This window comes from Pinus tabuliformis, chromosome 1_1 (assembly GCF_031772625.1).
Source record: "Pinus tabuliformis cultivar Carrire ecotype Pingquan chromosome 1_1, CPIR1, whole genome shotgun sequence".
In the NCBI taxonomy this organism is placed as follows: Eukaryota; Viridiplantae; Streptophyta; class Pinopsida; order Pinales; family Pinaceae; genus Pinus; species Pinus tabuliformis.
In genome coordinates, this window is record NC_142297.1 from 289,851,463 (window position 1) to 289,995,641 (window position 144,179).

General features: G+C 37.4%; 1 protein-coding gene across 1 annotated transcript; it reads right to left on the reverse strand.

Annotated features, from left to right (window-relative positions):
- Window positions 1-109,220: 109,220 nt before the first annotated feature.
- LOC149212684 (uncharacterized) lies at window positions 109,221-109,982 on the reverse strand. Its single transcript, XM_089388785.1, has one exon. The coding sequence runs from the start codon at window positions 109,980-109,982 to the stop codon at window positions 109,221-109,223; it is 762 nt and encodes a 253-aa protein (XP_089244911.1).
- Window positions 109,983-144,179: the final 34,197 nt, after the last annotated feature.

Below are 144,179 nucleotides of genomic sequence, written 5' to 3' on the forward strand. Positions count from 1 at the left end.
TAAGATAAGACTTGAAACTATTTATGATTAATTAATAACTCATCTTCTTTGAGTGGAAAGAAATAAATTAAAAATCTGAAATAAAGAAGCATTGAGTAAGAATAAAAATCTACCCACTTATAAAACACAAATAAATCATTTTCGATGAAACAATTTTTTATTGAATATTAATAATTAATCAACTCACATTTATAAATAATAATCAATAATAATTATCTTCACTATCTATTAAAAAATAAATTAAAATCAACTATATTAATTTCAATAAATAATTAAATAAATTAAAATTCAAAAAATCATTGTACGTGGTTTTGCAACTTACATAACTTAAAACCTTATTTGACTTTGGTATCTTACCATGGTTATATTTTTTCAAAAGAGCTCATTTTAGTAATTGGGTTAACGAGTGATAGTTAAAGGTAAAAAGTTTTTAGTTTTAACTCTTTTAACATTGTGTTATTCTTAGGGTGTAAGAAAAATTTAGTTTTAATTACTTTTTACATTGTATTAGATTATGATAATTTTATTTATTGAAATAAAATATTAATAATATTTTTTCATTTGAATTTTGGATTTATTATATGTTAATAAGACTTGAATTACTTAATTAAATATTTTTTTAAAATGGAAAATTTTGAAAAAATATTAAAGTCAAAAAATCACATAACACTATGTTGATTATACTTTCATGTAATTGTTTAAAAAAATAGGAATCGACTTTATAATATATCTTATTATATAGTATTTTTTGATAATATGTATTCATTATATATCTCTATTTATTAAAAAATAATAATAAATATATACACATTATATATCTTCATTTTGTAAGCTAATAGTGTATTATCTTGTCAAAATCATATTTTATAACATTGTTCAATCATCTATTGTTAATCTACTTTATTACCACAAATGATCTCAATCTGGCTAATGGGAAATTGGGGTTTTTTTACCATATTCCTATAGAGAAGCTAGTCCAAAACTGCAAAGCTTTTATAGTCCTCAAACTATGTAAGAGTCTACATAACATCAAACCAAAAAAGATTAACAGTAACCATGAGATAGCTAAGAATCAAAAGATGTAACATTAATCGGATCTATTTGATCCAAATTTATGAAGAAATGAAATTAAATACATATATAAACAAAAACATAGAGATATAACAAAATAATATTTTCAATTCATTAATAACAAAGTATTGGAATTTGTTTACATGCAGAAAGAAAATAAACTAGCTCAGGCAATGGTAGTTCATCTTTGAGAAGGGATGTGGTGGCTACATGCCTTATGAATTGTGTTATAATGAGGTTCAAAGGCCTATTTATTATTGAGAAATAATAGAAAACCCTAAACATCAAAAAACCTAACCCTAGGAAATGAAGTGCCAAAAGTTTGTGGGCGCCATTGGGGTAAATTGGTACATCAACTTCCATGGGTTGTAATTTTGGCATACCATCTTTGTTTGGAGTGTATGATACCTTGTTAGAAAGATTTATCTAGGGACTACAAATTTCGATTGAAAACCCCTATACTATTTAATGGTTTTGCCCATTTTCCAACAAAAAAAATGTCATTTAGGCCCTCAAAACGGCTCCGGAAGTTCAAGACCCGATAAACTGCCAAAAATAGTAAACTAAAAGAAAAAATGGTAGGGGTCTAAGTGGAATAGGCAGGTGGCCACCAATATCCACCTAGATCAGTCCTCCCCCCTTAGGAAGCAATGGTCCTCATTGCATTGAATGACTCCATGAGATGGGGAAACTTCTGTTGAACTTGGTCCCAAGTGAGCCACTTGCCTTGATGCAGGACTTGGCAAGCTTTGACAACCCAATACAGTGGGATCTTCTGCTGATGAGTGTTCTTGATCTACGTGTCCATGATATTATTAGTTTTGGCATGTTTCATGTAGTGTGGATTTAGCTCTATTGGTGTGAGTTGTTCTACAATGTCTTATGTGTCCAATAATAGTGGAAAATATGGCTAAAGGCGGTCCACATTGAACACTGGGTGCAGGCCAAGGAATGGGGGAATACAGAGCTCAAAACAATTGTCTCCCACAACCTTGGTGATTGTTTAAGGCCCATATCAGATTTGTTTTAGCTTTTGATGGGCTCTGGTAAGGCATTATTTCTGCAAATGAAACCAAATTTTGTCACCCACATGAAACTTGTGGGGAACCCGATGTTGATCATGTCGTTTCTTATACTTGTCATTGAACTTATCCAACATGTCATGCACCTGCTAGTATATGTGTTTGATGCGTTCAATAAACTGGATTGCTTTATTAGTTTCAGACTGTATATGTGTGGATTATGTATATGTAGTCGCATGAGGCATGACAACATCCATAAGGCACAATGGTTTAAAAGATAAACCCACTTGAAAAGGATTGTGGCCACTCGAGCTATGGAGAGCTTTGTTATAACTATGTTGCACATAATAAAGGCTCTCATCCCAGGATTGTGGATTCTTGGAGTTGTACATGTGTATTATGTATCCTATCATCCTTTTGATGTCCTCTTTCTAGCCATCAGTCTGGGGATGGAATGCAGTTGACTTAGTGAGCTTAGTGTCCAATAATTTTAGAGGCTCGACCAAAATACACTCAAGAACCTGCTATCTCGATATGATATAATGGTCTGCGGGATTCCAAAATGTACTCATACTTGTTCAAAGAAGAGTTTGGCAGTTTCCTCTACTGTGATACTCTTCTTACAAGCCGCCAATATGGCCATCTTAGAAAATTTGTCCACGACCAGAAATACACGGTCATTACCATACTTGGTAGACGAGATGTCTAATAGATAGTCCATGGATAGATTCCCAGGGTTGGTTTGGAGTAGGAAGAGGAGTGTATAGGCCTTGCTTCTTGATGGTTGGATTGGCGATGGCATAGGAAGTGCAAGATCTAATATATTTTCCAACGTCTTGTCAGAATTTTGGCTAATAAAATTACTTTTGTATTACAACCATGGTTTTCTCCACACCAAAGTGTCTTGCAACTCGATTGTGGTGTGTCTCAAAAATCATCTTGGTATGCTCACTGAAGGAATGCAAAGGTGGCCTAAGTAGCATAATAATGCATACTAGAGGTGGAAATCTAGAACTTGATTTCCATCCACTAGTATTGGGTATGTGGTGGCAAACTCTGGATCATTTTTATACAATTGCGTCCATATGGAGGTCTCGTGGCCACAGGAGTTGAGAACAGTAGTTAGTGCTACAACTAGGGGCTGACTGAGGCAATCTGCAACACGATTGGTGCTTCCCTTCTTGTATTTAATGTTCAAGTGGAAATGTTGCAGACATGTAGACTACTTTCGATGTCTGTCGCTCTACAACTTCCCTTGTGTCTGGATAAACTTAAGAGGTTGGTGATCTGTGTGCATGACTTTATCCTTCCCCATAATGTAATGTTTCTATTTTCGACATGCCTACATGATGGAATACATCTCTTTATCATATGTGGGGTATTTGTGAATTGTATCGAAATGTGTCTCACTATGATAGGCCATTAGATGCCCCCGTTGGGTGAGAACTACACCATTATCATAGTCGGAGACATCTGTCTCAATTTCAAATGGTTGTTGCAAGCCTAACAATGTGAGTACAAGTGCATAGTAGAGGTGGTGCTTTAGCTCAATGAATTCCTTTTGTTGGGACTCGGACCACAAAAAATTTTCCACCTTTGGTAACCTGACTCAGAGGCCAAGTGATATGAGAGAATCCCAACACAAACCTCAGATAAAAATTGGCAAGGCCAAAAAAGTTGTGAAGCTCCATTAGAGTGTTCGGGGATGGCCAATCCCGAATGACTTGGATCTTAGTCGAATCCAGAAGCACGCCTTGCTCATCAATGATGTAGCCCAGATAATGGACTTGGCTCATGCCAAATGTGAATTTCTTCAAGTCGGCACATAGTTTGTGTTGTTGTACGGTTTGAATGACCTATCAAATGTGTTGTAGTTGTTCTTCCCAACTCTTGCTAAATATGAGGATGTTGTCTACATATTCAACCACAAAGGAGTTGGTGAAGGGCCAAAATATGTCATCTATTAGACTCATGAAAGTTGCAAAGGAATTTTTCAACCCGAAAGGCATGACCAACCACTCTAAAAGGCCCTCCTTAGATTTGAAGGTGGTCTTCCATACATCTATGGGTTTTATTGCCACCTGGTGATAACCAAACTTCAAATCGATCTTGCTGAAATACTTGGCCCCGTTGAGTTGGTCAAGAAGGTCATCAATCCATGGGATAGGATACCTGTTCCTGACAGCGATTTTTTTTAGTTCCCAATAATCAATGTAGAGTCTCTAGGTTCCATATTTCTTCTATACAAGTACAATTTGGCTCCCACAAGATGAGGAACTTGGTCAAATGTTCCATTTTTGCAACAAATCCTAGATCTATCACTTGATTTCTTCATTTTCTATAATGGAGCAGTGGTATATCGGCCCATTGTGTAGAGGTGTTATGGGATTCAGATCAATCGAATGCTTGACTTTACAGTGAAAGGGTACCCCTGTAGGTGAGGAGAATATGCCCCTGTATTCTTCCACGACCTTATCCACCTACTTCTGTTGCCCGGGAGAACCCTTCCTAGGGCCATGGTTGTGGCCACTATCTTCCCCTTGATTTGAGAGTGAATAGAAAAAAAACAAATTTCTCGGTCTAGGAGATGATGTTACTACATTACTTAGCAAAGATCAAAGAGATCGTAGAAAGCGGGGTTACCTTCGGTATCCTATAACTTATTACCACAAGTAATAATAATAATAGTGCGAGTCTTGGACTCGTACACAACATGAAGCTTCCGCAAGTATGGTTGGCCTAATAACACATCACAAACTTCAAGAGGAGAAACATCACACACTACCTCATCAGTGAAGGGCTTAATGTTGTAGGGAAGGTGGCACTACTGGCTAACATGAAGATCTCCTCCTTGGTGAATCCACCTGATGGTGTATGGTTACAGGTGTGGCGTCGTTAATAGGCCCAACTACTTCACGACTTCTTCTGAAATTAGGTTCTTTTGGCTCCCGCTATCGACAATGAACTATAGCGGAGAACCCTTCACCCACATTTGTGAGTGGAAGAGACGCTCCCCCTCCTCTATATCTTTGGGATCAATCTGTTGGACCTTGGTGGTGGAAACGGTGTCATTGGGTTCTTCATCAATAAGTTGCTTCCCCTTGTCAGGTTTCGGCTCAGAATCAGAGCATGCATCATACTCTGAATCTTTCAGCTCGACCACCAATGGCTGCTTGTCGCGACACTTATTTGTGTTGTGAGTGGGACTTTTGTGGAAATCACACCACTTCCCTATGTCCTTCTTCATCTTTGTGGTTCCATTATTTGCTTGAATCTTTTATGGGTTGTCCTAGGTCACTCCACCCTGGCTTTGTCCTTTTTTTTATGGTTTGGGGGCATTATTTCCCTGCTTCTGGTTTGCAGATCCAAAGGCGTGCTTCTTTTGTTTAACTTTTTATTCAATCTTGGCAGCATATTGGTATCTTGCAACCAACGAGGAGATGCCTGGGAACTCCATTTATTCCTGAATGTATTTCTACAACCGTGGTACTTGAGCACCAGATGTCGTTTAGAGTCTTTGATACCCAACATTGTGCATAAAGTATGAAAAATATTTGTGATCTCATGCACATCAGGGTCCCTTTGCTTCTATAGTGTAGTCCAATGTATGTACTTGTCCTCATAGCTTCCCAAGGGGTAATACTATTCCTTGATAGTGTCTTGGAAATAATTCCAAGAGGGGGTGGATGTAAATAGAGAGGGTACCTCAACCCTTTTCTCACAGTAAGTTTCCCACCAATCCTTGATGTGGGGGCAGCCTTAATCAGTGCAAAATTAATCTTCTTCCTATTAGAGATACTATGGACCGAAAAAGAACCTTGCAATAGATTCAACCATTTATCTACAACATCTACATCTATTTTACCTTTGAATATAGGGATATCGAATTTCACTTGTACTTTGAAGGGGGCAGTGCCTCCGAACTGACTGTTGGATGAAGATGCATCATCAGTCTACGTCTAATAAAGGATCTGGGTAAAGTTTTCCATCATCTCATTATTTTTCCACTTGAGGGCTCCTTCGAGCAACAGCTTGATAGGATCTCATGCTCCCCTTTCTTTCTTTTATTTCGCCATAGGAGGTCATCAGTGTCGATGAGGATGGTATTGCAAAGGCTCAACCAATTCAAGTCCCAACTCCTTATACCCCAACCTTGTAGGGGACATGCATAGAAAAATTAGAGAAAGATCAGACCGCTCTGATACCACTGATCCAAATTTATGAAGGAATGAAATGAAATATAGATATAAACACAAATACAGAGTTATGGTGAAAACAAAACTTTAATTCACTAATAACAAAGTATTGAAAATTGTTTACATGTGGAATGGTAATAAATTGGTGCTAGTGATGGTAGCTTATCTCTAAGAAGAGATGATCTGAAAATCACCCTATGAGTGATCTCAGTTAAGAAATATTGAATGAAGGTATTACAGACGCATGTGCTGGTGTGTGTCTATGTTATTTAGGCAACGGATTGATCAGATTGCAAATACACAGACACTTGAAATGGAAAACAAGAATTTAATAAGGAGTTCACCCTATCCTCCAGGGCTACATCTCTGGTCTAGCTCTCAATGGTGGCCTTCTTGTATTGTGTCTTGAAGCATAGAATTACAATGAAGGAGCTCAATATGAGTCTCCTGAAATCGATTTGCTTGGTAGGGTGGTTCTTGGATTCCCCAAGCCACTAGAGTGCACAGGCTCTTTTCCTTACCAGCTCTTTGACCTCTCTGGTCTGACAGATCCTCTCAGGGATGGCTTGAATCTCTCAAGCTCTCTGGTGCTCGACGCTACCTCTGGTCAGCTCGGCCCTCTATCTTCTTTCTGCTTTTTGCTTCACTGTCTTTTCTTCGTTTTCTCTGTCTTCTTTCCCTTCTTCTCTCTCTCTGTCTTCTGTCTTCGGGTGTCCTCTACTTTGTCTGTTCATGGCTTTAAATCCATTCGAGCTCATGGTCGTTCGATTCCCCTTCCACCTCCGTCGGATCGCCTGTTGCAGCTTCGCTTGGAGTTCCCTCTCTTGACATCATCATCGGGCTCACAGGGAGTGGCCACTTGTCCTCCTACAAACTGTGCCAACTTTTTCCTCGTCGGTTGAATTCTTCGGTTACGACGGGAAATGACTCCTCTGCCACCTTCGCATCAAATCGGACCTCAAATTCTTACATATCGCAGCTTAATCCCCCATCAATTCCATCTTCTCCATCAGGTGCAATATTAGCCGTTAGATCTGGAGCCCATAGATCCGACACCATTCACACATTTCACGCGGTTAACTTTCTTGACTGTTAGCAAGCGATGAGCAGCGGTTTTCTCTCTCCTCCGCTTGCCACACGTCGGGCGCTGAGTGGAATCGCTCTGCTTTCGCCAAATCTTCTTACCGCCCAAGGGTGCCCCCGATAAATACTGTTGGTTTTGGAGCGCAGGTCCCGCCTTTGCCTTTAGCCTTTTCCCCACAGTTTTCCCGGCTCTCATGTGACCGAGCGCTCGGGGCCTCTCCTTCTCGATGGGTTTTTCCTAGCGATGCGCAAATAGCACTAAGCACTAATCGTGCATCAAAAACTACTTCCTTTTCCCGATCTGGACTTCCCATGGGCTAGTTTCGCCTCCTGCGCAGTCTCCATGGGCCTTGGTCAGCGCACTTTGACCGAGGTCCTCGTCGTTCCACGCTGGCTGCCAACTGCCACTGTTCAGAGGTGTTTCTGATCGCTACTCTTAATTCTTTGAAGTCTGTCCTGATCTGATACAGTCATGGTTCTTTAATTATTCTTCATGGATCCAATTCAGATCACGGCCTTCCCACTAAAAAGCTTTTGGACCACCAAAAGTTGGTTTTCAAGCATCGACTAAGTGAGGGTATTGTTTTCTCACTTGTCCAATCTCAATCCACTTTGCACTACTTGGCTTTGAACCTTTGAGCCCAATTCTGAGGTACTCAACATCTCCTCTGCGCGTTGTCCTCACCTTCTTGTCCAAGACTGTGTCTTCATGCAATTCATTAAGATATTCAGGTAGTAGGTCATCAATAGGAGGCAACTGACTTTGCTCTTCAGGATCCTCAACCAGTGAGGGTTCAAACAATCTCAAGCAATCTGCATTTACGACTGAGTAGATGTGCATGTAAGCTGGTAGATCAAGGCGAAAAGCATTCTCACCAATCTTCTCAAGTATTTTGAAGGGTCCATACCTGATAGGCTTTAGCTTTTTACCTTCACCTTGCATCCTGTCCTTGCTGATATACAGCCAGTCCTGGTCACCAACTTGGAAACTATCCATCCGATGCTTGTCATGCCTAGCCTTGTATTTTGCTTGGCTCTTTTCCAGTTGTTCCTGTACTGCCTAGTGGATCTCTTGGATCTGTTCAATGAACCTAGTTGCCTTGTCCACATCACTGTGTCCATCCACTGTGGTTTCTTTACCAAAGACAAAATCCAAAGGAGACCTTGGTGTGAAACCGAAGCAAGTCTCAAAAGGAGATCTTTGTGTAGAAGAATGTTTTGCTCTGTTGTAAGCATGTTGCACATAACACAAGTGTTCATCCCAAAGCTTAGGATGTTTGCTGCAATATCTTATGAGTAACTGGATCACTTTCATGTTAACTACTTCTGTCTGGCAATCAGTTTGTGGATGAAAAGCTGTGCTTTTCTTTAGTTTGGTGTCCATCAGTTCCCACAGACTTGACCAAAACTTCCCCACAAATCAGGTGTCTCGATCAGATACAATGGAAGTGGGTAATCCAAAATGAACCCATACATGTTCAAAGAACAGTTTTACAGTTTGTTCAACTATAATATGTTTATTACAAGGTATCAAAATACACATTTTGCTGAACCTATCTACAACAACATATAGATAATCATGACATTTCCTAGATTTACGCAGTCCTCCAACAAAATCCATGGAAACACTTTCCCAAGGGTGAGAAGGAACTGGTAATGGAGTGTACAAGCCTAGTTTTCTATTGCTGGGCTTGCTTTTAGCACACATAATACACCCTCTTACATATCTAGAAACTGTCTCATTCATTTTTGGCCAATAACAAAATCTTTGTAGCTGTGCAACTATTTTACTTACCCCAAAGTGACCTGATATCAGAGAAGTGTGTGCTTCTCTAATTATCTTTACTCTCTCAGTTTGTGGAATGCAGAGTTTCCCACAATGGTATAAGAGTCGGTCCTTCACATGATAATCCAATTCTTCTACTCTTTTGCCTTGACTCAAAGTTTCATATACATCTTTAAAGTCTATATCTTGAGCATATTGTTCAATGTAGCTTTCATGTAGTACAGAATTATGCTTAAGTATAGTAGATGCATTTATAATGGGTCTAGATAACATATCTGCAACTTTGTTATGTATGCCCTTTTTATATCTGATGACTAAATGAAACTGTTGTAGAAAACTCATCCATCTGTAGTGTCTTGATCACTGCATTTTAGTTTGGGAGTGTAGATATTGAAGTGGCTGATGATCAGTATGTATTACTGTCTCTTTGCCTATTAAGTAATGTTTCCATTTTTTCACACTCTGAACTAATGCATACAATTCTTTATCATATGTAGGATAGTTAACTACTACAGGATTAAAAGTCTCAGAATGATAACATATGGGTTTACCGTGCTGTGTCAACACTGCTCCCATGGCATAGTCACTGGCATCTATTTGCATCTCAAATGGTCTTTGTAGATCAGGTGGTGCTAGTACAGGTGTTGTACTAATCTTTTCTTTCAAGGTGTCGAAGGCTTTCTGATGTTTGCCTCCCCACTGAAACACCTTGTTCAATATTGTTAAAGCATGTAAAGGAGATGCAATTGAGGAAAAGTTAGAAATGAACTTCCTCCAATATTTTGTTGCTCCTAAGAAGCTTCTCACTTCTGTAGTAGACTTGGGTTTAGGCCAGTTTACAATGATTTCCACTTTAGAGGGATCTATTTTCAATTCACCACACCCTACTATATGACCCAAATAATTTAGAGATGTTTTGCCAAATTCAAATTTTGAGAGTTTAACATGAAGTTTTTCTCTTTTCAAAACATCTAGTGTCTTCTTAACATGCTTTAGGTGTTCTCCCCATGTTTTACTAAAAATCAGAATGTCATCCAGATACACAATAAAAAAATCATCAAGAAAAGGTCTGAGTACATCATTCATTAATCTCATGAAAGTAGCAGGAGCATTAGTTAAGCCAAAAGGCATAACCAGCCACTCATACAATCCCTGTTTTGTTTTGAAAGCAGTCTTCCATGCATCTTGCTCTACAACTCTGACCTGATGGTATCCACTGTGCAAGTCTATCTTGGTGAAATAAACAACTTCCTTCAATTGATCTAAAAGATCATCTATGTGAGGAAGGGGATAACGATTTTCTATCGTTATCTTATTCAGTGCTCGGTAGTCAATGCACATTCTCCACGAGCCATCTTTCTTTCTCACCAAAACGATTGGTGACCCACATGGTGATGCGTTAGGCCTGATGAACCCATTCTCGAGCAACTCTTGCACCTGCTTCTTGATTTCAACATTCTCTAAGGCAGACAACTTGTACATTCCAATGTTAGGCAATGGAGCATCTTGCTGCAAAATAATATCGTGTACTATTTCCTTTTTGGGTGGCAGACCTTTAGGTTCTTGAAACAAGACATCATACTCTAAAACAACCTTTTCTATATCAGCTTGTTGTTTAGCATTACAGCCCTCAAATACATTGGTTTTATCAGGTTTCTTTTCCTTTACAACCATCAGTAAGAATTGTTTGCATGAATTTATCATTCTTTTCATCTGCCCTGAGTTTATGAGAGTATAATTATTCTTGAGCTTATGAGCTCTTACAAAGTATTCGATTCCATATTTAACAAGTAGATACTTGTTCTCAGCTCTATAGAAAATAGCTTTTCTATCATATAAGTAAGGACTTCCTAAAACAATTCCACATATATCCAAAGGAAATATGTCTAACTCAACCTCATCTGCAAATGTTGACCCGAAAGAAAACTTGAGTTTGCACTGTCTAATCACTTGTAGTTGTGCTTTATCATTCAACCATCCTAATGGGTATGGTTTCTTGTGAGGTGTAGTTGCTAATCCCAATTTGTTTACAATTGCTTCAGAAATTAGATTTACTTGTGAGCCACTATCAAACAAAGTATCAATCTTTTGATATTTGGAAACAACTCGAATATGGAAAAGCTCATGTCTTTTTCTCTCATTCTCTTCATCAATAATAGATTGAGCAGAATTGCTAGTAGATGCTTCAGAATTCTTACCTTTTATACCGGTGGCTGCAATGGTTGTTTCATCTCCCGAGTCTGACCCCAAATCCTTCTGAATAGCTGCAGCAGTGTTTTTATTCTTGCCCTTGAACTTCTTAGGTCTCAGCTCTGGATGCAGAATCCAACAATGCTCATCACCATGCCCATCCTTTTTACAGTGAGTGCATGAAGCTTTGCTTTTCTGTGCAGTGTTAGCCTTCCTTTCTTTCCACTTCTGCTTTCTTTTCTCCTTGCTCTTTCTTGCAGTGGGTTGGGATGGTCCCCCAACTTCTGGATTTCCATTCTTTCCTCTAGCTTCTAGATGAGTAGCTTGTATAGATACCTTATCTATACTAGTGGGATTAAACATGAGGATGGTATGCCTCATGTAGCTGTGTAGACCACCAATGTACTTCAAAAGAGTCTCTGGTGAGTCTAATGAGATTCCTAGAATCAATGCTCTCTTTCTAAATTCTTGAGTGTACCCTTGCACACTTTGCCCTTTCAACTGTCGAAGAGTTTGCCAACTCATCATGGCTTGTTGCATGTAGGCCAATGGATAGAACTACTTTTTGATGGCAGAAACAAATTCACTCTAGACAAAGATAATCTTACCATGTATTTTCATGTCAGCTTGGGTTTTACCTTCCCACCAAACCAAGGCAGTGCCTCCTAGGCGTAGGCTTGCCAGCTGAATCTTGCTCTTGTCTGAGTCGATGTTTTGTACTCTGCAATAAACATCAATTTGTCTAATCCAATTGTCCAACTTTTCTGCATTTAGCTCTCCATCATATATAGGCAAATCAAATTTAACATCTAGTTTGATCAAAGATGCTTTCTTGTTATGCACAGGGCTATTAGGAGGTGTGAGAAAGTTTTCCTCTTTCCCTTTTCCTTTGGAGTGGTCATGGAAGTGAGACTCATCTTTTTCTTTGTCTTGTTTAGAACCTGATGAATCTACATCCTTATGCTTTCTAAAGTCCCTATACATTTCTTCTACCATAGACTTTATAGCTAGGAAAATTTTTATGAATTAAGGGTCTGGCCCCACAGAACCTTCCTCTAACATTGTCTTCCAAGGATAGACTCTCCCAATTTCAGGATTATTTTCGACCAACTCTCCTTCTCCTAATTTGAGCTTTGATCTAGTGAGCATTCACAGCTAAACCAACACAAGCTTGTCTAACCTTACAACCTAAAGCTCTGATACCACTTGATCTGAAAATCACCCTATGAGTGATCTCAGTTAAGAATTATTGAATGAAGGTATTACAGACTCATGTGTTGGTGTGTGTCTATGTTATTTAGGCAACAGATCGATCAGATTGCAAATACACAGACACTTGAAATGGAAAACAACATAGAAACATAGTAAGCAAATATAAGAACACAAGAATTTAATAAGGAGTTCACCCTATCCTCTAGGGCTACATCTCCGGTCCAGCTCTCAGTGGTGGCCTTCTTTTATTGTGTCTTGAAGAAGAGAATTATAATGAAGGAGCTCAATATGAGTCTCCTGAAACAGATTTTCTTGGCAAGGTGGTTCTTGAATTCCCCAAGCCACTAGAGTGCACGGACTCTTTTCCTTACCAGCTCTTTGACCTCTCTGGTCTAACAGATCCTCTTAGGGATGGCTTAAATCTCTCAAGCTCTCTAGTGCTTGACGCTACCTCTGTTCAGCTCGGCCCTCTGTCTTCTTTCTGCTTTTTGCTTCACTGTCTTTTCTTCGTTTTATCTGTCTTCTTTCCCTTCTTCTCTTTCTTCGTCTTCTATCTTTGGGTGTCATCTGCTTTGTTTGTTCATGGCTTTAAAGCCATTCAAGCTCAGGGTTGTTCGATTTCCCTTCCACCTCCGTCGGATCGCATGCTACAGCTCCGCTTGGAGTTCCTTGTCTCGGCATCATCATCGGGCTCACAAGGAGTGGCCACTTGTCCTCCTACAAATTGCGCCAGCTTTTTCCTCATCGGTTCAATTCTTCGGTTACGTCAGGAAATGACTCATCTACCACCTCCGCATCAAATCAGACCTCAAATTCTTACATATCGCGGCTTAATCCCCCGTCAATTCCGTCTTCTCCATCAGGCGTGATCTCCGCCATTAGATCTGGAGCCCCCAGATCTGACGCCATTCGCACATTTCACGCGGTTGACTTGCTCGACTATTAGCACGCGATGAGCAGAAGTTTTCTCTCTCCTCCACTTGCCATGTGTCAGGCGCTGAATGGAATCGCTCCGTTTTCACCAAATCTTCTTACCGCCCAAGGGTGCCCCCGATAAATACCGCCGGTTTTGGAGCGTGGGTCCCACCTTGGCCTTTAGCCTTTTCCCCACGGTTTTCCCGGCTCTCATGCGATCAAGCACTCGGGCCTCTCCTTCTCGAGGGTTTTTGCCCAGCGATGCCCAGGAGGCTAATCACGCATCAAAAACTGCCTCCTTTTCCCTATCTGGGCTTCCCAGGGGCTAGTTTCGTCTCTTGCGCAATCTCCATGGGCCTCGGTCAGTGCGCTTTGACTGAGGTCCTCGTCGTTCCATGCTGGCTACTAACTGCCATTATTTAGAGGTGTTTCTGATCGCTGCTCTTAATTCTTTGAAGTCTGTCTTGATTTGATACAGTCATGGTTCTTTAATTATTCTTCATGGATCCAATTCGGATCAAGAGATGTGGCGACTATATGCCTTCTTAAATGTGTTACAATGAAGCTCAAAGGCCTATTTATTATTGAGAAATAATGGAAAACCCTAAGCCAAACCCTAGGAGATGAAACATCAAAAGTTTGTGGGTCCTATTGGGGTAAATTGGCACATCAACTTCCCAAGGTGTAACTTTGGCTTATGATCTTTTTTTGACACGTACGATGCCTCGTTAGAAATATCTCTCCGAGAAGTACAAATTTTAACTACAATCCCATATAAATTGTTATAAGTTTTCCCTTTTTCCAAAAAAACATTGTTTAGGGGCCTCAAAACGGCTCCAGAAGTTCACGACCTGAAAAACTACCAAAAATAGTAAATTGTAATATAATTAACGACACTGAAAGAAACAATGGTGGGGGTCTGTTAAAGGCTCAAAAATATCTGCCCCAACATTGGGGAAAACCACCCACTTAGGAACTTAGAGCAGCTCCTTTTCTGTTTGGAATGGTGGCTCCGACTGGGTTGATGGGACCAGTTTCTCTTAATAAAATATATAAAAGCGGATGTGTTATACAAGTGTGGGACTATTTATGTAAATGAAACTAAGAAATAAAAATATGTAGACTTAAAATAGCTATCATGGGAAAGATTTTTTTGTATATGTGACTTATAAAGATATCACATTAAACATGACAAAATAGATCATCAAATCCTTTGTGAGGTTAAAACAAATAAAGATAACTAATTTAATTAAATTAGTTGTTGAAACACATCACACATATCATATATCATTGTTCATTCATATACTGAAAATACTTCAATTAAACACATCAATAATGATTAATCTTAATTGCTAGCAAAAATGTATATGATAAACAAAAATATAGTAACTATTCAAATCATAAACAAAATTCTAGTATTCAGATAATATTACCTGATAAACGTTAACTTTGCTCATAAGTGAAATAGTAGTGGTTCCTCTTTCTATTAAGGTTCCTTCAAGCTACAGTAGTGTAAACCAAAAGCTTTCTCGCAAAACTTTAGAACCCCTCTTTCTTCATAACAATGAAGGGGATTTATAGTTCCTAATCAAACTACAATATAGAAAAGTGTTATTAAACATACTGAAGTGGTTTTAACAAACATGATACTAAAAATAAAGTAAAAGACAATAATAGATTGCATTTGCAACAACGTGACTATCCATTCGCCATTGAATCTCACATATATGTGTTGGCTTTAATTCGGTTGGATGATGAAGTCGTATACGCATCTTTGCAGTGAATAACACATCGTTGAGTGCTGAAAGTAAATGAGTAGTTTTGTTGTAGAGACACCTCAACATCAGCCACTAATTATGAAGTTTGACTAGGAGATGTCAATGGCATTCCATGTCAATATTTGATAGGTATTTTATTCTCCGAGCCTTCTTTTTTCGATGATTCTTGCCATGCCTTATCAACAATTTTACACCTAGCCTGTAAAGAGAAATACAAGGATAAGTGGAAACTTTCTAACTGAATAATTACTCAAAGAGAATAACCAATTTCATATGAATCTATTTATTTTATGAGCAAAATATTAAGAAATCATTATGCAATAATGAAATCGTTTAGCACTTTGAAAATCATAAACTCGTTACATTCATCCATTAAATGATAAAAAGTGGATTCACATGGGCTTTGGTACACATCAGCACATAAGAGGATTTTATCGGAGAAATTTTATGGTTTCATCGTTGAAACATGCGATATTCTCATCCTTCAATAAGCTTATAGAGTGTAGTGGCTAAAGTTACAGGTGGTAAGAGATATTGGACATCCTATATCAGAGGTTTCATATTGGAAGATTGAAAGGATAACAACCGATTGGAAGTACCAATATGAATGTTATGAATGAGTAGCAGGAAGTGTATTAGAGATCATAGGTTTTGGAAATAAGGATTTTGGTAAATCAGGAAATATCAGAGATCGGTAGATGGAGGATATCAGAGGATCGGAGCGAGAAGGGATATCATAGGTCAGTGGATCAACAGATTGGAGATCAGTGACATGAGCATCATATTGAAAACGTTGATATTGGAATCTCTAATAATTTTATGTGGCAATCCTGTTGGGTCGGGCCTTTGTTATTGCATTCGCAAAGGAGTGCGTTTATCACTTTTAGGTTTAAACATTTGAAGACCCAATCAGGGAATGGTTTAATCACAATTTTTCTTAAGAGGACATGTTACCATATTTGAAATACCCTGATAATTTTTTGTCGATAAGGGATTTTAAACAAAATCCAATGTTTGTGAATATGTGTCATGGACCTAAGCTCTGATATAAAGGTTGCGATAAGGTAGATTTATCATTTTAGTCAAGTTTTTGGAAAAATGAACTAATGTTGCCTTATTTTTATTGAAACTTAAATGATTTTATCCTAAATTAAAAAGGGTCCCCCATATTTTATTAGCTCTATTGTTAGCCATAATGGAGGGATTGTTGAGTAGTACAACAATTGGCGACATACTGAGCAAAACAGTTATCTCTATTAAAAATAAATGAAGCTTTAAACAATTAAACGAGAAGGCTTAGAAATGTAAAAATCTTGAAGTTTTGATTGATGAAAGTTACTCTGAATGTAAAAAACTCATCATCTTGTGATCATAACCTGTTTATTGATGAAAATATTGATTACCCTTGTTGGTCATTTAATCAGTTACAAATATAAAGTTAAGAACTATAGAAGCTTAGCTTTTAAGATAGACCTATTTTTAAGTGGTAGAGCCACTGCTGCCAGGAGGCATTCATAGCCTCAACAGGGTTACCATTTAACCAAAGATATACTAGTATCCCATCCACTTATAGTAAAATTCTTAGGGGTTTTTTTATCTTTTCTTTTGAAATTTTGTTTTAAATTTTGCTTGAAAGCCATTGCCCTGGCTTGGTAACCAGATTATGGAAATTCCATTTACATGTTATAATGATATTGAACAAATCGGATCATTATGAGACCTCTTGTCTTATGGTTATATAGTCATAAGCCATTATCCTGGTTTGTTGGCCAACGTTGATAATGGCAGTATCATTGGTTTCCCATGATCATGGTAAGTCGGCTCATGATGAGACCTCTTATCTTTCAAGTTTTATATGTTTTTAAATTACACTCTAAAAAAATTTAAATTCATAAAGAATAATGGATGACAATTGAAGCCAAAAAATGCTAAAACTTCAAAATGTCCTTTACTTTTTAAAGAAAACCTTTTCATGACCAATCATAGGATAACTAGACTTTATAAAATTTTCAAGTTATGAAACATTTACAATTTATGGATATAAAGATTTCAGAGCTTTGTGATAGATGCAATACTAAACTTGAAAGTTATAATCAATATTTCTAAGATATCTTCTCTAATCATTCAAATTTCATGTAAATGATGAGAGACCCCAATGTGAAGACAAAAGTGTATTACCTAACATAACTAGGATTAAAGAAACTGGTATATACATGTGGTTATTTACATATTTACAAAAGGATAGGTATCCTTAAGAAAAACATTTTTTCAAAACTAGCCCATTAACGGGAAGAGCATCCCTCTTTCCCTGTAGATCTTGGAGGATGAAAGTTGATGGGCCTAGCTTGTCAACAATCTGAAATGGGCCTAGCCATAATCTCTGAAACCTAGTGTTTTTACCTTTTTCTTCATGAGCTTTGTCCCATTTCAAATCTAGATCGCCAATTTCAAAAAAATTATTATTAATTGAACTTAAGAAGATTTAAAAAATTGTTGATGATGGGTATGAACATGTCTTGATTTATCCCTTTCTTCCTCTAACTTAAGAATTTGGGAAATTCTTAATTGTAAAGCAGAGGAAGGTTTTTCTTCAATGGATTGGACTAGGACTAGTGATGGAATAGCTAGATTAGGAGGTAGAATAACTTCTTTTCCATACACTAGTTGGAAAGGAGAAGTGCCTATAGAGACCTTCTGAGTGATTCTATCAACCCATAAAGCAAAAACTAGAGCTTTGTGCCAATTTCTTTGATTTTGGTCAATTGTTCTTTTCCATTCACTAGTTCGAAAGGAGAAGTGCCTATAGAGACCTTCTAAGTGATTCTATTATCCTATAAAGAAAAAACTATATCTTTGTGTCAATTTCTTTGATTTTGGTCAACTGTTCTTTTGATTATTCTAATGAGATTTTTATTAGTAGATTCTGCTAAATCATTTCCTTGAGGGTAATAATTTGCAGAATACTTAAGTTTAAAACCTCTTTTAAGAGCAAATTCAGTAATGGTATTTCTTGAAAAATAAGATGCATTATCAAAAACAAGGGCATGGGGAAGACCAAACCTGGTAACAATGAATTGATCAATAAATTCAATAATGTTTTCAGAATTGGCCACCTTGAGGGGTATTTCTTCCACCCATTTGGTGAAATAGTCCATAGCAGTCAAGATGTATTTATGTTGCTTGGAAGAGTTAGGAACAATCTCACCTATTATGTCCAGTCCCCATTGTTCAAAAGGTTGTTCAATGTTAACTAGTTGTAAAGGTAAGGTTGGTTTCTTTTGTCTTCCTAAAGCAGTCTGGCAAAATTTACATTTTCTAACATAGGCATGAGTGTCCCTAAATAAAGTCAGCCAATAGTATCCAGCATGCAAAATTTTATGAGCAGTGGTGTCTCCACCATAGTGTCCACCAACTGGTCCATCATGTAGCTCTTGCAAGACCTTTTTAGCTTCATACTTTTCTAGACATCTTAGCAAAACAGAATCATAATTCCTTTTAAATAAGACATCATTGACAAGATGATATTGATTAGCTTTAAGTCTAAGATCTCTTTTCTTCTTGTAATTGAGTTCTAATGGAGCATAACCATTTTTCAAGTAAAAAATAAGATCAACATATTGAGATTCAGTGTCGATGGGACATACCTCTGTGATTTGGACATTATTACCTAAATCTTCATCAATTGAACTATCATAAGCTCCAGTAATTAACCTGCAAAAATCTTGAGCCCATATTATTTTAGCTAGTTTTATTTCTAGGCCATATTCTTGTAGGGAAGTAACCCAATTTTCCCTTTTCTCTCCCAATTCTTTCTAGATAAGTAATTGTCTGACAACAAGGAAAGGCACAATTACTTTTGTATGTGTTTTTAGGAGGAAAGGCCTGAAATGTTTAATGGATTTGAAGACTGCAAAGGCTTTCTTTTCAACCTCTGAATAATTTAGCTCAGCTCCTTGTAAATTGGAACTAAAGAAGGAAATTGGAGCTTCAATTTGTTGCTCATTAGGTTGAGTCAAGATTGCTGCATAGGATTGTTCGGAAGCAAAAGTATAAAGAATGAATTGTTTGGAAAAATTAGGGGTTGATAATGAAGGGGCATCAATGATTGCATGTTTTATTGACTCAAATGTTTTTCTTTCGATCAACCCCCATTTGAAAATTGACTTCTTCTTTATCATAGCCTACAAAGGAAGTACAATTTGAGAGAAGTTTGGAACAAATCTTTTAACAAAATTAATCTATCTAGGAAGGATTGCATGGATTTTTTGTTATGTGGTAAGGGAATTTCAAATATCACCTTAATTCTATCTGGATCTATGCAGATTACTTCTTTATACACTATAAAGCCTAGAACGTTTCCTTCGTCAAGAGAAAAAAATGACTTTTTATGATTTAGGGAGATTCCAAACTTTATACATCTTTCAAAGATCTGTTTTAAATCATGTAAATGATTACCTCTTTGTTCGGAATAAATTGTAATGTCATATAGATATACTACAATTGTTTTATTGATCAAATGTTGGGTCCCTATAATACTAGTGATTACCCCATTACTATTGTAGTTATACCCTTTATTTATATTGTTGTGCCCCTATTACCCCCATATTGTTATTTATGTGCAACATAGAATCCCTCTATTGTTATTTTTGTGGCTTTATATTATTATTGTTAGGTCGGCTGGATTATATTGTGACTCCTTAGACTCCTATATATAGAAAGGAGGTTTTGTCATTTGAATCATCAAAGAATTGTTCATTTATGTAATGTAAAGGAGGTTGCCCCCTCGAAGAGGCTGAATTCTAAGGCGTTGATCTATCTTTTCTATCTTTTCTTGAGCTGGTTTCATAACATTTGGTATCAGAGCTTTGGATTCTAGGGTTTCGCTGCTCCAAACAGGTCATCGTGGAATTTTTCACTATAACGTTTTTTTCGTGACGTTTCAGAATTCGCAAAAAAACCCATTTGAGAAGAAATAGCGCTGAACCTTGGGTCCGAATTTCAGATCATTTCGCGCTATATTTTCGGAGATATGATCTGAGGAAGTTGGTCTTTTTGCAGACTCCTGAATTACATTCTAAACAGGTGACCTGGGGAAAATTGTCATAACTTTCTCTCTGAAGATCGGATTGAAATTTCGTAAGAAGGTACAGAAAGAGAACGGACTGTAGTTTCTTGTATGCATTTTTCAGATCCATAGGTCGAAACAGTGACTTGTGGCACGTCGTACAAGTTTGCTCTACTGAATTAGTCTAAAATCAAGTCACTGTGGGAGATTTTGCATAACTCTTCCTTGGAGAATCCAATTTGGGTCAGACTTGTGGCATTGGAAAGAGGACGCAGAAGGCTACTACATGTTGCAATTTCAGAACTGGATGATCCGAAATTACAGAGATACATCAGATTCAATATCAGGCTTCTACAAAGGAAAAAAGGTGTGTAGTTTTTTTTTAAATTTTTGCGTAAGCTTGGTTTGAAGGAATTCAAAGGGCATAGTAAAGCATTATTATCGGTAACTGATGCCCTGAGGAAAGAAAATGCAAACACTGAGTAAGGAACCTGAAAGCTCTAGCATGACTCATGAAGAAGAGGAAGAAATGCTACATGATATATCAAAATTACAAGAACAAGTGCAACAAATGTCACGCTCACAAAAGCTAACAGAAGCTAAGATAAATGGCGTGGAATCTAAGATAAAGGGCATGGAAGCTAAGATGGATGATTCGAACACAGATTTGAAGAGATACATGGTAGATTTGAAGACAGATTTGAAGACAGACATGGACGAATTGAAGATAAATATGAATAACTTGCTACAAGAAATGGGAACTAAGGATGAAAGGGTACTAAAGGAAACTCATGATGAGAATAAAAGAAATGTTAATCATGATTCCATAGATGCTAATGTTGGATCGAAGACTCACCATATTCCAAAAATCGATATGAGGAAGTTTGATGGCAAGGATCCCGCCACATGGATATTACAGATGGAGCAATTCTTCGATCTCAATAATGTGCAAAACACACAAAAGGTACGTATGGCAACTGTATATTTGGAACCAAATCAGTTTGTATGGTATCAATGGCTTTTCTTTCGTAAACAATTTATCACTTGGGCAATTTTTACGGAAGAATTGATAGCACATTATGAGGATACAAAAAGCAACACTTTTTTTAGCCAATTGATAAGTCTCAAACAAAAGGGTTCAATAATGGAGCACATTGAGGAGTTCCAAAAATTGAACATAAGGGTAAAAGATATTCCAGAGGAGCATAGGATTGATGTGTTCATAGGGTCTTTAAAGGATAATATCCAACATGATGTTCGCCTTTGGGAACCTGATTCATTAGAGAAGGCATTCAGGTTAGCAAGAAAAATGGAAAGCAAAATTATGGCAACCAGGAAGCATACCACTCACAACTATAAAGATGGAAGTGTTGTTGCCCCTAGTCTTCCACAACCTATAAGGTTGACACCACAACAATTGGAAGAAAAAAGAGCAAAAGGGCTTTGTTACAGTTGTGATAGCAAATACACTAAAGGTCATAAGTGTGCTGAGAAGAAATTATTCTACATAGATTGTGAAGAGGAAGAAGAAAAGGAGCAAGAAAGGTCAAAAGAAGAGGATATACTCCAGGAACAAAGCCTAGATGAAGAACAAATAAATCCGACCATATCTTGTAATGCATTGGCGGGAATTACCACTCCTCAAACCATCAAGATAGAAGGACAAATCAAGAAGAAAAAGGTAATAGTGTTGATTGATTCAGGAAGCACCCACAATTTTATTCATTGTAGGGTAGCAAAAGAATTGAATTGCTTCCTATATCCAGCACCAGAGTGTCAAGTGATGATTGCAAATGGAGGAACAATAAATTGCTCTGGAAAGTGCCATAATATCAAGCTATCCATGGGAGAATATGTATTGACTAGCCCAATGCTTTCCATTCCAATGGGAGGTGCTGATGTTGTACTAGGAGTCCAATGGCTACAATCCTTGGGTACAATAGCTTTTAATTTTCAAGAACTTTTCATCAAATTTTCTACGGAAGGAAAGGAAGTTGAATTAAGGGGTATTGCAGGGAAACCAGGAAAGATAATCAGCTCTAATGGTATGACAAAGCTTCTAAAAAAGGAGCAAAGAGGTGTAATTGCACAATTATGTTCGCTAGATGTTTCCACATCGGAATCATCTATTTCTCCAGATCTCCAAAAAGTCCTGGACAATCATTCCAAGGTATTTGAGACTCCCAAAGGTCTCCCACCTATGCGTGATCATGATCATGCTATTCATCTGATTCCAGGAAGTGTTCCTCCAAACATCAGGCCGTACAGATATCCCTATGTCCAAAAAAGTGAAATTGAACGTATGGTTGCAGAAATGCTAGAGGCTGGTATAATTCAACCGAGTCAAAGTTCTTTCTCTACTCCAGTAGTATTGGTGCACAAGAAGGATGGATCATGGCGCATGTGTCCGGATTATAGGGAGCTCAACAAGCTCACTATTAAAGATAAGTTCCCCATTCCTGTCATTGATGAATTACTGGATGAATTGCATGGATCAATTTACTTCACCAAGTTGGATCTTCGTTCGGGATATCATCAAATCAGAATGAAGATTGAAGACATTCCGAAAACAACATTTAGAACTCATGAGGGTCATTATGAATTTTTGGTCATGCCTTTTGGCCTTACCAATGCACCTTCAACATTTCAAGGTTTGATGAATTCAATTTTCAAACCATTCCTTAGAAAATTTGTGTTAGTATTTTTTGATGATATACTAATCTACAGCAAGTCTTGGAAGGATCATGTTGAACATGTTGACAGGGTGCTACAACTATTGGAGGAGAAACAATTATATGCAAAAAGATCCAAATGTTTCTTTGGAGTCCAGGAGGTGGAATATTTGGGTCATATTGTATCTCATGAAGGAGTTAAGGTAGACCCTAGCAAAATTAAAGCCATTAAGGAATGGAAAATCCCCACATCCATAAAGCATCTGCGAGGATTTCTTGGGTTGACAGGGTATTATCGCAAGTTTGTTAAGAATTATGGGAGAATAGCAGCACCTCTAACAACATTATTGAAGAAAGATGCATTTTCATGGACTCCGGAAGCAACAAAGGCCTTTGAACATCTTAAAGAGGCAATGTGCCAAGCACCGGTCTTAGCTACACCGGACTTCACAAAAACCTTTATTGTGGAATGTGATGCTTCAGGAAATGGAATTGGTGTTGTTCTAATGCAAGATGAAAGACCCATTGCTTTTGAAAGTCGTCCAATCAAGGGAAAGTTTTTAAGCAAAGCTATTTATGAGAAGGAAATGTTGGCAATACTCCATGCACTTAAGAAATGGCGACCCTACCTAATGGGAAGACACTTCAAGGTAAAAACGGATCATGATAGCCTTAAATACTTTTTAGAACAAAGATTATCCTCTGAAGAGCAACAAAAGTGGGTCACAAAGATGTTGGGTTATGACTTTGAAATCATCTACAAAAAAGGGAAGCAAAATGTGGTGGCAGATGCACTCTCAAGAAAGGATGAGGATGTGGAAGCATTGTTGTGCGCCATTTCTATTATCCAACCAGATTGGATAAATGAAGCAAGGGAGGAATGGAAGAATGACGAAGAAGTGTGGGCACTTATTCGAAAGCTACAACAAGATTCCAGTACGTCTGATACATTTAGCTGGCAAAATGATTCGTTATGGTACAAAGATCGCTTATACCTCTGTAAGAATTCCCAGCTAAAACAAAAGATTCTTATGGAATTGCACACTTCTCCCTTAGGAGGGCACTCAGGATTTTTAAAAACTTACCACAGGGTTAAGAAGGATTTTTTTGGGATGGCCTTAAATCAGATATTCAAAAGTTTGTGGCGGAATGTTTGGTTTGCCAACAAAATAAAGTTGAAACAATTAAGACACCGGGTCTATTACAACCTTTATCCATTCCAAGCCAACGTTGGGAGGAGGTTTCAATGGATTTTATCACAGGTTTACCCAAGTCTGAGGGAAAGAGTGTCATCATGGTGGTAGTTGACAGACTTACCAAGTATGCACACTTTTGTGCATTATCACATCCATTTAAAGCCAGTACAGTTTCTACTGCATTTATGGAAACAATTCAAAAGCTACATGGAAACCCAAAGATTATTGTAAGTGACAGAGATCCCATTTTCACTGGAAATTTTTGGACAGAATTATTTTCTTGTCTTGGTACTCAGTTAGCTCATAGCTCATCTTATCATCCTCAATCTGATGGGCAAACTGAGATAGTAAACAAATGTTTGGAAGGATATCTTCGTTGCTTTGTATCTGATAAACAGACACAATGGGTCAAATGGTTGCCTCTGGCTGAATGGTGGTATAACACTTCCTTCCATACAGCAACAAAAATGACCCCATTTATGGCACTTTATGGGTATCAACCACCATCCATCACATCATATTTAAGAGAAAATTCTAAGGTTCAGGCAGTGGAACATCACATCGAACATCAACAACAAGTCCTCCAACTCTTAAAGGATAACCTCGTGTTGGCACAAAATAGAATGAAACAACAGGCAGATCAACATCGCAGTGAAAGAAGTTTTGATGTAGGTGATTGGGTATTCCTACGGCTACAACCATATAAGAAAATGTCCCTAAAGCAAGCTAAGAAGGATAATAAATTATCACCAAAGTATTATGGTCCGTACAAGGTGTTGCAAAAGATTGGTACTATGGCATACAAATTGGAGCTTCCTGCAGCTTCTCGATTGCACCCAGTTTTCCATGTTTCATGTTTAAAGAAGGTTATAGGCGACAAGCTCCCAGTTCAAACAATATTGCCAGAACTTGACGAGGAAGGAAAAATTATATTGGAACCGGAAGCAGTCACAGAAACAAGAATTCGACAGCTACGAAATCGATCAATTTCAGAGTATCTTATCAAATGGAAGAACTTATCCGCTGAAGATTCCACATGGGAGGATGAGAATTTTATGCAAAAGTATCCAGAACTACTCAAGCGTTGAGGACAACACTTTTTTCAAGGAGAGGGGCATGTTGGGTCCCTATAATACTAGTGATTACCCCATTACTATTGTAGTTATACCCCTTATTTATATTGTTGTGCCCCTATTACCCCCATATTGTTATTTATGTCCCCCATAGAATCCCTCTATTGTTATTTTTGTGGCTTTATATTATTATTGTTAGGTCGGCTGGATTATATTATGACTCCTTAGACTCCTATATATAGAAAGGAGGTTTTGTCATTTGAATCATCAAAGAATTGTTCATTTATGTAATATAAAGGAGGTTGCCCCCTCGAAGAGGCTGAATTCTAAGGCGTTGATCTATCTTTTCTTGAGCTGGTTTCATAACATCAAACCTCTGAAAACAATATCCATAGCTCTTTGAAAAGTAACTCTAGCATTAATCAATCCAAAAGGCATTTTTTGATAAGCATAGGTCCCCCACTTAGTCCTAAATGTGGTTTTTAGTTTGTCATTTGGATGTACAAGAATCTAATTGTAACCTGAAAATCCATCTAAGAAAGACATTAATTCAGAACCAGCAACAGATTGTAAAATTTGTTCCATTGGGGGCAAAGGAAAGTTATCCTTTTCACAGGCTTTGTTCAAATTTTTGAAATCTATACAAATATGAATATCCCCATTTTTCTTTCTAACTAGCACAAGGTTTGAGACCCACTTGGAATGTTTGACTGGAAAAATGATTTTAGCTTTAAGAAGCTTATTCAGTTTAGTTTTAATCTGAGTTTCCAAGTTAGGGTGGATTTTCCTGAGCTTTTGTTGGATTGGTTTGACATTTGAAAGCATAGGAATAGTGTGTTGAATGATGGATGTGTCATAGGTTTTCAGATCATCATAATTCCATGCAAATATATCCTTGTATCTTTTCAACAAATGAATGAAAGCAAATCTTTCATCTGGTGAAAGTCCAAGGCCCAAATTGATGTTCTGAGGCTTATGATCAGATCCTAAGTTAACCAATTCAAATCTCTAAGTTGAACTTTGAAGCTTGCAATTAGTTATCTTTTTCTTTTTGAATCTATCTTTCAGGTCATATAAATCTTCTAGTTTAACTACAGGTTTAGGTAAAGAATTTTCCTCAGAATATTTATTCAACTATTTTTCATGTTCATCTTCATTGATAATCTGATCAGAGTAAGACCCTTCAGATGTCAAAAAACTCAAGATGTCATTGTCATCATTAAACACTCGCCAATTAGTAATGTTGTCTGGAATGGAGGGGTGAAAAATTAATTCAATAGAAAATCTATCTGGATTGAAATCTTCAGGTGGAATGAGTTTGGAAGCAACATTTGCTAGGAGGTCAGCACTAGCATTTTGTATTCTTGGAATAGGAGCTATGTTGAATGCAATGAAATGAGACGTGAGTTCTTGGGTCAAAGATTGATAATGCTTAAGGTGACTAGAAACACAATGGATGTTGTTTCTAACTTGTTTGATAACAATCTTTGAGTCACCAAAAACTTTAAGGTATTTGATATTAATACTAATAGCCTTTTGTAAGCCATGTACCAATGCTTCATATTCGGCAACATTATTGGTACAATCAAACTCTAATCTGCAAGCTAGCATAGTTTTTTCTCCATAAGGATTAACCAAAATGCAACCAACTCATGCTCCTTCATTAGATTTCAATCCATCAAAATAAAGGGTCCAAAATACGCTATCATGCTTATTTACAAGATTTTCTACAACATTAATACACTTAAAAGAATTTGTTTAGGAGAAATTTTCAATTTGAGATGAAACAGAGTCAACTAAAAAAGGATATTCTTGTGCTTGAAAATTGCCAAAGAAAGACTCAAAGGAATAACTTCCAAGAATATTGTTTGTAAAAACTACTGATTCATTTTCTTCATCAAAATCAGTCACTAATGTTTCATGTGTTTTTCCCTATCAACATGAATTTGATTGGGTTTTCCATTGTAGGGAAGCCACATGTGTGACCAATCAGTTGCAAAGTAACCATGTAGTTTTTCAGACTAGTCTCTGCTTAGAATAAGACCATAAAATTCAGGAATGTCTACAACTAATATATCTATTATTTGACAAACCTTTGAATTGGAAGCTAATATTATTAAAACATAATTCATTTCTCCCAAAACTTTGACTTTTGTGCGATCTAATTGAACAATATGGACAATAGATTTCTATGGTGTTATATTCAATTTAAGACATATCGCATAAGGCATGACATTTGATGATGCATCAGAATCTACTAGACAATTATGAACATTCTTGTTAAAAATATCAAAAGACAATAAAAAGGGAGGAGTGTGGGAATTTGATCTATGCTAATCAAAATGGCATTTGATGAGTCAATCTTGTCTGAAGAGACATTAGGGGGTTTTCTTTTCCCTTTTGAGGCCTTTTCATTGACAGCGGTAGGTATTGGAGATACAGGAACTACATTCAATTCTTTACATAAAAGCTTCTGTTGTTGTTTTAAGTTACTAACCTCATAAAGAGAAATGTTGGCTTTGACATTTTTCATGTCCTCGATAATATTATATTCCATAGTGTCAGAGATTATCAAAGCCTTGGATGAAGAAGGAGATTTAGAAGTAGTTGGAAGAGAATCTGGAGGAGTAGAAGACTTCTTAATTACACTTTTGTCCTTATTAGGGAGAGCAGGGGACTTCTGTTTTTGATTTGCTGGAGATGAATCAGCAAGTCCCTTACTTCTAGTACTTACTGGTAGGGCCTCTTCTTCTTCTTCATTTTATGAAGTAGTTAGGATGAAATCCCATAAACCATAAGCTTCTGCTAATTCTTCTTCTTGGGATTCTTCAACAGATAAATCTGATTCTTCCTCTTCATCATCTTGATCAGATTTGGCATTTGATATAATGGCAGGTGGTTGTGACTGTGATGGTTGAGTCCTTTTGAAAGGCCGAAAGGGATTTTTAGAGGTTTCAGCTACTTGTTTTTTAATTTCTACCATTTCATTAGACATTGTCTTCATAACCTTTTGTAATCCTTCCAAGTCAAAAGGATCCTTGGGAGCTTTCTTCTTGGATTCATCCTTAAAAGTAACTTTTTTGGTTTGCTTTCTTTCATCAAGGGTTGTTTTCTTTTCAAGAGCAAGGATTCTCTTTTCTACATATAGAGATTATTTCATGTTATCAAGAATATTGTTTTGTTGGCTCTATCTATGAACATAGTAATGTTTGAAGGAAGAGCAGAGATATACCATTCAATTTATACATCAATCCCTGGTCTAGAAGTGGCTAGGATCTTATTCAAAAATTTGTTGAATCTAGAATTAAAATATTTGATTCTTTCATTTGGATTGGTCTTAAGATTTGATAAGTCATTAATCAAAGTGGCAGTTGTCCATTCATCACCAAATTTAAAATATAAAAAAAATCTTCGAACATATCCCAATTTGTTATTGATCCAGAAGGAAGAGAAAAATACTAGGATCCTGCAGGTCCTTCAAATGTGTATGGAAAGAGTCTAACAACACAATCTTCTTTAGTGACTCCATTCAGATTGATGGCTAACATGAAATTATGAAGATGTTCCTCTGTAGAGAGGCCATCATTAGGATTAAACTTAGGAAGTCACCTCTCTAGGTGTTTACGAAGAGGGTATAATGGTGGAGCCATATGTATTGCCTCGAAGGGCCACACGCCCCAACATCGGGGAACATCGAAGAAAACCACCCAGACGGGAACTTAGAGCAGCTCTTTTTCTATTTGGAATGGTGGTGTCGGTCGGATAATTCATTCTTGCGGACAAGACCGACCTCCCTAGTATCTATGGATATCTAGCGACAAGCAAACAAAACAAATTCTATCTTTCTCTAAATATGCGACTTATAAATAAGGGTTAGTAGATGTTTTAGGCCTACCTCGAGTCCAGTGCTAGTTTGTGGAAGCCACGCTCCGTTGATCTAAATGAGCTCCTTTTTAAAGAATCTGCAAACACAAACAGGCACACATATCAAATAGCATCTGAAAAGCCAATATAATAAAACATATTTATCATGATGATCAAGGAGTTCATGAAATAAACCATATAAGACAATTTATTGAGAAAAATGAATCTGATTGTATTAACTTTAATCAAAGAAGAACTTTACAACCTTGGTGCCTTGATGTTGTACAAGCTCCTCCCAGGGTCCAGCAAGAATCTCCTCTACTTTGACAAGTTTCACTCTCTTCCCAAAGAAGCCAAAAGGTATGTAATCTCTCCTCTCAAGCTTAACTAGGAAGTCTCAATTCCAACAACATTTACCCTCAAAAATGTTCAGCTTTCAACCTCTCTAGCAACCAGCCAAATGCCTCAATTTATAGTGCAGAGGAGGGAAGTTACTAGGTCCACCTTCAAACAGATAAAGCCCTCCTTCAAAGGGATAAGCTCCTCTCATCAAGGGGTTAGCTCCTTTAGTTATGGGATGCATGAACCACCTAGGAGCGAACCAACCACGTCAAGATTCCTTCTAGAAGCATCCAGAATTAACCCAAAGTGAGTTTTTAAGAATAAATTTGCGCCTTTTTGACTTTTACAGGGGTCCTAACCCACTCCTTTAGAGACAGAGCGGGCAAGTCCGCAGGTAACATGACCAAGGGGTGTGGGACCGCAGGTAATGGTAAGAGAAAGTGCGGAACCAGAGTTTTATTGATTTTCAAGGACTTTCTCTCATTTTTAAAGCTTGACATGAAGAGCTGAGGTTTGAGTCTTGCAAAGGAGGACAATATGAGTGGTGATAGGCTCACACTGACTGCAGAAAGTCATGGTGACAATATTTTGTGTAACAGATTGCCCCCTAAAGTGCGAAGTCTGTAGTAGATGAGGATTTCATTTATCATCTAAGAAGAGTGAAGTACTTAATTATTTCGAGAATCATCTTGTGGAGAGCCTGGTTGGAACCTATAAAAACATTCAATACAAAATATATATGAGATCGTATCATCACTGAGGTAGGCATTCCCATACTCAGATCAAAACTGACTAGAAAACTAACTAAACTGTTATGATGTCGGAATGATCTTGCAATACATCACAGGTATAGACAAATGTAGACACAGTATGGGTGCAGCCATTTGTTTATGAATAGTCCACTGTATAATGAATACAAAATTCCTCGCAGCCTGGATGGTGGAAACTAGATCCTGGGTCTTGATTTCTCCTTCTCGACATAGTACGATTCTATCCATGTGAATGAATGTGTTGAAGTTGAACATGGTAGAAACCACTTGATTACCAGTCAATGATGTAAATTGTTAACAAGTGTGAGAGAAACCACCAGTAATGTCAATGGCTCTCAAAGTACTCAGTACAATCCATGAAATGTGAATAGATGTGTTGATGTTGAACATGTCACGGAGTCCTTTGATCGAAGGTCAATGATGCAACCTATCAGCGAAGGCGAGAAACCTACCATTGAGGCCTGCAGATCCCAAGGTACTGACGATTCCTAGATCATCTTTCTAGATAATGAGCTGAAGTCGATAGAAAAAGATCCGTCGTAGGCAAGCCCACAACACGAAATCATAGATCAAGTTTGAAGAAATATAGTTGTAACGACTGACTCAGGGATGGTCAAGATGGATGACAGATATTTTGTAGATGAATGGTTTACTTACACTGACCTCTTGAACACATAACGACACTGCAGATGGTTTGGTGACAATTGACCTAAAGATAATACCCAGAAACTGGCTAAAGACTTTCAATATGGTTTGATTAACTGTTAGGCAAAGTATTTCCCAACCCAGGTGAACAAAAAGTGTCATGTTCAAGAGTGGTCAAACGTTTTTCTAAGACATAAAGTATGACAAACAGGTTCATTTTTCTCTCTTTCCCCCACCATTTCTGGCAAGTACCTCTTTATTTTTGACAAGCTTGAGGAGGATAACATTTGCTTGATTATAAGCTCATCCTTCGAATGAGTCCAACTTAGTTTAAATTTGAACACTAAGAAGGAGTGGTTCGTTCCTGTTTGCAATTGAACAGGTCCTTTACTGTTAAGTTTTAATGAGTCCAGTACAGGAGAAACTCGGCGTTTTTCAATTTTAGGGAGTCTGAAAAAACTTAAGAAAACTCCATGGTTGTTATTTTTCGTAAATTTGTGTCTCCCAAGCCCGAAAAAGTATAAAATAATACTTGAGAGAACCGCTTTATCATTACGACCAAGGAGTACTTTTCATAATTAGTGTCTCTGATCCGAAAAAGTAAAAAAGCGATCAATGACACGTCATTTTATAACCAATATCGAATTTGAAACGACAAAAATCCGGCAATCTTTTCATGTTTTTACTGTCAGAAAAGGGTTGTAAGTGGACCGTCTTTTTAATTCCATTTTAACGATCTTAAAAAGAAAAACTCGGAAATCTTTTCATATTTTAGGAGTCAGAAAAGAGCTTAAAGATGACTTTAATGTTTTCTGTCGAAAATGATCAATTTTGCGTGAAAAATCCATTATCCTGAACAAAAACTCAAACATTACTCATACCTGTTTAAAATAAATAAAAATGCCTCAAAAGTTACCTCTTTAAAGTGAAAAATAAACAAATTAAAAATTCATTTATTCAAAAAATCTTATAAAAAGGGCTTTTGTAAATTCATTTTTATCGTTTGACTTCAGAGTTAGAAAAGAGAGCTTTTGGTAAAAAACTTCATGTGAAGATTGCGGAAAATACGTTCGTTGGAATCGAACACCGTCACCTTTAGGTAATTCACATCATCTTACTCTTGCATTTCATTGGTTTGAAATTTGTTTTTAGGGTTTTATTTTGATTTTTAGGAAATATTTAGGTTAAAAACCCACGCGCAAGGGTCCGCAGGCGTAGTATAGGAAACCTGCGGACCCTGACTTTTTCGCATGCAGAAAAAAGTCAGGGGCCCACACCTGCTGTATACCCAGAGTGTGGACCTACGCACTGTCTCTAACATAGAGGGTGTGGTCCCCGCAGCATAGGTTTTCAAACTTGAATTTTTCAAATTCCGCCCAAAAATTTTGATTTAAGATATTCTAATCTGCCTTTTTATTGAATCTAGGGTATACATCATGCTTGACTGGCAGGAATGGGAGCACGAGGATGTGGACCTCGCCGCGATTAATCATCAACCTTCGATTGATTCATTGAAGGCATGTGGTTTATTCAAATTCTGGGCCATACCTGGCATGAGGGCTCACGTGGACTTTTGCAGTGGCTGGTAGACAGGTGGAATGTACAGGACCAATTTTTCTTTATTGGTGGTCACCCGCTTGAAATGGAGCCAGAAGAAATTTACTTTTTGACTGGTTTGCCTAAGAGAGGTGAACATTTGACTCTATTCAGGGCTAGGCCAGGTGGCCAGTCTGTCGATAGCCTTCGGCTAGAGTTTTGTAACAACCAAACCAGAGACAAAGGGATTGATATCAAAACCATCTCCCTTCCTGAACTCAAAGTGATCGCATTTACTGTCACCAGGCTCTATAGAAGCGCAACACTACATGTGGCCACTGGATCCCAAATGCGGATGGCAGTAGACTGCTTTTGGGGCACCATCTTCAATTGGTGCGAAGCTGTGTTGGCTAATGTAAAATTCCAACTGACTAGAGCAAAGAACGGACAACTGAAAAACTTTGGATATGGTTTCTTAGTTGTAAGCTTTGGTCTAGAGAGGGTCCCAATGTTGGTCCCACAACATCTTTCTATTGGAGCTGGACTTCCCTGAGAGCCCAAACTGATGCGTTGGGTTGCAGTTATGGTCCGTCATCCTGAGGAGGGTTCAAAAGTTGTTCGATTTCCTCTTGAGTATTTTCATTGGTTGGAGAACCAAGTTTTTGCTATTCAGGATTTTCCTTATGCTGGGATGGATTATCGTGGTGACCCAGACATGGCTCTTCCACTAGGAGAGCAATGGGATGACTCAGGTAAAATCATTTTCAACATTTTCTATTTTAATTTTTTTTTTTTTTTTTAGATCGTCTCAAAACTGATAGCAAAAAGTTTCAAATGAAGATGTAGGTCCACGGCAACCAGCCACTCTCCGGCCCTATGAGAGGAAACAACCAGCTGCAGCAGCACCAGCCCCATAGGACGAATCTACAGAGACCCTGGCCGAATTGGAAAACCATCTAGAGCGTTTGACAGCAGACATTCCAGAGACCAGCATAGATGACATTCCTCTTAGGCTACAGCGCTATGTGATTGGGGTCCCAGGACCTTTCAGGAGGTTCCTTTGTAGGGTGGCCCGTACAATGGTTTCTTATCGTGATCATCACCAGTGATAGGATGATCGCCTGTTGTAGACTCATATGACATTTTTGCTTTTTGTACTATCATTTTGCCGATCATAAGGTGTTTTTCAACCTATGATCGAAGACGATGTATATTTGACACACTTCTATGCTATGCTATATCACTATTACCGGCTATCTTGTAAAACATGTTATGGAATGTTTTTAAATTTGCTTACTTGATTATTGCAAATGTTTACTTAACATTCGAGAAGAAATTGCATCTGCTAATGTATTTAAATATCTTGGAATGTGCTGATATTCAATATAGTCAAATTCACGTTCCAAGAGACGAACTCTCAAAAATAATCTCAATAACACTAGATTTCTAATGGCATAAACTCTATTAATCTACAATACAACGAGTTCAGAATCTAACCTCACAATCAAACTCCTAATCTCAAATGAGATGGATTCAGATAATAACTCAATCACTGCATTATACTCTGCAATGTTGTTCGTTGTTTGACCGAGGCTTACCCCATGCATAGATACCAACTCATCAGAGGGCAAATAGATAACCCAAGCTACGGAAGAAATGTTTTGTGTATTACGACAAGCACCATCAGCAAAACCAATGTATGTTTGGAGAGACGTCGACATCTGCAATATCAAGAGTAAAATCAAGATAAGCAGGAATAATGACAAAAACACTCTCTAAACTAAGCACACTTTTTAATCTAAAACACACCAGCTAGAAAGAAAACTAACCTAACTAAAATTTGCACACCCAGATTTAAGCATAATATCTCTTCAGGTAAAGACCATTTCTGGGTTTACCTAAAGAGACTCCGTCAAAGTCTACCAATTCATAGGCCCCTTTTGCCAGCTTTCGCTTAACAACATAAGGACCATGCCACATGGGTACGAATTTTCCAGCGCCTAATTTATCATTTGCTTGATCGTACAGTAAGACTAGGTCTCCTTCCGAAAAATTACGAGGTGTAACATTTCGATCATACTGAGCTTTAATACGTTTGGCATGAGTTTCGATTGCTAGTGCAGCATCACGTCGATTCTCATCTAGCTGAGCCAAGTATAACAAACGTTTTTCCTCTTCGGAAGTGGCTGGAAGTAATTCTATGGCCATTTGCAATGACGGGATTTCACATTCAATGGGTAACACAGCTTCCAAACCGTAAACTAGTTGGAAAGGAGTGAAACCGGTTGACGTTTTTACTGAGGTTCGATATGCCCAAAGCGCTGAAAATAGCATGTTATGCCAATTCGACCTATGAATCCCAATGATTCGTCGGATCATGATGACTAGAACTTTGTTGATGGCTTCAACCAGACCATTAGCCTGTGGATAATATGGAGTTGAACTATCGTGACGCAGGCCAAGTTGGTTTCTTAGTTCAGTCATCATAATGTTTCGAAAATGATGCCCATGATCAGTGATAATCGCTTGTGGAACACCGAACCTAGCAATTATATGATTAAAAATGAAAATCGCAGCAGTTTTGTCGTCTGCCTCAAATGTAGGCATCGCCTCGGCCCACTTGGTAAAATAATCTACCACAAGGATGATATACGCATGCCCCCCAGCCGAGTGAGGGTTACATGTAATAAAATCGATACCCCATTTCGCAAAAGGACTGACGGCAATTATAGGGTGGAGAGGAGCAGGTGGAGCACGCATCTTTCGATAAAAAATTTGGCAGTTGTGGCATTTTCGGACCGCGTTAATACAATCTTTAAACAAAGACGGCCAGAAATAGCCAGCGTGCAATATCTTTTGAATTGTGGCAAACCCAGACATATGACCGCCACATGCTCCAGAGTGCCAGTCATTTAGAACCCTTTCAGCTTCCTCATGAATTAAACAATGTCGGAAAACAGAGTCTGCCCCACGACGATAAAGTGTATCTCCAATAATTTTGAATTGTTGGGACTGGAAATGTATTTTCCGATGTTGAGATCTTGAAATTTCAGGCTAAAAGAATTCGGTTTGGAGATAAACTATGATATCTCCGTACCAGGGATCTAAAGTGCTAATTAGAAACAAGGATTCGTCCGCAATGGGCTCTTCCGCCACAGTTTCAGTATTAGCATGCGGGAAGTCACACATTAACTCCGCAAAAACTAAAGATTTCTTTGACTTAGATTTTTCAAATTCCAAGTCAAACTCCTACAGGATCACAATCCATTTGGAGTACTTGCCCCCTAGCAATTGTTTGGTCAAAATATAGATCATAGAGTTGCAATCGGAAATTACTGTAGTTTTGCGTAGTAAAATGTAATGACGAAAACGTTGGACAGCTTGAACAGCTGCCAGGGCCAATTTCTCCACATGTGAATATTTTAGCTCAGTTGGATTCAAAGTGCGACTAAGGTAATATATCACATGTTCACTACCGAATTCATCTTCCTGAACTAGTACCATTCCGATGGTGGAATGCGAAGCGGCGAGATATAAGAAGTAGTCCTGGTTGTAGTTGGGAGGATGCAATAACGGTGCATGGGTCAACACGTGTTTTAGTGCATGAAAAGATTTGTCAGCTATCTCATCCCAAAAGAATGGAGTATTCTGTTTCAACAACCGAGTAAAACCTTTTGTGACCTCGGCATAGTTAGGAATGAATCAACGTAAAAAGTTTGCTTTCCCTTTCAAACTTTGGAGTTGGTGAAGAGTCGAAGGCGAAGGCAATTTGACAATATCTTCAACCTTTTAGGGATCGAAGAAAATGCCAGATTTCGAAACAACAAATCCCAGTAACCGACCCGTTTTTATACAGAAAACACACTTATGTGGATTCAACCTAATTCGATAATTCCTACACCTCATAAAGATTGCTCGTAAATGAATGAGATGATCGGCTCGATGTAATGAATGATCAGGTAAATCATCGAGATAGGGTTGCACAATGTGCTTGATGTCATGAAATGCGTAAGACATGGCCCTTTAAAAAGTTGCACCGACGTTATTGAGCCCAAAAGGTAATTTGCAATAAGAAAATGTCCCCCATGGACAAATGAAATCCGTTTTTGGTTGATCAGCTGATCCGGATCTTGGGAGGAGGCCCCCAAGATCTAAAAGATTGAAATGGATCTTGGGAGGAGAGACCCCCAAGATCTGAAAACTTGCATTGCCAGAAGAAAAATAGGAGAATGCCCCATAAACAAAACCACTAGGAAACTTTTTTATTAAAACCGATAATAATTGTAAAGGCTACATTGTGGCGGACAATCTGTCCTTTTACAAAATGTGACTTGTTACTTATAGTTTTTTCAGTTACAATACCACAGGTCAATTCCATGGGTGAATGAATACCATGGGTGGATTTTACAATACCACGGGCAGATGCCATTTACAATACCATGGGTAAATTCCATGGGTCGATGAACAATATGGGTGGATGAGTACCATGGGTGGATTTTACAATACCACGGGCGGATGCCATTTACAATACCATGGGTAAATTCCATGAGTCAATGAATAATATGGGTGGATGAGTACCATGGGTTGATGCCATTTTCCATTCGGATCATTCCTCCCTCCTTAAGAAGCAATGGTCCCCATTGCGTAAAGTTCCCTCCTGCGAAGCCTTTGTTGAATATGAAGAGCCACTGAAGATAAGGGTTTTATGTGGTTAACCCAAAACCCTGATAAACGAAGATCCGAGGATAGAGATACCCTGTAATGCTTGTGACCAACTGCGATTCTGACAGTGTGCGGCCTAGCAAATGGACTTCGATGACAAGGATTTTATGCAGTTGACCCATAACCATGATATTGGTTGCTGAAGAAGTAGCAGGTGCCTACATAGCCTGGGGTGGGAGGGCACGTCTCCAAATAACCCAAGCTGAATGCTGCTATGTTGAAACTGATGAATGTGAAGCAGGTGCCTACTAAAGTGGGGTGGGAGGGCACGTCTCTAATGGAAACCCACTCCAAATGCTGCTCCAGAATTAAAATGGACATAACTCGGCCAATATAACTCAGAATATTTATTATAACCTATTTTTGGAAGCAGAAGGACCATTTTGCATCTTCCCATGTGATGGAAATCCTTATCTGGGCACTCTAAGATCTTAGATTCGTGCTGCAACAGTTCCGCCGTCACAAAAATTCGGATAAAATAGCTGATTTTAAATCAACAATATCTCCCACATCCAGACTCCAATTCGACCCATTTTTTTTTTGAAATTGGGTGATTTTTCGAGAGGAATCCAGATCTGTTATTTTTTTTTTGAAAATTTTGTACCACATGTTTCAGATCTGATCTGCAAAGTCGCCGCCCAAAAAAAAAAATTCCTGCAAAAAAATTGAGACTGAAATATGCATGAAACCCTCATTCCCATGGAATCATAACCTGCTCTGATACCACTGATCCAGATCTTGGGAGGAGGCCCCCAAGATCTAAAAAATTGAAATGCCAAAAGAAGAAAAGAGATGAGAATGCCAAATAAACAAAACCACTAGGAAACTTTTTTATTAAAACCGATAATAATTGTAAAGGCTACATTGTGGCGGACAATCTGTCCTTTTACAAAATGTGACTTGTTACTTATAGTTTTTTCAGTTACAATACCACGGGTCAATTCCATGGGTGAATGAATACCATGGGTGGATTTTACAATACCACGGGCAGATGCCATTTACAATACCATGGGTAAATTCCATGGGTCGATGAATAATATGGGTGGATGAGTACCATGGGTGGATTTTACAATACCACGGGCGGATGCCATTTACAATACCATGGGTAAATTCCATGGGTCAATGAATAATATGGGTGGATGAGTACCATGGGTTGATGCCATTTTCCATTCGGATCATCAGCAGGCAAAATATTTATTTGATTATAACCGGAAAAACCATCCATGAAGGAGAATATTTCACTGCCGGCACAATCATCAATGATTTGATCGATATAGGGAGTTGGGTAATTTCCTTTTGGACAGGCTCGATTAATATCCCTATAATCGATACATATTCTTATTGTTCCTTGCTTTTTGTTAACAGGAACAATATTCGATACCCAATCCGTTAACGGAATTGGATAAATGAAACCTGCTTTAAGTAATTTTTCAACTTCTGCTTTAATAGCAGAAGCTTTTCGCGGGTGAATCTGATGCAAACGTTGCCAGACGGGTTTAGCATCCGGGTAAGTTTTGATTTCATGAACAACAATTGCTGGGTCAATTCCTGGAATTTCCTCATATGACCAGGCAAACACGTCACAGAATTCTTGAAATATGGCCTTATATGTTTGAATTTTATCTTCCGTACAAGAGGCACCTATATGAATGTTTTCAACAATTCCAGACTTAACCGAAATGTCAACAGGAATAGTTCGAGAAATATTTCCCAAATTTAACTCAGAATCAAGATTTTTCAATGGATTCTGAGGTTCCTTGACATAATCAGTTGTAAAAATAGATGAAAAATCATTTTCAAAGCGATCAATCTCAGGTAAAAACGAAGATCTATGATGAAGATCTTCCCATGGTAAATCATCAATAGACAAGATTTCACGAATTTGCTCATCAGTGTGAACAAGTTCAGAAAAAGTTGTTGAATCTGAGTTTGATGTTGAAAGTGATTCTTCATGGACTACATTCATTAAGTCAATTTCGGTTGAAGAAAGGTCCGAAAATGATTGTACGGCCTGATACGCAATTTCATATTGACTCAAAGGCATATCATCACCAAATGAATCTATCTCAGATTCGGAAGGTACGATCCAAGGATCATCATAAACAATTGTGTCTCATGAAATCATATGAATGGTTGTTGTAGAAGGTGATACGTTTGGAGGAGGAAAGGAAAAAGTTCCTAGTAAACCAGAATCTTTAACTAGTCCTACTCCAACATACTTATAAGGGATATTTGTTTTGCCGACATGCTGGATACTTTCAGAAGAGGCTGGGTCGGATGAAAAGTAAGTTAGCTGGTCTATAGTTACGATCTTTCCATTATGAGGAAACTTTATAAGCCGAAAGACCGATGAAACAACAGCAGTCATAGCGTAAGACCAACTACGACCCAAGAGAAGGTTGTAATCTAGAGGGGCATCAACCACCTCCACATCTAGATTAACAGTTTTGCCTTCAACCCCTATAGGTAAATCCTGTAGAATGCCAAAAGGATGGAACCCACGACCATCAAAAGCCTTTAGAATCGTCGGGGATTGATTAAGTGTAGGAGAACCAAGCGATCTCCAACACTGGATTGACATAATACACGTTGAGGCTCCCTCATCAATCACAGTCCTATAGCAAGGTCTGTTTTTTACTAACACTGGGATCTGGAAAGCCATTTGATGAGGTAAGCGAGGTGTACTATTTTCTAGATTGAAAATTATAAGGTTCGAGTCCTGAATATCAACAGCTCCTATAGCTGACAATAGTAATTTACGCTGTGCTGGACATGATTGTAGCACCTCCAAAGCCGACATTGCTGAAGGTGAAATAGCCAAATCTTCAACAATGTTATAGTTCTGAGCAGCTCTCGCATGTGGATTGAAAGCTGACTTTCGAAGTATACCCTTGGCAGGCGGTTTGATTACTAAGTTTGGGTTAGGTTTCTCGATCTGTAGTGGATCAGAACCGGGAGTTGAAGTTGATGGGTTCAAATTAGAAGATTCTGCTTCCTTACCACCAACAGGACTTTTACTTCCATAATCTTGCGATCGTGTCGCAATCCTAACATGGGACATCATCATTATGGGTTCTTCTGAGGCATTTGAGGAAGAACATATCATCTTACTGTCTTGACTAGGAAAAGGATCCTTCAAAACAACAGGCGTTTGAGAACCTTTGACGATTTTTGCAACCTTAGCGCGATGAGGGCAGTCTCTTGTAAAATGCTCTTCCTAAGATATCTTCCTGCTTCTTTTCTTTATGATATTCCTTCTTAAGCTTGGCAAGCTCTTCATCCCTTTCTTGTACTTGAAGCTTGATGAGATCAACTTTCTTCCTTGTTTGATCTTGGTCACCAACTGGAGCTATCTTCTTAAGTGCCTCATTTTCTTTTTTCAAATTATTATTCTCTTCCATGACATTCATAAGTCGAGCAAGGAGTTCTTCTACGAAGTCTTTTTCATTCTCTTCATCTTTTTGGTCTGCTACAGTCTTGATGTCATCATTCTTATTTTCAGCTTCTATGATGGGTTCTGGATTTCCTTCTAGATTTCCATTATCTTCTTGATTGATGTTCATGGTTAATGCTCCTTTTGAGTGAAGGTCATGAAGTTTGTCCCATATACCCTTTGCTAATGAACATTTTCCTAGATTGTTCTTTACAGAATCAGGTAGCCCATTCAAGATTACCTTTACTGCTTTTGCATTGTACTCCTTGGATTTTTCATCCATACTGCTATCATCAATCACAGATTTCTAGATTTCAAAGCCTTGAGTCTGTAAGAAATTCCTCATTCTTACTTCCCATATATTAAAGTTCCCATTGAGCCTTGGAGCCTCCTCAAATTTATTGTCTTCTATTTTAGTAGTAGAGGGAGACACATCCTTAGGAGGATTGGAGACTTTCTTCCTTGATCTCGCCATTTGTGTTCTGAGAGTCAACCTTCAAGCTGTTAAGCTTTGAATGAAGGAACTTGGCTCTGATACCAATTGTTGGAAATACTGAGAGGGGGGGTGAATCAGTATTTCTTTTTCCCACTATTGTTTTACCAGTTAAAACATATATATTCAGAACACAATATGAACAGCAAGAATAAATGCTTTTATTAATATAACTGTGCAGTAAAATAAATACAATATATAGATGGTCACAATCGGTTGCCAAGCTCCAACTTGGACTTTGGTGAGGCTCCAACCTCCAGAGCACCAACTCTATTTTCCCAAGACACCAATCTTGGACTTAAGAGCACCAACTCCCAAGGACTTCAATCCTTCCTGCTTTTGAGGCACTAACCCCAAGGACTCCAATCCAATCTCACTTCTGAGGCACCAGCCTCAAGGACTCCCATCCTTCTCACTTTTGAGGCTCCAACCCCAAGGACTCCAATCCTTCTACTCTCAAAACTCTTCTCTGCTGAGTTCTGTCTATTTACAGCTTCACTGTAGTCTCCAAACTACAGTATCAATGACAACCATGTCTTCTTATGGATGAGTCTTCACAGCTCTGCACATTGCCCACGCATAGTCTCCAATATCCCTTTCTGCTGCTGCTGCCTCTATAACCTCCGCTACTTCTGCAGCCTCTGCTGCTTTTACTACCTCACACTCTGGTTCTTCACCCCCTCAGCAGCTCCAACAGTGTTCAACAGCCGCAGCAGTGTTCACTAGCAAATTCAAACAATGCTCCACCACCTCTACTGCTTCTGCTACCTCATATTCTGGTTTGTTTGCAACAACCATCACCACATGTAGTCCTCTATTTACTGTTTTATGCATACCTGTCTTTGTCCATTCGTTTCCTCTTTCTTGCTGGCTCTTCGGCTTCCTTCTCGCCTGCTTCAGCTTCCTCACTTGTTGGCTTGTTTGTCGCTGTAGCTTCCTCTGTCCATTCATTTTCACAGGACACGTTGAATCAATGAGCAAGGATCGAGTCATCCGTAGAGAACACAAGTTCAAAAAATTGTAACAGCGTTGCTTTGCCAATGATTGTGGGCATACACAGGGATGGCATTTTTTAACGAACAACCACGTCCTTATCATAATCATAATCGCCATGATTTGGTTTCTCAAGCTATCGGGACTGTTCCTTACAGTATTTTCGCCTCCACACTTAAGAATCGGAGCCACCCTTTTTATCGCCGCTTTTATGTCTATCGGAAGCCACCGCCCAACCGTGTCCACACATACAATCAACACAGGCATTTCAATATATGTCTTAAGGCTTAAACCCATAGCCACATATAATATATGGGAAACATTATAAAACCCCTTTATAAAGATTTCAGTCACATATACATTACTACACAGGAACCCATGTAAATCCGCTCAAATGAACATTCGCGGATTTCAAATCTTATCCGCCTGCCTTTATAGTTATCGGCGGGTCCGGATTTCGGCGATCACAATAAATCCCTTTACTCCGACCTCCGATGAGGAGCGGAACCGATGCTCTTTTAGACTCCCTTCTATATTGATTTCGGGTCCGATGTATATCGGCACTCGCTGTAAACAATAGTCCCAATCCTCCGACGGAACGCGGACCCGATATGGCTTTAGACTCCCTTTAATATTGTTTCAGGTCCGATGAACATCGGCGTTTGCTGTAAACAATAGAACAGCCTCTTCCGATGCGACGGACCCGACACCCTTTTATGATCCAGCCTATTCAAATTTCGGCTCCGTCAATTCGGCAAGTTCACCTCGACGACTTTGCAATACAAAGGGCCTGCGGACCCGACGCTCCTTTAAGCTCCCTTCTAAAGAGATTTCGGGTCCGGCCTATCGGCAGATTTGCAATGTAATGGGTCTGCGGACCCGATACTCCTTTAAGCTCCCTTCTAAAGAGATTTCGGGTCCGGCCTATCGGCAGTTCCCTATCGGCAGATTTGCAATGTAATGGGTCTGCGGACCCGATGCTCCTTTAGGCTCTGTTTTATAATATGACTTCGGCTCCGGATATCAGAGCTCTCCAATTCGCAGTCCCGAAAGGCTCCACTCCTCCGATTTCCCCATCGCCGATTAGATCGGGATCATCGATCCGGATTAGTGATCGGACAGCTCACAGCTCATCGCACTATTCCCATGTCTCCTGGACCGTTGATCTGGAAGGCCAAATGGCTCCTGTGTATGCTCTCGTCGTTCTGATGGAAAGTCTGGGCATGTATATATTAGTAGTTCATTTGATCGCCATCAAATGAATTCCTATATGCTCTGATAGCTCTGATAGCTCCTCCGATGGCTCCTCTTGCTCCTATTGCTCCGATATATGTGTATGCTCCCGATATCTATTATCTGCGGCATATATGGCTATGTTACAAGCAACGTTCCTCTTGCTCTGATATGGCTCTCCGATAGCTGTTCTGCTCCCGATAGGCTCCTGATAACTCTGTCTGCTTCCTCTATGGCTCCGATAGCTTTGTTTACTCCTCTGTTGCTCCGATGGCTGTGTCCTCCGCTCTTTCTCTATGCTCTTTTGATCGGTCTCTGTGTTCTCCTCTTCTTTGGCATATATATGTGACATATACATATATATGGCTCCTCTTGGTTCCTCTTGGTCCATCTGCTCTTCTCGGTCCATCTCCTCTTGGCTCCTCTTGTTCCATCTGCTCCTCTCTGATATGCCTGTTTTGGCATATGTATATATGTATGTGGCTCCTCCTGCAGCTCCTTTTAGTCATGTCCAATGTGGCTCCTCTGGCTTCTCGTCTCCATCTACTCCTCTGGCTTGGCAGTGTCTTTCAAAGACCTCTTTGCATATAAGTCTGTTTCCGCATATATATATGATATATATATATATATATATATATATATATATATGGCTCGGCTATACTGATGGCCTTTGCTCCTGTCTCTTCATGAATCTGCTCTGCATCCCCTTGGCTTCATGTCATGCTATAGTATCCAGAATATTTCCATATTGACATCAATGACAACCTAGTTCAACATTTCTCTTTCGAATTTTTATCTGTTTTATTTTTCTTCTTCCCTTTCTTTTTACCGCCGGATGTTGATTTGGTTGTAGATGACTCTACAACATGAATATCGGCAAAAATTTCCGCGGAAGAATATCCTGTCGGGGAATCTGGTAAAGTTATGATAGGAGAAGAATTCTTGGAAGATTTCTTCTTACTTTTGGTATTAACTGTACCAATCATGCCATCAGCGGCATGAGACCCTGAAGGAGCTGCAGTTATTTGATTTTGTTTAGGAAGGTCGAGGATTTTCTCATGTAACGTACCTGACTATGTACAAACTAGGTCAAGGTACTGAGCTTGAGCAATTACTTTCTCTTCAGTAACGACTCCTGCCTTAGCTACATCCTCAGTGATTTTCGGTAATAAAGATTTAACAAACCATTCTGCTAAGATCTGATCCGGAATAAAAACTTTCACTAAACGCCGTCGACATCTCCATTCATGAATGTGATCTGAAATGTAAGTTGACGTTGATTGTTTTAATGAAGTTAATAATTCCGTGCCATTGTCATATCTGACTGGCAACTGAAAATGAGTTAAAATTATAAAAGGTGGCTCGCGGTAACTCAATGTACCACTTGGCCGCAAGACCAATTAGAGTGCGTTGAAAAAGCTGTAAACAAATTGAATCATCTGAAATGGAGTTAGACACACACCAGAGGTGATAAGTCATCACATGGTTCGACGGATCCTCTCCTAATTTACCTTCAAACTTAGGAATATCACTAGGCAACTTATTCGGCATTTGCGGCCAAAACGGAAGATAATTAATTGGATCGTTCGTAAGGCGCGACAAATCAGGCAAGTCCAAAGTTGCAATGAACGGTAACTGACGATTAGGGTCTCTGAAACCCTGGGTCATGAGACCAGCCCCAGGAGGAGGATATCCAGGATAACTAGGAATTGGAATTTCATTTGGGATATTATATCCTCCCGGAAAACCAGGATTAACCAGACCGTACTGGGGTTGTTGAGGTTGCTGATAAGTATATCCAGGGTATGGTTGATACTGATAGACTGGGTTCTGCACAGCAGGACCGAATTGGTACTGTCCCTGGTACGGTTGATAAGTAAATTGAGGTTGACTTGTGACAACCGTACTTGGACCAGGTTGTCCTACAAGCATTTGAACTGAAGTCTAAATTGTGGGTCCAGACTGAGGTAAAGATGCTTGAGGAATTGATGCAGGAATAGTAGAAACCGGAGCTGTCGATACTCCAGAAGTAGGTGGGGTAGATGGAACAGATGTTGCAGCAGTTGCAGCAGTCGTTTGAGGCGGAGTTCGAGGCGAACTAGGCCCAGGCTGAGAAACTACAAAAGGTGCAGAAGTTTGAATAGTAGGCTGGACAGGTTGCTGGGTTGAACCAGAAACCAAGGGTTGTCCAGATTGAGATGACAACTGCACATTCCGTTGCAAGATCTGTTGATATTGGGATGGATCCCACACTAAGTTCATTCCGGGGTATGGACCCATAGAAGGTTGAGCATATTGAGGACCATAACCGGGTTGAGGGTAGGGTTGATAATTCAAAGGTACATTTCGAGCTCCTTGGACAAATGACTAACCTGAAGGTGGTTGGAAACCTTGGGTTGGGTATTGACCTTGAGGTTGATAACCTTGAGGCACGTATTGGTACTAGGGTTGACCTTGAGGTACATATTGATACTGGGGTTGACCTTGAGGTACATACTGAGTCTGGGGCTGACCTTGAGCAATGTACTGTCCCGTAGGTATGTACTATCCTTGAGGTTGCCCCCTAGGCGATAATTAAGGACCTTGAGGTTGCCCCCCAGGCGGTAACTGGCCACCTTGAGGTTGTGGATTTGGAATGGTACCTGACATCATAAGAATATCTTCTACACTCAACGGCTTAGTTTCGTTATTACCAGTTAATAACCCTTGTTCAACAGGTTGAGGAGATGCTGCCGAAAAAGTACTAGTAAGAGACTGATACCCAGAGGGAACAGAAGGACCGCCATATAAAAAGGTTTCTAGAGATTGAGAAAACATGGACGAATGTCTCGACATATTCAAAGGAGGATAATAACCCCTAGGTGTTGGATGAAAAGGAATGCGAGGTGGTGAAAAACTTAGTCCCGGTTTTTCCAAAAAATTGGTCAATGAAAGATACCAAGCGTCCCTCCTAGGTGGACTGTAAAAGATCGATTCATGCTCCCTAAGTTCTATAGCTGGTTGATTTTCAGGGATAGGTATACCTTCTTCCGGAGTAACAAGTTCTTCAATAGCAATAAGTCTAGAAGGAAGATTTTGGGTAATGACTCTTTCTACCCTGGGTGAACCAGGACCACTGGAAGTTGGAGAGGCAAATCCTGATGTTGGAGTAGTAGTAGATTCAGTTTCAGGTTCAGATATTTCAGGTTCCTCAGCTAATTCACTAGTAGAAGAAAAACTACCAGTAACTTCGGAAAAAGAAACAGGTTCTAATATATACTCTGGTGTTTGCACTTGATAATCAGGATGTACAACTAAAGAAGACTCTCCTTCTTCAGGTGACCCAACTCTACTGTCACTAGGAGTTACAAGGGTTCGTAGCCCTTCAAGCTGACTTGGTGAAAACTCAGGAGGTTGGCCCCGAAGTCTACGGGACTTCCTCGGTAATTCAACCACGATTAAATATTTTAACTACTTCACATGCAAACAAAGAAAAATCTCAATGAAAACCACCTAAAGTCTTAAAGAACCAAACAATTTTGAATCACACGCCTAAATAATCTAGGGGGTCAAACCACACACAAACAGTAACTTTCCGTACCGAAAACACTAGTTGGTGATGAAATCCAACGTCGCAGAATTCAATACAGAAATGGCAGTTGGAACAATTACCCCGGCAACTTGCTTAATGAATAGACTGGCACAAGTTTCTCCACTAAACCGTCTCGAGTGAAGAGAACCCCCAGAAAATCCAAGTGACTCTAGCCGACGTCTGCTCCAGGTACAGTGGCATCTTCCCTCCACCGTCACCTTAGGAAAGAATCCTATAAATATGGTCACTATGGTTACCAACGGAAATAAATATACCTGGGGGAACAGTATATGATCCGATACAGACGCAAGGGTAGAGTAGCAAGCTCAATCCCCTTGAAGGCTCCTTGACATAATCCAAGGTTTACCAACAAGTGACCCCAAGCTCCTCGACAATGGTTAATCCGAGGTTTACCGGTTTTAATACGTGTATATCTTTTATCGTTCCCAATGAGGAAGTATTGATTACCCCACTGGTTCGGACACGATCTCGTGCTTGACTCCTTTAAGAGGAGCTTCCCAGAGCATAGATGTAACAAGTGGAATTTATCTCCTACCGCAAGATACAGCTACTTGTTTGTTTTACTATCTTGGAGAGTTAATTACTCCCTACTCCAAGATACTAGCCTAAGCTATGTTGGTGATAAAGAGCCCTAGAAATAAAAAGATTACTAGATAGATTTTACTTTAAGTGTTATTTTTATTGGTTTTTTTCTTAAGTCAAAAGGTGTGGAGATGAAACTTTATGGTGTGAAGACTCGACTCCAAAACTCTAAAAATGCACTTAAGATGATAATCAATCCTTTACTTTCAATGAATTTCTAGCTAAAGAAAGAGTTGAGAATGCAAATACTTGTAAAAACAAATCTTTCCTTAACAAACAAATAAAAAGAAGAACTTTTTGTCTTTTCCAACAAACTCAAAACGAGACAACTAGTTATGCTCATGAAAATTTCCCTTTCTTTTCAAAGACTCAAATACTACAAAAACAAACTTTTTTCAAAAGAGATTTTTTTTTAAATTTTATAAAACACTCAAAACTATTGAAAAATCTAATCTTGAGATCTATAAATTCTAAAAATCTAATTGAAGTAAAAGCTTACAAGATTTCTTTTCAAGGATGTTTTACTTAGTTATGAGCAAACTAAGGACTAATTTGTCCAGAATCACAAATTAATCAAAAAACAACCATCTTTTGTTTTCTTTTTAAAAATGAAATCCAAAACTTTCAACACAAGTTCTTTCGAAGCTTCGCAAAGAGAAAAACAAGATGGATTCCTCAACAAAGGCAGATTTTACAAAACGGTCAGACTCATAAGAAGACCAGCAAAAACCAGGGTGATCTGAGGTTTCTAAGGCTTCTAAGCTCTGAGTTACTACAAAGACCAAACAAAAATCAAGCCCGGCACACAAAGCTTCTAGAAATTTCACCTAAAACCTAAATGCCAATGGAATTAACCTACGAAAAGTTTCTGACAAGACACGTGCAGATCTGGGCAGAGGCTAAAAACACATAAACAAATCCTAAGCTGACTGAATGAGAAAATTTTAAGTTTTTCAGAATTTTGACAGGGTCCGCAGGCTCCCAGTATACCCAGGTGCGGTACCGCTCTGTATGTAAAGCAAAAGTGCGGGGATGTCCGCACTGTGTTACAAACAGAGGGTGCGGTCCTCTTCCAAAAGCGTGAAAAACAAAAAATAATTCAAGATCTACAGAACCTACCCAATCCCACACACATCAAGCAAAAACCAGAAACAGAGAAACAGTTTCTCAAGTCAAAGTAAAAGCAAAGGCAAAAACCAAAAATTCAAGTCCCCAACGGAGTCGCCATTTTGTCGGCCGGATAAGTCGTTCTTGCGGACAAGACCGACCTCCCTAGTATCTATGGATATCTAGCGACAAGCAAACCAAAAAAATTCTATCTTTCTCTAAATATGCGATTTATAAATAAAGGCTAGTAGATGTTTTAGGCCTACCTCGAGTCCAGTGCTAGTTTGTGGAAGCCACACTCCGTTGATCCAAATGAGCTCCTTTTTAAAGAATCTGCAAACACAAACAGGCACACATATCAAATAGCATCTGAAAAGCCAATATAATAAAACATATTTATCATGATGATCAAGGAGTTCATGAAATAAACCATATAAGACAATTTATTGAGAAAAATGAATCTGATTGTATTAACTTTAATCAAAGAAGAACTTTACAACCTTGGTGCCTTGATGTTGTACAAGCTCCTCCCAGGGTCCAGCAAGAATCTCCTCTACTTTGACAAGTTTCACTCTCTTCCCAAAGAAGCCAAAAGGTATGTAATCTCTCCTCTCAAGCTTAACTAGGAAGTCTCAATTCCAACAGCATTTACCCTCAAAAATGTTCAGCTTTCAACCTCTCTAGCAACCAGCCCAATGCCTCAATTTATAGTGCAGAGGAGGGAAGTTACTAGGTCCACCTTCAAAGGGATAAAGCCCTCCTTCAAAGGGATAAGCTCCTCTCATCAAGGGGTTAGCTCCTTTAGTTATGGGATGCATGAACCACCTAGGAGCAAACCAACCACGTCAAGATTCCTTCTAGAAGCATCCAGAATTAACCCAAAGTGAGTTTTTAAGAATAAACTTGCACCTTTTTGACTTTTACAGGGGTCCACACCCACTCCTTTAGAGACAGAGCGGGCAGGTCCGCAGGTAACATGACCAAGGGGTGTGGGACCGCAGGTAATGGTAAGAGAAAGTGCGGAACCAGAGTTTTATTGATTTTCAAGGACTTTCTCTCATTTTTAAAGCTTGGCATGAAGAGCTGTGGTTTGAGACTTGCAAAGGAGGACAGTATGAGTGGTGATAGGCTCACACTGACTGCAGAAAGTCATGGTGACAATATTTTGTGTAACAGGTGGCTTCAACTAGGTTTATGGGACTAGTTTCCCTTAATAAAATATATAAAAGCGGATGTGTTATATAAGTGTGGGACTAATTATGTAAATGAAACTAAGAAATAAAAATATATAGTCTTAAAATATCTATCCCGGGAAAAAAATTTCTGTATATGTGACTTATAAAGATCTCACATTAAACATGACAATATAGATCATCAAATCCTTTGTGAGGTTAAAAAACATAAAGATAACTAATTTAATTAAATATTTAATTAAATTAGTTGTTGAAACACATCACACATATCAAATATCATTGTTCATTCATATATTTAAAATATTTCAATTAAACACATCAATAGTGATAAAGCTTAATTGCTAGCAAAAATGTATATGATAAACACAAATATAGTAACTATTCAAATCATAAACAGAGTACTAGTATTCAGATAATAGTACCCGATAAACATTAACTTTTCTCATAAGTGAAATAGTAGTGGTTCCTCTTTCTATTAAGATTCCTTCAAGCTACAGTAGTGCAAACCAAAATATTTCTCGCAAAAATTCAAAACCCTCCTTTCTTCATAACAATGAAGGGGATTTATAGTTCCTAATAAAATTACCAATATAGAAAAGTGCCATAAAATACTAAAGTGGTTTTAACAAGCCATACTAAAAATAAAGTAAAAGACAATAATAGATTGCAGTTGCAACAACTTGACTATCCATTCATCGTTGAATCTCACATATATCTGTCATTAGCTTTAATTCGGGTGGATGATGAAATCGTATACGCATTTGTGCAGTGAATAATGCATCGTTGAGTGTTGAAATTAAATGAGTAGTTGTGTTGTAGGGACACCTCAACATCATCCACTGATTATGTGGTTTGATAAAGAAATGCCAATGGCATTCCAAGTCAATCTTTGGCAGAGTTTTTATTCTCTCATCCTTCTTTTTCGATGATTCTTGCCATGCTTTATCTATAATTTTACATCGTGCCTGTAAAGAGAAATACAAGGATAAGTCGAAACTTTCTAACTGAATAATTACTTAGAGTGAATAACCAATTTCATATGAATCTATGTCTTTTATGAGCAAAACCTTAAGAAATAGTTACGTAATAATGAAATCATTTAGCACTTTGAAAATCATAAACTGCTTACATTCGGTCATTAAATGATCAAACATGGATTCACATGGGCTTTGGTACACATCAACAAATTTTATATCGGAGAAATTTTATGGTTGCATAATTGAAACATGTGATATTCTCATCCTGTGATAAGCTTATAGAGTGTAGTGGCTAAAGTTATAGGTGGTAAGAGATATCAAAGATCTTGTATAAGAGGTTTCATATCGAAGGATTGAAAGGATAACAACCGATTAGAAGTCTCGATATGAATGTTATAAAATGAGTAGCGGGAAGTGTATCAGAGATCAGAGGTTTTGGAAATGTCAGAGTTCATCCAATCGGGAAATATCAGAGATCGGAGGATGGAGGATATCATAGGATCAGAGCGAGAAGGGATATTGGAGGTCGGTGGATCGGGAGATTGGAGATCAATGACATGGGCATCATATTGAAAATTTCGATATTAGAATCTTTGATAATTCTATGTGGCAATGTTGTCGGATCGGGCCTTTGTTATTATATTCACAAAGGAGCGCTTTTATCACTTTTAGGCTTAAACATTTGAAAAATCAATTGGGGAATCATTTAATCACAATTTTTCTTAAGAGGACATGTTACCATATTTGAAATACCCCAATAATTTTTTGTCATTAAGGGATTTTAAACAAAAATCAATGTTTGTGAATATGTGTCATGGACCTAAGCTCTGATATAAAGGTTCTAATAAGGTAGATTTATCATTTTAGTCAAGTTTTTGGAAAAATGAACATGATATCTTATTTTATTAAAACTTAAATGATTTTATCCTAAATTAAAAAGGGTCCCCCATATTTTGTTAGTTCTTTTATTAACCATAATGGGGGGGTTGTTGAGTAGTACAATAGGGTCCAAGTGGAATAAGCAGGTGGCCACCAATATCCACCAGGATCACTCTTGCAATAGATCTAGGTGGTGTAGAAGAGGTAGTAATGCACAGGATGTGGTGTTCAATTTGAGCTAGGTGGGTGTCCAACCTTTCCATATGAAACGTTATATTCCTTTGTTCTCTTTTCAAATTTTCAAGGTTGGTGATGATGTTATACCAGTTTTCCTTTTCATCCATTATATTTCTTCCAATTAAGGTTTTCATCTTCCAAAAATGAGAGAGCTTGGAGATACTATTTTTTATGGCCTCTGGTATGCCCAAGGTCTGAAATCCTCTGACTAAATTCCTCCAAAAATTTAAAGTCAGAGAAAGAGTGTATGTCTTTGGCTTTTGTATTTTCCAAGGTTTAAATTTCCCTATGCATATCATTAGGAACATTCGAATGAATTATGGCCCTAGGCCCCTCGACCACCTCACCCCCTCCTCTCCTACTCCTCATTTTCTATCTCTGCATGATAGCTAACTGACAGGGTACATTAAAATAGTGACCAAAGTGTGGTACACAATAGGAAAAGCACTAATGTTCAAACATCAACCAAGCTTGGGGCACAGAATATCTAGATAAACAAACCTGACGAGGGCCATACAAGACCAACTTGAAATGAAAAGGTAGAGAAACACAGAATATCCAACCCCCAATGCTAAGACACTTCCCTAAACTAAAAGATAAATCGAAAAGAAACCACATTCAACCCAAATAATTGAATTAAGACAAGTGGTCTACCAAATCATACTACCAAGAATTGGGAGCACAATCAAACTAAAAAACTAGTCTCAATAAGATAAAGCAGTTGCAATAAAGAGAGACTTGAGAGATGTAGAAAATACCAGGGAGGTGTATTGAACTGACACTAACCTATAAGCGATATTTTCATATATTTCTCTAGAGAGATTCTTGTTCCAAGAGGTGGTGTTTAGCTAATAGTGAATATGCCTCTTTTATGGTAAACATCCCTCTCGTTTGATATGCCCATATCAGTGTGTCTGGTTCATTTTCCACGAGTATTTTCTTATTTTGGAGTTCTTATTCCATCATATCCCATTGCACTACATTGAGGAAGTTTGGTCAATCCTCTTTCTTCTTCTAGGACCGCCAATACGATTCTTTTTCGCCTATTTCCATATCCACTACCAATGAGCCCCTTTGTTTTGCAGCAAAAACCATTAAGTCTCCATATTATCCCCAACATTAAGCTCAGGAATAGTTTCCCATGCATCTAGCTAAAAATAGGTCGTTCACCCCTTTATTACCTCCTAGAAGGCATGGTTTTGGACTAGGCTTTGATTGTTTAGAGATAGATTCCATACTGATGATCCAAAGGAAAGGTTCTCAACCCTTAATTTCTTGGCATGTGAGCGGTGAGTTACATATTATTAGTCCCAAATACATTTCCAAACATATGATCTCCCTTGGAGCCATATCCACCATAATTTTTCCCCTAATTCTTTATTCAATAACTTTGGGTCTTGTAATCCTAGACCTCCTACCAACATGGGGAGACACAAGTTCTTCAAAGCAACCAATTCTCATTTCTTAATGTTTTGAATCCCTTTGCATAGAAATTTCCTAAATAGGTTGGTGATTGAGTTTCATGCAATTTTGGGTATTGCCAAAGCCAACAATTGATATAATGGAATTTCCCAGAGAATGGATTTTAACAAGACAAGTCTTCTTGAAAAAATTAAGAATTTGAAGGCCCACCCCTCCATCTTTTTTAATAGTTTCTAAATAACATCATTCCAGCAAGCCATTCTCAAAGAGTTAGATACTAATGGTACCCCCAGATATTTCACCAGGAGATGAACCACCTAGAACCAAAGAACCCATGCTATGTAATCTTGGACAGTGGGATGAGTGTTAAAGAAAAAAAACATTATACTTATCTCCATTGATTTGGGTTCCTGAGGCTTTCTTGAATACTTCAAGAATAGATTTATCTTTTGGATCTCGCTCAGAGAAACTTTGCATAATATCCCAATGTCATCTAAAAACTATTCATGGGTAATGGGAAGATCCTCTCCACACGAACAAGCCCTCTGAGTGTCCCTTGCAAGGAGGAATCTTTCAAATATCTTCCTAGGCCTTCAGTAGCTAAAATTAAAAGGAAAGGTGAAATGGGGTCACCATGATGCTGTCCACGAGTCAGATTAAAAGTTATATATGGTGAACCATTCAAGATAATGGAATAGAGATGGGTAGAGATCAAATATGTAATCCAAGAGATCCATTGCAGGAAAAATCCAAAATCATAAGGATGCTAAGGAGATATTCCCAACTCAATTTGTCATTAGCTTTAGATAAATCCAACTTTATTATCATATCATGGTTTCTGAGTTTCCTTGAGGAATGAATAAATTCGTGAGCAATAACAATGCCATCCAAGATTTTTCGGCCTTCCACGAACCTCATTTGTTCAAGAGAAAGTATATTATGAAGCAGGGGTTTGAGGTTCCTAACTATGACGAAAGATATAATTTTATAAATTAAATTACAAAGAGCTATGTGATGAAACCCATTAGGATCCTCTGAGTTACCATATTTGGGAACCAAAGTGATGAATGTGGAGTTCAGGCTAGACTATACCTTTTGGGTCTATCAAGATTCTTCTACCAGAGCATGAACTTCAAGGGCTATAAATTTCCAGCATTGAAGAATTCCATGGTGAAGTCGTTTGGTCCTAGAGATTCTTTTTGTGGTATCTCCATGACCACATCCTAAACTACATAGTAGGTTATCTCCCCCATTAGAGCTTGATCTTGGTCTTGATTGATCAATTGTGGAATGTAGTTGGCAATACAATTAATATCTACAATAGAATTTTGTAACAACCCCATTCATTTTTCCCAATTATGAATGCATTGTAAATATGTCATGCATTTTAATTACAAAAAAAAATGGGCAAATTCAAGGGACATGGATTTAAGAGGTTGGGGAAGTTACTTGCATGGGATGTTGAAGGTCTTCTTGTTGTAGGAAATCTAGACTAGTTATGATAGCCATTAAAGGTTGGTTGGTGTGTTTTAATGACAAGGTATTCTCAAAATTGATGAAGTTGCAAGAGAAGTATGCATGCCATGCTTTCCTTAGAGGAATTAACAAGAAACTAGGACAAAAAATTAAAAAAGAGTAATGAATAGGTTTCCATCTGGTATGGTGTGTTGGTCACCCATTATAACTAACTAAACATGATTTAACAACCTAGGAACATGCAAACAAGTGGCACCTTCTTCATTGGCTGGCAAGATTTTGGTGGCAAAAGTCACTATTTGGAGGGGACAATTTGAATAGCCAGGGATAGTGCAACAAGCAGGGAAGGGAGAAGTTGAACTACTAGAACAATGCAACAAGAGGGAGGAGAGTAATTGGATTTGATCAAGGATGTAGTAGGGAATACAAGGAGTGAGGAATTCAAACTGTTGGGGAAGCACAACAGAGCAAAAAAAAAAGGATGCATTTGAACTATTGGGGAATGCATTCGAACAACAAGAGGAAAAAGGAAAAAAAGATAGAGGGAGGAGAACGCAGAGGAAGCTCTAGAAGTAAAGAATGTAGCAGAAGGCTGAGATAAAAATCAAAGAGCAAGGAAGAATGTTGAGCAATAGAGGAATAATGTGTCAATTGGAAAAGGGACAAGAATAAATCACTTCCAGATGAGGAATTCATTACCTCTAGAGTCCCCAATTGGATAGAGGGTGGAGATGGTGTTTTTTAGAAATACCTGGGGGTTGGGCTGGAGGAACTATTCCTGGAGGATTTCTAGAGGCTTCATTGTTCTACCAAGTGATAGCTTCCAAATCCAGGGAACCCTAGGATAATTTGAATGGGTAATCCTGAGCCAAATCTAGTTCATGAAGACAATGTTTCTTCTCCTAAGATAGGAAGGGGATAGGTGCAGATACTCAATGGAAGCTATTCTAACAAATTAATCTCATTATGGATATGGATATCGTACGATCTCATATTAACACACTGAATCATATCTAAGATATATCCGGTGTGGAGTGTGTCCATCTATATGGTGCATGTATCAATTTGTTACCAGTCAGTGTATCCATCTGAATGTCTTTCCTTGGCCCGAGATCATGATTGATGGTAGAAAGAGGAAGGAAAGGAAGGGAAGAAAGCAAGATACGAAATAGAGAGGTCATAATAGCAAGCTCCTAGAGAGCCTAGCACCCCTAGTAGACAGAGCCTAGCATCCCTAGCAGCTTCAAAGGAATTGTTGTGGTTTTATTTCATTGTGGGTTCTAGATTCCCTAAGTTGGGTGTAACCGCAATGTTGAATTCTGAAGGGTGGAGGTAGTAGGTCTCTAGACTCTTTGTGCACTTATTTGACCACAGATTAGTTGGTGGGTGGAGGTGCAAGAACCTATAAAGTCTCTGGTTCAACTGGTGGTTGAGTTTGAATCCCTGAGTAAAAGGCCCCTCAACCTCTTAAATCTGGCTCAGGGGTGATAACTGCAAGTGAGAATTGGTTGCAACTTGTCTATGGTTTGGTGGAGAGTTATAGTCCCAGACTCAGTTGCCCAAAAGATTTCAAGATAAGTGTTTCTCATAGATTTTAAATATTAATGTATATGTATTTACATTTCTGATATGATCTGATAATATTATGGCATGAGTATTGGTTTAATATTTATTGCTTATATAATTTGATTGGTATTTTCTTGATATTGTTTAAATAGCATTGGAATAAAGTGATGAATTCTTGATTAAGGAGATAGTTTTATTTATGATTCTTATCCAAAATTATACTTCAATTAATGTGTTGGATTTGGTCACTGGTTAACAGTAACCATCATGGAAATCATTTAATAATTATATTGACACACTTCTTGATTTTGTTGGAAGCTCTTGCCAACATTATTCATAATTCTGAGTAGTCATACTGATGACTCCTTCCTCTTTGGGCCTACTAGCCTATCTATTTCACATGGATGGCCTTCCAAGTCTTCTAGTAATGCACGCCTAGGTTTTGGGTCGATATTTCGTTTCTTAAGCCCAGGGAAATAAGCCTTATTCTTTGTGCTATTTGTGGGACTGTCTCATATGATTTGATGAGTTTCTCTTTTGTTCCTGGACTAGGCATGATTTTGCACATGTGCTATATGTAATATGAGATGCTTTTCCTCATTGATAAGTAATCAAATCGATAAGTTTCTTGGTGCAGTGGTAGTAATGGAATCTGGGTTTCTAACCCTGACATACTTTATGTTCATGAAGGTGGGTCTAGAATATATATATATATATATATACACACACACACACACACACTATGTTAATTACACTAATAAGTCGAGCCTGGAAGGGGGCTCAATTCCCATGTTAAAATTCAAATTGTGATGGTGAGACTGTAGGTGACTGTGCATTTCCTTCTTACTACAACATGAATACGTTTGAAGGAAAGTTCTAGGCCAACCTCATTTCTTATAATCCTCACTAATCCTTTCCTTTCTAGTCACATTGGTGGAGGAAAACATGTTCTATTAAATTTGGTTCTCAAGGGGCTAAATTTCATTACTTGTGTAGCAAATCAACTTTTGTTAGTGAAGGATACCGAACCAAATAATTGGTTGATCATTCACAGTCTTGGAAAAATATTTCATTGTAAAGTGTTACATGTAATGACCCATTAATCTGCTCGATTATGCTAGCAATGTGTGTTTAATAGGTCTCTCATTTTTTTAGAGGAAAAAAATGTTGGCTTTCAATTATATTTAAAGACCATTACTTATATATGAGTGGGTCTCCATGCAACTGAAATTGTTCAAAATGTGTGAGGGCCTTTTGTGTTCCAGAAAGTAGTGATAACATCCATACATACACAAACACTAATCAGAATACAGACAGAAAAACATATTGTCACAAAATCAAGTAAGCAAGTATGATAAAACTAGAGAACTTAAAAATATTGATCTGTCTTTCACAACCATAACTTGAAAACAAGCAAGCTAGGACAAGATCAATATGGAAAACTGATATCTCCATCCTCGAGAATGTTCTGGTCCATGATGTGTTTATAATGCATCCACCCATATTGTCCTTGTAGGCCTTTCTTAGACAGTTGGTCCACCTCCATATTGAATTCTCTCAAGACATGTTGTATGGTATATGAGGAGAGGGAGGCAAGTCTTTGTTTGATCCTCATGATCCAGCCAGCAAGTAGTGGAGGATCAAAAGAATGTTGTCCCAGAATACCTCCAATAAGGAATTTTGAATCCCCATAAATATTGATGTTGTGCAATTTCCTTTCTATTATAAATCGGAGTAGTCCCCAAAAAGCCACAGTTTCTTCTCTGGTATTAGTGTCTGAACCTCCATTGCCAAGAAAGTGTGTATCGAGTATGTTTGTCCAGCATAAGAACCACGCCACAACCACATATACCTCTTTGTGATGCACCATCGAACCAACCACCTGGAAAAGTAATGGAAGGGGCAGATCTAATCTTACTGAGATTCATGGTTGTCAATTTAGGTGGAGGAGATCCTCCCATCCAATTGTTCACCTTGTGATAGATTTTGGGTATCCCAATAGGTATTCCTTTATGTAATTGTTTCTGGCTTTCCAAATTTCCCAATTTGTGAAAAGTGGAATAGCAACGTTCTCAGTAGAATTTGCATTCCAATGTGTGATTAAATCCTACAGATTTGAAATCAAGAAACTCGGGCAGTGCCATAATCTAGCGATCATCCCCTATATATGATCAGTGTAAGGGAAATGAAAGAAAATATGATTAGCTTTTTCAGGTGAGTTTCTACAGAAAATACAAATGTTGGGTCCCTGAAATCCTTGCTTAAGTTATCCCATGTCAATATTTTGTTTTTCCAAACTAACTAGTTGAATGGAATGATTTTTATAGCGATATTCATTTTCCTTACCTTGTAAAACCAAGAGCTTTGATTACAATTGTGTTGTTGTGTGATCAAAGATCTGTATGTATCTACAAGAAAGGGTCTCTGATTATGTATCTTCCCTCCCCATGTGATATTGTCTCCCTGAAAATTATGAAGTAGTCTAGCCTAGCTGAGTGAGTCTATGTATTGTCACCAATTGTGCTCCACAGCATGTGGAAAACCCAATTCCAACGCAGACTTCCAAATGGGACAACTATGTTTTATGCCTTTTATTACTTGACATAAAAAGAAGATACCTCTTTTGTTGATTTAGTTTAGCGTTTTCTCCTGTAGAACCTGCGTACCTGCCAGTCCTTTAATGTTAAGAGAGACAATCATAATTTTACCCCCATTTCCATATTCCCAGACCATTCTCGACATCCACCAAGGCATTATCTTCACATAGGTTCTCTAGATTATCAATCCATATTTCATGTGTGACGATATGTTCCTGTAGATATCTTCCAATGTGTTGTTTGGCATATATTTTGAATGTACAATATCTTGCTAAATGCCCCTACCAATAATAGCTCTCCAAAAAGATTTTATGAGCAACGTTGTTCCAAAAGATTGGTGTTCTAACAGTTCCTATCCACCAAAGTCCTTGGGTTTTGTTAACTCTGACCATTTGCATAGGTTCATTTTGCTTGATACCTCGAGCCCTTTCCAGAGAAAATTTGTCATGATCGAGGTGAATTTTTTGACAATTGTATTAGGAATCCAAATAGGTGAGCCCAATAAACATAAATTTGTTGAAGTGTTTCCTGGAGTAAAATGTATCTTCCACCTAGAGATAAAAATTTGTGTGTCCAGTTTGAGAGTTTCTACTTGTATTTATAAATCATCCAGCTCCAGTCTAAAATTTTGTAGTTGCATGGTTACCAGAATTTTTTGTTGTGGCATGACATAATTTACATTATGTTAACGTTGGGCAATTGCATTGCTTTATAGATACTAATTTGGGAAATCAACAGCCCATGTTTCAGTAGGGACTCCCTCCCCCCCATGAATTCAACGAGAAAGGGGTGAGCCCCTGCCTATTGTTGGATGTGTTGGACATATGTGAGACATTGGATAGTATGTGCAGACCCCATTAAATCATGCTCGTCGTAACAGTGTCTATGGTTTGATATATTTATATGATCACGTATATGAAATATACAATGCAGGTCACGTATGAATGTGTCATGGTGATTATGTATGGCAGGGTGTAGTCATATATATATATATAATGTTATTCAATGTATAAGGTGGTTGGGTCCATGGCGGGGTCGTGACCATGTGGTTAGGGTATTTCACCACAAGATAATTAAATACTTATACATACATGTATTTGTATGTACATAAGCACATAACTAAACTTACACAATTACGAATGGGAACGCCACATGGGATATGCCATATAGGCATATGTCCTCAGGTTTCTATGAGTCTCAGCCAAGCAGTAACAAGAAAATATGCCATGTGGGCACCATGTGGAGTTCATGTGGGTGTCATGTGGCAGAATAGAGAAAATGGCAATTTTAAAGAAATAAAACTTTACGGAGGCATGACTTGAGATCCCGGAGTCAAAATTGGGCAAAATATTTATATCACCAGAAACGTCACACCTAGACGTGTGTAATGGTGACATTCAAAATGATTTTTAAGTACTTGAAGAAAAGTCAAAAAATAAAATTATTATCCCATTTCTCTAACCGTACTTGGGAAATTGGATTAGTAAGTGAACACTTCATCGAGGTTAATTTTGGGTGTTTACAAAGTGGCATCATAGCATCCAAGTTCAACACTTGGATTTGATAGGCCCAACCATGGGCAAGTAACAACAGGGTTCCTACAAAATGGGTTTCATAATGTCAATTTTTTAGAAAATTAACTAAACTAATGTTTAGGTAATAAAATTTGGTTTATTATTGATTTATTTATTGCATGGTAGAAATGCTTACTCGATGATTTAAGTATGTAGCATGGTAATAATGCACAGATCTCCGGTTTAGATATGGAGCTCAACTCTAAGCGTAATATCTGAATGTGAGTATGATGGTATCCTACTCGTAGCATTGGGATGGATTGCATATTAACTGCAGTTATTTTTAGCATTTTATTTTGATAAATGCCTTAGCAATGCACATGCTTTGTATTTGGCATCTTAAAGGTCTAGAAAACTAGTGATTTTGACCTTGGAGATTTAAGATTTTCCTTAAGTTTGCGGAACTACTTGTAAGACGGTGAGAATAGCTATTTGTAGCAAACCATGTCTTTTGGTTGAGTGATGTGGTCTTGCATGTGTGAGATGATTGTGCATGAGAATGGTTATGTGATGTAAGGGATGTGAGGGATGTGTGGAAATCCATGTATGGTGCGACCTAAATAACATGGCTTGCACTAATTAAAGGTAAACATATGTATATGTATAAGTTATTGGGATGTGAGAGTCTCGTGGTTTGATTTATGTATGGCAAAGAACCTCGGTGGAGGTTGGCTACTTTTGTATGATGATTTCAGCTATTATGTTCTTCTTTATGAATTATTATCTTTCGTGGTTAATGCCTTCCTAGTTTAAGGAATGGGGACTTCGTGAATGCTTGCCTATGTGTGTAGGTGTTGGGTGTGGCATCGTGATTGAGTGGCCATATATATCCATTGATTGTGAGATTGCCTGCATATGCATGACATACAACACAAATGTGAAAATTTATAAGTTGTAAAGTGATATACATATGCTTATGTGTCGATGAGCTTTAACTAACTCTCGAGACTGCAATATTAGAGTTTATCTTGAATTATTAGAAAGTCTCTTGTGCTTCCTCATCCTCTTTAATAAACGTTTAATTTTCCCGTCTAGGGTATTCTCCTAGTATAAAGCAATTGAAGAATGTGGCATAGATAATGGTACTGTTGCATGTGACGGTCTTGGAAAAGACATTGAATGAAGCCAACAAAAGTTGAATTTTAATCTTGTAAAGGCATGATTATACATGAACTAACGCTGGTAGGACAATTTTTTCTAACTAATTACCTTAAGATTGCAGATGCATTTATTACTAGCCTTGGTATAAAGGTTGAATTTAAATTGTTGTTTGGTCTTAGTACATAGGTTAAATAAAGTTAATGATACTAGTTTGGGCATAGTAGTTGGTTTCCAATTATAAATGAACTCGGCAAAGAGACTGAAGTATTCTAAAAATCATAGTTGTAAATGAGTTTATATGTGCATGTGCATGTAATAATTCTGGTTTTTGAAAATTTATGATTAAGATCAAATATGCTTATTTATGTCTTGGATTTTGAGACATGTGACTAATGTGTAAATTGAGATATGTGTTTAGTTACAGGGGAGTGTGCTTGGTACAGTAGGGAAAGGCAGTTGATATATTGTTTTTAGCTGATATATTGTTTTTATCTATTAATGCACTAACAATTATGCTTGCATGGAAACTTATTAAGAACCTTTAGTACAACAAAGGAGAGCAACTTGCAAGAGCTCTCAATCATTTGAGGCAACAAATTTCATTACTGCAAGAGAGGGAAAAGGAGGGGGATTTCCCTCGAGCCTCTCTAATAAGTATCGAAGGACTCCTTTGGGGAGAAATTGGAACGGAATTTCAAGTTTAAAAGGCTTGCCATGAAACCTTGAAGAAGGATAATACTAAGTTTTTATTTATGAAAAAATTGAAAACATCAGAACTCATGGGGTTGAGTGGGTATGGTTGTTGATCATTTGAGGTTTTGTGTTCCTCTATTGGCTTTATGTTTGATATGTCATTTTTCACTGTTGATTGATGCATGGTCATGCCACTTTGTTTATGGTTTTGTATTATTGTTTAGACTTCTATGCTTCCTTCACTTTTCTTCTTGTTCTTGCCTTCTATGTTTTGGGGTTCTTGGAAATTGTTGGGGAAATAGGAAACTATGGAGCTCAAGAAGAGCTGAGTGGAACCAAATAGGACATTTAAGACCTGGATGAATCCCAACACATGAATAAAGGGAAATTGGAGGCAAGAAGAAAAATGTGACAGCCAGTTGGGTTGGTTGGGTCCATAGGGATAAAATGGACAGTGGCAGGATAACGATGAAAAAGGTTATAAGGAAAGGTAAAGTAAATGGGCTTGAGGTAACAAATGCCTCGGCCAAGTTGGGAATTGTTGTTCCCAACGTTGTGCATGCTTGCATGGATAAAGGAAGTTCTCTTAACCTTGGCCTTATGGACACAGGTAATTGTGTTGTGTTCATGATCATGTTGATGATTAAATAAATGTATATGATGCCATTGTGATTGACAGGTTATTTTCTAGATCATTTTTGTTAAAGAATGATTGATTATGCTTATGAATTCAACATATTAATGAATGGCATGTTTTTTATTCCCAATTATGTGAGGAATCAATTGGGAAAAAGGAGCCTTGGTTGATCTATGATTTTAATATCATGTGAATATGATTCTAACTAATTCCCTTAAGATTGAAGATGCATTTATTACTAGCCTTGGTATAAACGTTGAATTTAAATTGTTGTTTGGTCTTAGTACATAGGTTAAATAAAGTTAATGATGCTAGTTTGGGCATAGTTGTTGGTTTCCAATTATAAATGAACTCGGCAAAGAGACTGAAGTCTTCTAAAAATCATAGTTGTAAATGAGTTTATATGTGCATGTGCATGTAATAATTCTGGTTTTTGAAAATTTATGATTAAGATCAAATATGCTTATTTATGTCTTGGATTTTGAGACATGTGACTAATGTGTAAATTGAGATATGTGTTTAGTTACAGGGGAGCATGATTGGTACAGTAGGCAAAGGCAGCTGATATATTGTTTTTATCTATTAATGCACTAACAATTATGCTTGCATGGAAACTTATTAAGAACCTTTAGTACAACAAAAGAGAGCAACTTGCAAGAGCTCTCAATCATTTGAGGCAACAAATTTCATTACTGCAAGAGAGGGAAAAGGAGGGGGATTTCCCTCGAGCCTCTCTAATAAGTATCGAAGGACTCCTTTGGGGAGAAATTGGAAGGGAATTGCAAGTTTAAAAGGCTTGCCATGAAACCTTGAAGAAGGATAATACTAAGTTTTTATTTATGAAAAAATTGAAAACATCAGAACTCATGGGGTTGAGTGGGTATGGTTGTTGATCATTTGAGGTTTTGTGTTCCTCTATTGGCTTTATGTTTGATATGTCATTTTTCGCTGTTGATTGATGCATGGTCATGCCACTTTGTTTATGGTTTTGTATTATTGTTTAGAATTTTATGCTTCCTTCACTTTTCTTCTTGTTCTTGCCTTCTATGTTTTGGGGTTCTTGGAAATTGTTGGGGAAATAGGAAACTATGGAGCTCAGGAAGAGCTGATTGGAACCCAATAGGACATTTAAGACTTGGATGAATCCCAACACATGAATAAAGGGAAATAGGAGGCAAGAAGAAAAATGTGACAGCCAGTTGGGTTGGTTGGTTCCATAGGGACAAAATGGACAGTGGCAAGATAACAATGAAAAGGGTTTTAAGGAAAGGTAAAGTAAATGGGCTTGAGGTAACAAATGCCTTGGCCAAGTTGGGAATTGTTGTTCCCAACGTTGTGCATGCTTGCATGGATAAAGGAATTTCTCTTAACCTTGGCCTTATGGACACAGGTAATTGTGTTGTGTTCATGATCATGTTGATGATTAAATAAATGTATATGATGCCATTGTGATTAACAGGTTATTTTCTGGATCATTTTTGTTAAAGAATGATTGATTATGCTTATGAATTCAGCATATTAATGAATGGCATGTTTTTTATTCCCAATTATGTGTTAGGATATTCTGACACATAGGATATAGTTAAGTTCAACTTGGTCTAGTATAGAGTTAGGTTAGAGTTAGGTAAAGTGTGTTTCTTTACCGTTGTACATTTTGTAACTTACAATCCGACGGTCACGATATGTAGTGATCCGACGGTTCACTCTCACCTCGGTATTACCGACACTTGATCCGTGGCTTGACACCCGATTGGTCCATGAGTTCTATTTAAAGCGCATGGAGGGTCATTGTTCGGGTAATCCGTGCATGAGAGAAGCTTATGTAAATTTTCATTCTTTGATTAATAAATTGCCTGTAGTACCCACGTTGGGACAGGCCGTGGATTGTTTCCCTCCTTGCACTTTGAGGGTTTTAACCACGTCAAAAATACTGGTGTATTGATTTGAGATCTAGTTGTGAGCGGTGTCCTTTTGGTGTTCTTTCTGAGGAACTTACCCTGTAAATTCCTACATCGTATCAGAGCAATTTGAGGGCCGCGTCCATTGGTGATCCAAATCTGAAGCCGGTAGAATTGCATGCGGCTGTCGTTTCCTAGATCTGTTGTTTTTGACTGCTTTCGGGCCGAGAGGACTGCTCTGTTGCGTTCGGAGCATCTGTTCCAGTGAGGAACCCCTTTCGTTTCATGCGAAAAGGTTTCCGGTAGCCCTAGCTGCGTCATTTTTCAGATCGGGAGGTATACAGTGTTTTTTTTGCAGTTTACTGTTATTTTCTCTCTGCGTATTTCGGTTTCGGTTTATTTAGCCTTTTTTTTTAACCGGATCTATACCTTTCATTTCTGCGTATGCTCTTTGCCCTGCGACTCTGTGCGATCTGGGCAAATCAGAAACAGAAAGGAAGGATTTTTCTCATGCGTATGCTCTTTTCCCTGCACCTTAGTGTGATCTGGGAAAATCAGAAACATTGAGAAAAATATTTAGTTTTTCGGCTAAAGCTAACTTTGAGATTTTTTTTAAAATTTCTAGTTTTTTGGCTAAAGCTAACTTCGAGCCACAAGGTTCGTTTTTCTTTGCATATTCGTGTTGGGTTTTGTGTTTTGTGTTTTGTAGGGAAAAAGAGCTTTCTCAAGGCAAGCACGCAAACCAAGGCCCCCCCCCCCCCCATCTCTCTCTCTCTCTCTCTCTCTCTCTCTCTCTCAAATTTTTTGTATAGATCAATTGGTTCAAAGCTATTTTAAGAGAGTAGAGGTCTTGGGTTCAAGTCTCCATTTTGTGGGGGCGGATTTTTTCATTCCCGCACATTCGCGCACTTTGCCGGCAACTTCAACAATTTTTTTTCAAAAAGCCATAACTTCTTCATCCGGAAGCCTTTTTCAGAGCCGTTTTTTTTAAAACCGCCTATTTTTTCGAGATCTATCCATTGGAACACTTACTTTCAGCATCTTCAGCTTCAGTTTTTTTAAAAATGGAAAGTCCATGCCAAGTCATTCTTGACAGCACTAACTACTTCCAATGGGTAGCCTACATGGAAGATTTACTTAGAAGTAAAGGTCTCTTCAGAATAGCCACAGACCAAGAGAAGAAACCAAAAGATGAAGACAAGGTTGCAAAATGGGAAAATAGACAAGATCAAGCACGTGGTTTGATAGGGATGTCTATTTCTCCTGATCTTAGATTCCACATTGCAGACCTTGAGACTCCTCATGAAGCATTAGAAAAACTCGCTAAAGTTTTTGGGATTAAAAATGAAATTAGAGCCCATCAACTTGAAAATGAGCTGCTTACTTTGGATCCTAATAATTTTTCTTGCATTGAAGATTTCTTGTCCAAATTCAAGACCCTTAGATATCTCTTGGAAGGTGTTAAAGTTAAGAAAGAAGATGGTAACCTTATTTATTCCATCCTTACTAAGTTGGGACCAGCCTACTCTGTATTTGTTTCCACTTTCCATTCTACAAGGGAAGCTTTCATTTGTCAAGGAAAAGACTACAAGGCCCCTTCCTTTGACTCCTTTTGTGATTCCTTAATAAGAGAACAAGAAAAACTCTTACACCTTGGTCTTCTTAATCTTGGAAACTCTTCCACGAAAGCGTTAGCCGCCCAGCAGCAACCAAATTCAAAGAATCCTAAGAAGTCATATCCTCAAAAAAATGGTCCTAAACCATCTCAGCCTCAAAATGAAAGATCATTTTAGCAAAATGATAAGACCAATAAAAACAAATGGAAGAAGACTGATAGACATTGTAACTTTTGTAATCGAGATGGCCACTTAGAATCTAAATGCTTTAAGAAGATGGAAGCCTTGGAAGCCGCAATGAAGAAACATAACATCCATGTGGAGCCTACTTCAACTTCAACTTCCGGAATGGCACTTTCTGCATGTCATTGTCAATCATCTCAGTATGGTTATGCATTAAATGTATCTTCTTCTTCTTCTCATTCTCATGAGTGGCTCATTGATTCTGGAGCCTCTTGTCACATGGCCAAAAACCAAGCCATGTTTTCTTCTTTAAATGATTGTAACACCAAAAATATATATGTTGGTGATGATAGATCTCTTAATGTTGTAGGGACTGGAACTGTTCATCTAGACAATGGTCAGTTTAATGATGTATTATGTGTTCCAACCTTATCCTGCAACCTTCTATCTGTCTATCAGATAACTCATTCAGGTGAAGGTAAAATTGTTGAATTTTCACCTCATGATGTTGTAATCAAGGATCTAAAAGATCCTAAACAGATTCTAGCTACTGGTCTTGCTGATGATTCCAAAAGGTTGTATAAGTTTCACAACTTTGGGTCATCAAATCTTCCCTCAGTATTTATTGCTCATAATGATGAAGTGAGCAAACTTTGGCATGAGCGATTTGGTCACTTAAACTATCGCTCCCTTCAGCATCTATGTAAAGAAAATATGGTGACAGGTCTTCCTATGGTATCTTGCAGAGATGGTGTTTGTTCCGGATGTGTACTCGGAAAACATCATCAGGACAGTTTTGACAAACGTGCCTCTTGGCACGCCTCAGCCCCTTTACAGCTTGTGCACAGTTATTTATGTGGTCCTCTTCCTGTTGCTTCATTCTCTGGCTGCAAGTACTTCTTAACTTTCATTGATGATTTCTCCAGACGCACTTGGGTATACTTCTTAAAACTCAAGAGCGAAGTATTTAACACCTTTTTGGCCTTCAAAGCCTTTGTTGAAAAACAATCTGGACATCAAATTCTTAAGCTAAGAACTGATAATGGTGGAGAATATGTTAAAAACACATTCATCAACTTTTGCACCGAAAATGGAATTCAAATGCAACATACTGTTCCATACACTCCACAACAAAATGGTGTAGCTGAAAGGAAAAATCGCACCTTAAAGGAAATGGCTAATTGTATGCTGCAATCTAAAGGACTCAGTCTTAGTTTTTGGGCCGAAGCAATTAATTGTGCAAATTATATAATCAATCGCACTCCTACTAAGGTTCTAGAAAATATCACTCCAGAAGAAGCTTGGAGTTCCATTAAACCAGATGTAAGTCACTTTCGTGTGTTTGGAAGTGAAGCATGGGCCCATATTCCAGATGAAAAGCATAAAGCTTTAGAACCTAAGAGTGAGAAATGTACTTTTTCTGGATATTCTGAAGATGTAAAAGGTTATAGACTTATTCCATTTAAGTCCAAAAATGTTATCATTAGAAGAGATGTAAAATTTGATGAAAATAAATCGGCCTGCGAGCCTAGTCCGGCGGATGTGCCACCTCTTCCTATCTCTTCTACTTTTGAAAACATTTCTTCTTCAGATGATGAAAGCGAGGATGATAATCCTCCCCCACCTTCTCAGGATCCTCAACTTCCACGATGGGTCCGTGCTACTCGGGATGCAGCAGGTGATCTTGCCGGTGATCCTACAGATCAGCGACGTACACGTTCTCAGTTTGAAAGAGCCTCTTCTTTACTGGCTCAAGCTCCAGTAAATCATGATCCTAACACTTTTGCAGAAGCTTCAGGCCATCCACATTGGGAAGCAGCTATGAATGAAGAATATCATTCATTGATGACAAATGATACATGGGATCTTGTTCCTCTACCAAAGGGACGCAAACTTGTTAGATGTAAATGGGTTTACAGAACCAAGTATGGACCAGATGGGAAAGTTGATAAACATAAAGCTCGTCTCGTTGCTAAGGGCTTTTCACAGGTTGAAGGCATTGACTACACTGAAACCTTCTCCCCTGTTGCCAAAATGAACTCTATCCGCCTTGTTCTTTCCCTTGCTGCCTCTTTAAAATGGGAAGTCCATCAGATGGATGTTAAATCTGCCTTCTTGCATGGGGACTTGCAGGAAGAAATCTATATGGAACAACCCATTGGCTTCATACAAACAGACTCCAGCCTTGTTTGTCGACTTAAGAAATCCCTTTATGGCCTCAAGCAAGCTCCTCGGGCTTGGTATGCCAAAATGGATAGCTTTCTTTTAGAATCTGGCTTTTCTAGGTGTCATTCTGACAATACTGTCTACACCAAGAAAGTGGGCAACTCTCTTATCATCCTTGTTCTTTATGTTGATGATCTTATTCTTACTGGTAGTGATCCCAACCTTATAAACCATGTGAAGTCCAGCCTTAAAAAGAAATTTGAAATGACAGACTTAGGACACTTACACTATTTTCTCGGTCTTCAAGTCTTGCAATCCCAGGAGGGTATTTTCCTTTCCCAGTCCAAGTATGCTTGTGATATTCTTCGTCATTTTCACATGGAAGACTGTAAGCCAGCCCCTTCTCCCTTTCAGTCTGGAGTCAAACTTTCAGTCTCTTGTACTTCTCCTGAAGTTGATGCTACCTTATACCGTCAACTTGTCGGAAAACTCTTGTATTTAACCCATACTCGTCCTGATCTTTCTTTTGTTGTTGGCCTTGTTGCTCATTTTATGCAAAACCCCCGTGAAAGTCATTGGAAAGCAGCTAAAAGAATACTTCGTTATGTTCGAGGTACAGTACAGTTTGGGATTCATTACAGTGCCAAAGCAGCTCCTCTGTTAGTTGGTTTCACTGATTCTGATTGGGCTGGTGACCCTGATGATCGGAAGTCTACTGCCAGTTATGTCTTCACTCTTGGTTCAGGACCTATTACATGGGCTTGTAAGAAACAGGCTGCCATTTCTCTTTTGTCAGCAGAAGCAGAGTATCGTGGTGCCGTGGAAGCTAGTAAGGAAGCCTTGTGGCTTCGTCAGATCCTATCAGAGTTTGGCTTTGAGCAGCAGCATCCAACCACACTTTGGTGTGATAATCAAAGTGCCATTCAGCTATGCAAAGATCCAGTCCAGCAACAGCGCAGCAAACACATTGAACTACACATTCACTTCATCAGAAAGCTCATTCATGACCATGTTCTTGAAGTGCAATATTGTCCAACAGATGATCAGGTTGCAGACATCTTCACAAAGGCTCTCACAGAGGCGAAGTTCACTAAACTTCGATATATGCTTGGAGTTCAGGAAGTTGTCACTAAGGGGGGATAGGCTCTAGTGCCTCCTTCCTTCTCCTATTGTGTCATATTTGTAAATCCTTCAATCCTATCCCAAGTTGTTCTTAAGGGGGGATGTTAGGATATTCCGACACATAGGATATAGTTAAGTTCAACTTGGTCTAGTATAGAGTTAGGTTAGAGTTAGGTAAAGTGTGTTTCTTTACCGTTGTACATTTTGTAACTTACAATCCGATGGTCACGATATGTAGTGATCCGACGGTTCACTCTCACCTCGGTATTACCGACACTTGATCCGTGGCTTGACACCCGATTGGTCCATGAGTTCTATTTAAAGCGCATGGAGGGTCATTGTTCGGGTAATCCGTGCATGAGAGAAGCTTATGTAAATTTTCATTCTTTGATTAATAAATTGCCTGTAGTACCCACGTTGGGACAGGCCGTGGACTGTTTCCCTCCTTGCACTTTGAGGGTTTTAACCACGTCAAAAATACTGGTGTATTGATTTGAGATCTGGTTGTGAGCGGTGTCCTTTTGGTGTTCTTTCTGAGGAACTTACCCTGTAAATTCCTACATTATGTGAGGAATCAATTGGGAAAATGGAGCCTTGGTTGATCTATGATTTTAATATCATGTGAATATGATTCTAACATAATTTTCTTCTTTATATTATGAACATGGAATGTTGAAGGATATATCAACAAAAAGGAAAGTAGTGTGATCTACGCATGCTGAGGCAAGCATGGATAATTAAAAACACCACATATCATGTATTTAGATTTTGGATGCACACGGTGAAGGGTGGGAAAGACACTAGAGGCAGTATGACCTGGTTCACATAAATAGAGATAGTGTTCTCTCTGGATTCTATGTTATAATGTGCTAAGCCATGTGTATATGTGCATGTGTTATTTGTATGTGGTACTGTGCCATATGCTCGTGTATTAAGCTATGTGTACATGTAATGTGTATGTTATGTTATTTTGTGTAATGTGTTTGGGGTAGTTAGGTATGGGATTTCTTGGGCCCTTGTGTTGTGTAATGGGTCGGGTCGAGGTGGGGTAGCCTCTGGATTCTCGTTGATCATATTTTGACGATAGAAGACTACCTGTTTTGGTAGTGACTACCATGTTTAGTAGTGCCCATATTCACGAGGTAGCGAATGGGATTATATATATATATATATATATATATATATATATATATATATATATATATATATATATCACAAGGTGGAGGGAGCTTTTGGATTCCCTTGATGATTGAGGGTGGAGGTGAGCCTCTAGATTCCCTTATTGTTGGGTTCTTGTCGGTTTAGAAACTGATCCAATGTGTGTACAACGACGAAGAGAAGTGAAGGCACTAAGTGTTTGTTGGGTTTGGAAATCAACCTAGTGTGTGTACGTTGTCAAAGAGAAGAGAAGGTGTTGAGTGTTTTTTGGGTTTGGAAACCAATACAGTGTGTGCATGGGAGAGGAAATGTCATCAGATGCTTGTTTGGTTTGGAAATTGATCCACAAGCAACATAAACCAAATTAAGATAAGTATAATTATTTCGTTCAATTTTTGAATTTCTAAATTATAGTTTTGATTTATGATGGTTGGGTTTTGAGCTAACCAGAAATGATATTTTTATGCATGATGATTTGATCTATGGGCTAATTTGACTTGTTGTGACAAAAACCAAAATAGAATGGCCATGTCACCTCATTGATAAGCTACCTATGAGATATGATCTAAATTTATTACAATTCCTTATGATGAATCTAACGGAAATGTGTGTGCTTGATGTAGGAAAGCATGGAACTTGTCAGATTGTGTGATTGGAGCCAGCTGCAAGAGTGATAGCAACTACATAAAATTAATTCAAGCATGCAGTAGCATGTTGGTAAAATATTTCAGGAACAGAGCCATTGTGGGACACCGGTATCCAATAGTGTCCATTGATTTCCATGAAGCATGCTATGACCAATAAGATAGTTTTAAGGCAGGGATATGCCTTGGTTTTGGGACCCTTCAGATGCGAGAAAACCTTTCCAAGGAATGGATTTCCCAAGGGATTGAGAAGCAAAGAAGGGGATGCCTAAACTTAGAAGGTAAGTGACATCATGGAAGGGGGTGACGGATTACATCAGGGACTGGGAAGAAGAGAAGGGAAAGTTTGGGAATAAATTTGTTTTTGATCATTAGCAGCACTGGTTGGAATCAAAAGCACATTGGGAATGTGCACGGAAACAATGATTTGATAATTATTCACTTAAGGAACGAGGAGCGCAAGTATTGTAGCTCTAGACATCGGAATATGGTTGAATTATAAATTGATATTTATCATACATTTTCTTTGTTGGTTGAAGCAAATGCATAGAACGTTGCAAATATTGTAAAGAGTTGAGTATATAAAGCTCCATGAAATAGTATGATTGTTTTCAAGTGTGTCATTTATGTTGTATATGTGTCATTGAACATCGAGGATGGTTTTCCCCTAAGGGGGAAGGGTTTGTGACATCCCTTGTCATTTTTCCCAATTATGAATGCATTGTAAATATATCATGCATTTTAATTACAAAAAAATGGGTTGAGTCAAGGGACACATATTCCAGAGGATGGGGAGGTTACTTTCTTAGGATTTTGAAGGTATTCTTGTCGTAGGAAATATGGACAATTTATGATAGCCATTAAAGATTTGTTGGTTTGTATTAATGACCTGGTGTTCTCAAAATTGATAGAGTTGCAAGAGAGATATCCAAGCCATTCTTTCCTTAGAGGAATTGACAAGCATCCAGGACAAAAATTTTAAAAGAATAATGGATAGTTCACCAGCTAGTATGGTGTGTTGACCAGCCACTGCAGCAAACTAAACAAAATTTAATAACATGGGAACACACAAGCAAGTGGCACCTTCCTCATTGGCTAACAAGATTTTGGTGGCAGAGGTCACTGTCTAGAGGAGACAATTCGAACAGCTAGGGACAACGCCACAAGCAGGGAAGGAAGAAGTAAAATTGTTGGAACAACATAACAAGAGGGTGTAGAGTAATCTAATTTGTTGTGGGATAGTCGAGAAAAAAAAACAAGGAGTGAGGAATTCAAACTGTTGGGGAAGCGTAACACAAAAAAAAATAAGGATATGCATTCGAACTATTGGGGAAGGCATTTGAACAACAAGAGGAAAAAGGGAAAAAGAAAGACAGGGAGAGGAGAACAGAGAGGAAGCTCAGGAAATAAAGAACACAACAAAATACTGAGACAAAAATCGAAGAGCTAGGAAAAGCATTGAACAATATAGGAATAATGTGTTAGTTGGCAAGGGAGAAGGAAGAAATCACTTCCAGGTGAGGAATTAATTACCTCTAAAGTCCCCAATTGGCCAAAGGATGGAGATGGTGTTTCTCAGAAATCCCTGAGGGTTGGGGTGGAGGAACTATTCTGGAGGGTTTATGGATGCTTCCTTGTTGTAGTTTCACTTTATTGTGGGTTCTAGGGTCCCCAAGTTGGGTGGAACCACAATGTTGAATTCTAAAGGGTGGAGGAAGAAGGTCTTTAGACTCCCTGTGCACTTAGTTGACCACAAATCAGTGTGTGGGTGGAGATGGAAGAACCTATAGAGTCCTTGGTTCAATTGGTGGTTGATTTTAAATCCCCAAGTAAAAGGCCTCTCAGTCTCTAGAATCTTGCTCAGGGGTGACAGCTACAAGTGAGCACTGACTATAGCTTGTATATGGTTGGGTGGAGATTTATAGTCCCCAGATTCAGTTGCCCAAAAGCATTCAATATATGTGTTTCTCATGTATTTTCAATAATAATGAATATATGTTTACATTTATGATCTGAATTATTGATATTATGGCATGAGGCTTGGTTTAAGTTTTACTATTTATATAAGCTTACTGGTATTCTATTGATATTGTTTAAAAGGTGTTGGAACAAAGTGATGAGTTCTTGATTAAGGAGATAGTTTTATTTATGATGCTCAACTAAGGTTATACTTTAAACAGTGTGTGGGTATTGGTCATCAGTTAATAGTAACCAACATGGAAATCTTTTCATAATTATATTGGCACAGTTATTAATTTTGATGGAAGCTCTTACCAACATTGTTCATGTTTTTTAGTAGTCATATTGATGACTTCTTCCTCTCTAGGCCTAGTGGCCTGCATATTTCACATGAATGATCGTCCAAGTCTTCCAATAATGCACGCCCAAGTTCTAGCTCTATATTTTCATTTTCTTAAGCCCAAACATAAATAAGCCTTGTTATATGTGCTATTGGCAGGACTATCTCATATTCTTTAATGACTTAGTCTTTTGTTCTTGAACTAGGAATAATTTTTCACGTGTATATGTAAGATGAGATTTATTTCCTCATTGGTAAATACTCAACTCAACAAGTTTCTTGGTGTTGTGATAGTAATGGAATCTTGGTTGTTAACCCTAACAGATTTTATGTCCAGGAAGGGGTCTGGAATATATATATATATATATATATATATATATGTATATGTATATGTATATGTATATGTATATGTATATGTATATATATGTATATATATATGTATATATGTATATATGTATATATATATATATATATATATATATATATATACATATATACATATATAGATATATACATATACATATATATACATATATATATATATATATATATATATATATGTATATATATATATATATATATATATATATATATGTGTGTGTGTGTGTGTGTGTGTGTGTGTGTGTGTGTGTGTGTGCTTCATTCTGGGAAGAGACAATTGTGGTTTGTGTACAATGTTAATTACACTAATAAGTCGATCTTAGAAGGAGTCTCAAATCAAAATTACAGTGGTAAGAGTGGTTAAACGGTAGGTGATTGTGCATTTCCTTCTTACTAGAACAAGGATAGCTTTGAAGGAAAGTTCCATACCAACCTCATTGCTTATAGTCACTGATATTCCTTTCCTTTTTGGTCACATTAGTGGAGGCAAATATGTTCTATTAAATTTGGCTCTAAAGGGGTTGAATGCCATTACTTGTGTAGTAAATCAACTTTGGTTAGTCAAGGATATCGAACCAATTATTTGGATTATCGTTCACAGTCTTGGAAAAATATTTCACTGTAAAGCATTGCATGTAATGACCTAATAATATACTCGATTATGCTAGTAAAGCGTGTGTTTAATAGGTCTCTCAAGACTTGGGTATTGGAATTTTTTTATTGTGGCATGATATACTCTACATTGTGTTAACGTGAGGCGATTTCATCGCTTTATGGATACTAATTTTATGAGATGAGGGTGGATTGCAAGGGTCGGGTTCTAGTTGGACCAGTTGACCAAACTTCCGTTACATTAGGTGTGAACACCGTGTGTTAGTATATATAAGAAAGGAGTCTTCTACGGAGGCAGAGGAATTGCTTGACGGTAAAAAGTGGCCAGAATCCGAGCAAAAAAATCTCAAAAAATCTTGTAGATGCAGTGTTTGAATCATGTTTTTTATGGTGGAAATGGATTCAGCACCATAAAAACCGTCTAAGACACCTAAATTTGTGAATTTTGACGGCTTTTACTTGGATTTACAGAAATCCCTTCTAGATTTTTTCAAAATATGATGGAAATTTCCATAACTTTCAAAGCAAAAAAACATCATTTTTAGACTACAGATATAAGAAACATGTTATTATAACACACAATGAATAGTAACATCAACGCTCTATACCAATTAGAACGTGTACAACTATGATAAGTCGGGCGGAGGGGATGACTCTAGCCCCAAGGATCGAGTCGCATGACCTAAGTCCATACTCCATGACCGAAGGCGAAGGACTGTCTTGAATGATGGAGATTAAATTGTGAAATTAAACGGACATGATGATTCCAGGGCCTTCCCCCTATGACATCAACAAGGGGAAGGGGAACCTCGGCTTAAATCTAGACCATCAAATAACTTTTGGGCAACCAACGGCCCATGTTTCGGTAGGGACTTCCCCCGTGACGTCGGTGGGAAAGGGGTGAGCCCGGAAAGAGCTAACCAGCCATCCCCAGGGTATTTAATGCCCGGGGATATGCACGCCGGTTAACGCGATAACACGCGAAAGCCAAGTTTCGGCATTAACTAATATTTTGGCTTTTGCGTGTTATCGGGCTAAGCGGCGTGCATATCCCCGGGCATTAAATACCCTAGGGATGCCTGGTTAGCTCTTTCCGTGAGCCCCCGCCTACCGTTGGATGTGTTGGAAATCTGTGAGCCATTGGATAGTATATGATGACCCCATTGAATCACGCTCACCATAACATTGTGTATGGCTTGATATATTTATATGATCTCATAAATGATATATACAATGCATGTCACAAATTAATGTGTTATGGTAATTGTGGGGCGTACTATCTCTCTCTTATATAATGTCCATCAATGTATAAGGGGGGCGTGACCATGTGGCTAGGGTATTTCAGTGCAAGACAATTAAATACTTAGACATACATGTATTTATATGTACGTAAGCACAAAACTAAACTTACATAGTTATGAAAATGGGAACACCACGTGGGATATGCCACATGGGATATGCCATATAGGGATATGTCCTTGGGTTTCCATGAGTCTCAGCGAAGTAACAACGAGACAATATGCCACGTGGGCACCACGCGGAAAAATAAAGAAAATGGCAATTTTAAATAAATAAAAAATTTAGGAGGTATAACTTGAGATCTTGATGTCTAAATAGGGAAAAAATTTATATCACTGGAAACGTCACACTCAAATGAGTGAAATGGTGACATTCAAAATGAGTTTTAAGTACCGGAAGGAAAGTAAAAAAAAACACAAAAATTCATTCTTATTTCACAAATTCACAGAAGTTTTTTTAATTAATTAATTAATTATGATGATGATGATGGTTAACGTTCACTGAGACCAAACTTTGGTCTATCAGATCTAAAGAAACGAATTATTTAGTTTGATTTAAGATTTATTCCTATGCTCAAAAAGCTTGGAGAGAAGTCTCCCAAGCTCACTGTAATTTTGACAACGTAAAAGGCTAGGAATGTCAATATTGCAACAAAGGGAAGGTCAGTATTGCAACAAAGATTTTGAAACTGAGATCTAATGTGGTTATACGCAGGGCACTCTAAGAGGAAGTGATTTTCATCCTCGATGTTCGTATTCTCACAGAGATGGCAAAACCTTTCCATCCATGATGTTTTAGGAACTACCCAATGACTCGTTTCACTATGGAGCTCATGAGAGTTCGTTTTGATCTTGGCTATATTAATTTTCTTCTTTGATCTAATTAAAACAAAGAGACACTTTTGATCTTCTAGGGTGGGGTTGATGAACTCCTTATAATATCTTAATTTTCTTTTCGCTGCTAAATATTTCTCACACCACATTTTTTCTTTGAACTTAGAAGTAACAATATTTTTAATGTTATTAATGTTTTGCAATGCAACATTCTCGTCGATCTCCCAATGGTTTAACCAGACCCTGGTGTCTTTATACCGACCTCGTTTGAGCCTTAGGTGGTTTTGGCTGGAATTTAAAGCTAGCTTAGGAATTTTGGCTGGAATTATTATCATAGAATGTTTAATATTTATATATTTTTATATATGATTAAAGTTGAAATGTTTATTTTTGTTATTATTATTTTTTAATGAACCTAGGGCCAAAATCCATGTGGGTCATCTTATTTATGGCAACTGATATTTTTCTTGGATCCCTCTCATCGAGAGGTGTAGGATTGATCTAAAGATCATCCGATTCTGATAAGTATTCATGAAGTTATGGATTTATTTGTGTTATAAGACAAATTATCAAGTCGGCCAACAACTTATGTAGGCTCAAAAGCCCAAATAGTCGTGTCTATTCATCATCTACGTTTTAGTATAAATAGAAGAGGATTTGAAGTCATTTGGGAGACACACTCTTCATGTGATCTCCTCCTCTCCACGTCTTTGGGTTTTGGTGAAGGAGAGACACTAAGAGTATATGCTGGCCTAGTATGATGCCCTAGCCACAGTATGCTGATCAAACGTAGTCAATGGAGACACCTAAAACGCATTCAATGGAGACACCTTATACGCAATCAATGGAGACATCTAAACACCGCAAGGAGACCTGTTCACGCAGTCAAGGGAGACATGTTCACGCAGTCAAAGAAGATATAGAACTTCGCATTCCTCTCTAAAATTCCACGTGAATTTTGGATACATGTATACGCTATACAGGAGGGACAAAACTCGCATAAAGGGAGGAACAGAACTCGGACTTTATATATGAATTTTTCGTGTGAAGATGGGTGCAGGGATCCGCAATCAAGAAGGGATAGATCTCACATTGTCTCTCTAAAATTTCGCATGTATAAGAAGTAGATATGCATTATATTAGGGCACTATTTTGTCTAAGTGCTTGACTGCAGCTTGGATGGGTATAAGGTGCAGTCAAGTCAGAACTTCTGATGAATGGAATAGAAAGAACCTCGGATGGATGGACAGTCATGGCATAAAGATGTCTCTAATCTTTTCTAGAAGTGCAGTATTGACATTCTACAGTTACAATCTCAGTCTCGGCTTAATGAAGATCACATTGATCCTAAAGATGGTATCCCTGTAACAGCCTCAACATAATGAACTACATTAGTTAGGGTTGCAATCTACACTCTCGGTATACTATGTCTGCAGAACCATGTTGATGGAATGAGTTTCCATGATGCCAGTGTATTCGGATCTGTGATCTCATTCTGAATATCAGTACCGTACACTTGCTCAGCATATTAATATGCAATCACAATGACAAGGATCATAAGCAGTAATGTTTCTGATGGTTACAGTCTCAACATAATGAGAATGATAAGGATGAACAGTCTCAGATCATGATGATGAAAGATGCAGCATGATAGGCATGTTAGTAAAGAGCAGCATGATGATGAATGAGACAGCATGATTATGAATGATGTAGCATGATGGGCATGTTAGTAAGGAGCAGCATGATGATGGGAGCAGATAGGAGCAGCTCAGTGACTAGGTGCAGCATAGTGACGGGTGCAACATGAGTACAAGTTGCAACACTATGTTAGGTGAAGTCGTCACCTTGGAGAATCAGTTGAAGCAAAATGTCTTCAGCTGATCTCATGTATCATCATTATAGGAGATGATCTATGCTCATATCTAGATAAGTCAAAGTTTTGACTTCTGTTGTAAATGTACTCTCTCTCTCTCTGCCGAACTTTGAAGAACATAAAGAAGAATTGATCAAGGGTTTCCCCACATTGGGGTTTGTCCCTAGCTAGCGCCACATCTTGTGTCCTCTTGTCTTGGCTTGTCTTCTGTGATTTATGTTTATGTTCTATCTGTAGTTTACTTTAATGCTAATTTGATTGCTAATCTGGAAAAGATATGGAGCTAACTGTGAAAATTGAAATAAATTTCTCTAAGCATAGAACATACCTAAAATTAACATGGTATCAAAGATGAGATGAAGACAATGCCCAAGCAAGAGTGAAAGAGCAATCACCAAAGACAGTTGGGAAAGGACAAAAGGATCAGTGGATTCCTCATCCCTCTTCAAATTCACTGAGGGTGAAGTCGAAGCAGAGAATATTATCAGAATGGTGCAGCGGAAGTTTCTAATTGCCTACCTAAAGATCACTTCATTGGGAAGTCTAGATCTAAGGGTGGAAGGAAAGGCAGATGCCTTGGATGGAAATAAGTTCGGCCATTATGCGAAGGAGTGTCCGGCTGGCAGGGACACATCACTTGATTCCAGGGACATCTTCAATGATCAGAGGAATGATAGGTAATGCAGGTCATCAAGGACACGACCGACTCTTCAGAGAAAGCAAGGAACCCCAGGTATGAAGAATCAAATGTTGTTTCTGATAAGATCTTGTATTGGCCCTCTTCTTCAGATTCTTTGGGAATCTGGCTTATGGATTATAGTGCTTCAAGGCACTTCATTAGATAGAAGGGTGCTCTCTCTAATTTGGTAGAGATGGAAACAATCATGGGATTATACTTGGAGTCAATGCCACCTATCCTGGAAAGGGTGTAGGGAATGTTACCCCTCAATTGAATGAGGGTAACTCGATTCACTTACTAAATCTCTTTTATGTACCTGATCACAAGAAGAACCCGGTGTCCATTTCGGCAATGGAAGTCAAAGGTTACAAGGTGGCATTCATCGATGGAAAGGTACGTGTTTAAAAATAAATTTTTCTAAGATGCTTTTGAGTTCAGGGTTGGAAATTTGTATCAAGTTGCAAAATGGTCCATTGGGGACCATATCACTTAACACATCTCATCTATAGCACCGGATGTCTACTTATGGGGCCCTACCCGATGTGAGTCAGATGGTGACTCAGATGCCTGAATTCAAGAAGAGTGTGAAGGTACATGTCTGAGATGTACCGAAGGAAAATCTTACAAGGGGACCATTCCCCTTATGTAGCAGGTCCACAGGTTTCGAACAACCCGAGGAGTTTGAGATTCATGATCGGGAATCTCATGTATGCAGGTGGAAGAAAGCCCACTATGGCTTGAAGTAAAACACCTCGGACCTAATATGAGAGGATTGATAGCTATCTGATGAAGCTGAGATTCACTAACAATGAAGTCGATGTAAACCATTGTTTGAAGGTTGTGGATGATAGACCTCTCATACCGGCGCCTTATGAGGACGACCTATTTCTCACAGGTGCAGACCCTCTCATTTGCAGAAGTAAGAGGGAGTTGGATTTTGGATGTGGAATGATAAACTGCAAGCCTGTGACTACCTCGAGGATTTTAACTTTCAGAAGTTATATGGTAGTGATGTCGGACCAGATGTGTGAAATGCCTCTGAGTTTCATAAACTCATTCGCGTTGATGTTCTTGGTGAACTTCCGTCCAGACACATGTTTTGCAGTTAGCATGGTGAGCTCATATTTGGTTGAGCCTCACTGGATTGGTGCCAAGAATCTTCTGAGATATCTTCAGGGCATAATCTCTCGTGGATTGAGATACACTGCAAGAAATATGAAACTGCATGATTATTCGAATGCTGAGTGGGCAGGCAGTGTGGAGGATCACTAGAGAACTTTTTAGTGCTAGTTCTCTTTGGATTCTGCTTTGATATCAGGTAGGAGCAGGAAGCAGAAATCGGTTGCTATAAGCACCGCCGAGACCGAATACATAGCTATGAGTATGATCTCATGTGAAGTTGCATGGTTGCAGAAGCTCTTAAGTAAGTTGTTTGTAAACATGATGAATACTACTATGATTCTCTGTGACAACCAGAGGTGGGATTCGATTATTAAGGAATCCCGTATTCGATGATTGCTCCACCAGATAGAAATCAGATACTGCCTTATCTGGGATATGGTAAGTCGATGAGCAAGGAGGCTCCATCGTATTGAGACTGATGTACAGGTCGCAGACATTTTGACAAGGCCCCAGGGAAAAGTCAAATCTGTGACTTTCTTGAAGGACTTGGAGTCATTGAGAGACCTTCTTATAAGGGTCCTAAATTTTTTCATGCATTGAGCTCTGGGAGCTCTGAGGGGCTTGGGGTACTTACTGGAGCAACATACGACCACAGGGCAACTCACCCTCCCCTAGTGGTGAACTATGGAACTGGATGATTAGTTCTCCTGTGGACCAGGATGATTAGTTCTCTTGTGGCAACTATGGAACAGGATTATTAGTTCTCCTGTGGGCCGGGATGATTAGTTCTCCCATGGTGACTATGGAACAAGATGATTAGTTCTCCTGTGGGCCAGGATGATTTGTTCTCCACGACGATTGTGGATCAGGATGATTCGTTTTCATGTAGGCCAGGATGATTAGTTCTCTGTGGCATCCACTGGACAGGATGATTCGTTCTGCTATGGACAGGATGATTAGTTCTCCTGTCGAGGCATCCTACCCATGCAGTCTGAGGCTCATGGGAAGTACCTCTCATCTGATCAATGAGCAGGGAAATGAGGATAGGGACCATAGTAGATCTATCAATGGACGCATCGTCATATCTACTGTACTCCCTATGCTAGGATGACCTCCATTGATCTGGGATTAATGATATTGGTCTTGGACCAGTGAGAGTGGTACCCACTATGACACTGACTTCGGGTCGGTAGAGGACTGGTCTGGGACCAGTGGCACACACTCTGAGACTGACTTCGGGTCAGTGGAGAATGGTATGAGACCTTCTCGATCAATTCTTCTTCTTCATGGTTAAGTTGAGCAGAGCTGAGCTGATCAGAGCAGAGTAGAGCAGTGCAGGGCACTGATGGCAGAGATAGGACGGTTGGACATATGGATCGGCAGATGGAGTTCTCCCTAGTTGAGAGCGAGTGTTAAAATTGGCAACTAGGGCCAAACTCCAAGTGGATCAAGTATTTATGGCAGCTGATATTTTTCTTGGACCCCTCTCATCGAGAGGTGTAGGATTGATCTAAAGATCATCCGATTCCGATAAGTATTCATGAGGTTATAATTTATTTGTGTTATAAGACAAATTGTCAAGTCGGACAACAACTTATGTAGGATCAGAAGCCCAAATAGTCGTGTATATTCATCATCTACGTTTTAGTATAAATAGAAGAGGACTTGAAGTCATTTGGGAGACACACTCTTCATGTGATCTCCTCCTCTCCACGTCTTTGGGTTTTGGTGAAGGAGAGACACTAAGAGTATATGCTAGCCTAGTATGATGCCCTAGCCACAGTATGATGATCAAACGCAGTCAATGGAGACACCTAAAACGCAGTCAATGGAGACACCTTATACGTAGTCAATGGAGACATCTAAACACCGCAAGGAGACCTATTCACGCAGTCAAAGGAGACATGTTCACGCAGTCAAAGAAGATATAGAACTTCACATTCCTCTCTAAAATTCCACGTGAATTTTGGATACATGTATTCGCTATACAAGAGGGACAAAGCTCGCATAAAGGGAGGAACAAAACTCAGGCTTTATCTTTGAATTTTTGTGTGAAGATGGGTGCAGGGATCCGCAATCAAGAAGGGACAGATCTCACATTGTCTCTCTGAAATTTCGCGTGTATAAGAAGCAGATCCGCATTATATTAGGGCACCTTTTTGTCTAAGTGCTTGACTGCACCTCGGATGGGTATAAGGTGCAGTCAAGTCAGAACTTCGGATGAATGGAATAGAAAGAACCTCGGATGGATGGACAGTCTTGGCATAAAGATGTCTCTGATCTTTTTCGGAGGTACAGTATTGACATTCTACAGTTACAATCTCAGTCTCAGCTTAATGAAGATCACATTGATCCTAAAGATGGTATCCCTATAACAGCCTCGACATAATGAACTACATTGGTTAGGGTTGCAATCTACACTCTCGGTATACTATCTCTGTAGAACCATGTTGATGGGATGAGTTTCCATGATGACAGTGTATTCGTATATGTGATCTCAATCTGAATATCAGTACCGTACACTTGCTCAGCATATTAATATGCAGTCACAATGACAAGGATCATAAGTAGTAATGTTTATGATGGTTACAGTCTCAACATAATGAGAATGATAAGGATGAACAGTCTCAGATCATGATGATGAAAGATGCAGCATGATGGGCATGTTAGTAAAGGGCAGCATGATGATGAATGAGACAGCATGATGATGAATGAGACAGCATGATGATGAATGATGCAGCATGATGGGCATGTTAATAAGAAGCAGCATGATGATGGGAGAAGATAGGAGCAACTCAACGAGTAGGTGTAGCACAGTGACGGGTGCAACATGAGTACAAGCGGCAACACTATGTTAAGTGAAGCTGTCACCTTGGATAATCAGTTGAAGCAAGATGTCTTCAACTGATCTCATGTATCATCATTATAGGAGATGATCTATGCTCATATCTAGATAAGTCAAAGTGTTGACTTCTGTTGTAAATGTATTATCTATCTCTCTCTCTGTTGAACTTTGAAGAACATAAAAGAAGAATTGATCAACGGTTTCCCCACATTGGGGTTTGTCCCTAGCTAGCGCCACATCTTGTGTCCTCTTGTCTTGGCTTGTCTTCTGTGATTTATGTTTATGTTCTATCTACAATGTACTTTAATGCTAATGTGATTGCTAATCTGGAAAAGATATAGAGTTAACTGTGAAAATTGAAATAAATTGCTCTAAGCATAGAACATACCTAAAAGTAACAATGTGTGAACTCCATGTATTAAGAGAATTACACAATTTTATGTTGAACATGGAAAAAAATCACATTTCTTATATTAAATTGTAAAAAAAAAAACTATTTCATAATTTTATTTTCTAAATAATAAATAATAATAATAAGATTTTTTATTAAATTTTAAAAAATAAATATTTTAAGTATTTTGTAATCCATATGTGATTTCTACCTTAAAAATTTTACTTAATTAAATTAAAATAAAAATTTTACTTAATTAAATTAAAATAAATATTAGTTAAAATCATTTTAAAAAAATCGTTTAAAACTATTAATTATAATCGTGCACTTTAAATATATATCCTATGATATATTTAATAGGAAAGTTGGTTCTCCACCTACGAATTTAGATGAGACACTTTAAGTTAGATACAATATCTCTAAACTCACATTTAATAAAAAAAAGTTTGGTTTCAATTTAGAGTTGAGTTGAGAATCTCTTTCATTTTAATCCAGACCTATTAAGTTAATGCTTAATTAAAAATATAATCTAAATATAAAATTTATTTTTAATTTTTTTAATTATTATGTTTTAAAAAATAATTTATTAAATATGAAATTCATTAGTTTAAATAGTTTAGAAAGAAATTATATAATGAATATTTTTTTAATAGTTTCGAATTTTATTATTTAAATTATTTTTTGAAAATAATATGTATATATAAAACTAAAGTTAATTAAGAAAATAATCAAGGGAGTTGTGCAATTTGAAATAAAGTGAACATGACATACAATAAAGTGGAAACAATATTGCGTCATAAATAACGTACTATTTAATGAACATGACATGCAATAAAGTGGAAACAATATTGTGTCATAAATAACGTACTATTTAATGAACATGACATGCATTAACGAGTGTACATCTTGAGCATAAGAATATTATAATTTTCCAATGTTTTCACCTTTTTGTATGCAATTATGACTATCACGTGTCTTAAGGAGGAAGTATGATATTATTATTAATTCATGTTTTGTTGACGTTGTCATTATCTCGTGCACTTCCTTGCCGTATTAGTTACGTTTAAAATTAAATTATATTAAATTTTAAATAGATTTATAACCTGAATAAGTTAAGATAAGGATTTTTCCCACCAGTAAAAAAATTATTAAGATAAAGATTTTTTTATAATTATAATACTTATTAGTGTTTATTAAGATTGGATTATAAAATATTTTTACTAACCCATGAAATTAATATAATTTTATTTATTTATTTATTAATTGAGATTGTTTTGGGTGATTAGGTGGAATGAGTATTATTTTCTTTATCTAGATTTAAATTTTTGTTAGTGACATGAATTATAATCCCTTGATAAATGTTCATATAATGATTTCTTGTTTATGAATATTATTGTATTGGTTTAGAGCGTTGCTCAACTCTTAAGTGAGTATACTTGTGGGTTAGCATGGTACCGCCAAGCTCACTCTAGCCCTCATGTTGAAAGGGAAGTTGATTTCTTTCCTCAGAAAATATAATGTGTGTGGGTGTGCGTTTGATTATTATGGTTATTGTTTTATCATTATTAATAGTCATATTTATATTAGAACAAAAAAAAATGAAATTTTATTTGTAAAAATTTAGAAACTTCTTAAAAAAACAATATGAATAACAACAACAACAACAAAAATTAATGACATTCAATCTAAAGGTGTTGACACATCGTACATTTTTCAAGCAATTTTCTACTTGTCAATATGTATACCAAAAGGGGTAGGAGACAAGGGACAACCTTTGCTTAATTCCTATATTATAATTATATTCCTTTTGACCAACCTTTAAAGTACCTTTAAAGTTTTGGCAATGACATTATGATACAACCATATTGTAACAATTATTAACTTTGAAAGAAACCTTAACCTCTTCTAATCAATTTTAGAGGTTAGTTCTAGGCACTATGTCAACAACAAAGTAATATAGAATATTGATTTTATTATTGCAATAATTTGCAATGATCCTAAGTGTAACAAGGTGGTTTGCAATTGAAAAATAGCTCGTAAATCTAGCTCAGCCTTTAGCTCTTTTTCTGTGGTTTTCTACAAATATGTTGATCTTCTTTTGCAAAATAATTCCATACAACTTGGATTGAAAAATGGTTAAGTATATGGTTCCTATAATTAGAGGATTAACTTTTAAAAGTAGGAACAATGTGGTTTTCAGTGTAGAGTTTAGGGAAACCCTACTTGACTACTAAGTTGAAGAGCTTGTGAATGTATGGGATGAGGATTGACCCTCCAATTTTAGGATTTCTACTTGGTAGCTTTCACTATCCTTAAGTTTTCATTTTAAGAGTCACTTAACCCCAAATTTTGTATTTGTTAAAGAAAAGATAAATATTAATAACAATTTCTTAAAGTAAAAATAATAAAAATCATAGTATTTATCAAAAATAAATATATAGTCTTTTGCATTTAATGCAAAAAAAACTTCAATAGTCATCACTACTAGGAGTAGTGTGTGCTTTTATGTGTCAGATTAAGGCTAGATGTTATTTGTTACTTGAAACGATATGAATTTAGTGTTATAGCCTCAATAATGATAATAAGTGATACGCGTTACCTGAAATCATATGAATATAGTTTTATAACCTCAATTAGCTTTCTTGTTAATATTGTTTACACTAAAACAAAATTTTGGTCCTAGAATATGTTCTTAAATTATTTATGATTGGTTAAAAACTAGTCTTCATTACACTTAAGGAAACAAATTAATAGCCCAGGTTTCCGCCTCTAACAAAGACATTTGGGTCCTCAATAAATTACTTTAAGTAACCAAGTTTTGATATATATATTAATACACATGCATATTAATATTTTAAAAATAAAAAATAAATAATAATATTAAGTTTGGAAGGACTACATCATCATCATGTCCAATATATCACCCCGACCGAGGTGGGGAATTGAATTGGTAACTTCACATCAAAAGTGCCTTAACAAAATACTAGATCACCATATATTCGAAGACGCCGTGAACCATGCTTTTTTAAATTTAAAATAAAAACCAATTTTTTAAATTATCATTAGTATGAGCCACACATAAGAATCTATAATAGGGAAAATGTGGATGCTAGAAATCAAAAATTAATTATGAGAGCGAAATGATAAGTAGTGATCAACCTATATCATTCACATATTGAGTGCATTGGTACTTAATGAGCCCAGAATTTGAATACTTTGAAAGCGATTTTGTTGGTCAAATGTTAATTGCACATAAATCTCGAGCCTGGCTGGGTCACAATTTCCAATGTTGAATTAGTTTTTAAAATGTTATAACATTGTTGTAATATATTTAATATTTAATTTTTGTTAAAATGTTTATTTTATTTTTTTGAATAAATGAATAGTTTATTTGATTGGTGAATAGTTCTTGGATGAGTAGGAAGCAGAAGTCAGTGGCTTTGAGCACTGTTGAGTTTGAGTACATTGTTGTGAGTATGGCCTCCTGTGAAGCTATCTGGTTGTGGAAGATCTTTAGCGAAATATTTGTTCACACGTTGGATACTATCGTGATCCTCTGTGACAACAAGAGTGGGATTCGTTTATCATATAATCTCGTATTTCATGATCACTCCAAGCACATTGATATCAAGTACCACTTTATCTGGGATATGGTACAACGAGGAGCAATAAGGCTCCATCATATTGGGATTGATGAGCAGGTCATCGACATTCTAACGAAGCCCCTGGGAAATGTCAAATTCTTGACTTTCCGAGAACGACTACAAGTCTTGGAGAGACCCTCTTATGAGGGTCTTGTATGATGCATACATTGAGCTTTGGGAGCTCTGGGGGGCTTGGGGTACTTCTTGGAGTGATGAGCGACCATAGGGTGACTCACCCTCCCCTAATGTTGCACTATGTATAGGGTGAATGATTTAACCTTCCCCTGTGATACCCCGTGGTGACATGTAGGCAGGATGAGTGATTCATCCTTCTCCTGTTGAGACATCCTACCCATGCAGTCTGGGACTCATGGGAAGTACCTCTCATCTGACCAATGAGTAGGGAAATGAGGATAGTGAAATGAAATATTTTAATATGAATTAATATTGATGTAAAATATTTTAACACGTTATATATATCTATATATAGAAAAAATTGTTAAAAGAAAATATCTTAATATATTAAGAATTCGTCGAGCACTACTACTCGGTGTCAAGGTTAGTTATCTAATGAATCTTCACAGATTGTTTAGGTTTCTCATGAGCACTGGATTGGATATATAGATGCTCTTATAAATGCTCATATTAGGTTTTCTTTGGATGATGTTGAATTGGTTTAGGCTCACTCTCTTATTAGCATTTATACTCCTAAGATGGGGTACATTTAAATCTGGTTGCAATTGAAGCGGAGGGGGCGTGGTGGTGGAAAGGAGTGTTGAAGGTTAAGTGTTTGGAAAAATCTCACATTTTCATGTGGTGCTTACTTGCCAAAAGAGTTCTTATTTGGGATTTATTGAAAAAACACCACAAATGATCAAATGGTGAATCCATTGATCATATTTTTGCTAATTGTCTTTTATCTGTGAGGAATGGAATTTATGTTGCTTTATATTAGGCCTGGAATGTGTTTGTCAAAGGCCAAACTTTGAGGAGAGGTGGAGGTTATGGGTTCAAATCAGAAACAAAAAATCCTTCAGCGCTCTACCCTTTCTCTTATGTTGGGGAGTTTAGTTGGCTTGAAAAATAGAAATATTTCAAAGATAAATCGTCATTTCAAGGCCATGTTGTTGATGAATCATTAGCAATTTTATCCCTCTTTCCCTAGCCTACAATCTCGTCTCGGCTCAGATCGATGTCTTTGGAGGAACCTGACAAATCTAGTCCATGGGGATTTTTCAATAGTGTCGCCCAAGGGGAAGATTTGTTGTGTGGAGGGGGTTTCATACTTTATATATCTGATTAATATTACTTTTATGCCAATATGGGTCTGGGAAGGGGTACAAACAATTGGGCAGAATTGTTGCCTTGTCGCTCATTATTGGCTTTTTCTAGTCAAATGGGAGGCCAGCTCGAATTCCCCTCAGACCCCTGCCTGGCTGACTCGGCCACGTGAGGGCCGAGGGCCAATTTTTTTTATTTTAATTAAAAAAAAATATTTATTTATTTTTTTAAATAAATTTAAATTATAATTTTTTTAAAATTTAAATTATAATTTCTTATTAAAAAAAATATAATTTTCAAATTTTTAAAATTTAAAATTTCTTTTAAATTTTTCTTTAAATTTTTTAAATTTTTAAATTTTTTGTTTGTGAGCTTGGCAAGGCTACATCTTCATCGTGTCCAATATATCACTCGATCGAGCGAGGAATTGAACCAATGACATCACATCAAGGAGTGTCTTAACAAAGCGTTCGGTCACCTCTATCCAAGGCACCATGCACAATTTTTCAAATTAACAAAATAATAATAATAATAATAATAATATTTTAGATTATCTGGTTCTTACTCACATCCACTCTCACTTCAGTAACAGCTGCCACAATCTTCTTGACTTATTAAACCAGCCCAACTATACTGATCTTGGAGTGCTTCTTTCTCTTCTTTTTTATTATATAAACAACATTTTGAAGAATCACAATTAGATTCTTTTTCTATTCTTGAGATATGATAGACCACATTGGTCTTAATAGGCGTTAATCATTCTCATCATTTTATATAGTTTTTCAATGTTTTTTTTAATATATATATTTTTAAAAAATTTTACTTAATTCATTTTCTTTTAATTTTTTATTTTTTTAATGGTTTTTTATTTTATTCTTATTTTTTAAATGTTTTTTAATATATTTTTATTTATTTATCTAAAAAATAGTTTTTTATTTTTTATTTATTTAGTTTTTATTGGTTTATTTTTTATTATTTAATTCACTTTTATTATTTTATTTATTGGTTTTGGTTTAAATTTAAAATATAAAAAAATAAAAAATTACAATGTTTATATTTTTTAATTATTTTATATATATAATTGTTTTTGTTTGTATTTAATTTTTTTATTTGTTTATTTTTAATTCACATTTATTTATTTGTTTTTGGTATTAAATTTTTAAAATTTTTCTTTAAATTATTTATTTATTTATTTATTTTTATTTATTAATTTTTTTCAGAAATTTTATGTATATATATATCTCATAATGATGAAACACGTCGGCCAAAAATTACTCTTATGTCATTTCTATTGAAAGTCATTGCTTAATTGGTTAGAAGCATGTCGACTAAAACTACTTTATGATTTCTTTGAAAGATATTTTATATTTATTTTTTTTATGTTTGATTTTTTTGTCATTTTTTATCTTTTTAATTATCTTTTTATGTTTTAATATATTTTTTTATTTACATTTTGTTTTTTGTTTTACTTTTAATTTTTTTCAACCTTTAATTTTTTATTTTTTATTTTGTATTTTTCATTTTTATTTATTTATCTACTTATTTATTATTTTGTTTTATTTTATTTTTTTGTAGGGTTCATGTCGATCATCAACTAGCAACCTGACCTCATTATGTGTCAATTTGATAGTTGATTTTAAAGTTATCATTATAATGGACAAGTCTGCCCCACAACGTATCAATTTCATGGTTGATTTTTAAGATTTCATTGCAATAGGTTGAGTTCGCCTACACCACATGTCAATTTGATGGTTGATTTTTAAATTTTTGTTGCAATGTGTCAAGTTGTCTTAGGCTAAGATTTTAAAATAGTTATATTTTTAACATTTAAAAAATAAATTACTCTTGGTATAGTGACTCTTTTATTTCGCAGTTCATTTTTAAAGAATTTTTAGTCATATAATTTTTCCATAATGCTATGGTTGAAATATATTTAAAACTTAAGGCTTTTTGCACTCGTGGTATTTGGTTTTAATTCCATAGTTGAAGAATTGTCAAAATTTTAAGGTTTTTCAGAGACATGATATTTTATTTTTAGTAACATGCTTGGAAATTGTTGCAATTTTAAGGTTTTTTGGAGTCTTGATATTTTATCTTTAATGTCATTGCTAAAAAATGTTGAAAATTTATCCCGAAAATATATATATATTCCAGCATCAACACTTTTCGATTTCAAGGTGTTTTTTGCACCAAACAAAATGGATTTTACTGTTTTTTATTGTTATTTTTTAAAAAATACTGAAAATTTACTCCGAAAAATCAATAAAAAAAATTAATTAATTAAAAAAAAATTGGTGATGCAGAATCAACACTTTTGTTTTCGAGCTATTTTTTCATTTTTTTGGGGGTTTTTTTGCTAGAGTTATCATTTTGAGGTAATAGTTCACGTTTGATCTATAACTGTGTTTGATGCATTATTGATCGTCAGTGCCACATTTATGCCTTAGGTCTGACCCTGTCAAGTTTCAACTTTAGCCACTCTCCTTTTTGCATCTTGTCACTTGGTGGTAGAAATCAACTTATCATGGATAACCTAGATAGCACCTCTTTGTCGTCCTACTATCCATGCAATCATTTTTTAATCCCATTTCATAATTCCTTCTTTTGACCCACCATGACATAGAATTTAAGCCTCATGTCCTCTTCTTCATCTTTTTTATGGCTATACCGTAGGAAGATTCCATACTTTATCCCTTGTAATTTCCATTTTATCATCCTACTTCTGCACGATGAGCCTTGGTTTCTTCATTCCATCTTCACCATCTATTTGGCCTATCATTCGCTCTCACTTGATGTTTTACCCTTTCTTGGAGGAACTGCTGTGATGAGTGGTCCTATTAGCCAGACTCTTGTCTTCATTATGTCATGAGAATTTCCATCCTTACCGGAACCAGTTGTTATCCACTATAACACTCGTTCCTCCAAGAGGAGTTTTCTTTAAGGTCTTTTCAGACTCCTTGAAATAGAAAATATTGTCGAGTAAACTTCTCTCCTTCACACTCATTAAAGTACTTTAAGGATCATCTACCCAGTATAATTTAACCCTTTTATGGACTAGGATAGTCTAGTTACAAAAAAGAAATACCCTAGTCTACTATGGCTAGAAGGTTCTCCCTTGTATACTTTTATCTTTTTTTTCGAGCTTGGGGGACAACTTTACGAAAAATGAACTTATAAAAAGAGAAGGAAGGGAACATTTATTTCCATTAGTCATCAAATGGAAGCATCCTTTCTGTCTCTCTTGAACATGGCACCTGTTTGTTTCACAGTTGGGTTTAGATTTCCTAAGCTTCCTGCTATAAATATGAGTCTGTCTACTCCTCCAGTCAGTTACTCTTCCAGTCATATGGAGCATGCCTCGGTTCCTCCTGCGTTTGCGTGATATCACATGTTGTTCATTAGTCATGTTATCAAGTCACTTTCATGTTGTGTTACTATGTGTTCAAGGGAAGTCTCAACCTATGTCGGCCATCTGCAGTAGCATGTTGACCTTTTTTAGTCGTTCATCCCTGTATAAGTTGTACTTCATCATCTCATGACTTCATCCATACATCACATCATCCTGTTTTGTTCCATGTCAGTTGATGGGAGATACAACAAGGCCCTCATTCGACAGATCTTCTCATGTCGACTTCAACTCATTATCCAGGATCTTGATCTAAGAACTAGTAGTACCTTGGAGCTTGCAGACCTCAGTGGCAGGCTTCCTCACGATCGACAATGGGTTTACATCCTTGGCTCTTGATTGGTCGAGTTCACTGGTGTTCAATATAAGCTCATTTATTCACACTTAGTGGAATGTACTAGGTACGTTAGGGTCCATTTTCCTTATTGGTGAATTCCCTCGCATCTGTTACTGGTTTACCTCATTAGCTGGTGATCAAGAGGTTTCTACCATGCTCGACATCAGCTCATATATTCTCATGATGTAGATTCATACCATTGGGATTATATTGAAGACATGGGTTAGGGACATCTCACTCTTATATGGCATCCTTTCCAGGTTGTGTTGGAGTTATGTATCATTCATGTACTTTGAGGACTATCTTGAGACACTTCTCTATCTATCATGTGTCCATAGTCCTACTGATGTATATTGTGACATAGATCCACATTGTATTTGTTTCAAGCTATGCTCTATTTGTCGAGTCACATGTATCCATTATGTATGTCTTTGTGGCCATGTTCTAGCATTTCATGTCATGGATCCACAGTGTATTTTATGGCGGCCATGTTCAGTATCTTCTTATGACTGAGCATGGGTATGCCCACCTTAGGATGTTATCAGTAGAATTGAGACTTCAGCACTTGAGTTCCTCCGATCAAGCTTTGTAATCTTGGCTCCTTTCTCCCATTTTGAGCTTTGAGTATTATTGTAATGCATTTTAGCCATCAGTTTCTCTTTTGGCCTCATGCATTAGGAGGCATATGTTATAACCCTATTTGCCACTCCATTATAGTGAGATAAACCCAATATAAATGTACCTCAGTTGTTTGGCTAAATTGCATCCCTTTTCAACTTTTCTTTTACTTATGTGAGATTTGTCTCATGTTAAAAGGGTGAAATTACATGATTGATTTGTTTCTCATAATTAATTTGCCAAAATATTATAATTATGAGATAATAATTATTTTATAATTGAGATAATTAAGAAAAAACTCATAATTATGATAAAAGTTTCTAGAGTTTTCCATTCCCAAGGAGATCAACTTGACCCACTTGTGTATGAGTTGGCTAGGGGTCCATTATTGTAAAATTTTCCTAACTTTTAGAGCCCCTAGGTGTCTAGATACATTTCCCGGGGAGGATAGTATGAACCTATATAATCTCACCAAGAGGAAAGGGCGTAAGATCAAGTATCCACGTTATAGTGCGAGAGCTCTGTTGGATTGGGAGAGGAGACCATAATACAAGCTTGAGGAGAGAATCTTATTAGCTAGAAGGTATACATTGATATATTTCACTTATATGATTAATAAAAATCTATGTTCCTTCCCCTTATATAAGTTTTTCAGTAATTTGTATGTGTTATTTCTAGATGTTTTGAGTTGAAGATCTTTTGTAAAAGATCACTTGTCGTCTATGTTTGGTTGTGTTTGTGTTCAGGCTTTGGATTGGGAGTGGATGAAAGAGATTGCTTGATTGGAGTGCAAGGATTTTGCGTTAGGACCAAAAACCTTCACCAACCTGCGAGGAGGCAAGGTACTTTCTCGTACTTTGTAGCATTAAAAATTGCATCGAAATTGCATGCATGGCCATCTAGATTGGGGATTTTTATTAGATTGTATTATTCATTCTCTTTTGTTGTTTGGTGATCTCAATCAGGCATGAGATCGAAGATCAATAGCTACTTGCATGTAAATTTGATTGCAATAGTTTGGAAACTAGTCCAATGTCTATATAGTGACGAAGAGAGGAGAAGGCATTGGTTGTTTGTTGGTTTTGGAAATAAACCCAGTGTGCTTACATGGTCAAAGAGAAGAGAAGGCGTTGGTTGCTTCTCAGGTTTGGAAACCAATCTAGTGTGTGCATGGGAGGAGAAAGGCCATTAGACGCTTTTCAGGTTTGGCAAGTGACCCAGTGAAGGTAAAACAAGCCACATAAACCAATAAGACAAGTATCAGTATTTCATTCAGTTTTTGAATTTCTAAATTATGGTTTTGATTTATGATGGTTGGGTTTTGAGCTAACGGAATATGATATTTTTATGCATGCTGATTTTATCTATGGGCTAATTTGACTTGTTGTGATAGGAACCAAAATAGAATGGCCATGTCATCTCATTGATAAGCTACCTATGAGGTATGATCTAAATTTATTACAATTCCTTATGATGAATCTAATGGAAATTTTTGTGTTTCAATGTAGGAAATCATGGAACTTATTGGTTTGGGTGATTAGAGTTGGTTGCAAGAGTTATAGAAACTACAGAAAGGGAATTAAAGCATGTAGTAGCATGTTGGTAAAATATTTCAAGAACAAATCCATTGGGGGACACTAGTACCAAATAGTGTCCATTGATTACCATGAAGCATTCTATGACCAGTAGGATAGTTTTAAGGTAGGGGTATGCCTTGGTTTTAGGACCCTTCTAATGTGAGGAAACCTTTCCAAGGAATGGATTTCCCAAGGGACTGAGAAGAAAATTAGGGGATTCCTTGTAAGTTTTAACCCTATACAGAAATTACCTACAAACAAATTCTTAAAGAGCAGAAAATAAATAATTATGGCGAAAGCATAAAACATAAAACAGATATACATAGATTTTTTCCCCTGGATCCAAAAACTAGGACTACCAGATTTATTTTTCATTATGTTCCTTTCAATGTTACAATATATATATATATATATATATATATAGATATATATATATATATATATATATATATATAGATATATATATATATATATATATATATATATATATATATATATATATATATATATATATGTCCAAGCATCCATAAGTCCCATCCATTAACCCTATATTAGAACATAATCGTAGTTCCCTTGACCGGATCTACAAAATACCATGGGAAGAAAACCATCATGCCCAAAACCATGTGTGAAATCCATGCATAAATGCAAAGGTAGGTCCGCCCACCTAGTCGTGGAAAGAATATAACACACACCCAACGTTCTCCCACTTGTTGTTTTCTTTCCATAGGGGCCCATAGGAGAGATTAGTCATTGGTCCAACCCTGCAATGCCCATTATTTCTCTACACCAAGAGAACTTCTTTGTGCTCACAAACTTTGTCAATACATCTACAATATTATTCAAAGTGTCGCCTTTACCAGTAACACCTTTTTGTCCTCAACCATATCCCTTACAAAGTGATACTGAACATCAATGCACTTTTTCTTTGAATGATAAGCAGTGTTCTTTGCTAGGAAAATTGCACTTTAGCTGTCATAGTATATCCTTATATCTCATTGTACTAACCCCATACCTAAACACAATCTCTGTAACCAAACTTCTTCCTTGCTTGCATGAGTGGCTTCCATGTATTTTGGCTCTGTAGTTGAACGTGCCACTACAGACTGTCTCTTACTCATCCAACTGACTGCACCTCCAAATAGGTTAAACACATACCCACTTGTATATCTTCTCTGATTCAGATCTCCAGCCCAATCTGCATCAACAAATCCATTGATGTCCAAAACTCTATTAATCCTGGTCTTCCTTGGTAGCATGGACCATAATCACTAGTGCCAAACAAATACCTGAAAACCCACTTCACTGATGTCCAATGCTCCTTCCCTAGTTTTAACATAAACCTACTCAATACTCCCACTGCATGTGCAATGTCTAGTCTAGTATAGACCATTGCATACATTAGGCTTCCGACTACACTTGCGTATGGAACACGGGACATGTCCTCTTCCTCTTCTTGTGTCTTGGGACACTGTTCAACAGACAACTTTACAACTACAAGAATAAGAACCTTCATCGGTTTACTATCATGCATATTAAACCTTTACATTATTTTTTCGACATACTTCCTCTAGTTTAACCAGAGCTTCCTCTTTGCCTGATCTCGTTTAATTTCCATGCTTAAAATATAGTTTGCAGCATTGAAATCCTTCATGTCAAATTTGGAGGACAATTGGGTCTTCAAATCCTGGATAATTTCTTTGTCATTTCCAACCAGCAACATATAATCCACATACAAGACCAGATAAATAACACGTTCACTAATTAATTTAAAATACACAGAATGATCCGCTTCGCTTCTAGTGAAGCTAAGTCCCCATATAAATGTATCAAATTTATGATACCACATCCTTGGTGACTATTTTAACCCATACAGATACTTTTTTAACCTGCATACCTGTTCTTTCTTACCCTTCACAGCAAAGCCTTCAGGTTGCTTAATGTAGATCTCTTCCTCCAGATCCCTGTGAAGGAATTTTGTCTTCACATCCATTAGTTTTACCTCAAAATAAAAAGCAGCAGAAACAGATAAAAGTAATCTAATAAAAGCTACCTTGGCAATAGGAGAAAAAATATCACAAAAATCAATTCCCAACACCTACGAATAACCTTTTGCTACCAACTGGACTTTGTATTTCTCCACCTTTCATTATGCATTCATCTTATTCTAAAACACCCATTTGCTTCCAATGGGTTTCTTCCAGCCGGAAACTCCACCAGATCCCAAGCCTCATTTTTGTCCAAAGATGTCATTTCATCAACCATGGCCTCTTTCCAAAGTTTTCCATCCTCTGAATCTATTGCCTCTCTGATAGTTCTAGGATCATCATCAGTAATAGATAATGTAAAATTTGAACAGAAAGCAGATGGACTATACCTTTTTGGTTGCTTTCTTTCTCTAACTGATCTTCTCACAGCTAGAGTTTATGGCTCTTCATCTTATGATTCTTCTTTTTTTGTAGAGTTTGATTTTTCTCCTTTAGCTCAAACTCTATCTTCTCAAGTTACTTTGGTATGACGTCATGTTTAGTAACATATTTCACCTCTCTAAACACCACATCTCAGTTGTACATAACCTTCCTTGTTTCTGGGTTCCAAATCTTATAACCTTTTAAACCATCCTTGTACCCAATAAAGATGCACCTTTCATATTTACTATCCAACTTGGTTCTTTTCTCCTTTGAAACATGTACATATGCATCCCATCCAAATACCATCAGATGTGTAAGAGAGGGTTTCTTACCAGTCCATACCTCTTGTGGAGTCTTATTTTCCAACGTTGTTGAAGGTGATCTGTTGACCAAGTAAGTTGCAGTCTCCACCACCTCTTCCCAAATTCACGTCCTAACCCAACACCATTGAGCATGCTTCTTGCCTTTCCCATCAACACCATGTTCATTCTTTCTGCAACTATGTTTTTTTGAGGTGTGTATGGAGCATTCTCCTCCCATGTTATACTACACTTCTTACAATTCTCTTCAAATTCCTTCTTATAGAACTCTCCAACGTTATCTATCCTCAGCGCCTTTATCTTCTTCTTTGTCTTGTTTTCCACCAGAACCTTAAATTCTTTAAACCTGTCAAAGACTTTAGATTTCTTCATGAGGAAATATATCCATGTATTCCTTGAGAAGTCATATATAAATGGTACATGGTACACAAACTTACCCAGTGATGGAACTGACACAAGTCCAAACACATCATTGTGCACAAGATCTAATATCCATTACGCCCTCTTAGCAGCAAAGGGGAAACTCACCCGATTCTACTTCCCATATACAAAATGTTCACAGAAATCGAAATCTAGAGAGAATTTAGACATACCTTCTACCATACCATTACCATGAAGTATTTGAAGGCCCTTCTCTCCAATATGTCCAAGCCTTTGATGCCATAGCATGGTCTTTTCTCCAAAGACCACTGGATTTTCTGGTCCACTTTCAGGAACCACAGGACTGTTGCACCCATCAATAATAGTACTACCTAGAATCTTGTACAGAGTTCCAATCTGAACTCCCCGCATCAATACCGATGCTCCTCGAACCATATAGTAGGTATCTTTGTCGAACATTGTTGTTACACCTGCATCATCCATCTTGCTTACAGAAATCAGATTTCTGGCCAATGCAAGAATATGCAGAACACCTAGAAGTGTTGTAATCCTTCCACCTTGAAACTTCAGTTTGAATTTTCTTCGTCCAATGATTCTAGTCTTCCTATCATCCCCTAGGAAGACATCACCACCATCATATTTCTCATACTTACATAACAACTCCCTATGGGGAGTGAAGTGAAAGGATGCACCTAAGTCAATTAACATCCTTTATCCTTTCACTTCACTCCCCATAGGGAGTTGTTCTGATGGATCTAATCATGCACCAAGTCTACATCCTTCATCCTTAGGTTATACATCTGTTTTCGTAGGAATATTTTATTCACCATAGACTTAGATTGGTACAAAGTCCCTAACTTATCCCACAAAGCCTTCACCAAAGCTTCCCCTGATACATTCAATAATACTGAATTCGAGATACACAACCGTATTATGCTCTTTGCCTTATGATCCAACATTTCTTAGTCTTTAGCTGACATTATCATTAGTTTAGTACCAGGATCTACCGTGATCCACTATCTTTATCCACCAACAAATCTTCCATCTTGAGTTTCCACAATTCAAAACTATGACCATTAAATTTCTTGATCTCTATCTTTCCATTGATCGCCATCTTCTTTCACCATAAGAATCGATCCCTTGGATCTCCCACTGAATAGGGTCTACCACAGGCCTGAGAAAAATCCCTTAGTGGTAAAGGCATCCCCTTGAAGCTGAAACATGGATCTGATACCAAATGTAGGTTTTAGCCCTGTACAGAAATTACCTGCAAATGAATTCTTAAAAACAAAAAATAAACAATAGCGAGAGCATAAAACATAAAACATATATACACAAATATTTTCCCCTAGATCCCAAAACTGGGACTACCAGATTGATTTTCATTATATTCCTTTCAATATATATATATCTATATATATATATATATATATATATATATATATATATATGTCGAAGCATCCATAAACCCCAATCCATTAACCCTAAATTAGAACATAGTTGTAATTCCCTTGATCGGATCTACAAAATACCATGGGCAAAAAACCATCATGCCCAAAACCATATGTGAAATCCATGCACAAAACCATAGGTAGGTCCACCCACCTAATATAGGGTCTAAAAAAAAATTCTTGGGGCATTGCCGCCCCCCACCCGTGATCCGCCCACTGCGCCTGGCATAACGAAAGGGGGGTTGGCCGCTCCCCATCTAACCCCCCAGCTTCGCACCTGGGGCTAGTCATGGAAATAATATAACACACACCCAACATGCCTGAACTTAGAAGGTGAGTGACTACATGGAAGGGGGTAACCAGATTTCCCAAGGGACTAAGAAGAAGATCATAAGGGAAGGTCGAGGAATAAATTTGTTTTTGGTCATTAGCATCGTTGTTTGGAATCATAAGCACATTTGGAGTGTGCTCGGAAACAATGAGTTGGTGATTGTTCACTGAAGGAACAAGAAGCACAAGTATTGCGGCGCTGTAAATTTGAAGATGGTTGAGTTATAAATCGATATTGATCATACCTTTTCTTTGTTGGTTGAAGCAAATTCATAGAACAATGTACATACTGTAAAGAGTTAAGTATATAAAGCTCCATGAAATAGTATGATTTTTTTCAAGTGTGCCTTTTATGTTGTATATGTGTCATTGAATAATGAGGATGGTGTTTCCCCAAGGAGGAGGGAGGGCAGGAGGGGGTTGTGATAGCCTTGGTCATTTTTCCAAATTATGAATGCATTGTAAATATGTCATGCATTTTAGTTACTAAAAACTACGCTAAGTCAAGGGACACAAATTCGAGAGGCTGGGGAGGTTACTTTCTTAGGATGTTGAAGGTATTCTTGTTGCAGGAAATATAGACCGATTATGATAGCCATTAAAGGTTGGTTGGTGTGTTTTAATGACCTGGTGTTCTCAGAATTGACGGAGATGCAAGAGAAGTACGCAGGCCATTCTTGCCTTGGAGGAATTAACAAGCAGCTAGGAATTTTTTTATAAATAATAATGGATAGGTTGCCATATGGTATCGCATATTGGCCACCCACTGCAACAAACTAAACAACATTTAACAACCTGGAAACATGCAGGAAGGTGTTACCTTCCTCATTCGTTGATAATATTTTGGTGGCAGAGGTCACTGACTAGAGGAGACAATTCGAACAACTAGGGACAACACAACAAGCAGGGAAGGGAGAAGTCAAATTGTTGGAACAACACAGCAGGAGGGACTAGACTAATTGAATATGCTGGGGGACAATGTAGCAAAGAAGATAAGGAGTGAGGAATTCAAACTATTGGGGAAATGCAGTAGAGCAAGAAAAAAGGATGCATTCGAACTATTGGGAAAGGAATTAGAACAATAAGAGGAAAAAGGGAAAAATAAAAACAAAGGGAGGAGAACATAAAGGAAGATCTGGAAATAAAGAATGTAACAAAATACTGAGAAAAAAATCGAAAAGCTAGGAAGAACGTTGAACACTAGAGAAATAATGTGTCGGTTGGAAAGGGGGAAGGAAGAAATCACTTCCAGGTGAGGAATTAATTACCTCTAGAGTTCCCAATTGCCCAGAGGATGGAAACGGTGTTTCTTAAAAATCCCTGAGGGTTGGGGTGGAGGAACTATTCTTGGAGGCTTCCTTCATGTAGTTTGATTTCATTGTGGGTTCTAGAGTCCCCAAGTTTGGTGGAACCACAATGCTGAATTATGAAGGGTGGAGACAATGGGTCTCTAGACTCCTTGTGCACTTAGTTGATCACAAATCAGTTGGTGGGTGGAGGTGGAAGAACCTCTAGATCCCTTGGTTCAACTGGTGGTTGAGTTTAAATCCCTGAGTAAAAATTCCATCGAACTCTGGAATCTTGCTCAAAGGTGACAGTTGCAAGTGAGAACTAGCTAAATCTTGTATATGGTTGGGAGGAGAGTTATAGTCCCCAGATTTAGCTATCCAGAATATTTCAAGATAAGTGTTTCTCATGTATTTTCAATAATAATGAATATGTGTTTACATTTATGATCTGAATTGATGATATTATGGCATGAGGCTTGGTTTAAGTTTTATTTCTTATATAAGCTTATTGATATTTTGTTGATTTTATTTAAAAGGTGTTGGAACAAAGTGGTGAGTTCTTGATTAAGGAGATTGTTTTATTTATAATCCTCAACTAATATTATACTTCAAATAGTGTGTGGGTGTTGGTCATCAGTTAATAGTAACCAGCATGGAAATCCTTTCATAATTATATTGGCACACTTCTTGATTTTGTTGGAAGCTCTTACCAACATTGTTCATGTTTTTGAGTAGTAATATTGATGACTTCTTCGTCTATGGGCCTATTGGCTTGTCTATTTCACATGGATGATCATCCAAGTCTTCTAGTAATGCACGCCTAGGTTATGGGTCTATATTTTAATTTTTTTAAACTTGCACATAAATAAACCTTGTTCTATGTGCTATTGGCAGGACTAACTCATATTCTTTGATGGCTTTCTCTTTTGTTCCTAAACTAGGCATGATTTTACACTTTTTCTATATGTAAGATGAGATTAATTTCCTCATTGATAAGTACTCAACTAGACAAGTTTCTTTGATGTTGTGTTAGTAATGGAATGTAGGTTGTTAACCACATATTTTATGTTCATGAAAGGCTCTGGAATATATATGCTTCATTTTGGGTAGAGACAGTTGTGGTCTATGTATTATGTTAATTACACTAATAAGTCAAGCCTGGAAGGAGGCTCAATTTCCATGGTAAAATCAAAATTACAGTGGTGAGACTGTAGGTGACTACATTCACCTACTGCATTTCCTTCTTACTACAACAGGAATACCTTTGAAGACCTTTGAAGGAAAGTTTCATACCAACCTCATTGCTTATAGTCACTGATATTCCTTTTTTCCTTTCTGGTCAAATTAGTGGAGGCAAATATGTTCTTTAAAACTGGGATCTAATGGGGTTGAATGCCATTACTTGTGCAGTAAATCAACTTTGGTTATATTGAACCAAATAATTGGTTGATCGTTCACAGTCTTGGAAAAATCTCTCACTGTAAAGCATTTCATGTAATGACCGAATAATCTCCTCGATTATGATTGTAACGCATGTGTTTAATAGGTCTCTCAAGACCTGGTTACAGGAATTTTCTGTCGTGGCATGATAAGTCGGGCGGAGGGGAGGACTCTAGCCCCAAGGGTCGAGTCGCATAAGTATGGACCGAAGGCGGAGAATTCTCTTGAACGATGGAGATTAAATTGTGGAATCAATGGACATGATGACTGCAGGGCCTTCCCGTTGCGACATCAAAAATGGGGAGGGGAAACCCAGCTTAAATCTAGACAGTCAAATAACTTTTGGGCAATCATCGGCCCATGTTTCGGTGGGGACTTCCCCGCGTGACGTCAGCGGGAAATGGTGAGCCCCGCCCACGATTAGATGTGTTAGACATCTGTGAGCCATGGGATAGTATACACTGACCCATTGAATCACGCTTTACATGATCTCATATATGAAATATACGATGCACAATGTTGGGGTGTATTATAATTAATATATATATATACATGAAAGTCAATAAGTAATTATAAAAAAAAAAAAAAAATTACAAGAAAATAAAAAAAGTTAAGTTGGTTTGTAATAATTGTTATCTTAAGGTAGAGCAATAATCTATTAATAAGCTTTTTAGTTAAAACTAGGTATGTAAATAGTTCGTTAATTTATTTTTGGGGGTTAGTATGTTATATTTATTATCCTAAAAAGTAAAAGTTTGAATTTAATTAACAAGAACCATAATCTTATTACTAGATCCAATTAATACTATTATAGCATTAAATTTATATGAAATAAGAAAAAATATAGATAACCTAATAAATTAGTTAAATAATTACCTCATACTAACTATCAACATAATTTGATTTTAACTTAATAAAATTAATATGGTAATTCAATTAGAAAGAATATAGAATTTACCATAGGTTAGTTAATTAGTTTTATTTTATTTATATCTAAAGGGTTGGAAAGAAAAACCATACTATTGGAATTCTTCCATCCACGAGAAGGAACGGACAATGCTTGCTACAGTACCTTGCTAGGTCACTTAAAAGGAATCTAAACACTAAAATCAAACCCAGACACTGTTAAAAAGGGGGTGGCGAGGGGGAAGGGGGGCAAAGTCGAGAAGGAAGAAAAGGAAACAGACGGTCTCAAAGATGAGGGGGAGGACAAAGAAGATCGTATAGAAGAACCACCCAAAGGGCAGGGGCAGGAAGGGGGTAGCTAGGAGGACAGGGCAGGAATCCAACATCTACTAATCTTCCAGCCATCATCCCTATTGAGATTCCTCGACCTTTTCTCAATTTCGATGGCTTCCCTAAATTTACGGTGATGAAAGGGAGAAATCTTGGCAATGACCTGGGCCTCCTCAATACAAATGTGATGCTTTGTTTTTTCCGTGTGCTCTACCAAGGCGGAAGATTGGGTCCTTCTATGCTTGATGTCAGCTGAGTGTTCATGAATCCTTTGATTAATAGAACACCTTGTCTCACCAACATAGGGAGTCTCACAAGAACAAAGAATAACATAGACACCTTTCATGTCCTTGGGGTCAATAGGGTCTTGTTATTACTGTTTATTTAAGATTTGATTATAAATTTTTATTTTTTATTTTTTTTTTGTAAGTGGAGGTAATACCATTCTTTTCTATTTATGCTAAACAAAGAGACCATATACATCGTTTTGGTGGCCTCAACCTGCCCCGAAGGGAAACCAGGTCTATTGGCCACCTGAGTTTACTATAAGCATTCCAAAAACAAAATTTGACAAGTCTTTCCATACTGGCTATATGCACTATACAACTAAAACTATCTATCAAGCTACTATTTTGCATAAAACTGTAAATAGGAGAAGATCAAAAAGCCCACAGCATAGCCACAAGTGAATCATGCCTTTCTGGTTCCATTATTCTGGTCCATATCCATGGGGATATCCATATGTTCCTCCTGGCTCGGGTGCGAGCCTACCATCCTGGACAGAATCTGAGACATCTCCTCCAGTTTATTGTTTTGATTGATCATAATGACTTGGAAATTTTTCATTTCCTTCTGCAGGTCTGGCAGCCCATTGGCAATATCCACCATTTCCTTTGCTACCTGTTCCAGTGCCTTTGCCAATAGGCTTTTTAGGACCCAGTAAATATGCAAAGATTTCCTGTAGAGTGTCAGCCTTCCCCTCGTGTTTCCTGGGTCACTAACCATTGCTGCCCATTCTTCTGTCTCTGATTCCGACTGTTCCTCTAACACACTAGATTCCATATTTTGGATGATACGGCGGATGTCCTCATCTGTTCCTTCCTGGTAAGCGCGAGCCGCCTCCTGCACCGCTGACAGGGTGGACCGTCTCCCTCTACACTGGTTTCCTGGTTCTTCCATTGGCCTAACACCCGGGATTTCTTACCTTGGACGGCCTTTGCTACCGTGACCTCTTCCACGACCCGACTGTGCCATCCTCCCACCTTCCTTCTCCTGTAAACAATCAGTAATCACAGGTGTCAGTTTATAAACATTTTCCTTGTCGTCGTTTCTTACCAATTTCCCTTTGGTTACTTCTCTATTCCTACTGCATTCCCCTTCTTTTTTTTGACTCTGGCACTGATATCCTTTCTCCGGGTACAAGAAATGAATTAAGCCCTCTGTCATGCGGATCAGATGGAGGGCTAAGGGCACTATCTTCGGCTCCCCACTACCTGACCGCCCCTCTGTTCTTACTGTGGAGATCTCTCCTTGGTTTTCCACATTACTTCTCAGACTATGCTCCCGGCTGCAATTTCCCTTTTCCTCGGGGTACCCACCTCGAGACAAATCCGGTTGATCCTCACAATGAAACACAGAGGGACATCCAAGCTCTCTCAGGCTCTTTTCAACATCAAGATCTTCACAATACTGACTCCTATCCATTCTACCTATAGTAATGTTTAATATGGAGACAGAGAATGCAGGTTGAACATACCCAAGACCGCAGACCACCCTGATGATGCTTCCTAGCTACACCACATTACACTCCTCCTTCAATCCGTCTGAACTACCCTTTCCTTTACTCTCCGCCACCTTCATATAATACCCCTTTGTCGTTCTTCTCTCTTTGCCATTACCACCACCACTTTTGCTAATCATCTGCAGTCCACCTTCCCCACTCCGGTTACTTGAAACTAGAGCTGGCCAATTAATCATTGCTTTTGTTGGAAGGGTAGCCTCATCCCTGCAATCACGCCTGTCTGTCCTTCCCTTTTCATGATCGCTCTTGCCATCCTCACCTACCCTCTTCCTTATCCCGATCGGGAGCCATCTGTCGCTACTACCTTTGAGTCGTGTCTTCATGATTATCTTGATTGAGAATCATACTTAGCTGTTCAAATCCTGAGTCTTTTGAATGCATCATCCATATACTATCCATTTTTCTTCCTTGTTCCTGGCAACCCCAATTCGCAAGGAAATCTGCTGCTCTGTTAGCCTCTCTTCTAGCATGTTTGATAATCATATATTCGAATCTACGTAGAATAATTTCCAGTTCTTGGATTAAGCTGGCTGTCCTCCAGCTCTGCGTGACTTTGTCCCATGAGGTCCCATTATTTAGTTTTTTGAGAACTTGTATGACCATTAGAGAATCACCTTCCACCTCCAGATTATTGTACCCATTTCTGATTGCTATCTTTAAACCTTGACGAACTGCCATCAGTTCCGCCTCATTGTTACTCATAATGCCTCCTCTGTCTGCATATATCCATTTCGTTCTTCCTTGATCATCCCTAAACAGACCTCCGATCCCTGTTGGGCCTGGGTTCCCTTTAGAGGCACCGTCGAAGTTTAGCTTTATGAATCCAGCCGATGGTTGTGTGAAATGCAGGGGGCCGTTGTATCCCGTCCTGGGCTCTTTCCACAACTGAGGGGCTACCATCCCTTGATTCAGGTTAAGTTTCTTTAGAATCTGCTCTTCTTCCTGCGTCACTTCCCAGTCTTCTCCATTCCAAGTATCTGCAAGTATAGTTTCTCGTATATGGCTCAAGGTTTTTTCCCAGATTTGGTTCTTTGTCATCTCTTTATTTTGGAAAATTCTTCTGTTTCTCTCTTTCCAGATCATCCACATGTTCATCCCAACTGCCAGGCTCCAAGCCCGTCTTACCACCAGACTCATAAATTGCCCTCTTCCCCAGATTTTAATAGTGTTTTTGATGCTCTGTTGGTCTCTGTGGGTTTTTCCGAAAAGCCTCCTAACCTCTTCCCACTGTTGCTGAGCTTCTGTGCATGAATTTAGGAGGTGTTCTTGCGTTTCCCTTTCATGTTTACAGAGAGGACATCTGGAAGGGCCATATATGCCTCTCTTTTGGAGTTGGTCCCAGGTCAGAATACGACCTTTGATAACCAACCAAATGAAATGGGCCACTTTCGGCCACCAGTTGCTATTCCATATTTGCTTCCAGGTACCTGTCATATCCTCTGGTTCTCTGGTGTTTAGAAGATGGTATGCTTCCTTAATTGAGAAATTTCCTTTGGTTGTATGTCCCCATCTTAGAATGTCCAGTCCCGATCTTATGGGGATTCTCCTTGTTTGCATTTCCTTTTGATCCATCCATTCTTCCGGACTCTTCCAGGTTCTCCACGCTTCATCTTGGCTTTCCCTCTTCCAAAAGTCCCTGACTAAATTCATTCCTTTCTCAGCTGCTCTTTGGCCTATATCCATTAGGCCTTGTATTCCATTCATTCTTTCTCTTTGCTGCCAGGCCTCCTCCCAAAATTTTGCTGAGCTGCCATCCCTGATTTCCCAGAAAGCATGCCTAGCTATCAAATCTTTATTGAGACTGGCGAGATTCCATATTGTCGACCCTTTCGGTGTGTCCCTTATCCTTAGAATTTCCTCTGGTTTTGTAGGCATGTTGTATTTTTTTGTCCATATTCTTTTCCACAAGTCGTTTCCTCCATTTAGCCACCGCCACCATAGCTTAGCTCCCAATGCCTGGTTCAAAACATAAGGATCTCTAAGGCCTAATCCTCCTTCCATCTTGATTTTTACAACATCCTTCCAGGATACCAAGGACCATTTCTTTTGCTCCTTCTGACCTCCCCATATAATTTTTTTGAAGATCTCTGTCATCTTTGCACATGCTCCTTTTGGGGCTGCCGTAGCCGAAAGTTGATATATTGGTATTGATTGGAGTACAGCTTTAACTAAAATTGTTCTACCCGCGAAATTCAGAGTTCTGAAAGACCAGTTTGCTAATTTCCTAGCAATTTTCTCAAGATTTTGTTGCCAGTTAGACATCCTCAGGGGGTTTAGGGCTAGCGGAGTTCCAAGATATCTGGTAGGGAGTTCCCCTGAGCGGAATCCTAAAGTTCTAGTCAGGAAGTTTCTGATATTTCCAGCAGTGTTGAAAAAATACGTGCAGGATTTATCATTGTTGATTTGGGTACCAGAAGCTGTCATAAAAAGATCTAAAATTGCCTTGATTCTTCTGGCTTCTCTGAGGGACACCTTACAGAATAGCATGATGTCATCAACAAATTGCTGATGGGTAATTGGAAGGTTATTACCCCAAATTTGGATTCCTTTGAGATTCTTTTCTCTAACTTCTTTTTGGATGTACCTTCCTAAGCCTTCTACAGCTATGATGAACAAGAACGGGGACAAAGGATCCCCCTGACGGAGACCTCTGGACGCTTTAAATGTCTGGGAGGGGGTTCCATTCACCAGGATAGAGAAATTGGTTGAAGAGATCATGGATGTGATCCATTCAATCCATCTATTGCAGAAGCCATAAGCTCTTAAAACTTCTTTCAGGTAATTCCAGTTCAAACGATCATAAGCTTTTGAGAGATCCAGTTTGATCATCATACCTGCTTCCTTTTTAACTTTTAGAGAGTGCACTATTTCTTGGGAGACCACCAACCCGTCCAATATTTGCCGACCTTCAACAAAGCCTGTTTGCTCCGGGGAGATAATGCTAGGTAAGAGGGGTTTGAGTCTTTTAGCCATTAAGGTAGCTATGATCTTATATATCACATTACAAAGGGCAATAGGCCTAAAGCCCTGAGGGGTTTCTGATTTAGTTTCCTTAGGAATTAGAGATAATAGGGTTGAGTTTAGGCTTGTACTTACCTTTTGGTTCCTTCGTGATTCTTCCACAACATCCAGGATGTCTTGGCCGAGGAAGTCCCAACCAGCTTGATAGAATTCCGCTGTGAATCCATCAAGGCCTGGGGCTTTATTCTTTTTCATTCCCTTCACTATCTCTTCTACTTCTTCCAGGGTGGCTGCCCTCATCAAAGCTAGGTTTTGTTCTCTAGTGATCCTGCTCGGAATCTCCTTGCATATTCTCTCAATCGCTTCTCCTTGGTCGACATTAGGTTCCGTGAGTAGATCCTCCAAATGCTTCGTCAAGACTTGCTCTATTTCCTCATGCTGCGTAACTCTTGTCCCTGTTTCATTTTTAATGGAGAAAATTCTATTTCTTTGCCTTCTCTGGATCATTGCTTGGTGGAAGAACTTTGTATTCCATTCTCCCTCTCTTAACCAGTTTACCCTGGATTTTTGCCTCCACAAGATTTCTTCTTGTTTTCGTCTCTCTTCTAGTTGTCCTAACAGGATCCCTTCCTCCTTGGCCAGGTCTTCACTCCTACCTGTATTTATTATTTCTTGTTGGATTTGCTTCATATTCTATTCTAGCAGTTGTTGATCTTTGAGTATATGTCCAAATTCTTCCTTATTCCATTTCTTTATGTTTCCTTTCAACTCTTTTAGTTTCATCTGAAATGTCTGCATTTTATTTCTTCCTCTCTGACTGCTTTGTTTCCACCATTCTTCTACTTTCTTCATAAAAATTTTGTCCCTGAGCCAAAAGGCTTCAAATCTGAAGGGCTTTCTCTTAGGGCTGGCTTTTATGTCCAGTTCAGCTTTAACCGGCCAGTGATTCGATCCCATCCTAGGCAGAATCGCAGCTTCAATGTAAATGTCCCAATTCATGATCTGTTCTGACAGTAGGAATCGATCTAGTCTGGAGGCGATCTGGTGTCTGCCTCCCCTCCTATTATTCCAAGTATATATTCCATTTGTTGTCTGAATGTCCACAAGTCTTTGATCTGCTATCCAATCCCCAAAGGCTTCCATGTTTGTCTCTGTTCTTCTAAGCCCGCCCTTTTTTTCGTTTAGAGATTTTATCATATTGAAGTCTCCTCCCACTATCCAAGGTGAAGCAGGATAGAAGGACCGCATGACTGCCAGGTTCTGAAGAAAAACCATACATTCAGTCTGTATATGGGGCCCGTATACATTTGATAAAAGGATCCATTCTTGAGAACCTAAAATTCTAAATCTCCCTGAGAGGATGCGTGGTATGCTGGTCCAATCTTCAAATTGGACTTCCTCTGGGTTCCACAGGATTGCTACTCCCCCTGCACTACCTGTCGCATCTTGACCCATGATCTCATAATGCGGCTTGAAATTTTTCATCACTTCTCTTAGTTTGCTTTCCCTTAATTTTGTTTCTTGGATTAGCATTATATTTGGCTTATCCCTTTTGAGTCTCTCTTTCAAATATCTTTGCTTTCCCTTACTATTCAGCCCTCTGATATTCCAGGTTGTAATAATCATTTCAATAGTTTTGAGGGTTGTTGGAAGACCTCTGACAATGGTACAACTTTCCCTGAGTTCACCAGCATCTCTCCTACCATTTGAATGGTCTCACTCATAGGCCTCCTTCCTCTTTTCCATCCACCTTTCCCTGTGGTTCCTGTTTCTGCGTTCTGATCTCCTTGTGATCCAAGTTGCTCTGGTTGCTTTGCTGTCCATCGTCCTCGTTTTTCCTTGTATCTTTGGAACATGTCCTTATAGAGTTGTTTCTGGTCCTCTGGTATAAACCGTTCATCCAGATGCTTCCACTCCTGTAGGAGTTTCCTCATGATCTGTTCTTCCTCTCCTTCTTGTTCCTGCTGCAGGTCTATTTCCATTTGGATCTGTTCCTGGGTTTGTTCTTGTTCCCTATCTTCCTTTTCTCCCTCTTTTTCCAATGTTATGTTATTCATTTCTTTATTGTCCTTCCTGTTTTCTTTCTGGACTTCTCTTATTTCCTCTTCCTCTTCTGCTCCTTCCGCCTCCATTTCTAGATCTCGCAGGATCTCGAACTGATTCTGACTTTTCTGGTTGCCTTCTGGATAAGAAGGGTTTAGTTTGGTCTTTCCTTTTTGGGGTCTCTTTCTTCTCTGTATTTCCGTGAACCCTTCTCTGTTTTCTTCATTCAACTTCCTCTCTTGCTCTGTCCTTTTCTTTTCCTCCCCCTGATTTGATGGGATGTTTCCTTCATTCATCGGACAGTGTTTAAACAGATGGCCATACTCATGGCACCGTCTGCACCTGAATGGGATGTGTTCGTAATCGATTGGTTGTTGCCATACTTCATCATGATATTCTACTTCAATGTGCTCCGGCAATGGTTCTGTAATATTCATGTAGACACAGATCCTGGCATATGATGTACATCTTCCTCTCTTGGTGGTTTCTGCTACCTTCACAAAAGTCCCAATTGAGTTCCCAATTCCTTCTAAAATCTCTGGGTCCCAAAACTCTATCGGGAGTCCAAATAGCCGGACCCAAACTGGTGCCACTAACATCCTTTCTTTTTCCGGATTGTAACACTCCTCCCATTGCCTCATGAATAGACCTGCGTTGTTAAAAAAATATGGCCCTTCCTCAAATATCCTCTCCTTATCCTCCAGATTTGTGAATATTACTGTGAAAAAACCCTTTGCTCCTAGTTTAAGATCTATATGACCTTTGGGTTTCCACTTTTGTTGTATCCATTTCATCAACTCTTTCTCAGACGGCCATGTTCCTACAAACTTGCATATAAGTGCATGGTCTTTCATATAACCTCTGTACTCTTCCAATTTATTGTTTGGGATTACAAACCTGGGTTTTTTGGTTGCCTTTGGTAAACATTTGTTCGATGTCCTTGCCTGCCAAACTTCTCCCATCACTGGCGATATCTTGCCATGATTTCCAGGTCCGTCGTTTGCTCCGATTCGGCTTGATTCCCCTGCTGTGATCTCCTTGTAGGAGGGGATCTCTCCCCTCCCCCCGCCTACTTCCGTCATTTCCTCGCAGTCTGGCTTGGTCTCAGTAACTGCTTCCCTTATATTATTTAACGCTGATCTGTTATGTGGTTTCACAGGTGGCCACGGGATCCCCTGCTCCTGGCCAGGAGCTAGTCCGCCTGGGGGCTCCTGTTCCTAAACCCTAACCCTAGTTCTCCATCGCTCTTCTCGGCTCCCGTTTCGTTGTCTCCCCCCGTTGCAATTCTAGTCATAGCTATATTGATCTAAAACTCCAATTATAAAATATTTTTATTAACATATAAAATTAATATATATTTTTTTATTTGAAAATTGGGATTGTTTTAGGTGATTGGATGGAATGAGTATTATCTCCTTTATTTAGATTCAAATTCTTGCTAGTGACATGAGTTATAATCTCTGGATAAATGTTGATATATTGGCTTTTTGCTTATGAATATTATTGTATTGGCTTAAAGTGTTGTTCAACTATTAAGTGAGTATACTTGTGGGTTAACTTGGTACCACCAATCTCACTCTAGCCATCATGTTGAGAGGGAAGTTGATTTCTTTCCCAAGAAAATATATGGGTGTGTGCATTGGCTCACCCGTAATTTGATTATTATAGTTATTTTTTTTATCATTATTAACAGTCATATTTATATTAGAACAAAAAAATTTGAAATTTTATTTGTAAAAATTAAGAGACTCCTTAAAAAAGCAATACCATCAACATAAAAAATAAAAATAATGACTATTCAATCTAAAGTTGTTGACACGTCGTACATCTTTCAAGCAATTTCCTAACTTGTCAATATGAATACCAAAAAGGGTAGGAGACAAGGGAAAACCTTTGCTTAAGTCCTATATTATAATTAAATTCCTTTTGACCAACCTTTAAAGTTTTGGCAATGACATTCTGATACAACCTTATTATAACAGTTATTGACTTTGAAAGAAATCTTAACCTCTTCTAATCAATTCCAGAGGTTAGTTCTAGGCACTATGTCAACAACAAAGTAATATAGAATGTTGATTTTATTATTGCAAACACTTTGCAGTGATCCTAAGTGTAACAAGGTGGTTCACAATTGAAAATTAACTCATAAATCTAGCTCGGTCATTAGCTATTTTTATGTTGCTTTCTACCAATACGTGGATCTTCTTTTCCAAAATAATTCCAGATAACTTAGATTAAAAAACTATTAAATATATTGTTCCTATAATTAGAGGATTAACTTTTAAAAATAGGAACAATGTTGTTTTCAGTCTAGAGTTTAGGGAAACCCTACTTGACTACTAAATTGAAGAGCTTGTGAATGTAAGGGATGAGGATTGGCCCTCCAATTTTAGGATTTCTACTTGGTAGCTTTCAATATCCTTAACTTTCCATTTTAAGAGTCACTTAACCCCAAACTTTGTATCAGTTAAAGAAAAGTTAAATATTAATAACAATTTCATAAAATGAAATTAATAAAAATTATAGTATTTATAAAAAATAAATACATAATCTTTTGCATTTAATGCAAATAACTCGAATAGTCATCACTACTAGGAGTAGTGTGTGCTTTTATGTGTGATATTAAGGCTAGATGTTATTTGTTACTTGAAATCATATGAATTTTGTGTTATAACTTCAACAATGATAATAAGTGATACTTGTTACTTGAAATCATATTAATTTAGTTTTATAGCCGCGATTAAATTTCTTGTTAATAATGTTTACACTAAAATAACATTCTGATCCTAGAATATGTTCTTAAAATATTTATGACCAGCTAAAAACTAGTCTTCGTTACATTTAAAGAAACAAATTAATAGCTCAAAACCCCAATGTCTTTGCTAGAGGTGGAAGTCGACCCTTTATGGGTCCTCAATAAATTACTTTAAGTAACCAAGTTTTGCTATACATATTAATACACATGCATATCAAGATTTTAAAAATAAAAATAAATAATAATATTAAATAATTTTTTCCATAGTTTTCTAATTTTTTGTTTTGTAAGCTTGGGGGGACTAAATCTTCACCATGTCCAATATATCACCTCGACAGGGGCAGAGAATTGAATTGGTGACTTCACAACAAGGAGTGCCTTAACAAAGCCCCTGATCAAGCCTCGATGAACCATACTTTTCTAAATTTAAAATAAAAACCAAATTTTAAATTATCATTAGTATGAGCTGCACATAAGAATTTATAACATGGAAAATGTGGATGTTAGAAATCAAAAATTAATTATGAGAGTGAAATGATAAGTAGCGATCAACCTATATCATTCACATATTGAGTGCATTGGTACTCTACCAGCCTAGATACATCTTAACTCCGGATCTATCAAGCGCTGAGAGGGATCAAATCTCTCGAGGTGCAAACCTTTCCCAAAGTTTTGCACTCAAAAAAGAGGTTTGCACCTCGAGAGATTTGATCCCTCTTAGCACTTGATAGATCCAAAGTTTAGATGGATCTCGGTTGGTTTCAGTCGTGTGTGGCCAAGGAAAATCTATCGAACATATGATTAATTTTATCAATAATATGTAAATACATCTAATATTAATATTACCATTTTAAATATGCTAAATATGTCTGAGATTTTTCTAGACATTTTAATTTTTAATTTGCTTAGTTACCTCAGTTTTTTGAGATGGTACATATTTCCAATAACTTTGATGATGGAAAATTATGAAATAAAATTTTTTGAATGCAAAGTGACAATGTAATAGTATTGAATGATAGAAAATGTGAATAATAAAAATGTAGTCAATTACAAATAGTCTCCATTGTGATCAATCTCAGACTATTTTTTTCTACTATTCTTATTGTCACCCTTGTTAGTTTTGTCATATTTTCATGTCGATTATATGAAAATGACAGTTAAAGTCGTAAACCATTTAAATATTTGACTCGAGTTTTTGTATTAAACATCATACATTGTCTCTTTTGTTCTCCAATATTAATAGGTTGAATTACTATAACAAAAAAATCAATGTACATTGTCAATAAATTTTTATGCTTACACTAAAATCAATGCACACTATTAATCCAATCACTTTGAAATTAATGTACCATCATACATCTAATTACATCAAATCAGAAATCAACATATACACTGAAATCAATGCATCTAATGCAAGAAATCAAATGAGATTAGAAAACAACATGTACACTAGATTCAATGCATCTAATGCAAGTAATCAAATAGGATTAAAAATCAACATCTACACTCAAATCAATGCATCTAGTGCAAGTAAGAAAATAAGATTAGAAACCAACATCTACACTGAAATCAATGCATCTAGTGCAAGGAATCAAATATGATTAGAAATCACCATCTACACTGAAATCAATGCATTTAGTGCAAACAATCAAATAGGATTAGAAATAATCTACATTGAAATCAATGCATCTAGTGCAAGCAATCAAATATAATTAGAAATAAACATCTACATTGAAATTAATCCATCTAGTGAAAGAAATCAAATAGGATTAGAAATCACCATCTACACTGAAATCAATGCATTTAGTGCAAGAAATCAAATAGGATTAGAAATCACCATCTACACTGAAATCAATGCATTTAGTGCAAGAAATCAAATAGGATTAGAAATCATCTACATTAAAATCAATGCATCTAGTGCAAGTAATCAAATATCATTAGAAATCAACATCTACACTAAAATCAATGCATCTAGTGCAAGAAATCAAATAGGATTATAAATCACCATCTACACTGAAATCAATGCATCTAGTGCAATAAATCTTCTTCCCTCTCTCCCCCCTCCATCTATATCTATATCTCCCTCCATCTCTCCTTCTTTGTCTCTTTATCTTAGCCACCCAAACACAAATTCTCTCTCACTCCATATCTATCAATCTCTTTGTCCCTCCCTCCTTGTTTCCATGTCTCTCTTCTTTCTATTCACCTTCCATCTATATCTTTATCTCCCTTAGTTTTTCTATATCACCCCTAAAACATACACTCTGTTTCTCCAATATATCTATCTATCACTTCCTCCTCCTCTCCCTCTCTCTTCGTCTCTCTTTCCCTTCTCTGCCTCTCCCCCGCTTCTATCTTTCTTCCCTCCTATTGTCCTCTCTCCCTCTCTCTCCATCTTCCTTATCACTCCCTCTCTCTCTCTCTCTCGCCACTTTTCTCTCTCTATGTCTTTCTTCTTGCCTCCCTCTCTCTCCCTCTCCACCTCCATCTATCTTTCCTTACATCTCTTCACTCTCTCACATCCTCTCTCTCTTCCTTTCTCTCCCACCTCTCTCTCTCTCGTCACCTTCTAACTCTGTTACTATATTCATCTCTCTCTCCTTCTCTCCATCTATCCTTCTTTGTCTCTTTATCTCACGACGAAACATACACACTCTCTCTCCATCTCTCCCTTGTCACTCCCTCTATCTCTCTACTTCTCACCCTCTATGCACTTCTTCTTCCCTCCCTCTCTCCCCCTCCAACTCCATCTCTCTAACCCTCCCTCTCCCCTCCTCTCTTCAAGTCCTCTCTCTCCCTTTCTCTCTTACCTTCCTCTTTCTTCTCCCATCTCTCTCCTCTCTCCCCCTACAATCTTATATCTTCCCCCATCACTCTCTTCCTCTCTCTCAAGTCCTCTCTCTCGTCCTTGCTCTCTCCCCTTTCTCTCCTGCCTCCCTATATCTTCCCCAATTCCGCTCTCTCTCTCTTTTTTCCCTCCAATCCTCTCTCTCCCCCATCACTCTCTCTCTCTCCAACTATATTACTATATCCCTCCCTTTCTCCTTATCTCTCCTTCTCTCCCCCCTTGCCTCCATCTCTCCTTCTATGTCTCTTTATCTCACCCTAAACATACACACTCTCTCTCCATCTCTCCCTTGTCACTCCCTCTCTCTCCACTTCTCACTCTCTATGTATTTCTTCTTCCCTCCCTCTCTCCCCCTCTAACTCCATTTCTCTATCCCTCCCTCTCTCCCCCTCTGACTCCATTTCTCTATCCCTCCCTCTCTCCCCCTCTGACTCCATTTCTCTATCCCTCCCTCTCTACTCTCTCTCAAGTCCTCTCTCTCATCCTTCCTCTCTCTCCCTTTCTCTCCTACCCCCCTTTCTCTCCCCCCATCTCTCTCTCTCTCTTTCTGACCTCCAATCCTCTCACTATCTCCCTCCCTCCTCCTCTCTCTCCCGTTCTCTCCCACCACCATCTTTATGTCTCCCTCTCCCTCTCTTACTATTCTCTACCTCTATCACTCCTCTCCCTCTCTCGCTCTTCATTCCTCCTCTCCCCTCTCCTTCAGTTTATCTCCATCTCTCCCTTGTCACTCCCCCTATTTCTCCACCTCTATCACTCTATGTTTTTGTTCTTCCCTCCCATATATATCTAGAGTTTATATATATATATATATATATATATATATATATATATATATATATATATATATATAGATATATATTAAATTTAATATTGTATTAATCCAAAGTTATTAAATTTATTAATATTAATTTTTTAATATTAATATTAGGGTTAATAAAAAAAAATTGTATGGTATTAATAATAATTTGGTCCATGGTATTTGGCCCATAGGCTTGGTATATAATTAGATGTTGATTTCTAATCCTATTTGATATATTTATATTTATTTACCATACCTCTTTATGCCTCTTTTATATTCATTTATTTACCATATCTCTTTTATAAATATGGTATTTGGTCCATGGTATTAATAATAATTTGTCCCGTGGTATTTGGCCCATAGGCTTCACCTAAATAAAACCTATTTTTTGAGTTTTTGTAATCTCTAGAGCCTCGCTCGCTCACAATTTCCATTGTTGAATTAGTTTTTAAAATGTTATAACATTGTCGTAATTTATTTAATATTTATTTTTGGATGAAATGTTTATTTTATTTTTTTGAATTCGTGAATGGTTTATTTGATTTGTAAAATTGAGGTGTTGTTATTGAGTTTATTAAAATTTAATATTTATGAGTATTGTGTTTGTTTTTATGTGATTTCAGTGGTTGAGTCGAGAGGCTTATTCTACAACCCAATTTGAAAGTGATGTGTAAGTATGTATGTCCCTCTTAAAAAAAGTATGTGAGTAAGATGTTTAAACACGTGATGTAAAATATTTTAACACATGATATATATCTATATATAGAAAAAAAAAATGTTAAAAGAAAATATTTTAATGTTCTATAGAATAAAATATTCAGTATGGCTTATGAATACAATATTTTAATATGAATTAATATTGATGTAAATTATTTTAACACTTGATATTTATTCATGTATAGAAAAAAAATGTTAAAAGAAAATATTTTAATGTTATATAGAATAAAATATCCAACATAGATTATGAATAAAATATTTTAATATGAATTAATATTAATGTATACTTAAAAATATATTAATAAAATGACTCAGTGCGCATATTATGTAATCTATATAACATTCAAAAATACAACTTAAACAATAAATAATTACACGTTGTTTTTTGCACTCTAAAATAAGTTTACAAATGAAGAAATTTGATCCCTCTCAACTCATGTTAAATCCGTGATTAAAATGAATTTATACTAAATTCATACAATACTAATAATGTGTAAATTTAGAGTAAATTTTAAATAAATTTAATTAACTAAATACTTTTAGTAATAATAATGAAATTAATATTCACCAATTTATAATTCTTTAGTGTTATATTATTTTTTATAAAATACATTTCATTGTATTAAAAAGGATAAAATGTTTTTTATAACCAAATATTAAAGAGATTATAATGTACATCATTTATAACAATGATATATTAACTCAATATAATATATTATATAAAATTGAAAATATTGTAATAATATAAGTAAATATAATTTGTTATATAAAATCAAAAATATTATAATAATAAATTAATATGGACTAAATAGTAATCATTCTCAAATATATATATTTTATTAAAAGAAATTATATAAGTATTAAATGATGAGGAAAGGGTGACCGCAAGCCTTGATAATATACGACTAAAGGGCGGACCCGGAACCCTAGCTCGGAACCTGCATTCCCTGTGCTGATGGCGCGCTAGTCGACACTGTTAACTGACACTTGGGCCCTCCTTGGTGATACAGATGGGGCCACTGCCATAGGGCAGGGCCGACCGTCAGAATAACTTCAATCTCGTTTCGCTCGGGGTTCGCGGCGGGTATTTTCTGGGGTTAACTATTTTCTCCCCTGGGGTTCCCCTCCCCTCTTTGTTTCACCTGCGGTCGCCATCCATACTGTTGCTGCCGACCCGGTTTTGAACCATCTCTGCCGTTATCCGTTTTCCGCAACTGCCGGACTCGACCTCGCGTTCCTACTTACCCCCACCGACAGCTCCTATGCACGAAGAGGACCTTTTAGACTATGGGGAGGACCCCATGCCCAACCAAGAAATATGGGCTCACTCCACCAGGCCGTTGTTGCTTCCGCGTAGCGTGGCTCTTGGGGGAACGGCTGGCACTTCTACTCAACCTCAGCAACAGCTGCCAACTGGGAAAGGCAAGGATTCGGTATTTCCCCCTCTGGACGTCGCTCTTGACTGCCCTCCACTCTCTCCGGCGACTCTTCAGCTCTTGGGTCCAGGCTTCCTCGCGTCGCCATCTTTGGATGCTCCTCTCCATCAACCCATCCGACCTTCCCTCCCTCCTCCTCCGACCCCTCCACCTCCATCTAGCTCCCACTCCCTCTCGGTCTCTTTTATGCCGCTGAATCAGCGTCTTCCTCCCCCTTCTGCCGGACCAAATCCACTGGGTACTGGCTCCTCGGCCCCTCGATCCCCTATACGCTCTGGATGCTTTTCCACGCCTACTCCTGCTCAGTCGATTCACTCAGCTCAACAAAGTTCCTCGGACCCATGTCGCAGGTTACTCCGAGAGACTCTTGCGGGGAAACGCTCGGAGAAGTATTCAAAGGGAAGATGCCTCAAAGCTAATAATTCTGGATTTAAGGTAAGCCTGGGACCTGAAGCTCCGCTGCCGGACATTATGGATGTTGCGCGAAAGGTTCTTGTTGGCCGTGTTCGTGGACGCAATTATACGGCGGAGAGGCTTAAGGCGTGGGTGGAGGAGATATGGGGTCCGCTACTCAAAGAATTACCGGAGGTGATGGTTCTTTCAAAAGGATGGTTCGCGCTCCATTTCTGCCACCATCAATTCGCCGAATGGATTCTGGGCAAATATTGGCACATTGAGCTCATGCCTGTTCTACTGAAACGCTGGGACCCCTTATTTGATCCTGATCGCGAACAACTTGGAGCTGGCCCTGTCTGGGTGCGCTTACCAGGCTTGCCCTGGCAATTTTGGAGCCCCTATGTATTTAAAAGAATCGGCGACACCCTTGGCACCTACCTGGAGCATGACCGCACTTATGAGAAGTCGGGTAAGCGTTCCATGGCTCGAATATTGGTTCACATGGATACTAGGCCTGGTCTGGAGGAGGTTATCGAAATCTATCATAATCATGTCACCAGGAAGCAATTACTGGACTATGAAGGCGTACCATTTCGATGCCACAGATGCCACAAGACTGGACATCTCTATAAGGATTGCCCTTTGATCACAGGAGGGGGTAAGGAGAATACTCATGGTCCCAGGAATCAACCTTCTGTCAATCCAAAGGATGATGTCAATGCAATGGAGAATGACCCGAGGCAACAGGATCCACCTACAAAGGGGCCGGGCGAAGGTGGGAAAAAGAGAACATCCAGGAAATCTGCTGTGCCTTCAACTGAGCCGCCGCGTACCAGATCCAAGACAGCTGAAGCCGCAGCAAAGCCGATGGAGCCGGCCTCTTCACATTCAGGTGCTAACTCCTCTCCTTTTTGTCATCCTTCTAATTTGAATGAATTGCATTCCAATATGCACTCTGCATTCAGAACCTCCCTTTCTGAAAGCGTATCCTTACCCTCCATCCATTGCCCCATTGACCCCCCCCTGCCCACTATCTCCACTACTCCCCCTTCCTTTTTCCCGGAGAGTGGAGATCCAGTCTCCCCGACCTCCTTGATGGCATCCGGTGGGCATCATTATCTTTTGAGATCCAGAACTAAGCCTAAAATACTTGGGCTAGGCTCATCCCCAGGTCGGCACCGCAAACAGAAGAGAGGCCGGCCATCCCAAATTTCTTCTGCAAAATTATCTGCGGTTGCAGATGTGGCATCGGGTCGACAGAAAACTATTGAGAGGGCACTTAGAGCGAATGAGCCCCAGAACAGGGTGACCCCATGATTTGCCTCTCCTTTAACTGTCGGGGTCTCGCCAGCCCCAAAAAACGTTTGGCCCTCAAGAGACTGATACATGAATCTAGATGTGATATTATTTTTCTTCAAGAAACCCTTTGCTCCTCTGAACTTGCAGTCCGATGTCTTCTCTCCTACCTTCCTGGATGGTTCCTGCAGGGGGTGGACGCCTGTGGTAGATCTGGTGGACTACTCATTGGTATCAACCCTAGAATTCACAGACCTCTCTCGGTTTGGGGTGGAAGAGGATTCCTTGGCATGGACATCACTATGGGTGAATTGGGCATACCCATCAGAATTCTCAACATCTATGGACCCAATCAGAACAGGATTGAATTTTGGCAAAACTTTCTCTCAGAAGGACATATTACACAGAACACTATTATTGGGGGTGATTTCAATTTCTCTTTGGGTGCTGGGGAGACTTGGGGATCATCATCTCAAGGGGATCCTATAGCGGATCAAATGTCTTTACTACTCGATGGCCAGCTGCTTGTGGACATTCCCATGAATAAAAAACTACCTACTTGGCACAACCAGCGTACTGGAGAGGCAGCTTTAGGAAGGAGGCTGGACAGGTACATGATGCATGAGTCGCTGATACAGAAATTCCCATTATACAGACAGTGGGTCAGCAACGGGGGCTTGTCCGACCATCATCCCATCCTTCTACAAGTTAGTGGTAACACTCCAAAACCGCGATCCCCCTACAAATTTTTTGCTGGCCACCTACAAGACCCAGATTTCAACAAGATGGTCACGGATTTCTGGACCACTCAGTCACAGTTGAGGGAAGGGAGGAAAGCTTCGGATTTCTGTGACAGGCTAAAGAAGCTCAATAAATTGACTGAAACCTGGGCTCGACTGAAGCGGAACAGGGAGGATCAGAACCTGAAGGATATGGAAGATAGAATTGGTCGATTGACTGACGAAAGGGGAATAGGTTATCAATCGGATGGTACGAAAGCTGAACTCTGCCACCTGATTGAGGAAAAATCGAAGATCCTTAAGGAAAGAGAAGAACTCTGGCGTTTAAAGAGTCGTGCCATTTGGCTTAAAGCAGGGGACAACAACACCAAATTTTTTCATAATATTGCCAATGGCAGGAAGGCTGCCAACACTATTTGGCAGCTTCCTATGGAGCCTGATGGTTGGGCAACCACCCATCAACAATTGGCCAGACTGGGGATCGCACACTTCAAAAGTCTCTATTCAGCCCCAAATTCAGTAAACCTCCCAGAGATCATCAGACTTGCTGGCAATTTTCCTAGGTTTGTTTCGCAGGAGGACTCCGAGGATCTTTGCCTTCCGGTCAGCGAACAAGAGCTTGAAAGCACGCTTAAGTGGTTTAAAAAGGACAAGAGCCCAGGACCAGACGGATGGCCTGTGGAATTCTACCTGGCTTTCTATGAGATGATGAAGGTCGACCTCTTGGCAGTGGTGGAGGAAAGCAGAATCTCGGGTCATATTCACCCACCCATGAACCAGACCTTCATAGCCTTGATCCCCAAATCTGACGAGCCTTCATCCTACAATGACTTCCGGCCTATTTCCCTCTGCAATTGTCTCTATAAAATTATAGCCAAAATCATCGCCAATCGCATAAAGCCAATCCTATCCACTCATATATCTGCTGAACAATTTGCCTTCCTCAGGAACCGACATATACATGAGGCTATTGGCACCGCCCAAGAAGCCTTACATTCTATCAAGCATAAGAACCTGAAGGGCATCTCATTAAAAATTGACCTTGCCAAGGCCTTTGACAAAGTTAATTGGCTTTATTTGAAGATGATTCTTACACACTTAGGTTTCCCTCACATCCTTATTAATTGGATCATGGGCTGTGTAACTTCGGTATCCTTTGCTATTCTTATCAATGGTGCGGCCTCGGAACGCTTTCATATCACCAGAGGGATCAGACAAGGATGTCCTCTATCCCCATTACTTTTCCTCATTGTAATGGACGGTTTAAGCAGGCTCATTGCGGAAGCTAGAAGGACAGGAGACATAAGTGGCCTCAAAATCTCGGAGCAGTTTATTCTCACCCACCTATTATTTGTGGATGACATACTAATCTTCCTGAATGGCAGTATCAGGGACAGCACTACCCTCAATGACATCCTACTCCTTTTTTGTAAAGCCACAGGCATGGAAATAAACGAACAGAAGTCCACCAGGTCCATGATGAACTGCTCACAGCAGGAAGCCCTACTTGCTGGTCAATTCTTTCCATTCTTAGAAAGCCAGATGATAGACGGCTTTAAATATTTGGGATTTAGATTGAAGCCGGATGGGTATAAAAATACTCACTGGTTGTGGCTTATTAACAAAATTGAAAGAAGGATTATGGGTTGGCAACACCGTCTATTGTCTAAAGCTGGCAGGCTCCTACTGATCAAGACAGTTCTTGAGGCCACTCCTGTTTATTGGATGTCTCTGACCTGGATCCCTAAAGGCATTATGAACAGGATTCAACAAATTTGCACTCGCTTTCTTTGGAATGGGAACAAAAAAGGAAGGGTATTTGCCTGGACCAAATGGAACACGGTTGCACTACCAAAGCAATGGGGAGGTTGGGGATTAAAATCCCTACAGGAATTTGCACTTGCCCTCACGGCCAAGCAGGGCTGGTCTCTCACCAAGATGGACAGTCTTTGGGCTAAAGTTATTCACCACAAATACTTTTGGCCCTCCTGCTTCACGGAGTGGCTCCGCAGACCTTCTTGGAATCTACAGGGTATTTCAGCGATCTGGCGTGCTACTCTCAAAGCGATGCCCCTTATTAGAGATAATCTACTCTGGAGGGTGGGAAATGGGGCACAGGTTCGTATTGGACTCGACCCTTGGCCTGGTTCGGGGAATGCACACATATTGCCCAGAGAACTGATCCAACACCTAAATCTCAGAGGCATCAAATTCTTAGCTCAGATTGGAGATCGGGAACGCTCCACCATATTCTCCCAAGCTTGGAATAATGACGGGCATGGTCTGATCCCGGAGGCATGGACTGAACAGTGGCAAGGATATATTCGTGCACTTATTGAATCTCATATCAAACTTCGGGATGAGGATGATCAGCTTATATGGGCCCCTGCTAAATCTGGGATATACTCACCTAAGCTGGGATATATCAAACTTATGGAAACCAAAAAACCTGTGAACTTGCTTGGCTGGTGGAAAGTAGTGTGGATGTTGCAGGCGCAGCCCAGGTATAGGCTTCTCCTATGGAACATACTTGCAAACAAATTGCCTACAGGGGATGCCCTCAAGAAGCGGGCCATTGCAGGTCCATCCTGGTGCGTACTTTGCCAATCCAATGAGGAATCCTCGAACCATCTCTTTCTACACTGTGAGGCATCTAAAGGAATTTGGCAACAGGTCACACAGACCCTGAATGTCAGAATGATTTGGCAGGGCGTGGACATACCGTCTGCGTGGGCAATATGGTGGGCTGCGTATGCCACAGAAAAAGCTCAAAATCTTCCAGCTGTGGTTACAAGTTTCATTTGGCAGAGCAGGAACGCTTACATCTTTGAGAACCGTAGAGTCGACTATCAGCTCCTCTCGGCATCCATATGTGCCGCTTATAATGAAATCCCCTTTGAGTGCACGCCCACCCGACCTAGACTCATTCAGTCTGAAAATATTAATAAGGATATGCCTTGGGCATATTTTGACGGGGCTGCTCCGCCACAAGGATGTGGTGGAGGGGTTGTTTTTTATCTATCTGAGACACATTATTTTCACCTGAGAATGGGCCTGGGGTCGGGATCGAATAATTTTGCGGAGCTTATCACTTTGAGACACCTTCTCTATTTTGCCCTCACTAAACATTGCAGACAAATTCAAATTTTTGGGGACTCTAAGATTGTGATTGATTGGATAAACAATAAAACTACCTGTCATGCATATTCTTTGGAACATATCTTGGAAGAAATTGTTTTTCTAAAAACACATTTTGACCAGATCACTGTTTCTCATATCTACAGGGAAAGAAATGCGATTGCTGACCAGCTTTCGAAAGAGGCGGCGGATCGCCCTATAGGAGATTGGCAGGTTGACGAGCATTCACCAGCTGGGATACACAGGTTCTATCATCGTCCCTACGTCGACGGCCTTCGGATTGGGGGTTCTCCCCCCCACTAGTTCCTCTTCAGCGGCTACTTGGGAGCTTCTTTTTTGTATAGCAGTATCTATAATCGGTTATAGAATGTATAGACATATAGATGTTATATTCCTATATGAGACTTGAGACATTATTATTATTTTGAAATTTGGGGACTATGTACTGGTGAACACAGCTCATGTAATACTTGACACTTTTGGATTCCTATATCCAGGTTCTACTTTGTAACGTGGCTTCTGCCACCCTACAGCATATGCCTTGGCATCTACAACATGTAATTACTATTAACAACTTTTTAATAGAAATTGCGCACTCTATTTTCCACGGAAAAAAAAAAAAATGATGAGGAAAGTGTCATAATTTTATATGAGGTTATTATTAAAAAAAATTATCAACAAATTTATATACTAAAGATATATATTTAATAAGTATTAATTTCTATAAAGCAAAGCTGGGTTTGGGTTTTGGTTCTAACAACTTTGCAGAGATCATCACTCTCTGCCATCTCATTCATTTTGCATTGAGCCATAACTGCTTGCATTTAAACATATTCGGGGATTCAAAGATTGTCATTGATTGGTTCAATAATATTTCTGCTTGCCACTCGCACACACTCAGCAGTATACTGGATGAAATAAATTTACTGAAGGAACAGTTTAATAACATCTCTTGCAATCATATCTACAGGGAACACAACAACAGTGCCGACCAACTATCCAAGGAGGCTACGGTACTTCCCAGAGGCGAGTGGATGATACAGGAGCAGCGGGGCGCAAATGCATATCAGTACTATCACCGCCCATACATAGATGCACAATATCATAGGGCAGCCAGCCCATGAACAAACATGAACTGATATTTTTGAACTATTTTGTATATAGCTGATAAATATTATAACTGACAGCCCTGTGTGGCAATATGTATATATGGCGATGTAAAACATCCTGCGAGATGATTTTTGTTTTTTGATAGACAGTAATGGAATCTACAGATACCCACATGTGTAGTGGAAGAACATACAGCATATGCAAATGCATCTACAACATGTAATTTTTCTAATCAATGAAAGATTACGATTTTTCCAGTGGAAAAAAATATTTAATAAGTATTAAATAGTAATAATTTTATAATTAATATATATATAGAAAGTTGTGGGAGCTTATTAATCAACTAAGAGATAGAGGCATTTTGCATTTAGCCCATATTAAAAATTTGTCGGGCAATGTTATTTAGCGTCAAGGTTAGTTATGTTAGTTATCTGATGAATCTTCACAGATTGATCAGGTTTTTCTTGAGCACTGGATTGGATATATAAATGCTCTTACTAATGCTCATATTAAACTTTCTTTGAATGATGATGAATTGGTTTAGGCTCAGTCCCTTATGGGGTACATTTTTTTAAATATGGTTGAAATTGAAGCGGAGGGGGCGTGGTGATGGAAAGGAGTGTGGAACGTTAAGTGTCCGAAAAATCCTCACATTTTCATGTGTTGCTTACTTTCCAAAAGAGTTTTTACTTAGGATTTAATGCAAAAGCACCACAAGATTGACTATGGTTGGTATTTCTTATGTAAGTCAAATGGTGAATCCATTGATCATCTTTTTGCTAATTGTCTTTTTATCGGTGAGGAATGAAATTTATGTTGCTTTATATTAGGCCCAGATTGTGTTTGGCCAGGACCAAACTTTGGGGAGAGGTGGAGGTTATGGATTCAAATTAAAAACACAAAATCCTTTAGAGCTTTGCCCCTTCTCTTATGTTGGGGAGTCTATTTCGCTTGAAATACAAAAACATTTCAAAGATAAATCGTCATTTCTAGATTGTGTTGTTGTTGAATCATCAGCAATTTTATCCTTCTTTCCCTAGCCTACAATCTCTTCTCGACTCAGGTTGATGTCTTTTGAGGAACCCGACAAATCTAGTCCATGGGGATTGTAATAGCCCTAGTGAAAATTCTATGTAATAAAAGTAAATAAATGCAAAATAAGACCATGGGTAAGGGACACTTATTCCAAGATGAATGTTGGGCAAATATATCCAAGTGGGCATTAATGGATGTGTGTTTTGGCTAAGGAAAATTGGTAAAGGCTAAGGCAAAGGCATTGAAAGAAAAAAGAGCATTTTTGGCACATTTATTTATGAAAATAAAGAAAATTAGGAGAAAATTAAGGTGAGAGGTCACAGGTTGGGTGTGAGGAGGAAAATGAAGGCAAATAATGGAAAATGAAGAAAACAAAGGCCTCATTGATAAAAAGGCTTCTGAGGATTAGTTGGCAAGTCTTCTCAATGTAAGATCTTAGGTAGTGTTAAGCTTGGTCAGATCAAGTTTGGAGCTCTCTCAGTACTCTCTCTCTCTCTCTCTCTCTCTCTCTTGGTCACTTAGAGTTTCCTTAGAGCATTCTAGCTTTGGATTAAGGAAGGAAAAGCAAGAAAATGGGAAGGAAGGAAAGCAGGAATGAGGAAAGAAAAACAAATTCAAGCAACTTCAGCATGAAAACTTGCATGTAAATTTTTGCATGTGTTATTTCGTAGTTGGTTTGGACATGCATGGATTTTCATGTTTGTGTATGGTTCTCTTGTTGTCGGTGGCATGGTTTTGTCCGGTTATGACAATGGTTTTCAGCCTAACCCTTCCTTTTTGTGGATGTCATGGTGTTGGGATGTTTATTTTGGTTTTGAGCTTTGGTTTTCCGGATGGATCTCAAAATCCAGGGCAAAGATGGTCTCAAGTTTCATTCCCAAAGGCCTGAGAGTCCCTTGACCGGTTTTGGCGGGATACACGGTAAAGCCTGAGTAAAAAGTCTCGGTTTAGGGCCTAGTGATCCAAGCTTGGATTGCGGTAAATCCTAAGAGACTAGTCTCAGTTTAGGGCCTAGTGATCCGGGATTGGATTGCTGTATAGCCTGAGAGACAAAAAGATGGAAAATTCCTCAAAGATGGTGATGGATTTCAGATGGCATTCCAAGTTCGATTCGGTTGTGATCGGAGCACCAGTTTTGGTGTGATCATGGTTTGATGAGGGTGGAGGTGGTTTAACCTTTGGATTCCCTTGGTTGTTTTTGGATTAGTTGTTCTATGAGATCCCACATCCATGCTTGGAATATGGCATGGGGGTGACTGGATGAAAGAAAGATTTGGTTCAGCCATGTCTATAGTCGGGTGGTACGTGGAAGTCTCGAACCTGGTCAAATTTTCCTATGATTAATGAAAGCTAAGTTCTCTTACTTTTGCACTTGTTTATAGGTGGATTTAATGGTTGTCATATCTCTGATATGTACATGGTTTAATGTTGGTTATAAGCATGGTTATATGACTGGTTCATGTCATGGTTATTTCATGTATTTATTTGTAATTGTTAAAATGATGGATACAAGATCTAATTGATGTTATAACAATTCCATGGAGAAGGTGGTGATCCTTCTTGTTATGTTTCATAAGTGCTTTCATTCATCCATGCTTTGTCTTGTATCCAAGACCTGTAGGTTGCATATTTACCAAGTGTTTGAAAAAATGTTTGTCATGGTTAGGCTTGGTTAGGTCAAGCCCTTGATCAAGTTTTGTGTTAGAGGCTTTGCCTTGGTTTCATTTATTGTCTTGGAAAGTCTCATCAAGTTCTAGGCATTGGTTTGGAGACTAGCCATGAAAAAGTGGCTTAAATCTCGCAGTCTCTAACCCAAAACTGGATGAAAAAGACTGCAGTCTCTCCCTTGCAGGCATTGTGGAAGTGACTATAGGGTTCGATTCACATGCATTCCTTGTCATGGGAGTGACTTTGGGTATAATTCCTTGAAATGTTAGGTTAACACAGGGGTTGGGCACCTAGAGTGGTAGATTAGCTCCTGGGGGTCCTGAAGCACCTAAGGGAGGTTTGTAAGTTCTTGTTTTGTTGACTCCATTTCCTTAAGGTTACCTAGGAGGTTGAGTCTTATCATAGTGGCCTCTCGTCACATGTTTACCTGGGCTGGCTGATTGCTTGGGTAGATGTGGGAGGGGGGTGTTACAAGGATTTTTTAATAGTGCCGCCCAAGTGGAAGATATGTTGTGTGGAGGGGGTTTCATCCTTTATATATCTAATAAATTTTATTTATTTATTTATATATATATATATAGAGAGAGAGAGAGAGATATATATATATATAGATATATATATTTTATATGTCAGTATGGGTCTGGGGAGGGATACAAACAATTGGGCATAATTGTTGTCTTATCGCTCATTATTGGTTTTTTCTATAAAAAAAGGTTGCAACAACGTACAAGTTTTTGGGGATTCTTTACTGGTTATAAACTGGATAAATGAGATTCAATAGTGTCGCAGTATTTAGCTTATTCATATTCTGGAGTATTTACAGTGTATCAAACTTTATATGGTTCTTTCTCTTGCAAACACATTTACAGGGAACACAACAGGGAATTGGTGGGCTTTCTAAAGAGGTTATTCATCTAGTTGGGGGGCTTTGGAGCATTGAAGATACTTAGTAAGGGCTCAGTTCCGCTATTATCATAAACCTTTCGTGGGCGTTCCTCTTCCTCATTCACAATTTTCCTGATATTATTTAGTTTAGTTTTTCATATCATCATATTAAACTGATGTCAATACATAAATATTTTTTTGGTTGTTGTTTAGTCACAAATTTGATACAGATGTTTGACAGTGATAAAAGTATTTCTTATTATCATTGTATTCTTGGACTGTTTTATTTTTGTAGATCTCTGTGGTCGGTTGATGTGTATATACAAAATGTAATTTTATTTATACTTTCAGTGAAATTACATTTTTTCCTTGGAATATATATATATATATATAAGGCGTAAACCAATTGGTTTGTGTGGGGTGTAGTCCCACCAAGTCATAGGTTCAAATCTCATGGGGAGAGGTTGAGGATGGGAGCCACTTCTGGGGGAATTAAAATATCCCAAGGGGTATCCAAGCTCGACCAATATTCGCACAATCCTGGTGATAGCATCCCACTAGTGGGCATATCATTCTTCCATCCAACATTGGGGTTGGCCCCGACCTAGGCTCAACCTAGTTAGAAAATTAGAAAATTATTGGAAGTGAGAACTTTGAGTCAATTCTATTTGACATCATTCTTAACTATTTTTTATAAACCCACAATATTATTAGGAATGTGCGCCTTAAATCATTAGCTTGAAGCATTCACAAAATAAAATAAAAAAATGACCTTCTAACATGTGTCTTTGTAGAGATTCTCAAGTGAAACCCTTCATTAGGGAGGTGATGAATCAAGAAATCAAATCTATGCTAGTTGTAGTTAACCTTCATTAATTTATTTGTATGTCCCAATCCAACTAACAAAAGCACTTTACAATATTATGTAAGTGACATGATGATTTATGGTTTTTTTTTATGAAAAAAATCAACCTCCCTCACATCCCAATGGCTAGATTGAGGTTGTTGGTACTAGGCCAACTCATAACTATACTCACTTAAGAGTTCAGAAGGCCCGAAGCCAATACAACAATATTTATAAAGGCATTATAGCTCATCATATCACTAGTGGGGATTTCAACCTGGGTGGGAAGATAACAACCATTCCACCCAACCACTTGAGACAACCCTAATTGAAACATGTTGATTTTTTATTATGATAATGTGATGGATTATTTACTACATCAAAGCACCTTAGGACTTGCACCTGAACTCATCTATAAAAACCATGCATAGTATGAGTATCACAATTAACAATAGCTTGACATTAATACAGAATTAATATTGTATAACACAACCTTACACCTTGGGAAGAGGTGGTCAATATTAATATCATATAAAACAATTTTATTGGAATTTGAACATGAATCGTCTTTTTTTTGTAAATATGTCCAAATATTTCTATTGATAGCTGAAAAGATTACATAAAGTATTACAATGACATTTCTTCAGAACTTGAGCAGTTCTAGAATAATCTGAGGTCACCATTCTAGTTGCATAGAGCATAGCACAATAGACATAGACTTAACAAAAATGATTGAGGATGAGTCCACCATATCCACTGCATGAACTAGGACACCCTTGACAAAAACTATTACAAAAGGTGATTGTATAAATAGCATATTGAACATATTATTGTTTGTAGACATGAAAACGAGACAAGTGTGAACATATGAATTGTAACACAAAGTAACAAAAACCACAAAGTATAGTAAAACTTCAATATAAAACACACAGACATGTAGGTCCCTTCCACGTTGAAGACTGTAAGAGTTGCTTGATGAAACTTAGTCCAAAATGATGACAGGTGGGCTTGGGGATGAATTTGCATGGGAATTGTGCAATGGTAGGTCAGAATTTGTGTTAATAGTGTTGAGAGGTACAACATTGGTGACTGTAGCCTCTTCCTGATGGCCATTTGAATTGGTATCAAAATATGACATTATATGACGCTCCACTCAATTCAACCTTACCACTATATCATCCACGTTGTATCTGATGCCCCTCAGTATGCTCTTGATCTCCTCCTGGCCAGCAAAGAGATTATAGTTGTCAACTTGCTTATCACATATATACATGCTAAGCAATGTCTCCCTTTGATGATGGTGAGTGATGGAGTGAAGAAAATGAATTATTCTTCCCCGAAACTTTTCTGGATCTAATAGCCATTTGAGATTGCTTCCACTTATCTCAAAATCAGAGAAATATTTGCGATCTCCAAATTCCTTGGCCTCCAAATTTAGAATTTCCTTTTTGACCTCAAAAGTGGTTGTCTCAAATAAATTCGCCACAGATTCCCGCCCAAATAAGCACTTGTGTCGTGAGGAAGAAGCGTCTAGTGCACCTCCCCATTGGACAGATAATCATTAATGCGGAGCCACGTGAGACTTACAAATAAAACACTTGACTACAAAAGAAAAACACTTAAAATAACCCATAAAATATCACGACAATAATATAGTTTCACCTAAACACAAAAAGAAAAGTTAACTAAAAAACAAAGAAAAAGGTGAGAAAGTAAAAAAAAAAATAAGTAAACTCTTTCAAAAAAAAACATAAATCATCATTATAACGAGTTATCCAACTTTACACTGCATAACAATGTTAACTATTAATTATATTCCTTTATCTTTTAACATAAATATGATTTCTTATACATTAAAAAAAAATACAAAATTTTGCTTAACCATAGATTTGAGCAAGAGTATCTTTTTAAGCCAATTGTAAGGTTTATCTTTAAATTATTTAAAATAATCTCAATATTATGTTACAATATATTAGGTTTACAAATTTTTGCTACCAAAATCATTTAACATGCTGTGTTTCAAAATAATCCAATCATATAAACAAATGATTTAAAATATATATATATTATTACATTAACGCTTCTCTTTAGGAAGCTAGAAGTTGTATATTCTAAGATAATCTTTTTACTCATATTCTTCCTTTTTCTACTCCATCTAACTCCTTTTACATGTTAAGTTGTTTCTTAAAATTTTAACGAGAACTGATTCTCTTTACTCTTCTATTTTTTCTAACCACTATATCTATCAATCCCTTCAAGTCGATTTTAGCTGAGATCTACAAAACCCACTATAAAGTGTTAATGTTGGTCTTTTCTTATTTAAAGTTTAATGATTGTTTTAAAGTATTTCTTACCTTGAAATTTCTTTTTAGTAAATATAAACAAAAAAAAAATTAATAATTTCCTTTTAGTAAATATAAACAAAAACAAAATAGTAAATATAAAAAAAAAATTATGGATAGCTGAGAGAAATACATGTGTTTTTAGCGCAGGAGCTTATTACATTGTAATTATAATGCGACAAAGTATGTGACTTTTCGACTTTGAAATATATTGAATGAAGAAGACTTAGGCTTACAATATTCAATTTGAACTTCTTTCACTCACAAATCATGAGTTGGAGTGATCTATTACGCTTTGCTTCAAGTACATTTCATGTTGTTTGAGAGATTTGAATTTCAGTGGGAGAGCATCACTACTCTTTTTGTTACCCAAATGCAAAGCTAACTTATAAATATATTTTGTATTTCACTTCAATGTAGGTTTATGCTTGGATTTTTGAAATTAAATTAGGTTATAGCTTTAAAATTATTTAATATCTCTAGTGAATACTTCATTATCATTAAAAATATTAAATAAAATTTTGAATAAAATGTTTAATTATATATAAATAAGAAGGTAGTTTAATGAGGCTATATTTTTATTTAAAGAATTGTAGAAATTTTGGTATGATTTTGGTTAAAATTTGGTAGAAATTTAGGGAAATCTAGGTTATAGTTGTCAAACTTTAGGATTTTCGGTGCCCGAGGGGTTTTTGATGGTACTAAATCCATTTCCACTATCACAAATACTCACATGGTTAGAGTTTTTGAAATAAAAATTGGACGTATTCAGACTAAAATTAATTTTTCGGGTAAAATTGTGGCCTTGGTAAACAACGCCTAAATAATTTTTAACTATGCATTTTAATTATTTATTTTTATATAACATAATATTCACAACAATAATTCATATTAATATAATATTAATTATGCATTTTCAATAAGTTTATAAAAACTCAATTATATTAAATAATGTTTTTAGCATTAAAACTAAATAATAATTACATCGGGTCCGGGTGCCTTCTCGCTCAATGCAAACATCGTTGTCACCCATGCTAGCACATCTTAGAGCAATAATGGCCAAGGTTGGGTGCCAATTCCACTTTGTATCTCGTGCAACCCACATTCAATGAGAAAGGAAGGGTGGCATACGAACAAGGCGTGGGCATTTACTCCACGCTTAGGATATGGAATTTGGAGTTAAATCCCAGGGGAACATTCATTACCGCACTTGTCATGCTCGAGAGGTGGGTCACCATTATTACATTCATTGGATTATGTTGCAAATCTCTATTTCATTAGCTAGTCTTTGTTGTCAGTCTCTATTACATTGTTGGCATTTGTTGCACTTGTTGAGCAGCAAAGGTTGAGGAGATTGAAATTGTGGGTAGAATTTTTTTTACCTGACAGTGACCGGTTGAGAAATAAGTCATGCCAAGAGAGGAGGGCGAGGACGTGGGTGTCAGCCTCCCCTACCTTGGCACGCCCAAGGGGTGGAGCAATTTGACGAAGACATGCAAGCTCATTTCACTTCCATGGAAGCTCAAGAATATTGGCAATGGTCACTGGGTTGTTAGGAACTTGTTGGGTTTTCATCTAAGGGACGAGGAAGAGGTCTTTCACATTGTGGAAAGAAGAATTACAGACATGGGCCTCCATCTAGTCCAAGCTTGTCTAGCTATAAGGGTCTTGTCAGGAGCTTTCGGAATTCAATTCCCTCTTTATGCAAAAAAAATTGACTTTTCCTGTTATGTTCACTTCCACAAACCTGCAATCTTAAGAATAACAAACAATGATATCTTTTTAAGCAGTCAAAAAATTAATAATCCACAATTTTGTGCTAATTCAATGATCTAAAATTTATTGGATTGGATTTATATGTCAATCATAAAACATGTTTCCATGCTTTTTTTGAAATCAAATAATCAGATCACACTTCATATAGAATTATTAGATTCACAATGATGCATGAACCCTCATTCATTAAACTAGCTTTGTACATACATATGCTCAGAGGCATTCATTCTCTATATTCACTCTCTATGGCCTGATTTCACATTCATTTGGCCATTAGCTTTCCCCTTATGCATACAAAATTTATAATAACATATACAAATAAAATAAATTCCCCTAGATCCACAAATCACTCATGTTTTTCAAGGTAGACTCGTTTTTTCCTTATTGACAAAATCTTTCCTATCCATCGCTTTTCTAAATCCTAGAAACACACCCAATAGTTTCTAATATTTCTAAACTTTTTCTTATCCTCGCAATTTTCTAATTGCTCCCAATATTTTTTTCTCCTACAATCTCTCATGATTTATTTCCTAAATTGTCGATGCCTTAAAAGGAAAATTTTCTTCTTAAAATTATTATCTACCAAATCTTATCTCTATCTATAGTTCTTTAAGAAATAAAGAAACTAAAATTATTTATAATAAGGAAATAAAATTCATTTTCCATGTTGAAACTCGGTTTGGCGCTTTGTCTCCAAAAATCTTAATGACTTGGAAGCTCTAATGCTCCTGCATTGCTCCTCCCCCACCTCCAACTTCATCCAATTCGTCAAAGAAATAAGATAACTCAATCTCACTCTTTCAAGGATCCAAGCCTCACAACTCGTGAGATCCTTGGGCATATGAAAACGAAGGAAAAGCAACCAGGTAGACCTGGCACTTTCGTCCCTACTGAGAAAGCACAAACCTCGGGTAACAAGATCGTTGTTATAAACAATGTGAAAGGTGAAACTTCGCAGCAGAAGGCCAACACCAGCTCGTATGGATTGTTCGTCGAATGGGAATGACCTCCATGGATACCAGAAGGCTACAACAACCCTTTCTGGTACCTCTCCTAGTATGACAAGGCATAGTAACAAGCTCTAAGAAAGGTTTTCTCGGTTTTTGTTCATTTACCATTTTTATTGTGGTCTTTTGATATCATTGTTTACCCAATCTATATTTCGCATGTTTTTGTCAAAGTATTATGAAGTCAAAAATTGTTAGCATGCTTCTCAAGAAGACCATCTAGTTTTTCACTTAAAAGCAAATGGTCTTTCCCAAGCATACTCCAATTATTATTATTATGATGTTCCAAGCAACATGTTAATGACTATGAAACAAATGTAATCATATCTTTTGCCAAACTTTATCATGGTAATGATCCATGATAGTGGACTTGACCGAGGGTTTTGCAAAGTGGCATGGGTCTTATTGTTGCCATTTTTGACCATATCAATTTTACATATTTTGGACTCATGAAGATATGAAAATACAAGTTTTCTTTGACTTTAATTTAGGTTTTGGTTTAAGTTTTATAAGTGAATGAGTTTTTCTTAAGGGACTAATGATCCCTGGCCGGTGTGTATGTCTTGTATTTAAATTCTTATTCCTCCTTATCAAGTTAGTGGTTTGTATGGGGTTTGCTTACTTTATTGTTAATAGAGGAGTCATCATGCTTTCTTAAGCTCAGATACGAGTTATTTGATTTGTTAATTAGGGTAATTCATAATAGTTTTATTAATCGTAAATATGAGTTATTTGATTTCTTAATTAGGGTAATTCATAATAGTCTTATTAATCGTAATTATAAGTACGATGTTTTTTTTTGTTTTTAATTCATCTTATAAACTTCTTTTAAAAGTTTAATTTGAAGTAATGGACATAGATTTGATGAATTTTTTTATGGATATTTTTATGTTTGAAATAAGTAATGTTTGTAATTTGTATAAGATGCAAATGGTGTTTGAATATATTATTTGGGGTATATTTTCAAATAACATGATCAAGTCTTTAGCCAAAGAGGAGTTTTATGGTTGAAGTTGCATTAGCATTATATTTTGATTAAAAGATTCTAGAAATTGCAATTTTGATTAAAAGATTTTTTTTTTTTTTTAAAGGAATTGCAATATGTTGTTATGGTTGTTTATGGAGATTTGGTTTATTATGTTACTTAGATGATATTTTCATTGTAAGTTGAGGATTTTGCAGCTAAACAAATTGCTAAATTTTGTTGTTATGTGTGAGTTGAATGTCACAATTATCTTTGTAATTCTTGTCATTTGTGATGCATATTTGTGTGCTAATAGATAATTTTATCTATCACAATTTTACTTATTTTTTCAACCCAAAGCACCAAAAAAAGGAGTCTATATGAGAGTTAACATGTATAAATATTAACTTAAAGAACTTATCCTATTCTAGGTTGAGGATAATACAACTAATTAGTTCGATCATTATAGTAATCTACCCAAAACTTGCTTCCATTTCTATAGACAAGATGACAATATTTGTAACTTTCCCAATAAGGATTTTCCAAATCCAACTATTTTTTCTCTAACCAAATGTCAAAAGGTCATATTCAATCAACCACTCAAGTCATTAATGACTCTAACTATCAATGGCTTATGGTAGGTTGTAAAAACTCTAAAAACAAAAAAACAATGGAAAACAAAGGAGTATCCTAGTAAGTTGGCAACTTCCTTTGGCATGTTAGCACCACACAACCTTTCTCTTTAGGAAGGAGGTGTCATACCCCTACCATTATAATGATTGTAAAATTGCTAGAAAAGCGATTAGGGAATCTCTTAATGAATCTTTAAAGCTTGATACCATAACTAAATATAAAGTTCTTATTAAAAGGAAGAAAATATATTATATAAATAGAAATCAAGAGCAACTACTACACCCATCTAAATCTAATCCAAGAATGTTTTGGAGAAAAATTATAATTCGTAAAATAAAATTAAAAAAATATATATATAATTCCCTTAAAAAATTGGAATTCCTATATTAAAAACCTTTATGAATCCCCTAATGTCATGAACACCATTCTGAATGCCCCTATGCACGATGATATATTTTCTTTGGAAGAAAATGAGTTTAGGGTAAGAAACTCACTAATGGGAAAGATAAGGGTGATGAAGTTTACCAACTTGAAATTTTTAAAATGGGAGAACCTATCCTCATACCTCACATACATAAGCTCTTTAATTTGGAAAGTGAAGCAAGGATTCCCTAAGCCTTGGAGCAAAGCTTCATTATGTCTATCTTTAAAAATGGTGATAAAACCATTCCCTCTTATTATAAGACCATTATGATTATGACAATTTATACAATTTGTATGGAATTTTTTGGAAAATAAGATTAGCCTATGGCTATAAATCCATGGTAAAAGAGCTAAAGGCCAAGCTAGTTTTGGGAGATATCTTTGAACTATGGACCACCTTATTACTCTTAGGATTATTGAAAAGGAAGTTATAGTAATAAAATTGATCTCTTATAATGTTTCATTGACTTTAGAAAAACTTTTGATAGCATTCCTATGACAAAATTGTGAAAGGGGCTGGGAGAGATCATGGTTCTCAAGTTGAGGGTTGTTGTGATAAGGTTGTGTGAGATTATTATTGTCAATTTTAGGACCACTAAGAGTTGGTTAGAAGAAATTAAATGCAATATTGGAGTCAAGCAAGGGTGTCCCTTATCCCCTACCCTTTTTTGCATATGAATTGATAAGCTAGAAGAGTGTTTGGAAGATGCAAGTTGTGTCAATGGCCCCACACTCATTGGTATAGTAATAACTATTCTCCTTTATGTTGATGATATTGTTCTTTTGGAAAGGATTCATTACAATCTTGGAAAGTGACTAAAAATATTCTGAAATTTCTGCTCCAAGATGGGTATTCATGTTCAAACATTGTTACCTATCAAACGAGAAAACTACCTAGTACCCGTTTTTTTAAGGTAGCAAAAACAACATCTGATTTTGAAAAGTGGTTATTTAGAATAACCTTTATTTTTTAGCATACTTTTGGCACTTGAAATTTTCTTATGAAGATTTTTTTTTAGATGTGAGTGATTTTCATGTTAATTTTGAAAAGTGTTAATGCAGCATTAGCTCCCTTTTTCTAGAGAGTTTATTTTTGACACTTTACATTTCTAATGTCTTATTCTTCCCTGAGATATTTATTTTTAAGTGTGTTTATGTATTTGTGTTGTTTTAATTTTTCTTTTCAATCTTTTTTGTAATAAAATCTTCATTTTTTCAAATAGTTAAAGAAAAATAAAATGGTGATTGTTTTAAAGTTAGGATTTTTTATATGTTTATGCATTGTTAATTAATATTTCAATGCACATCAAATAATTGTCGCAAAAACCCAATATTTTTAAACATATGACAAAAAATACACATTTTTAGTATAAATACAATGAAAAAATACACACATTTTAAGACTTTTTGTTAAAAATTACATGTTAAAAAAACGATTTTTATGGGAAAATCATAACAATTTTTTTTTTTTAAATAACATTTTTTATGAATTTTGTGTCAAAAATTAATAGTAATCATAGTTCTTTTGCAAAAAATAATGATTCACATAAAAAATAAAGTGAAAATTAGATAATACAAATATTAAACATATAACAACAATAATGAAATACTCATTCTTCTCATAAAATCTCAAAGTCTAAACATTACAAATAAAACTGATGAATAACTCTCAAAATTGAGCTCTATTTGCAAGCATAACTTAAACTTAATCAATAATATCAACTAATCCATGTTCATAATCTTCTAGCCCTTTATTAATGTCTTCTTCTGTAATATTTCTTGCTTCAATTTGGTCATTGTCCTCTTCTAATGGATCTTTCATGTCTGCAAATATTCCAAAGTGTCATTTTCCAATCATTCCATATAACAGTGGTTGAGGTTCCTTTGCTTTTTTTGCCACACATGGTTCATTAAAATCCCCTTTCCTCAAACTAACTTCTTGCATTTCATCTGGAAGAAATTGAAGAGAATTGATTATTTGTTGAATATAATTGCATTGTAGTGAGTCTTTTTCAATGGCAATGCAATTTCTTCCATTTTGTAGGCAACATGCTAGTGTTGTACTTAATAATCAAGCACAAAAGAAATAATTAAGTAAATTAGTATAAACACATGAAAACCAAAAAATAAAATATTAAAATTGAATTTTATATAATAAAACCTACCTGAATCTGAGAATAAATCCAAAACCCAATCTCCTTCATTTGAACATAAATCTATAAGATAGTTAATCAATGGTTGTGGTTTTTGATAAATGTTAGACAGCTCTCATTTTGCATCTTTATCCTCATATGTTAGTTTTCTTACGACAACATCATGAACCAATACTTGACTATGACTCTTTCCATCTACTCGATTCAGAAGAATAGGCTTATATCTATCATCTTTTAACCAACATTCAATATGGATGAACTCACAATCATTTGTAATAGCCTAGTCTTCAGAAGAAACAAGATTTGACTTTTGCCTGTAATGTGACGTACTAAAAGTTTAATTAACTTGTACATAAATTAAAAAAAAAAAATTAACATTAATCAAACATAAAATTTAATGTCTTACCATGTAAGTTGCATCCTTGAGTTTGCTTTTCCCTTGAAGCTTGATAATAACATTGCAAACTGTGTGTTTGAATGAAATGTCACAAATCTCCAAAGTGGTTATGTTGTGACTTCTTGAAAGCCCGTAACCATTTTACTAAAATCTTGATAAGTATAAGGTTCACTATCATATTCAATGTCTGGGAAATTGAAACCATGAGGAATATCTGCAATAACTAGGGCATATTCCCTTTTAGGTATGAGTTTTACAATGTCTTCACAATCACCTTGTATTATTTGATATTGGATAGTGTTGAGCCCATTCCAAATGAAATAAGTAAGAGTAGGATCTAGTTCAACATTCATAAGACATTGTTTTCTCAACCTTTCCATCTTAATTTTTTCAATAAATCTTTTGAAAGTATTGGATACTCCATTTGTATCCTTCTTCGACATATTTAATGAAATAAAAAATATATATGTATAAGTAATCAAATAAAAATAGTTTACATATGAATAAAATGAACATTATAAATCAACATACCTTATTGAATGCAAGATAAAAATCTTTAAGTGTTGTTGTAGAACTTGATTTTGGGTAGTTGCGCACAACATCATCCCAACTCTCTTCATTCAACATTTTAACCATATGTTCTTGTATTTTCATATAAATCTTCTGACTGAATAAATAAAGTAAAAATTGTTAATATAGTGATATGTATAACAAATACTACCAACAACAATATGCTATATTTAAAAGAAAATTATAATCCAAGAAAAAAATAAAAATAATTCAACAAACTTACTTTTGAAATTCTGTGCACATTTCATCCATTGATAATTCACCTGACTTCACACAACATAGTATTGATTTGATTAGTTTCTCATCCTTCACTCCTTGCATTGTTCTCCAAGGTGTGATAGTCATATCATCTGGAAGTTGCTTCATTTCAGGACCTGTCTTATTGTTGGTACATATTATGGGTTTACACATTCTAAACTTCTGGTTTTTTATGGAAATATTCTCCCACTGCTCGAAAATCTCATCAATCAATCCCCATATCTCCCCAGTTCTAAATGCCAAATGAAAAATGTTATCCATGCCTCTGAATATATGTGAATTTACGTTGCCACCTTTTGAATTCATTTTATCCTCAATTTGATAACCTGTTTCCATTCAACATTCCTTCTGAAAGCTTATACTAACTTTTGTTTTATCCCCACCACATTTTTTTACAAATTCATTATGAATAAATCTGACCCTTTGGATGAAAGTCATAGACATTATATACTCATTATCTACATTATGATCCCATGCCAATAACTTTGCCTCTGGTTCTATTAAACTAGCGTAAATGATGCATCTCACTGTTTTAGAAAGATAGTTATTGGGATATTCCTCAATCAATTGCCTTTTTTCCTCTCCTGAATGGTTCCCTCCAATTACATAATATCTATATTCAAAACATCATGTCCTATCAAATTCCTATTTGTTGCGAACTTCATTTGGATCAACAAAAGCCACATAATCCACCACATACGCAAATGGATTGAACCTGAACAATGTTTTCAAATTATGCACATGTAGGTGATGTGCCTTTATAATTTGATATTGAGATTGTCCTTCATTTGGGCTATAGAATTGGCTAACATTAAGCTGAAATGTTTGTCCACCATTAATTAATTTATTCTTTCTCAACTGATCTCAAATGACATCTTGTTTTGTTTTAATAATGTCATCCTCTAACTCAGCACCTGGCGTTATGATTTCTCTGCTTCCTTTGGAGCTTTCACTTTGTTCTTCATTGTTTCCCATGATTTTTATAGTTTGACCAACATTTGATTTCTTATTCTTTGCAGTTAACGTATCTTCTTCTTGGTAAACAAGTTCTTCATCATCAGCTAGAAGAGAGATATCCGTGGTCATTTTTCTTTTTGATGTTTTATTTATGTTCTCCTTTGTAACAACAACTCTAATGTCCTCCTCACTAATGGTAACATATTTTTCAGCTTCAGCTTCCACATCTTCAAAAGTAACATGTTTACCTTTACCAGATTGACCCGCTTTAATGATATTTTGTATGTGCTATTGCAACGTCACGATTTATTGCTCTTTACTTCTTTCTCCTTTCTTCTTTTTTCTTTGTGTGGAAACTATTGATCACAGTCATAATATTTGGCTCCATATAGTAAATACCCTCCAAAATGGTTGAAAGACTCTCAGCAAAATCCTGTGAAACAAAATACAATATGTCAATGATAAATAATTTATAAAAAAAAATAGTGATCCTTACAATATTGCATAACACAAATATAAATAAGCATACTTACAATGTTATTTGCAATGTTGCTTGCGATTTCTTCACACAACTGTGTAGATTCTTCATTTGTGTCATACCAGACCTTTAAGAGACAATATCTAACATTTTCACGTGTATTAGCCAATCTTGCAAGAACATAAACAGTGTTTGTGTTCAGCACCAAACATATGTCTCATGTACTCTACCCATCACCTCATATGGTTCACCAAAATTAATCATACCACAAAGCAGATAGATATGTATACCATCATCGGTTTCATTGTCTTTAAGATGCCATGAGAAATTGATTTTATTTATTTCTCGTGCATTCTTCCATTCTGAAATAAGTTTGATTGTACCCGTTTGACTTTTATTACGTTTCTCAGTTTGGGTGTGTTCAGCAGTATCCACAGTGCGTCCAACTTCAACTTTAGTTGATGAAACTGCTACCCTTGGTCTAGAAACATTCACTGAGATCTTCTTTGATACCATCTTCCTAATAATAAAAAAAAAAAAAGCCAAATTAAAAATATATAACTTAAAATTTGAAAAAAATTATAAATGTTTTTTTTTAACTTTATAAATTAAAAAATTTTAAAAAACCTATATATATATATATATATATTTTTTTTTTAATTTAAAAACAATTCTTTTTTAAATATTATATATAAATTATTTTTTTATATATATTTTAAAATTTATAATTTTTAACCAAATATATAACTAAATAAATTAAATAATTAAAAAATAAAACAATTAAATTATTTTTTAATATAAAATAAAATATAATTACAAAAAATTGTATATAAATTATTTTTTTAATATATAATTTTAATTTATTATTTTTATAATTATTTAAAATATATATATATATATATATATATGTTTTTATTTTGCATATATATATATATAAATTGGGGGTCGGAGGCTAACGGGTGAGGTTGTCGGGCCAAGGTGGCCTCGCCTGCCAGCCTCTGGTCCTCAACCCAGCCAGGGGTTGGAGGCCATCGGGTGGGGTTGTCGGGCCAGGGCGACCCCACCTGCCAGCCTTCGGTCCCTAGTTGGGCCGAGGGGTCGGTTCTCAAAATCGACCCCTCAGCCCAATCGTGGACCAGAGGCCAATGGGCAGGGTTGCCCTGGCACGACAACCCCGCCCGTTGACCTCCAACCCCCAGCTAATCGACCCCTCGGCCCAGTTGGGGGCCGAAGGCCAATGGGCGGGGTCGCCCTAGCACAACAGCCCCGCACGCCAGTCTTCGGCCCCTGGCTGGGCCAAGGGGTCGATTCCAAGAATCAACCCCTTGGCCCAGTCGAGGGCCAAAGGCTGACAGGCGGGGTTGCTCTGGCCCAACAGCCCCGCCTGTCGGCCTCCAACTCCTGGCTAGGCTGAGAAGTCGATTCCGAGAATCGACCCCTCCGCCAAACCTGGAAACAGAGGTTGGCGAGCAAGGTCTGCCTGGTAACCTCCAACCCCCAAATTAAAAACAAATATATATTTAAAGAAATATATATATATATATATATATATATATATATATATATATTTCATATAATAATAATATAAAAATTATATAATTATATAAAATAAAATAAACATTTTTTTTAATTTAATTTTAAAAAAAACAACAATTTTTTAATAAAACATAACAATAGTTTTTTTAATTTAATTTAAAACAAAAACATAATAATTTGAAACTAAAAAATAATATACATAATTTTTAAAAAATAAAACAAATTATAAAAACTATCAAATTTGAAAAAATAAAATAAAAAATAAAACATTATAGATATATATATATATATATATATATATATATATATATAAACTATCAAATTTAAAAAAATAAAATAAAAAATAAAACATTATATATATATATATATATATATATATATACAATTTTTTAACATTGTTTTTTTTCAACAAAAATAAATAAATAAATATAACTGTTTTTTATGA

What these genes read in the sequence shown, in the direction of transcription:
- LOC149212684 (XM_089388785.1), bottom strand. Translation starts at nt 109,982, where the DNA reads ATGGGTCAAGATGCGACAGGTAGTGCAGGGGGAGTAGCAATCCTGTGG.